The 144,179-nt window shown below is 37.4% G+C and overlaps 1 pseudogene; it reads right to left on the reverse strand.

Moving 5' to 3' along the window:
* Positions 1-124,823: 124,823 nt before the first annotated feature.
* Positions 124,824-126,368, reverse strand: LOC148198515 (uncharacterized; annotated as a pseudogene).
* Between the last annotated feature and the right edge of the window lie 17,811 nt (positions 126,369-144,179).

Consider the following 144,179-nt stretch of genomic DNA (forward strand, 5'->3'; position numbering starts at 1 on the left):
CACACTTTTCACCCCTTGGGGGTAGATTGTGAGATGGTGACAACTCTCCCCTTCTCTTTCTAGGGTTTTCCTATCTCTTCCATTCTTTCATTATTGTTCATCTAGTTTCACCATGAATATGGTGAACTAAACTTTGTATTGTTGTTGGGGAATCAATGTAATCTTTTGAAGCTCTCATATATGGAATTGTGTTTAAACATCTTATTTGAGATACATGCTTTTTTCATTAATAGTTAGGGTTTTTCCTCTTTGCTCAAAGCATGCATTGTTTAACTCATTCGATGTCATGATTATTGATTTTGTCGATATGGACACATACGGGGAAATCTAGATCCGGGGAAATTCTCCCAATAGCATATTGCCTAGACATAGGGATATGAGGTTTGGTTGCATTTAAGCTTCTGTGCTTCAGAATTAATTATTAGGGATGCTAGGAATTGTATGAACTCGTAATTAAGGATAGACTTTCTTCGCAAGGTGATTTAGAGAGTGGCATTAACATTGATGAAAAGAATGATGAATTCCTAAAATATATGAGAGTGGATAAGATGAAATTGATTACCCCAACAACATACTCATCCATCTAATTCATTCAGTGTTTGTGTTCTTCTTTCCCATTTATCATCACATGCACACATGTTTACTTTTGTGTTGTGCATTTGAAACTTATAACAATTTGTTCAAAAGTCTTAAATAATCAAGAAATCATATAACTAACTAGGCCGTGAGTCCTTTGGGAGAACGATACTTGGTCTTACAGAGTTTATTACTTGATACGATTCAGTCACACTTGCCGAGGGTTAAACAAGTTTTTGGCGCTGTTTTTCGGTGTTGATAAATTTGTCATCAAAGGTCTAGGAAGTTTTACTATTCCTTGTGTTATAGGGAAGGAGAAAATATGGAAAGCCCTAATTGATTTAGGGTCAAGCATTAATCTGATGCCTTTATCTCTGCTTGAAAGGATTGGTGATCTTGAAGTCAAGCTAGCAAAGGTGACTATGCTAATGGCGGATGGATCTTCCAAGAAACCTTATGGTGTGGCGGAACATGTGATGGTATGCATAGACAAACTAAAATTCTTGGTAGATTTTGTGGTGATGGAGATGAATGAGGATGAGAAGGTCCCAATCATTCTTGGAAGACCGTTTATGAAAACATCAAAGGTAATAATCATTGTGGATGATGAGATAATAGTGCTTGAAGACCGGGGAGAAAAGGTGATATTTAATGTCTTCAAAGGAGATATGATCATAGATGGGGCAACAATGAAGAGTTTTCGAAGTGACAGAAAGCATAAAAAGAGTAGAATAGATTTCATAGGCTTGTATTTGCCTCTTTGTTTCTTTTCGTTAGCTCTAGTTGAATAAACGCTTATAAACCTTTCTTTTCGTTTAAGCACAAGGAATGTGGGACTTTCCATGGCTTGGTCTTAAAAGAAAAGAAGAGAAAGAAGGCGTCTTAGCTTGTAGCGCAAGGTAGCATAGCTAGCTTTTATGTTTTGAACTTTAGGAGAACTAGATGGCTTATAAACCCTTTTGGATGGAGAGAATTAAGCAATGTGGGACTCCAAGCACCAAGGAGAAGTGTTGCAGCTGCTGGCCGGCATTGAGACTTATAAGTCCCACATCTCTTAATTCCATTCTCCAAACTCACTCTAAGGGCTATATAAGAAGGCTAAGGGGTCTCCTTTGTAGCAACCTTACCTTGAATCAATTGAATTTTGAGTTGATTTGCACTTTTGCAATCTTCTTTGAGATAGTATTTTGTCTCCAAAGTCCCTATTTTGGGCAGACCTTATCTTGCTCAAGCAAGTGGCGGTCCTCCTTTGATGCTTATCTTGGAGCTTCCCTCAAGTGGCGCATCTTCAAATCATAAGTTTCCTCTTTCTTAATCTCTTCCATTTTTAATTTCTTTCCCATTCTCTTAAATGTCATTTAGTATATTCTCTCTAGGTATGCACTTCCCCATCAAAAGGGGAGCAGCAGATTCAAGAGAAGGAAGCTAGTCATAAAGCTACATGTAAGGATGCACCCTTAACTAATTCAAATGTTGCAAAGCCAGTTTTTAAAGGTAAACATTGTTTCTTGTCACAAGTTAGGGAAGAAGAAAAAGATGGCAAAGGAAGGAAGGTTCATGATGACTTGATCCAAGCACAACTCAAACTTGGTACACCAGTAAGATTCAAGAACAAGTTATGGGTTGTGAAAGACTATAAAGAGAATGGAGTGATAGAAATTGAAGCTCCATATTCAAGGAGAGTAAAAAAAGAGGACCGGAAGCAATTGATGAGTTGGTGTGATGAAAGAAAAAGGAACACTAACAGTGAAGATGGAACTTGAGCTTATTTGGTCAAGCTAATGACGTTAAAATAGCGCTTACTGGGAGGCATCCCAGTGATTTGGTAACATTAATTTGTTTGATTTTGGTTATGTAATTTTATAAACTATGGGACATTGATTTGTGTTGTTTGAGATTTCATGGTATAACATCTACTGTTGGATGCTAGGTTGTTGAGTATCTACTGAAGGATACTAGGTTTGTTTACACCTATTGATGGGTGATGGTAAGAAAGATTTGCACTTGCTAAAGGGTGCTGGAGGATTTTGGGTCAGGCTCGTGACGTTAAACAAGCACTACCTGGGAGGCAACCTAGTTGATGTACTTGATTTTTGTTGTTTGTTTTGATTATGCTTTAGATGCATGATAGGGATGAAATGTATGAGTGATGTGAGAACATAAATGCATGGGGTGAGTGAGAGGCATGATTATAAGACACCTAGGGCAAGCTAGGATGAAGGAGAGTAGGTGTCGCAAATGCCGCTCAACGAAACTTTCCATTGAGCACCAACACTACAGAGTTGGGTGGACTGGTTTGGTTCAAACTGGCTCAGCGGGATTAGGCCTATTTGGGTATTTTTATACTCTAAGGTGCGACTTTGCTTCTATTTTCAGATCGCCCTCTTCCTACACACTCTCAAGCACTCTCCAAAGAGTTCTCCTCACTTTGTCCTTCTTCCCCCTTCACCAAACCTCTATTCCACTAACTTTTGCACCCAGGTTTCATTCAAGTTTGGTGTTTGGTGAGAGCATTGCTGTTGGGGGCTAATTTCTTCACATTCATAGAGCATTTTTCCCTCATTTAGCATCTCCACCCAAGTAAGTACAAGCATTTTCCGTTCTAGGATTTTGAAAGCATAAATTGGTATGTACATGGTTGTCTAAGCATGATTCTTGAGGGATTTTTATTTTTATGCATGATTAGATGAATTAATTGTTGTTTGAACCGATTAAACTCTCATGTAATCAATGTAAATCTTTGAAACTCTCATTTATTGAATTGGTTCTTTAATTCATATGCTTTCTTTCATTAATTGTTAGGGTTTTTCTTCTATACTCTATGCATGCTTTGTTTAACTCATTCAATTGCATGATCATTGATTTTATTTTTATGGACACATATAGATAAATCTAGGCATGAAGAAACTCTTCAAATAGTAATATTGCCTAGAAATAGCGATAGGAGGATTGGTTGCCTTTAAGCTTCTGTGCGAATGTAATGCATGAATAATGGCTAGGGAGACAATACATTGTAAACTAGTGATTAGGAGTAGGCTTTCTTCCCCGAGACATCGGGTTTAAGGAAAATTAGAAAGTGGCATTAACATTAATGAAGAACATGAATTCATGAATACATGAGAGTGGATAGGATGAATTAAAAACCCCAACAACATCATCATTCCATATATTTCAATCACGTTTTGTTTCTTTAGACCAATTGATCAATACATGCATTAATATTTACTTTTTGGTATTTGCATTTACATCTACAAAATTTTTTTCACAAGTCTAATTTAATCAACAAATCAACAACCATCATACTCCTGTGTCTAGGTTTATACTACTATTGGGAGATATTCCCCAGATCTAGATTTTCCCGTATGTGTCCATATCGACAAAATTAATAATCATGACATCGAATGAGTTAAACAATGCATGCTTAGAGCAAAGAGGAAAAACCCTAAAAATTAATGAAAGAAAGCGTATATCTTAAAGATCTTAAAGAACAAATTCAATACATGAGAGCTTCAAAGGATTACATTGATTTCCCAACAACAATAAAGGTTTAGTTCACCATATTCATGGTGAAACTAGATGAAATACAATGAAAGAGTGAAAGATAAAACCCTAGAAAGGTGAGAAAGGAGTTGTAACATCAGAAATCCTCCTCCAAGGGGTGAAAGAGTGTGTTTTTGCTTCGTTCCAGCCAAAGATGATTGACCTAGGTCAACTAAAACCTTATATATTATTCTAAAAATTAAAGAAAAGTGAGCCCAAGCCCATAAGAATGTCGCTCAGCGGTAAGTGCGTGACTTCTATTCTGCGTCTCAGTTGCAGTTTTGCCCCTCAATGGTGACTGCGGGTCTTCAAAGTGCCGGTCAGCGGTAAATGGCGCTGAGCGGTACTTGCGGCTTCTTCCTTTTACGCACTTTTTCTTCCTTTTCTGAATCCAACTCCTAGCTCCTTCACTTCTTTCACTCAATTCATCTTAAAACCTGCAAAAACAAGGAAATCAAGCATAAAACCTGTCCAACTCTCTTATTTCCAAAACTTCAACAAAAACATGATTCCAAGCTAGTTTCTAAGTCATAAAGGTTGTCTTTAAGGTCAAATTTAAGTATAAAAATAACAGTTTTTCAACTGTTATCACAACCCCAAACTTAGAACTTTGCTTGTCCTCTAGCAAACAAGATGTAATTCAATTTCCACCAATCCATACAATGGTTCACCATATTCAAAACTTCTTTTCTCAAGACAACTAAATACTCAAATCAGTTCATCACAAAGAATTTAGTTAAGATGCACACATGCTTTAGTGTTCACATAATCCCATAATATCCAACAATTGTTATTCTCATAAATGATCAATCAACTAAGCATAGATGAAATTATGTGCTCATAGAATTTGTCCTCCCTAGAAAAAGTGTTTCATTCAAACACACAAATGTATAAGAGGTCACTAATTCATTCTACTATCACAATGTCACATGAATTAACTTTGCCTTTCATTTAACCACATAAACACATTCACAAGTAAGTGTCATCACAAGGAATTTTCTATGGCTTATAATGTGGTAAGGCTAACAAGAAAATTGGTTTTTCTAGATTACAAAATCCTTGAGTCAAGTGAATCATCTAAACAAAACCATTCTTTCTTCTTCCCAACTTTCTTTTGCATTGAGCCTTTCTCTTTTTCTTTCTTTTCTTCCTTTTTCTTTTTTTCTTTTTTTCATATGCTTAGCTCTTGGCTCAATGCTTGTTATTTTCCCTTTCTAAACTTCCCAACAACCCCAAACTTGAACATTTATCAATACCACAATACATCTTCAACTCAACTCAAGGTAAAGCTTTTTAAAATAGGGTTTTCAAATCATGTTCAAGGCTAAAGGTTCAAAGGATAGAACACATAGTGTTCTCTTTTAATGGGCTAGAATCATGTATTTTGGCTAAAAGGGGTTACCAACAAATGGCCTTGATCATATGACACATACAAGCAAGTCATTCAATCATAGAAAACCAGGGCAAAGTAATTCATGCTTTCAATGTAATAGCATTCAATCAAAACTCTTTATCTCAAAACCTCATATATAGGCTCATTTAACCATTCCACAGACACATCTTGCTTAGCATCATAATCACAATCACAACATCATGCATTTGTTCACAAAGCTTGTGAACCACCTGTATCTCAACATATAATGTGCATATTCTCAACATCAATCAATATCAAAGCATCATCAAGCATTTCTCATCACACAATAGTCATAAGCAAACCACATAACAGACAAAGTTTCAAACTGATTACATCAAACCCTATTCTACAAATAAAAGCAAATGAGTTCAACAGATTTAGAACACTGGGTTGCCTCCCAGTAAGCGCTTGTTTAACGTCACGAGCCTGACCCAAAATCCTCCAGCACCCATCAGTAGGTGCAAACGAACCTAGTATCCTTCAATAGATACTCCTCCACATAACATCCTTCAGTAGATGTAATCCCTGTAAACAGTTCATAGCTAAAACAAAATAACAAAAGTTCATAATTACATCACCAAACTAAAATTTAAAATTTCTTAAATCACTGGGTTGCCTCCCAGCAAACGCTCTTTTAACGTCACTAGCTTGACCTAATAAGGCTCAAGGATCAACCAACTTCATCACAGTAGACAATTGTTCTACTTCTCCTCCTAGATAATGCTTGAGACGTTGACCATTCACCACCCAGCTTCTATGTTGATCATTAGTAGCTGGATCAATCAATTCCATTGCTCCATGTGGACGCACACTTTTTACTATGAATGGTCCTAACCATTTTGACTTCAACATCCCAGGAAACAGCTTCAATCTTGAATTGAATAATAGTACTTGCTGCCTTGGATTAAAGACCTTCTTTATCAACTTCCTGTCATGATAGAATTTTACCTTTTCTTTGTAACTTCTGGATGAATCATATGCATGCAACCGCATTTCTTCAAGCTCCAGCATTTGCCTTCTACACTTATATTGAGTTTCAGAAGGATCGAAATTCAAAAATTTAAGCGCCCATAAAGCTTTGTGCTTCATCTCCACTAGCAAAGGACATGCTTTCCCATAAACTAGTTGATAAGGTGATAAACCCATATATGTCTTCATTACAGTCCTGTATGTTAGAGAGCATCATCAAGTTTCTGTGACTAGTCTTTTCTTGAGGTAGCAACTGTTTTCTCCAAGATCTGCTTCATTTCTCTGTTAGACACCTCCGCTTGCCCATTAGTCTGTGGATGATATGGTGCAGCTACCTTATGCCTCACACCATAATGTTTGAGTACCCTTTGATGACTAATTTATGAACACCGAAAAATGGCGCCAAAAACATGCTTAACCCTCGGCAATTGTAACCGAATCGTATCAAGTAATAAACTCGGTAAGACCAAGTTTCGTTCTCCCAAAGGACTCACGACCTAGTTAGTTATATGATTTCTTGATTATTTAAGACTTATTGATAGGCGACGCTCCGAGGAGAAAACGAAACTTGAGAGATCTGGACTCCTCGAGGCCTCCTTGACATCGATGCGCAGCGAAAAGAAGCAGAAGAAGCAAATGAAGCAGCGGAAACAGCAGAAGCACTAAGAACCCTAGGTTTGGATGATTAATCGGTGAAAACCTAGGGTTTGAGGCGGAAGCGGCTTTGAACGGTGGAGAAGTCATTTAATCGGCGAGAAAGGTGAGGTTCTACGATGACAGTGTGGTTTGTGGTGGAAGAGCTCTCTCTCGAGAGTGAAGTAGATGAAGATTCGCGAAATGAAGATGCAGTGTTGTGCTGATGGAAACTCGCGAGGACTAAGCTCGCGTGGCAGTGATGGAGTAGTCAATCCACGCGGCTGGAGCAGAGTGGAGAAACCAATGATTACGTGGAGGTAAGAGAGTTCTGGAGTGTAAATGAAAAATGAAAAATGAAGTGTGAATGGAAGGTGGCTAGAGGAGATCCTTTGGGATTCTCTAGCTTTGACTTTCAAGGGAATTAATTTCTGGAGTTCTCTCTACAGAAAGTTTAATTCACTATTCTCAAAAGTATCTTACAAGAGGTGGTGACATGTCTATATATAGGACTAAAAGTCCCTCCTATCTAGCACATGCCTAGCACCTTTTACACATGTTTTAATAAAAGTAAAAGAAATCCTACACTGAACTAATTGGGCTTGGGCCTCGTCTATCATCCCCTCCCCCTTGGAAAGGATTTGTCCTCAAATCTGATGATGCTTCTGAAGACTTATTTTTGTTGGTTTCACAAGGGTGCCTCCTGGGTCAAATATCCATCTGCAATAAGCATCAAACATATCTCTAATTAGTTTTCTTTGACCCAATAAGATATATAAAAGAATATGTGTAGAAGAAGGTTTCCTAATTTGGAAATTTTTAATTTTAATATAATAAAGAAACCTTTCTTCATTTGAAATTTTATTTGTATCTTGAGTTATTGGTAACCATAAAGGTAACCATAACCCAAGTTGTGACTTTACATGTGTTGAAAGTGATAACATTTTTAAAGATTGAGTGGCAAATTCTTTGAAAGAAAAGTGAAATTTGGGAAATTCAAATATAAATGGAGAAAAGTGAGAGGATAGAAAACCTCCCCTTAAGATTCTAGCTTCTAGTGTAGGAGGATATGTTGCCCTTAGTTGCTCTCTTTTTTTCTTTTCTTCCATTTCTATCCTTTCAACTTCTTCCTTTTCTCTTCTTTGTGCTTCTTTTCTTTCTTTCTTTCTTCTTTTCTCTTCTTCTCTTCCTTCCTCGTCTCTTCTCTCTCTCTTCCTCTTTTCTTCTCTCTTTTTCTTCCTCTTTTCTTCTCTCATTTTCTTCCTCTTCTCTTCTCTCTTGCTCTTTTCTTTTCTCTTCTTCTCTTCTTTCTTTTTCTCTTCTCTCTATTTCTTCCTCTTTTCTTCTCTCTTGCTCTCTTCTCTCTCTTTTTAATCTCTCAATTCTATATTTGCTTGTCTCTTCCCATAGCCTCTTAAGTTTTTCGAAAAACTCACTTTCCCTATGAGAGAATCCACTTAAATTTTGAATGAATGACTCACCTTCTCTAATAAGTTCTCTCATAAGTTTTAAGTTTCTTTCAATTTCTCGAGGCACAAACTTTCTTCTCATACAAGCTTTCAATTCATTCCAATCATAGATGGGATATTTTCTACCTATCTTAACATGATATTGTCTATCATCCCACCACTCTCTTGCATGCTTTTTAAAACTAGAAGTGTAAAGACTAAGAATATAAGATTCATTATCTCTAGAATAGAAGGATTCATATTTACTTTTTCTCACCATGAATGAATGCATGTAATTAATTTCCTTTTCCCAAGCTAGGTATGTTAATGCACCAATATCATCACCAAATAATGGAATGTTTTCACTAGCTTGTTTATACAAATCATCTTCAATCCTATCAAATTCATAAGATGAACAAGACTTCCTTCTAGCTTTATCATGTTCTCTTTTGATGCCTTTGTAAGTAAGTTGCTTATCAAAATTAAAATTCCTAGAAGATCTATATGAATAACAAGACATCTTTGTTTCTAAAAGTTTTTCTAGTGTAAAAGATTTACAAGATTCACACTTAGACAAGTCCCAGGTAAGAGAGGTGAGTCATGAAGACTGCTTAAGTACCAAGTCTTACCTTGCCAGAAATGTCTTAGGTTACTACTAGTTATCTTTTAAACTAAAATCATTTTTAAAATCAAAGAACACAACTCACAAACAATCACAACAATTAAACACTAAAAGACGAGACTTTTCGGACTCTAATGTGACAAGGCTTAGAGTTTAATCCCTTTTAGCCTAAATCACCCTAAACGTAAGACACTAAAAAAATTAAACACAAACAAGAAAAGTTTTGCCAAGATTTGAAAGAGCACCAAGGACTCTTCCAAGACACTTGGACTTTGAATGGCCTTTTACACTGACATTAAAATAAAGCTAACACAAAAACCTATTACACATAAAAAATGAAGAAAACAATTTACAAAAAATTCAAACAGCTGCCACGGTCTGGTATGGGTCAGCTACAATCCACTTTTGATGTTAGTCCTTGTGCCAAAAATACGTACACTCCTGTTGCTGTTTCGGCCAGCTTTGGCCCCTTTTCTAGCTTCTGGATTCCACTCTCGTTGGATCTGATTCACCACTCCTTCAAAACAGTATATAACAACATGTGGATTAGAGAACCAGATGCAAACAAATTGCAAAAAGAGATACACAACAATTTAATGTCTTCCCTTTTTGTTCAGAAGACAGCTGCTAGCCTGCTCCAACCAACCGTTTGCCCAACTTTGTTGCTTCAATTTCTTGTTACTGGATAACTTAGGCAATCTAGCTTCTGGTCAATCCTATAATCCCAAATGCACAAAACTGTTGTGAGTATTCACTTGGTTAAAACAGATTGCAAAAGAAGATATAGGGCAGTAAGAACTTCCCTTTCTCTTGGCTGCATAAACTTTCCAAGCTTTCCACTCAGAATCTGCTGCTGTTCAATTAATGGTCTCAACTTATACTGCACACACAATTCCAACTAAATCAGCAGATCAAACAATTCTAATCCTAATGATTGCAGGCCATACTAAAGAATTTAAGCATATCAAAAGCAATTTGAGATAAAAGAAACTCCCTTTAGTTCAGATGGCTGCTACTGTCTTCACTGAAACAGCTCACAATTTACAATATGCTACAGTACCATCAATATTGCTTTTCCCAAACTACACAGAAAATTCACACTAAATCAGCAGTTCATGCAGTCCACAATGAACAATTTTAAACCAAAGCAATGTAAACAATCAGAAGCAATTAAAGTAAATAACTCCCTTCAGTTCAAAGCTTCCACATGAAGTGCTTAGGTTTTTGTCTTCTCAGTAAATTTCTGCTCAAGCTAAACTCTCAAGTATCATTCCTATTTGCTCTCAAACGGTTCCAAATATTCTGCATAGTTAATTTTCAACCAAAATCAGCAGGATATTCATTCAATATTATCACTTACATCACTTACAAGCTAAAACAAAATATCAATTCATAACAAAAGGTAAATTAGGCAACTTCCCTGTTTGAATGGTTGTTTCTAGCCTGTTCCAAGCTCCACACTGAGGTTTTTTTCTGCTACTGTTTCTGCAGTAATATTCTGCTGAACTAATGATTCATTCACATCAGCTCTGCACACATAAATCTCAACAAAATCCAGCAAGTGCAAATGGACAGTGAATTAACTTCAGATTGGATATAATTCAATGCAGAATTTAACCATCTAATTAATTCAATCACCAAGTTAAAACTAGAAATTTAGGTGCTTTAATCACTTCCTAAAACTGGAGTGTGCATTGGCAATTAAAAAAAAACAATTTGATGCACAACTGATTATGACAAGAGCAGCCTTTTCAGAAAAAATCAGTGAATTACACTGGGCAGAAACAGTGGACCAAACTAGTCAAGAACAATGTCCTAAACTAATTCAGAAATCAGTGGACCATGCTAATCAAATCAATGGACAGAGTAATGTGAGGCAAATCAGAAATTGGCAGTTTTAAAAACAGTGTTGTTGCAATTCTAGAAATGCTCATAAAACAATCAGCACATTATTTGTAATTCCTATGCATCTACCAAGTTCCCATATGTCTTTATCAAATCAGAGTCAACATTCAACATGCCCAATTAAACCATGAAATCAACAATTCATTTTCAAAACAGTGAGTATATCAATGAATTCAGCAGGCAATGCTTGAAACTAAAATGAGTGCAATAACAGTTTAAACATTCACAAGCAAAAATAGCATCACCAGGAAATCAATAATCAATTAAAACAACACTGATTGCAGTTGCAGTTGCAACAAATCACAGTTGCTCCAATCTAATTACTCCAATTTCTTTTCCTGCACCATGAACACAATCAACAAATGGTTAAATGAAACTGAACTCTCTTGCAAATGCCAAGGAATTTAGGCTAAATTAGCCTTACTAAGCTCACAGCACTGAGGTTTCTCTTTAAAAATTTAAAACACTCAAATGAAAGGTGTAAAAGAGAAATTTTCAGTCTAGGCCATAGAATCCTGTGGATCACCACCACCTAATATGCTACCATTCACACTTACCTTCTTTCAAATCCCAAAAACCAGAATGGAATCAGATTTCTCAATCAGGAAAAAGGCTAGGATAAACAAGGTAAAGTGAAGGACAAAACAAATCATAAGGTAATGGAAATAACAGCAGATTAAACTCTTCTCAAGGAAACTCTAGACCAGATGAAATAAGCAATGAAAAGCTTCAATTAAAGATGGGCAGAGTAGATTGCACATACATTGCAGACAAACTAGATAATCAATCAACTGACAAGCAAGAAACACAGCTTTTGATCAAAGTGAGCACTCAAATGGAACTTAATGAATAGAGCTAGATCAGATTTTTAAAGCAAGAAAAGACAAACAAGAAGCTGCTGGACTGCCAAAGATAAACCTAGGTCCAGTTTCCAAAGTCTGATTCTGTGTTTTAGTTTTTTTTTTTTTTTAAAATATGGATTGCACAGGCCTATTTGGCTTTTCAGAACTTTTTCTTGATCTTTTGAAGAATATTTTTAGGCTATAGATAATGTGACCATTCCTTTTGCTACAATCCAATTACAACGCTCAAAACCAGAATCAGAATTATACATCTGCTGCAGCAACTTGTGAATGAAACATGTCAAAAATATGGTGGTTTAAAGCATGAAAATATGTATGGCAGCTAGAACTCATACTATTTTTGCATCAGTAAGTTTAATGCATACTTCAAACTGTTTTAAACAGCTTAATAATGCAGAAACAAATTACTTCATAATTTTGATGTTCCAGCCCCCCACATTCATTTAAAACAAGCAAATGAACTCACCCAAATTTGACTCAATGATTCAAAAAGCTTTCTCACAGTTTTCTGGACACAAGAATATGTATTAAATCTGGAACAAAACACTAGAAGATTAATGCAAGATGTCCAGCAATGATCTAAATGCCAAACAGATTTAAAAACACAAAAAGGACTCAAGCAAAGAAATATGCAGTTCGGCCTACTGCTTGCAAGTAATCTCTGCTGTGATTTTCACACTAACAACCAAGCTAATGCTGAGCATATCACAACTTTTCTGGTTGGCACTTTGTTACTAGTCATCTCAGCATTCCAGCTCAATTTTAAAAGTGCAGAATAGCTTCAATGTTCAGATTCAACAGCTTATTAAAACCAGAAGTTCACAACAGAAAATTCAAATCAGATCTGCTGCTCATTTCATGCATCCGAGCTCTCAGTATTGAATGTCATAGCTCATACGGTATGCACATTGAACATACAACCAGATCACCACAAACACAACTCAATTAAGAAGTACAACTTGAAGTTATGAACAAGAAAAAATCAACTAACATGACAACTATGACAAAACAGAATTGATGCTCAAATAAAATGACTCAAACAAAATTTTGGACCGATTAAGATGATGAAAGACATAACCAAAACAAGGTTAGCATACAAGAAATGACTCAAGCAGAAACCTAATGAACAGATCAAGACCAAAAACACATGAATCAACACAAGACAGAGAAGGAATCATAATGAACAACACGAATATTGAAGAGATTCAACACGAATGAATAAGATCAAGATAGAATCGAAACAACTCGTGAATTTCATAACAACGCAAGAAAATTAAACTCAGATCAGAGACGCGAATCAATGGAGAGATACTTAACTTTCGAAGCGTGGAGAACCTGAGCTCTGATTACCACTTGATAGGCGACGCTCCGAGGAGAAAACGAAACTTGAGAGATCTGGACTCCTCGAGGCCTCCTTGACATCGATGCGCAGCGAAAAGAAGCAGAAGAAGCAAATGAAGCAGCGGAAACAGCAGAAGAACTAAGAACCCTAGGTTTGGATGATTAATCGGTGAAAACCTAGGGTTTGAGGCGGAAGCGGCTTTGAACGGTGGAGAAGTCATTTAATCGGCGAGAAAGGTGAGGTTCTACGATGACAGTGTGGTTCGTGGTGGAAGAGCTCTCTCTCGAGAGTGAAGTAGATGAAGATTCGCGAAATGAAGATGCAGTGTTGTGCTGATGGAAACTCGCGAGGACTAAGCTCGCGTGGCAGTGATGGAGTAGTCAATCCACGCGGCTGGAGTAGAGTGGAGAAACCAATGATTACGTGGAGGTAAGAGAGTTCTGGAGTGTAAATGAAAAATGAAAAATGAAGTGTGAATGGAAGGTGGCTAGAGGAGATCCTTTGGGATTCTCTAGCTTTGACTTTCAAGGGAATTAATTTCTGGAGTTCTCTCTACAGAAAGTTTAATTCACTATTCTCAAAAGTATCTTACAAGAGGTGGTGACATGTCTATATATAGGACTAAAAGTCCCTCCTATCTAGCACATGCCTAGCACCTTTTACACATGTTTTAATAAAAGTAAAAGAAATCCTACACTGAACTAATTGGGCTTGGGCCCCGTCTATCACTTATGAACAAATTCTTCAGGTTTCAAATGCAAAAGACAATAAGTATGCATGAGTTTTGATCAATGGAAAAGAGGAACACAAACACTTGAACGAATTAGATGGATGAGTATGTTGTTGGGGTAATCAATTTCTTCTTATCCACTCTCATATACTTTAGGAATTCATCATTCTTTTCATCAATGTTAATGTCACTCTCTAAATCACCTTGCAAGAAAGCCTATCCTTAATTACGAGTTCATACAATTCCTAGCATCCCTAATAATTGATTCTAAAGCACAGAATCTTAAAGGCAACCAACCTTCATATCCCTATGTCTAGGCAATATGCTATTGGGAGAATTTCCCCGGATCTAGATTTCCCCGTATGTTCCCATATCGACAAAATCAATATTCATGACATCGAATGAGTTAAACAGTGCATGCTTTAAGCAAAGAGGAAAAACCCTAACTAATGATGCAAGAAAGCATGTATCTCAAAATAAGATGTTTAAACACAAATTCCATATATGAGAGCTTCAAAAGATTACATTGATTCCCCAACAACCATACAAAGTTTAGTTCACCATATTCATGGTGAAACTAGATGAACAATAATGAAAGAATGAAAGATAGAACCCTAGAAAGTTTAGTAGGTAGCCTTAGCATCCCAGATCTTCCTCCAAGGGGTGGAAAAGTGAGTGTTTGCTTCGTACTCTGTAAAAGATACAAACCCTAGGAAGTTCTAAAGCTTATATACTATTCGAAATATTACAGAAAAGTGGGCCTAAGCCCAAAATAGTGCCGCTCAGCGGAAAACTACCGCTCAGCGGTAAGTGCGTGAGTTGATTCTTCCCCTCAGCGGCATTTGCACCCCTTAGCGGAGCCAACGGGAGTTCATGAGTGCCGCTCAATGGTAAACTGGCACTGAGCGGTACTTGCGACTTCTCTTCTTTTGCACTTTTTGAGTTCTTTTTTGATTCCATCTCTATCCTTCTTCACTTCTTTCATCAAATTCACCTTAAAACCTGCATAAAACACTGAAATCAAGCATAACCCTGTCCAGCTCTCTTATTTCCAAAAATATAAACAAAAGCATGATTTCAAGCTAGTTTCTAAGTGTTAAAGGTTGCTTTTAGTATCAATTTTAAGCATGAAAATAACAGTTTTTCAACTGTTATCACCTTTTCTAGCTGTTAATTACAAAAATGAGATTCTCCATCACTAATAAGAATTATAGGAGTTCCAAAGCATGAAAAGATCTGCCTCTTTAGAAATTTAATCACAGTGCGGGCATCATTTTTGGGACACGCCAATGCTTCTACCCATTTGCTCATGATGCGGCTGTCACGGCCCATACAAATTTGATGTGCAATATAAATGCAGTATTGTGCTAGGAAGTGACTCCTAGGTCGTCTCTCAAGGACCAATAAATGTGGTTCGAGTCTTAAGTCAAACACGTAGTTGGGGGTTTGGAAGTGTTTTTGTGATTAGAAATGAACTAAATTGTAACTGAAAATTAAAGACAACCAAACAAAAGGGAAACACTGAAATAAATGAACAAAGCATGAAGACCGAACTGTCCTACAGATGACCAAACGGTTCTACATTGAGACCGAACGGTCTCTAAAGCAAGTGAGGAAATTGGAAATGCGAGAAGATAAAGAAGCCGAACATAATAGACAACATTAAAGTCAATGAAAACAGTAAACTGAAACACTTAAAACGCCTTGGAATAAAACAAAATACAAAAGTGCCTGAATCCATTTCAATGCAACGAGTAAGCTAAACATCAAAAGCAGTTCATCACGAAAATGACACATAGAAAATGCGTTAACAGTAAACTAAATTGCAATTGTTGAACAAGTGAAAATAACTTTAAAACATTAGATGCATTTAAAGCTAAATGTATTCCACATGTAAAATATAAAAATCAATGTTCCAGCATGAATAAAGTGAAAAGAAAGTAAGGAAATCTTGTGAAAAGAAAGTAAGGAAATCTTGTAGCAAACCGTGTACACCTTAACCCGCTGCACCTCCATCAATTAAACAATACTTAAAAGAAAAAAATAAATGCTTGAAGAGTAGAATAAAAATGCAACGAGTCAGCGCTTTTCTAAAAGCCCAAATTTAACCCTCCTCCTACTAAAGTTGGACGTGATAGCTATATTCACTTTCGTGCATTAAAAATGAAATGTGCTACTAGAAAACCCAAAAGAAATTGATTCATGAGTCACCGTTACACTAACGTTGGACGTGTGCTTTCTTCAGGACATGACACCACTTTCTCCAAGCCTCTCTGGACTTACATTTTTGATGTAATCAAATTCCTCCCTTAATCTCGGCTGCTGTGTGCCCTCTATTCAATAACCATCCTCTTCTTTGTGTGCTTTCAATTCAGAATATCATCCTCTTCTCCCGTGGCGGCTCTTCACTTCAAAATATAAAGGTCCCTAACCTGCTCTCTTTTCCAGCTTTTTGGACCTACTCTGCGTGCCCCATGCCCTGCTGCTTTCTGCGTTGATGTTTGCTGGACTCCATTGTGAGCTGATGGGTGATAACAGTTGAAAAACTGTTATTTTCATGCTTAAAATTGACATTAAAAGCAACCTTTACACTTAGAAACTAGCTTGAAATCATGCTTTTCTTCATATTTTCATAAATAAGAGAGCTGGACAGGTTTATGCTTGATTTCAGTGTTTTTGTGCAGGTTTTAAGGTGAATTTAGTGAAAGAAGTGACGAAGGAGAGAGATGGAATCAGAAAAGACATCAAAAAGTGCAAAAGGAGAAGCCGAAGTCACCGCTCAACGGCAGTTTACCGCTGAGCGGCACTCAGGAGCTTACGGGAGGTCCGCTGAGGGGCAAAATGGCCGCTGAGGGGAAGAAACGACTCACGCACTTACCGCTGAGCAGTACTTTACCGCTGAGCGGCACTTTTATGGGCTTGGACCTAATTTTCTATAATTTACGAATAATATATAAGCTTTAGGGTTTCCTAGGGTTAGGTATCTTTGGCAGAAACGAAGCAAACACTCTCTCTTCCACCCCTTTGAAGGAGGATCTTGGATGCTCAGGCTTCCTCTTCACCTTTCTAGGGTTTTATCTTTCATTCTTTCATTGTTATTCATCTAGGTTCACCATGAATATGGTGAACTAAACTCTGTATGTTTGTTGGGGAATCAATGTAATCTTTTGAAGCTCTCATATATGGAATTTGTTTTTACATCATTTAATTAAGACCTATGCTTTCTTTCATCATTAGTTAGGGTTTTTTCTCTTTGCTTAATTCTTGCGTTGTTTAACTCATTCGATGCATGATTATTGGTTTTGTCGATACGGGCACGTACGGGGAAGTCTAGATCCGGGGAATTTCTCCCAATATTATATTGGTTGTCGTTAAGCTCCTGCACTTATGAACTAATTATTAGGAATGCTAGGAATTGTATGAACTCTTAATTAGGGAGAAGCCTTCTTGAAAGGTACTTTAGAGAGTGGCATTAACAATGATGATTTGAATGTTGAATTCCTAAAATATATGAGAGTGGATAAGATGAAATTGACCCCAACAACATATTCATACATATATTTCATTGAAAGTGTTTACCTTTTTCTTTTGCCATTGATCAAAACTTCATGCATACATATTTAATTTTCGTCTTTTGCATATAAAAATCCAAATATTTCGTCTTTAAGTCTTAGCTAATCAATAAACCACACAACTAAACTAGGCCGTGAGTCCTTTGGGAAGAACGATACTTGGTCTTACCAAGTTTATTACTTGAACGATTCGGTCATACTTGCCGATTGAAAAACAAGTTTGTGACATCATATTTTGGTGTTCATAAATTTTTCCATCAATGGGCCATGACGTGCCGCACCTGCTCAAAAGCTGGACGCGTGGTGCCTCCCATGCTTGCTGCTTCTACCTTTGCCACCACATGCTGCTGTCCGTCACACCCTTTCTCTCCATGCACACACCACTTCCATGTGAGTCCGCGTGGATGCTCCAAATCTTGCTTGCTGGACCGTGTTTCCTCTCCAAGCTGCTGGACGTGAGCTCTCCTTTTTGGTGGATGTGCTGCTTATTGCTTGCAGCCCGTGTGAAGGCTGGACTCTCCTCTTTCCAATTGATGCACCCTTTTCCATTGTGAGCCGTGTGGGGGCGGCTGCCCACTTCTCATTCCATCCGCTTCTTCATTTAAACCAAATAAAATTCCTCCTAGGTGGCAGCTGGTGAACGTGTATGTTGGACACTCCTTCACATCCATGAAATTAGCCCAAGTGAATCCTGATGTCCGCGTGTGCTTCTTTCTTGTGGGTCGTGATGGACGCTGCTTATTATTGTTGTGTGCACCCCCAAGCTGTTGTGGTGGACCGCTTCCTTTTGTGCTCAAAGAAAAGCCAAGATGCCTCTCTAATTCCAAACTTGTTGGACCTCCGAATGAAGGCCTCTTCCCTTGCTGGACCGTGGACATGTGCTGCTCTTGATCCAGCAACTTTTTCAACGCTGGAATAATGCTCTCCAAAATTATTTTGTTGGGCCGTGATGTCCTCATTTCTTTTCAGCCAGCAGCATGCACCTCTCCAAGTGCACCCCCAAATATGAAATTCACACCTCCTCACTCATTTTAGCTTAAAATATAATTGATGTGACATTTCTCTTTAAGTCCCAAAATATTATCCAACAATGTCCATACAATTAATAATGCAAATAATTAGCCTCAGATAATTCAAATTAATTAAAATAAGAATTTCTGGTCAAATTAAGCATAATTAGCAAAAATGGAGAAATACTCGACATTTAAACACAATTCCCTAATTAAATCCGGTACAATAAACTAAGTGAAGTCAAGAAAATATTGACTCATCAGCTCACATAGTCCACTGCCACCAAAATGTATTCATTATTGAAAGATGATGGAAATGGTCCTACAAAATCAATACACCAGCAATCAAAGACTTCAACCTCTGAAATGCCTTGTAAAGGCATCTAATGACGTCTTGAAATAGTCCGAGTTCTTTGACACTTGTCACAATTCCTGGCATGATTATGAGCATCTTTAAATAAAGTAGGCCAATAAAAACCTTACTGGAGAACTTTTGTTGTTGTTCTTTCCCCATTGAAATGTCCTTCATAGGGTGAGTCATGGCAGTGCCAGAGAATTCCTTCTGCTTCTTCATTAGTCCCACACCGCCTCAAAAGTTTATTGATAACAGTTAAAAAGTTGTTATTTTCATGCTTAAAATTGATACTAAAAGCAACCTTTAACACCTAGAAACTAGCTTGGAATCATGCTTTTGTTTATATTTTTGGGAATAAGAGAGTTAGACAGGTTTATGCTTGATTTCAGTGTTTTATGCAGGTTTTAAGGCGAATTTGATGAAAAAAGTGAAGAAGGATAGAGATTGATGAGAGGGTCGCACCTCCCAACAAAAGTTGTGCATAAAAGAATGCAGTACAGTACTAGGAAGTGACTCCTAGGTCGTCTCTCAAGGACCAAATTTGGTTCAGTCTCAGATCAACACGTAGTGGGGGGGGGGGGTTTTGTGAAAGGTTTGTGAATGCAAATGAAGAAATTAAAAATGAAAATTAAACACAACCGAATATACGTGAAAGCATTAAAATGCATGAAGACATTAAATCGAACACTGTAACAGATAAATATCCAAACACAATTCAAACTATTCAAATGACAATTTGGGTGCAATTGCTAATCCAGACAAAGTACCATTGCAGCAAAAAAAAGAATTAAATAAAATAAAAAGAAAATTGTAACATTCAAGCTAATAATTCAAAAACACATTGTAACTTGGAAACCCATTCAGCTGGAATGTAACCGTGTGAACCAATTTAAGATGCAAGCTAAGCATTAAATGCAAACAGAGAAATGGGGCAGCACTTGAAAAGCTGAATGCACCGCTTCTTCTATGATAAATCAACATTTCCCAAAGAAAAATTCAATGTACTCAAGTGGTAGCTACTCTCTGGACATGGAAATGTTGTGCTACGTAACAGTGTGCATTCAGAAAAATTTCAACACATTAAAAGAATAAGGTGCGGCTGCTGCCTCCTTTTCTTTCGTGTCCAACCCAGTCATTTAAACATCAATCAACAGTTTACATAAAAACCAAATGAAAAAGGTAATGAGATTCAGTAGAAGAAAAATAAAAACTTCAGCTCTTCTTTTCATCCCATAAAATCTAACGCTCAAAACACCAAAGACCAAAATGAGCTGCAGCTGCTCCTAGACCATCCAGCCAGCTCCTTCCCGTGAACTCCATTCCTCTCCGTATCCTCCCTCCAGCTCTCTCTCACTCACTGCCCTCTTGAACCAGCACCACTGTTGCATCCAGCTCAACGTGCAGCACCTCCTACACCATCCAGCTCAACCATTCTCCATCCCGTAACAGTGCCTTCTTTTTCTAAATGAAAGATGATGCCCTCAAGGGTGGCGGCTCTCCTTAAACCTGCAGGACGTGTGTCTACTCAAGGGCCGTGTGTTGCCCTCCTTCCAAACTGCTACGGCATCTGGACCTGGTTCACGTTGCTGCTTTCTTGAATGCACCCCCCAATTTCGCTGGACCACCCCACGCTGCTGCAAACGTGGCTGCCCCTTGCTGGATGCCACCTCCTAAGTGTGGGCCGTGTGCTTCAATTCCCGTGGAGACCTAGTTCCGTGTGTGTTCTTCTCTTCTTGCTGGATCAAGGCCGTAAGTGCCTCTTCCCAAATGAATCCAGCTTCTATGTGCACCCCTTGCTGCCAGCGTGTGGGCTGTGACACTTCCAAGAAAACGTGGCAGCACCTCCAATTCATTTTCTCGGCTGGACCATGTGCTTCTATGTGGGCCCTTCCATTTTGCTTCTTAAAATTCAAGAATTAAAGGACTTGGTTAAGAGTGTTGGGAGGTCTTAGCATCATCCAATGATCAATTCCAGCCACCACAATTACTAAACAACAAGCAAACAATGCAACAGATCAAAAATCACTCAAACAGCAAGCATTTGAATGACATAGGGGAGTAAAAAAAATACTGGGAACAACACAGAACGAATTTGAAAAAAATAAAAACTATACGTGAAAATAGACATCCATACGAAACTATGAAAAAAAATTGCATGGAAAACGGATAAGAATTGAACTCAAACGAAGACACACAAGTTGACACAAACAGCAGTAATCACTGGACTGACATATGAGAGTAAAATAAATACTGAGAACAGCACAGAATGAATTTGAACAAAGTAAAAACTATATGTTAAAATAGACATCCAGACGAAACTATGAAAAAAAATTGCATGGAAAACGGATAAGAATTGAACTCAAACGAAGACACACAAGTTGACACAACATTCACGCGGCAGCCAGCGAAAATAAAAATGGCTAAGATGCATTGGCTCAATTTCCATTTCTCATTTAGCTTTCTAATGTCCCAAAAAGTTATCCAAAATTTTCCCATAATTAATAATGCAAAACAATAAGCTCAGATAATTCAAATTAGTTAAAATAAGAATTTCCGATCAAATTAAGCACAATTAGGAAAAATGGGAAAATACCAGACATTTAAGCACAATTCCCCGATTAATTCTAGTATAATAAACTAAGTGAAGTGAACAAAATATTGACTCATCAAAATAGACCACACTTAGTCTTTTGCACTCCTGGGCAAAATCAAGACGCAGATCAGGGAACAGTTCCAAGGACATCTAGGGTATGACACAAACTTAGCACACCGAAAACAAAGACTCGCAAGGAAACAAACAGAATTTACACAGTCCTCAAGAAATCTGGACAGAGAAAAGAAGTAGACATTTCCAACACAGAATGAATCAGAGAAAGCAGATACTCATGAAATCATCCAATCAATTCAAGACATGGCAAAATGATCAATCAGCTCAAGAGGTGAATCAAAAGCAACAGAACCTCACAGATGCACTATCACTGTATCTCTCAAGTGTATAAGGTAAAGAATTTCAACTCAATGCACTCAAGAAAGCAAACAACAACAGACTTGGCAAACCTCTAATATCAACACTCAAAACATATGCATGTTCAAATCAAAAGGTCTTTTATGGGTGAAATGGGGCCAAGGACAAGGTAGGATAAATATGGATGAGAAGCTACAAACCAAAAGAAATAGAGGAGCAATGGGGAACAAGTGTAAACACAGTCAAATCACACCCAGACCTCTAATTCAATCCTCTTCTTGACTCCATTATTCACAAAATATTTTTTTTTTAAATTTTTTTTTTTCTCATTTTTCTCTATTTTTTTTTTCATCCTGTCTCTTTTCTTTTCTCTCTTTAGCACACAACTATAAGAGATGAGATATAAATCATATTTCTGAACACAAAATAAGAAGAGGAACCAACTAGCCAACTCATAAAAATCCCTAAGGAGACCACACTTGTTCCCAAAACACTTCCAAAGCTCCAAAATTTCCTAAGGTTAAGGTAATCATGGTTTTTCACTTAGAGCTAGTGTATGAGCTTCAAAACAAAGAAATGAGGAAAGTATAGGCTCAAAAGGGTTTTCAAAGAATCAGAACAAGGTAAGCTTATTTGGCTAGAGAGGCTCAAAAACAAAAGTGCCCTTATCACTTCCAAACATGCATATCAATCAAGAATTATCAACAAGAGTCAAGCCAAGGCATATGTGCAAGCAATCAAGAGACATATCACACACAAGAAAGAACATCAAGTGGCTCAAATCTCACACAAGGTAATTTATGTCACAATCAAATCAACCTCTCAAACATCATAATCATCTTCTCAAGCAAAGAAAAGCAAGGATTTCAAGCCAAGTATCAGTGAAGTGAAGGTCAAGTCTACAACCTAAACAAAGTCCAGAAATCAAGAGAAACATGTAAAACTGTACACCAGACAAAACAAAAACTACCTAGAAAAGAAAAAATTTAACACAGAAAACAAAAATTAACAAAGAAAAATCAGAATCTCCCCCAATAGACCACACTTAAACTACACAGTGTCCTCAATGTGTCATAAGCATAAGATCAGAAATCAAAACAGTCAACAGATCATGGACAAGTGCAATAAAAGTAGGGAAAGGGGGAGAAGAGAGAAAGAAAACTCCCCTGATCATGGTGGCAGTTGCCAATTTTGGACTTTCAGGGAGATGTCGTCCACCACAGGATCCAGCAAGGAAGTTTTGAGGAAGAACTGCTTCATCCTCCATATTTGATCGAGCAGGGAAATGTCTTCCACAGCTGGATCTAAGAAGCAAGGATTGTTGATGAGCGGGTTCGGCCGGTGTCTATTGATCTTCAAACTGTTGCGTATGTGAGCACCTTTGTCTTCCACCGTGGGCGTTTGTTGGTTAAATATATGTGTACCTCCTGTAACATGGTTAGTGCAATGTGGTTCCAAAGAAATAACATGCAGGGGTATAACACCCAATCTCAGTGTAACAGGTTGAACCTCAGATACAGCCTCAGAACATGAATCAATTTCAGATGTAGAAACGATATCAATAACAGGCTAAGATTCATGTTCAGTGCATGGAGAATAAATATTCAGATGTGGTAGCAAAAAAGTGGTTCTCATCATGAACAGAGGGAGAATTAAAAACATGCTCATCAACAGTATAATTATCAACATACCCCTCAACAGCATAATCATCAACAGAATAATCAAATTGAGGTATGCTTACCTTCACTTCTCTAAAGCTTGGAAAAGTGGTGAAAGATGAAAATGGTCTACCTGGCTCACAAATGTTGCTCATATATGCCTGGTCCTCAAAATCTTTCTCGGTCTCCTCAGGTGCAAGAGTGGGACCATCTGAAGGTGGGAAAGTATGTGGCGCAGTAGTAAGCTCATGACTCTTCTCCCCATCTTCTATGTTGATGCCACTATCATCATCATCTGGAATCTGAACAGTCTGAAATGGTAACTCTGAATCTTGAGACTGTTCCTCAGTGAGTTGAGTGGCCATCTGCCCTATCTGATCAGTCATACTCTGAATGGCAGCTCCTATTTCTTGCTGGAACTGCATGTTCTCTTGTTGAAACTGAAGGTTCTGCATGGTCATCTGCTCCAACAACTCCTGCAATGTAGGCTCAGAAGTAGAAGGCTGAGGAGCTATTTGGGCAGGAGCATCATATTGCTGACTCTGATATTGCTGGACTGGTGGAGGCATGAAAGTACTCTGGAATGGTGGTTCTTGATATTGATGCTGTGGAGCATTATACCATCCCAAAGTAGGGTCATTCCATCCAAGATCGTTGCTGTAAGCATATTGCACAAGGGAAAATTTGCTCAGAAACTGATGCTCAAGATATCCCCAATCGGTAACGGATCTCAGAGGAAGCGAGTCTTTCCAATCCTTAGCTGCTCCTTGTAATGAATGCGGAAATGCGCTCAAGAAAATGTAATCAAGAGGGACATCTGGAGGCTTCATTGAAGAGCACATGATGTGGAGCTCCTCCAAATGTCTGTGTGGGCATTCTCCTGCAAAACCATGAAACTTAGGCAGCAAATGTATCAGTCCAGGGGTGAGATCGCAATGAAGATCATCCTCCTTAAGTGAAACCGGCTCACAAAGAGCACTCTCAGAAATTAGAGGATGAGTCGTATTGTTCTCAACATAGAAATCAGCAGAATATGAATTACAATCAGAGTAACATGCAGAAGGAGAATCATAATCAGAGGCACTAGCAAAACAAGCAGTGTTCACGAAATCAAAATAGGTAGACATGGAAAAAGAAGAATACTAAAAATCACGAAACAAATAAAACACCACACATTTATACATGCAACACGCACACACAAAACAGAACATCACATCACATCACATCACAACACAAGACAAAACACAACACACACAAACACAACAAAAACCTAAGACCGAACCGTTGCTCCCCGGCAGCGGCGCCATTTTGATGAGAGGGTCGCACCTCCCAACAAAAGTTGTGCATAAAAGAATGCAGTACAGTACTAGGAAGTGACTCCTAGGTCGTCTCTCAAGGACCAAATTTGGTTCAGTCTCGGATCAACACGTAGTGGGGGGGGTTTTGTGAAAGGTTTGTGAATGCAAATGAAGAAATTAAAAATGAAAATTAAACACAACCGAATATACGTGAAAGCATTAAAATGCATGAAGACATTAAATCGAACACTGTAACAGATAAATATCCAAACACAATTCAAACTATTCAAATGACAATGTTGAGCTAACAAATTAAATGCACATTGGAATAAAGCTTGGAAATTGTAAAATAAAAATTACTACCGATTCAAACATCAACACAATGTAAATAGACCTTTTTAGAACTAAAAGAGAATAAAAGACAATTCAAAGAAAATGTTTTTCCATACGTAACAACATCCGTGTGCACTTCTTCTACATTCCTTGAACAATTTAATGCAAACGAGGAATCACCAAATGCATCTAACTTCATGGAAATGCAAGACGTGAACAATTTGGGTGCAATTGCTAATCCAGACAAAGTACCATTGCAGCAAAAAAAAGAATTAAATAAAATAAAAAGAAAATTGTAACATTCAAGCTAATAATTCAAAAACACATTGTAACTTGGAAACCCATTCAGCTGGAATGTAACCGTGTGAACCAATTTAAGATGCAAGCTAAGCATTAAATGCAAACAGAGAAATGGGGCAGCACTTGAAAAGCTGAATGCACCGCTTCTTCTATGATAAATCAACATTTCCCAAAGAAAAATTCAATGTACTCAAGTGGTAGCTACTCTCTGGACATGGAAATGTTGTGCTACGTAACAGTGTGCATTCAGAAAAATTTCAACACATTAAAAGAATAAGGTGCGGCTGCTGCCTCCTTTTCTTTCGTGTCCAACCCAGTCATTTAAACATCAATCAACAGTTTACATAAAAACCAAATGAAAAAGGTAATGAGATTCAGTAGAAGAAAAATAAAAACTTCAGCTCTTCTTTTCATCCCATAAAATCTAACGCTCAAAACACCAAAGACCAAAATGAGCTGCAGCTGCTCCTAGACCATCCAGCCAGCTCCTTCCCGTGAACTCCATTCCTCTCCGTATCCTCCCTCCAGCTCTCTCTCACTCACTGCCCTCTTGAACCAGCACCACTGTTGCATCCAGCTCAACGTGCAGCACCTCCTACACCATCCAGCTCAACCATTCTCCATCCCGTAACAGTGCCTTCTTTTTCTAAATGAAAGATGATGCCCTCAAGGGTGGCGGCTCTCCTTAAACCTGCAGGACGTGTGTCTACTCAAGGGCCGTGTGTTGCCCTCCTTCCAAACTGCTACGACATCTGGACCTGGTTCACGTTGCTGCTTTCTTGAATGCACCCCCCAATTTCGCTGGACCACCCCACGCTGCTGCAAACGTGGCTGCCCCTTGCTGGATGCCACCTCCTAAGTGTGGGCCGTGTGCTTCAATTCCCGTGGAGACCTAGTTCCGTGTGTGTTCTTCTCTTCTTGCTGGATCAAGGCCGTAAGTGCCTCTTCCCAAATGAATCCAGCTTCTATGTGCACCCCTTGCTGCCAGCGTGTGGGCTGTGACACTTCCAAGAAAACGTGGCAGCACCTCCAATTCATTTTCTCGGCTGGACCATGTGCTTCTATGTGGGCCCTTCCATTTTGCTTCTTAAAATTCAAGAATTAAAGGACTTGGTTAAGAGTGTTGGGAGGTCTTAGCATCATCCAATGATCAATTCCAGCCACCACAATTACTAAACAACAAGCAAACAATGCAACAGATCAAAAATCACTCAAACAGCAAGCATTTGAATGACATAGGGGAGTAAAAAAAATACTGGGAACAACACAGAACGAATTTGAAAAAAATAAAAACTATACGTGAAAATAGACATCCATACGAAACTATGAAAAAAAATTGCATGGAAAACGGATAAGAATTGAACTCAAACGAAGACACACAAGTTGACACAAACAGCAGTAATCACTGGACTGACATATGAGAGTAAAATAAATACTGGGAACAGCACAGAATGAATTTGAACAAAGTAAAAACTATATGTTAAAATAGACATCCAGACGAAACTATGAAAAAAAATTGCATGGAAAACGGATAAGAATTGAACTCAAACGAAGACACACAAGTTGACACAACATTCACGCGGCAGCCAGCGAAAATAAAAATGGCTAAGATGCATTGGCTCAATTTCCATTTCTCATTTAGCTTTCTAATGTCCCAAAAAGTTATCCAAAATTTTCCCATAATTAATAATGCAAAACAATAAGCTCAGATAATTCAAATTAGTTAAAATAAGAATTTCCGATCAAATTAAGCACAATTAGGAAAAATGGGAAAATACCAGACATTTAAGCACAATTCCCCGATTAATTCTAGTATAATAAACTAAGTGAAGTGAACAAAATATTGACTCATCAGAGATGGAATCAGAAAAGAACTCAAAAGTGCAAAAAAAGACAAGCCGCAAGTACCGCTCAGCGCTAGTTTACCGCTCAGCGGCACTCATGAACTCTCGTTGGCTCCGCTGAGGGGTGCAAATGCCGCTGAGGGGAAGAATCAACTCATGCACTTACCGCTGAGCGATAGTTTGCCATTGAGCGGAACTATTTTGGGCTTGGGCCTAATTTTCTGTATTTTTTAGAATAGTATATAAGCTTTAGGACGTCCTAGGGTTTGTATCTTTGGCTGGGAGGAAGCAGAAACACACTTTTCACCCCTTGGGGGTAGATTGGGAGATGGTCACAACTCTCCTATTCTCTTTCTAGGGTTTTTCTATCTCTTTCATTCTTTCATTATTGTTCATCTAGTTTCACCATGAATATGGTGAACTAAACCTTGTTTTGTTGTTGGGGAATCAATGTAGTCTTGTGAAACTCTCATATATGGAAGTTTTCTTTTAACATCTTATTTTAAGATACATCCTTTCTTTCATCATTAGTTAGGGTTTTTCGTCTTTGCTTAAAGCTTGCATTGTTTAACTCATTCAATGCCATGATTATTGATTTTGTCGATATGGGAACGTACAGGGAAATCTAGATCTGGGGAATTTATCCAAATAGCATATTGCCTAGACATAGGAATATGAGGGTTGGTTGCCGTTAAGCTTCTGCACTTCAGAATTAATTATTAGGGATGCTAGGAATTGTATGAACTCGTAATTAAGGATAGGCCTTCTTGCAAGGTGATTTAGAGAGTGGCATTAGCAATTGATGAAAAGAATGATGAATTCCTAAAAGTATATGAGAGTGGATAAGATGAAATTGATAACCCCAACAACATACTGATAACAGTTGAAAAACTGTTATTTTCATGCTTAAAATTGATACTAAAAGCAACCTTTATACTTAGAAACTAGCTTGAAATCATGCTTTTCTTCATATTTTCAGAAATAAGAGAGCTGGACAGGTTTATGCTTGATTTCAGTGTTTTTGTGCAGGTTTTAAGGTGAATTTGGTGAAAGAAGTTAAGAAGGAGAGAGATGAAATCAGAAAAGACATCAAAAAGTGTAAAAGGAGAAGCCGAAGTCACCGCTCAGCGGCAGTTTACCGCTGAGCGGCACTCAGGAAGACACGGGAGGTCCGCTGAGGGGCAAAATGGCCGCTGAGGGGAAGAAACGACTCACGCACTTACCGCTGAGCGGCACTTTTATGGGCTTGGACCTAATTTTCTGTAATTTACGAATAATATATAAGCTTTAGGGTTTCCTAGGGTTAGGTATCTTTGGCTGGAACGAAGCAAACACTCTCTCTTCCATCCCTTTGAAGGAGGATCTTGGATGCTCAAGCTTCCTCTTCACCTTTCTAGGGTTTTATCTTTCATTCTTTCATTGTTATTCATCTAGGTTCACCATGAATATGGTGAACTAAACTCTGTATGTTTGTTGGGGAATCAATGTAATCTTTTGAAGCTCTCATATATGGAATTTGTTTTTACATCTTTTATTTAAGACCTATGCTTTCTTTCATCATTAGTTAGGGTTTTTCCTCTTTGCTTAATGCTTGCGTTGTTTAACTCATTCGATGCATGATTATTGGTTTTGTCGATATGGGCACGTACGGGGAAGTCTAGATCCGGGGAATCTCTCCCAATATTATATTGGTTCTCGTTAAGCTCCTGCAGTTATGAACTAATTATTAGGAATGCTAGGAATTGTATGAACTCGTAATTAGGGAGAAGCCTTCTTGAAAGGTACTTTAGAGAGTGGCATTAACAATGATGATTTGAATGTTGAATTCCTAAAATATGAGAGTGGATAAGATGAAATTGACCCCCAACAACATATTCATACATATATTTCATTGAAAGTGTTTATCTTTTGCTTTTGCCATTGATCAAAACTTCATGCATACATATATAATTTTCGTCTTTTGCATATAAAAATCCAAATATTTCGTCTTTGAGTCTTAGCTAATCAATAAACCACACAACTAAACTAGGCCGTGAGTCCTTTGGGAAGAACGATACTTGGTCTTACCAAGTTTATTACTTGAACGATTCGGTCATACTTGCCGATTGAAAAACAAGTTTGTGACATCATATTTTGGTGTTCATAAATTTGTCCATCAAGTTTTTGGCGCCGCTGCCGGGGACTCTGGTTTAACTGGTTAATTTGTGTGATTGTTGATTATCTTTGACTTTAATTTTGAATTGCTGTTTTTATTTTCTGTTTTTTTTTTCGGTTTTTATTTGATTAGATTAGATTTTATTTTATTTTATTTTATTTTCTGTTTTTATTTGTATTTTTCTGTTTGCTGTTTTTATCTTCTGAATCTTTATCCTCTCCTATATCTTATTGTGCTAACAAATCTTTTCTAGGGTTTTGTTTTCTTGTGCATGCAGGAAGCAATTAGAACAAGGAGCAAGAAAACAACAGAACCTCTTCTTGAAGGTCTAGACGAGAGTAGACGGAGGAGAAGAATCCGAACATCTAGAGAACTTTTCCCTCCTCCGGAAGCTCTATTACAACCGTCACCACAAGGTTCTGTTCATAGCACAGAAAATATGGAGAACAATAATATCAGAAGAACTCTTGCTGACTACACCAATATAGCTGGACCTCAGCACTTTAACAGTATAGCTAGACCTAGAGTCAATGCAGCTAACATGGAGGTCAAACCAGCACTGATCCAACTGGTGAAAAGCAACCAATTCAATGGGTTATCTCATGAAAGCCCATATGAGCACCTCACTACATTCAATGAGATTTGCAATACAGTGAAGATTAATGGGGTGCCAGACGAAGCTATCAAACTTAGCTTGTTTCCTTTCTCATTGGGAGGCAATGCTAAGCTTTGGTTGAATTCTTTTCCAGAAGGAAGTTTCACAGAGTGGGAAGCAGTGGTAACAAAGTTTTTAAACAAGTACTTTCCACAATCAAAGGTGACAAAAGGCAAGCAAGAGATATCTTCATTTAAGCAGGGCATGGAAGAATCACTGGGGCATGCATGGGATAGATACAAAAGTCTGCTAAGAAAAACACCCACGCATGGCTTTGAAGAATAGGAAGTAGTCTTAACTTTCCTTGGAGGGCTTGGTTCACAAACCAAGATGATGTTGGACGCCTCAGCAGGAGGCAATATTAAATGGAAAACTCTAGAGGAAGCCACAGAAATTATAGAAAACATGGCTACTAGTGATAATGAGCTGCACAGTGAGAGAGGAGCTCCTATGCAACAAAAAGGGGTTCTCCAATTACAGACACATGATGCCATGCTAGCTCAAAATAAAATTCTAACTCAACAGCTGGAGACTCTGACTAAAACTCTTGCACAATTACCCAAAGAGTTGAAAACTGCTGCACAGGTACAAACCCAGTTGTGCGAATTATGTGGAGGTGACCATATCAATGGTCAATGTGCCTTTCCAGTTGAAGCTATAGAGGACGTTAATTTCATGGCCAATCAATTTCCATACCGTCAAGGGAATTACAATCAAGGGTGGAAACCACACCCAAGCATTGGTCAAGGACAAACTGGGCAAGCTAGTCAATATAATAAGCAGCAGCAGCAACCCACCTTTTAGCAACAGTTATCTATGCTTAATGAAAGATCAACAAGGTTGGAAGAAACTCTTCAGCAATTCATATAGAAAACTGAATCTTCTCAAAAGAGCACTGAAGTTGCTATAAAGAACTTGGAGATTCAAATGGGTCAGATTACCAGGCAATTGGAAGAAAGGCCAAATAGAAATTTTGGGGCTAATACTGAGGTTAACCCTAGAGAAGAGTGCAAGGTGGTAAAGAGTGTTGATGATGATAAAGTTGAGTTAGATACAGAAGAGAGAAGAGACATAGAGAGCAAAAGTACTTTTCCTTTTCCAATCCATCAAGGGAAACAACTGGACTTCACAGAATTATTTAGAATGGTGGATAATGAAGCACCTTGGGAATAGATTCTACAGCAAATCACAGTTTACACAAAATCTGATGAAGAAATCTCTACAAAGAAGAGACGTAGAGATGATGAGGCAAAAGAGTGTATAACTGTTAAAAAAGAGTCATTCCCTCCTAAAGCATTAGATCCAAGCAGTTTTTCTATCCCTTGTACCATAGGGAAGAAAAAGGTAAAGAAATCTCTCCTTGATTTAGGTTCAAGTGTTAACTTGATACCTTATTCTTTACTGGAGCAAATCGGCAATGTTAAAGTGAAACCTGTAAAGGTTAAAACAGTAATGGCCGATGGATCTTCAAAGGAGCCATGTGGGATTGTAGAGGACATTATAGTTTGTGTTGGCAAACTTCAGTTCTTAGCAGACTTTGTGGTGATGAAGATGGAGACAGAGAAGATACCTATCATACTTGAAAGACCGTTTATGAAAACGGCCAGAGCTATCATTGATGTAAATGAAGGTATAGTGGTGCTCCAGGACAGAGAGGAGAGAGTGGTGGTAGACGTCTTCAAAGATGAGACGCAAGCAAAGGAGGAAGAAGCTAGTTATAAAGCTGCATTTCAAGATGCACCCATGACTAGCCGTAAAGATGAAAATCTCAAGGTTGCAGGTAACCATTGTTTGTTGTTTCAGGTACCCAAGGAAGAAAATATTGGAAGAGGAGGAGAAATTCCTAGTGACTGGGAGAAAAGAAGACTCCAACTTGGCTCACCTGTAAGAATCAAGAACAAGTTGTGGGTTGTGAAGGGCTTTAAAGAGAAGGAGATGATAGAGATAGAGTCTCCATATTCTAGAAGGACCAAGACAGTTCACAAGAAACAACTGAGGAGTTGGTGGAATGACAACATCAACTATAAAGAAGATGGAACTTGAACTTTATTGGGTCAAGCTAATGACGTTAAAAGAGCGCTTGTTGGGAGGCAACCCAGTGGATTTAAAGACTTTTGATTTGGTTTTGTAATTTTTAATTTGTGAACATTATTTTTGTAATTATTTTGTTGGAGATAGCATCTACTGAAGGATGCTAGGTGGTTAAGTATCTACTGAAGGATACTATGTTTGTAACACCTACTGATGGGTGTTGGTAAGAAAATTTTGCACCTACTGATGGGTGCTGGTGGATTTTGGGTCAGGCTCGTGACGTTAAACAAGCGCTACCTGGGAGGCAACCCAGTTGATTGAATATTTCTGTTTGTTTATTTAAGTAGGGTTTTCATAAGCATTTTAAACATTGAATTGCAGGGAACCAGTGAGGGGCATGTATGGGAGGCACGTAGGTTAAGAAAAGAAGGAGAAGAGCACATCACTAAAGTGCCGCTGAGCGGTACTCTCGCAGATGGGCTTTAGTTCCCCTTAGCGGGACCCGAGCCCAGTAGAGTATTTTTATACCCCAAGCTGCGTTTTAGGTTTTCTTTCCAGGCTCTTCTCTGCACAAACACTCCCACATACCTTTTCTAAGGTTTTCCACATCTTTTCATTCTTTCCTCTTGAAAATTTCTCTTCCACTCACTTGCTCACTAGTGTTCCATTCAAGTTTGGGGTTGGAAGAGAGTATCTTAGATTGGAAACATTCTCATTGCATCTAGTATCTCCACCCAAGTAAGTAAAATGCATTTTGTTCATTCTAGGGTTTTTGATTTTGAATGTGATTGTCAAAGCATGAATATTTAGGGGTTTTGATTTCTATGCATGATTTGATGATATATTTGATGTTTGAACCGATTAAACTGCATGATTATGGACTGGAAAACTGAAAATTGCATTTGGGTGGAGTTAGGACAGCTTTAAAACAAGATTTTCAAAAATCTGCAGAGTTACCGCTGAGGGGTAAACTGCCGCTGAGCAGCACTCTGCCAGATTTGGTTTTTGTGGTTTTTTGTGATCTGGACTATTGCACTGGTGGCGCTGAGGGGAAATTCTGGCCCTCAGCGGTGGTTTAGCTTCGAAAGGAGTTGTGTTCTATGTTTTACTAATGATTAACATCATGTTCTGTGGTTTTGTATTTGTGTTTGAATGTAGGAATGACATCCTCTTCAGGAAAGAGATTGAAAACCATGGCAACCAAGAGAAAGGAAAAGGAACCAGAGCAACCCCACTCTAGCAGGTTCCTCTCTAGGAAACATGAGAAACACTTTAGGGTGGTTCAGGACAGGAGACTTCTGATGGAGAGAAAGGTTGGAATGATACCTAACTTTGCTCCTCAATTTGGAGAACAAGTGTTAGGGAATGACTGGGGAAAGCTAGCCACCTATCCTGCACCTGCCAACATAGCTGTGGTAAAGGAATTTTACACCAATGCAAAGAAGATTGGTGATTATCCAGCTGAGAATTATTTGGGCTATGTCAGAGGCCAGGCTATCAGGTATGATCCTCATTCTATCAATAACTTCCTGGACACTGTGTGGGCTAGTGAGCAATGCCAGTTTGCTCTTTGCATGGAGAAAGGTGCTGATTATGAGGATGTGGAGAAAGTATTGTGTATACCTGGAGGACACTTCCAAAGGAATCGATCTGGCTCAGTGGTTAACATTAGGAGGACGGATTTGACTCCTCTTACAAAGTATTGGATGGCGTTTTCTCATGCCAACATTCAACCATGTTCACATGTGTCAGATATTACTCTCAACAGGGCACTATTCATCTACTGTGCTATTAGAAACTTGAATGTTAATATTGGGCATGTGATAGCTGATGAGATTAGTGTGTGCGCCAATACCTCAAACAACAAAGCACCACTAGGACATCCCTCTTTGATCACTCACCTTTGCAAGATAGCTGGGGTGGACACTTCTGCTCCACCATTTGAGAGGCCAAGAAAAGCTATTGATGAGGCTTATTACAGACAGTATTGTGGAGGTGAGGAAACAGCTCAGCCAGTTCCACCACGTCGTGCTCGTAGAGAGAGAGGACCAGCACAGAGCCAGACATCTGCTGAGACACATGAAGCAGAACCATTCCAGATGAGGGACATGTATATGTCTCTTATAGGTGCTCAGTTGCAGTCCATTCACAAAGGGCAGGTGGCCATTGCTGAGATGATTGTGGGGATGTATGATACACCTCCAGCCCACAGGTGAACTATGGATGAATTCCATAATGTGGTAGCTTGGCCAGAGGAACCAGTGCATGGAGGAGGAGCTGGAGCAGCTGAAGCTTCAGCTAGAGAGATGGAAGAAGATGAAGCTGATGATGATGATGCATTTGAAGATGATGAAGATGAGGAGGAAGAGGAAGATACAGAGGACAACTCAGACTGATGAGGAGCTGAGATAGCATTTACTGATAAATGCTATCATATGATTATGCTTTTGTGGTTTAAGTTTTCTGAACTTATTTGTTTTTGTTTTTAGATTAGGGTTTGATGTACTCTATTGAACACCTGGTTTGTTATGATGGTTTGCTATTAACTGTGATTGTGTGATAAGTAATGCTGAATGATGCTTATTGATTGATTGATGTTGAGATGATGTGCACATTAAAATGCTTATACAGGTGATTCACAAGCTTTGTAAACAAATGCATGATATTATGATTGTGATTGTGAGATTAAGCAGGATGTGTATGTCAAATGTGGATGAGCTTATATGTGAGGTTTTGAGCTCCAGAGTTTTTGGTATGATTGAATATTATTACTTTGGAAACATGAATGACTTTGCCCAGGTTTTCTATGATTGAATCAATTGCTTGTTTTGCATCATATGATCAAGGCCGTTTGTTGGAACCCTTTTTATTGGCCAAATTCATAAAGTTAGCCCACTAAAAGAGAACACTTTGTGTTCTATCCTTTGAATCCTTAGCCTTGAACATACACTGAAACCCTTGATTGAAAATATTTACCTTGAGTTAAGTAGAAAATATTTTGTGGTATTGTTAAATGTTCAAGTTTGGGGTTGTTAGGAAAACATGAAAAAGGAAAAGCATTGAGCTAAGAGCTAAAAAGTAAGAATATGCAAAGAAAAAAAGAAAAGAAAAGAAAAAGAAGCAAAGCTCAATGCAAATGCAAAGGCAAGTTGGGAAAAATAAGAATAATTGTGTGTTATGATTCTCTTAACTCAAGGATTTTGCGATCCAGAAAAACCAATTTTCTTGTTAGCCCAGCCACATTATAAGCAATTGAAAAGTCCTTGTGATGATGCATGCTTGTGAATGTTTTTGATTGTGGTAAAATGAAAGGCAAAGTTGATTCATGTGACATTGTGATAGTAGAGTGAATGAGTGATTACCTCTTATACACTTGTGTGTTGAGTGAGACACTTAACCTAGTGAGGAAATATTCCATTAGCACATGAACATCCATGCTTAATTGATTGGTCATTCATGAAAAAGAGCATTTGTTGGGTATTAACTGACTTTGTGAAACACTAAAGCATGTGCACATCTTGATTGAACTCTTAGTCATAAGTTTAATTGAAGTTTTTACTTATCTAAAAAGAGGATTTTTTGAATGAGTGAACCATCATATGAATTGGTTGAAGATTGAGTTATATCTTGTTTTCTTGAGGACAAGCAAAGTTCTAAGTTTGGGGTTGTGATAACAGTTGAAAAACTGTTATTTTCATGCTTAAAATTGATACTAAAAGCAACCTTTATACTTAGAAACTAGCTTGAAATCATGCTTTTCTTCATATTTTCAGAAATAAGAGAGCTGGACAGGTTTATGCTTGATTTCAGTGTTTTTGTGCAGGTTTTAAGGTGAATTTGGTGAAAGAAGTGAAGAAGGAGAGAGATGAAATCAGAAAAGACATCAAAAAGTGCAAAAGGAGAAGCCGAAGTCACCGCTCAGCGGCAGTTTACCGCTAAGCGGCACTCAGGAAGTCACGGGAGGTCCGCTGAGGGGCAAAATGGCCGCTAAGGGGAAGAAACGACTCACGCACTTACCGCTGAGCGGTACTTTACCGCTGAGCGGCACTTTTATGGGCTTGGACCTAATTTTCTGTAATTTAAGAATAATATATAAGCTTTAGGGTTTCCTAGGGTTAGGTATCTTTGGCTGGAACGAAGCAAACACTCTCTCTTCCACTCCTTTGAAGGAGGATCTTGGATGCTCAGGCTTCCTCTTCACCTTTCTAGGGTTTTATCTTTCATTCTTTCATTGTTATTCATCTAGGTTCACCATGAATATGGTGAACTAAACTCTGTATGTTTGTTGGGGAATCAATGTAATCTTTTGAAGCTCTCATATATGGAATTTGTTTTTACATCTTTTATTTAAGACCTATGCTTTCTTTCATCATTAGTTAGGGTTTTTCCTCTTTGCTTAATGCTTGCGTTGTTTAACTCATTCGATGCATGATTATTGGTTTTGTCGATACGGGCACGTACGGGGAAGTCTAGATCCGGGGAATCTCTCCCAATATTATATTGGTTGTCGTTAAGCTCCTGCACTTATGAACTAATTATTAGGAATGCTAGAAATTGTATGAACTCATAATTAGGGAGAAGCCTTCTTGAAAGGTACTTTAGAGAGTGGCATTAACAATGATGATTTGAATGTTGAATTCCTAAAATATATGAGAGTGGATAAGATGAAATTGACCCCCAACAACATATTCATACATATATTTAATTGAAAGTGTTTATCTTTTGCTTTTGCCAGTGATCAAAACTTCATGCATACATATTTAATTTTCGTCTTTTGCATATAAAAATCCAAATATTTCGTCTTTAAGTCTTAGCTAATCAATAAACCACACAACTAAACTAGGCCGTGAGTCCTTTGGGAAGAACGATACTTGGTCTTACCAAGTTTATTACTTGAACGATTCGGTCATACTTGCCGATTGAAAAACAAGTTTGTGACATCATATTTTGGTGTTCATAAATTTGTCCATCACATACTCATTCATCTAATTCATTAAAGTGTTTGTATTCCTCTTTTCCATTGATCAAATTCATGCACACATGTTTAATTACTGTCTTTTGCATTTAAACCTACAATCAATTGTTCACAAGTCTTAAATAATCAACAAATCATATAACTAACTAGGTCGTGAGTCCTTTGGGAGAATGATACTTGGTCTTACCGAGTTTTATTACTTGATACGATTCGATCATACTTGCCGAGGGTTAAATAAGTTTTTGGCGTTGTTTTTCGGTGTTCATAAATTTGTCATCAATCACCACATTAACAAAATTAAAGAAATTAATGTTCTCAATTCACTAGGGTGCCTCCCAGTAAGCGCTCTTTTAACGTCATTAGCTTGACCCAATAAAGCTCAAGTTCCATCTTCAATGTTGGTGTTCATCTTTCTTTCATCACACCAACTCATCAACTGCTTCCGATCCAGCTTTTTGACTCTTCTTGAATATGAAGCCCCAATCTTAATCACTCAATTCTCTTTGAAATCTTTCACAACCCACAACTTGTTCTTGAATCTTACTAGTGCGCCAAGTCTGGATTATGCCTCCATAAAGTCATCATAAACCTTTCTTCCTTTGCCATCTTTTTCTTCCCTAACCTGTGACAAAAAACAATTTTTACCTTTGATGACCGGCTTTGCAGCTTTAGAACTAGTTAAGGGTTCCTCCTTCCATGTAGGTTTATGACTAGCCTCCTTCTCTTAAATTTGCTGCTCCACTTTGAAGACATTAAAGATCACCTTTTCTCCTCGGTCTTGACGCACTATCATCCCATCATCCACATTGATGATTACCTTTGTCGTTTTCATAACCGGTCTTCGAAGAATAATTGAGACCTTCTCATCCTCCTTCATCTCCATCACCACAAAGTCTACCAGGAATTTTAGTTTTTCTATGCAAACCACCACATCTTCCGCCACACCATAAGGTTTCTTGGAAGATCCATCCGCCATTAGCAAAGTCACCTTTGTTGGCTTGACTTCAAGATCACCAATTGGTTTGAGCAGAGATAAAGGCATCAAATTAATGCTTGACCCTAAATCCGTTAGGACTTTCCTTATATTCTCCTTCCCAATGACGCAAGGAATAGTAAAACTTCCTGGATCTTTCACTTTTGGAGGAAGTGGCTTCTTCTCAATAACACTACAATCTCCCTTTTCATCTTAATATTTCTTCTTTGTGGAGACTTGCTTCATGTGCTTTGCATAAGCTAGAATTTTTTGCAATGCTTCATTCAAAGGTATAGTAATCTCTAATTGCCTGAAGATATCTTTAAAGCGCCCATATTATCTCTCTTTTTCAATCTTTTCACTCCCCTTAGGATAAGGAAGAATTTTTTCATTTTTCTCAAATTTTTCTCTCCCCTCTTCTTGTCTTTCTCTGTTCTCTCATCCTCACCTATTATCTCTTCTTTTCTCTCCACTCTCTCTTTTCTCTCTTCTTTTTCTTCTTTTATTTCTAACTCAACTCTCTCTTTTTTCTCTTCCACCCTCTCATCATCTTCACTTACAACAGCTTTACACTCTTCCTTAAGGTTAACCTCAATATTAGCCCTAAAACTCTTGTCAGTCATATCTTCCAGCTTCTTAGCCATTTGACCAACCTGTATCTCTAAATTTCTAATTGCAGCTTCAGTGCTTTTATGGTTGGAAATAGTCACCTGAATATATTGTTGAAGAGTTTCTTCAAGCTTTGATGATTTCTCATTCAATACAGATACTTATTGCCATATTGATGGTTGTTGTTGTGGTCTATTGAATTGTCCTGCTTGTCCAGCTTGTCCATTCTGACCTTGACCCATGCTTGGGTGAGGTTTCCACCCTTGGTTGTAGTTCCCTTGGCGGTATTGAAATTGATTGGCCATAAAATTGACATCTTCTAAGGCCTCCACTGGAAAAGCACATTGACCATTGATATGATCACCACCACATAGTTCATAAAGTTGTTGTTGAACCTGTGCAACATTCTTTAGCTCCTTTGGCAACTGAACAAGTGTCTTTGTCAAATTCTCCAACTGTTGAGTTATGATCTTATTCTGCGGAAGCAAGGCATCATTTGAAATCAATTGTACAACTCCCTTATGTGAATTGGAGCTCCTCTCTCATTATGCATCTCATTATCATTAGTAGCCATGTTGTCAATAAATTCAAAAGCTTCCTCTAGAGTCTTGCATTTGATATTACCTCCAGCTGAGGCATCTAGCATCAACTTGGTTTGTGAACCAAGACCTCCAAGGAAAAAAATGACTATTGTTGCTTCGTTAAAGCCATGAGTGGGTGCCTTTCTCCTCCATGCCTTGCCTAAAAGAAGAAATATCTTGCTTCACTTTCTTCATTTTGGATTGTGGGAAGTACTTGTTTAGAAACTTTGAAACCACGGCTTCCCATTCAGTAAAGCTATCCTCCGGGAAAGAATTCAACCATAGCTTTGTATTGCCTCCCAATGAGAAAGGAAACCAGCTTAGCTTTATTGCATCATCCGGCACACCATTGATCTTCACAGTGTTGCAAATCTCATTGAATGTGGTTAGATGATCATAAGGACTTTCATGTGATAGCCCATTAAATTGGTTGCACTTCACCAATTGTATCAACGTTGGTTTCACCTCCATGTTTGCAGCATTGACCCTGGTCTAGCAATGCTATTAAAATGATGAGGGCCAACAACATTAGTGTAATCCGCCAGAGTACGTCTAACATTGTTCTCTTCGGCCATCTCTTCAGTGCTCTGGGTAGACCTTTGTGGTGAGGGTTGTAGAAGTGTTTCCAGAGAAGGAAATAATTCTCTAGAAGTTCGGATCCTCCTTGCCTTCTACTTTCGTCCAATCCTTCAAGAAGAGGTTCTGAAATTTTCTTGCTCCTAGTCCTCATTGTATCCTGCATAGACAAGAACACAAAACCCTAGAAACAATTGTTAGCACAAAAAGATAGAAAACATAAACTAAAAAGATAAAAAGATAAAAACAAAAAGATAGAAAGATAAAAAGATAAAATAAAAAGATAAAAAGATAAAATAAAAAGATAAAAAGATAAAAAATCAAGTCAAAGCTATCAATAATCACACAAATAGAATAGTTAAACCACGAGTCCCCGGCAACGACGCCAAAAACTTCTTTACCCTCGACAAGTGTACCTAATCGTATCAAGTAATAATAAAATGGTAAGACCAAGTATCGTTTCCCAAAGGACTCACGGCCTAAACAATTATGTGATTTGTTGATTAAATTAGACTTGTAAACAAAAATACTGTTGTTGAATTACGAAAAATAAACATGAATGCAACGTTTTGATCAATGGAATTGAAAGATGCAAAAATGATTGATGTAGAATATGAATGATTATGTTGTTGGGGTTTCTGATTCATCCTATCCACCCTCACGTATTCACGAATTCATCTTTCTTCATTAATGGTAATGCCACTTTCTAATTTACCTTAAACCCAATGTCTCGGTGAAGAAAGCGTACTCCTAGTCACTAGTTTACAATGTCTTGTCTCCCTAGAAATTATTCATGCATTACAATGCCACTTATCCCTATGTCTAGGCAATATTGCTCTTGGGAGAATTTCTTCACTTCTAGATTTACTTATATTTGTCCATACAAATAACATCAACGATCGTGCAATTGAATGAGTTAAACAAAGCATGCATAGAGTATAGAAGAAAAACCCTAATAATTAATGAAAGAAAACATATAGAATATAGAACCAATTCAATACATGAGAGTTTCAAAGGATTACATCAGTTCCCTAAGACCAATGAAGGTTTAGTTCACCATAATCATGGTGAAACTAGATGAAAAACAATGAAAGAATGAAAGATAGAACCCTAGAAGTTGAAGAATAGAGCTTGAGCATCCAAAATCCTCCTCCAAGAGGTGAAGAAAGTGTGATTTTGCCTCTTTCTCTCCAAAGATACGAAACCTAGGTCGACTAAACCCTTATATAGCTTATTAAGAATTACAGAAAATAGGCCCAAGCCCAAATAAATGGTGCTCATCAGCACTTTTGCCGCTCAACGGTAAGTGCGAGTCTTCCGAATTGACGCTCAACTGCACTTTTGGCCCTCAACAGTGACTACGGTGCTTTTAGAATGCCGCTCAGCGGTTAAAGTGGCACTGAGCGGTGATTGCGGCTCTTATTTTGTGCACTTTGACTTCCTTTCCTGAGTTCAGCACCTTACTACTTCAACTTCTTTCATCTAATTCATCTTAATTATTGCGAAAACAAGGAAAACCAAGCATAAAACCCATCCAACTCTCTTATTTCCAAAACTTAAGCAAAAGCATGATTCCAAGATAATTTCCAAGTCATAAAAATTGTCTTTAAGGTCAACATTAAGTATAGAAATATCAGCTTTTCAACTTTTATCACCGCCCGGGCGGTACTGTTACCTCCTTTTAATTTTACCTGTTTTGGGTTTTGCCCACCCTGAGTTCTCTGACTCAGCCTAAAATTTTTCAGTTTCTTTTCCCTAGTCCTGACAATAACTCTCAGATCAATTAATTAATCTCTCCTTACCCCTCAAACATTCAGCTCTTACAAAGTAGGCAAACTAGAATCACACACACAGAAATAAAAATTAAAAAATATTAATTGAAAGAAACAAAATAAAAATTTGTAGGAACATTGGGTTGCCTCCCAGTAAGCGATTCTTTAACGTCACTAGCTTGACCCAGAGCAAACAAAAAATAAACAGAAAACAATTGAAAATAAAAAATAAAAGTAAAACACTGGGTTGCCTCCCAGCAACCACTTCTTTAACGTCACTAGCTTGACCCAATAAGCTCATGTCACATCTTTGATTTTGGTGTCATCTTTTCCTTTTTAACACCAATTGATCTTTAGCAACTTCCTGTTCACCTTTTTAGTTCTCCTTGAAATTGGAGATTCAATCTCTATTAGTCCATCAGTTCTGAGTTCTTTAACAACCCAAAACTTTTTTTTAAACCTCACTGGTAGTCCTGGTTTCAGTTCTTCATGTTTTTCGAGAGAATCTTGATGAACACTTGCTGCTTTGCTGTCATTTTCTTCTTGTTGTACCTGTGACAAAAAACAATTTTTACCTTCCTTACCTGGCTTGGCAGCTTTAGTACCGGTCTCTGGTGTACCTCCCTTTGAAGTCTTGAGACTAGTCTTCTTCACCTGGATTGGTTGCTCACCTCCTCTTCTTGGTCTTTAAGTGCTATAGTTCCATCGTCCACATTAAAGATTACCTTGGCCGTTTTCATGAACGACCTCCCAAGAATAATAGGGATCTCGAAATCTTCCCCCATCTCCATTATCACAAAATCTACCAAGAATCTGAGATTGTCAATTTGAATCATTACATCTTTCACTACACCATAGGGCTTTTTGGTGGATCCATCAGCCATAAACAAAGTCATCTTTGCAGGTTTGACTTCAAAACCACCAATCTTTTCAAGAACAAATAAGGGCATCAAATTAATATTGGACCCTAAATCAGTTAGGGCTTTCCCTATTTTATGATTCCCAATAGTACAAGGAATGGTAAACCATCGTGCTGGATCTTCAACCTTAGGAGGGAGTGTCTTTTGTAAAATCACACTGCATTCTTCCTGTAGCTCGGTTGTTTCCTCATTTAAATATTTCTTTCCTGTGAGGACTTCCTTCAAAAATTTATCATATTCAGGAATCTGCTGTAGTGCTTCAGTCACAGGAATTTGTGTTCCTAATTTTCTAGAAATTTCTTCAATGCACCCTAATTGTTTTTCTTTTTCTTTTCTGGAGCATTCTTCAGGCTGATTGAGATTTTTCTCTCCTTTTTCTTTTTTTCTCTCAACCTCTTCTTTTTTTCTCTCTCTCACTCTCTGATGACAAATTTATGAACACCGAAAAACGGCGCCAAAAACTTGTTTAACCCTCGGCAAGTATGACCGAATCTAATCAAGTAATAAATTCAGTAAGACCAAGTATCGTTCTCCCAAAGGACTCACGGCCTAGTTAGTTATATGATTTCTTGATTATATAAGACTTGCGAACAAATTGTTATAAGTTTCAAATGCAAAAGACAATAAGTAAACATGTATGCATGAGTTTTGATCAATGGAAAAGAGGAACACAAACACTTTGAACAAATTAGATGGATGAGTATGTTGTTGGGGTAATCAATTTCATCTTATCCACTCTCATATACTTTTAGGAATTCATCATTCTTTTCATCAGTATTAATGCCACTCCCTAAATCACCTTGCAAGAAGGCCTATCCTTAATTACGAGTTCATACAATTCCTAGCATCCCTAATAATTCATTCTGAAGCACAGAAGCTTAAAGGCAACCAACTCTCATATTCCTATGTCTAGGCAATATGCTATTGGGAGAAATTCCCCGGATCTAGATTTCCCCGTACGTTCCCATATCGACAAAATCAATAATCATGACATCGAATGAGTTAAACAATGCATGCTTTGAGCAAAGAGGAAAAACCCTAACTAATGATGAAAGAAAGCATGTATCTTAAATAAGATGTTTAAACACAAATTCCATATATGAGAGTTTCACAAGATTACATTAATTCCCCAACAACCATAAAAAGTTTAGTTCACCATATTCATGGTGAAACTAGATGAATAATAATGAAAGAATGAAAGATAAAACCCTAGAAAGATGAGTGGGTAGCTTGAGCATCCAAGATCTTCCTCCAAGGGGTGGAAAAGTGAGTGTTTGCTTCATCTCCAGCCAAAGATCCAAACCCTAGGATGTCCTAAAGCTTATATACTATTCTAAAAAATACAGAAAATTAGGCCCAAGCCCATAAAATTAACAGAAAACTGGTCCAAGCCCATTTAGAATATCGCTCAGCGGTATTTTACCGCTGAGCAGTACTAGCGCATGATCCATTTTGCCCCCAGCTGCTGTTTTGCCCCTCAGCGGTGATTTCGGCACCTGAAAACTGCCGCTCAGCGCCAAATTACCGCTCAGCGCCACTCGGTCACACTTTTTCTGCATTCTGGTTTACTTTTCAGCATTCTGGTTGACTGGTTGACTTTTATGGTTGACTGTTGACTTTTCTGGTTTCTGGTTGACTTTTCAGCACTCCAATCATTCGGTACTTCAATTCTTCTTTCAAATCATTCAATTAGCCTACAAAATCAAGGGAATCTTGCACAAAACCATTAAATTCACTTTCAACTCTCTTATTCACAAAACTAAAGCAAAAATATGAGTTCAAACTAGTTTCTAAGTCTTAAAGATTGCTTTTGGTATCAATTTTAAGCTTAAAAATAACGGTTTTTCAACCGTTATCACTCTCCTCCCTTTCTTTTTCTTTTTCAATCAATTTTTCTTTTTCTTTTCTCTCCATTTTTTTCTCATCTTTTTCTTTTTTTTTACTATCTTCTTTTTCTTCTTCATTCAAACTTTCGTTTTTTTTCTCTCTCTCATCTTTCATACTCACAATGGTCTTACATTCTTCTTTGGGGTTAACTTTAGCATTATCCCCAAAACTTTTGATAGGCATTTCTTCCAACTTCTTGGCCATTTGACCAACCTGCATCTCCAAGTTTCTTATAGCAACTTCAGTGCTTTTCTGAGTGGAAAGAGATGCCTGCATGAATTGTTGGAGGGTCTCCTCAAGCTTTGTAGTTTTGTCAGATAGAGAGGGTTGTTGTTGCCATTTTTGTTGTTGTTGTTGTGGTGGTCTATTGAATTGTCCACCAGTTTTCCCAAATTGGCTTTATCCTGTGCTTGGATGGGATTTCCACCCTTAATTGTAGTTGTTGGGACGAAATTGGTTGCCCATGTAGTTCACATTCTCATTGAGATTCTCAGGCACTACACATTGACCATTAATATGATCACCACCACACAGCTCAGAGAGTTGTTGTTGAACCTATGAAACATTTTGCACTCCTTTGATGGTTGAGAAAGTTTTTTTGTCAAAATCTCCAATTGTTGAGTGATAATTTTATTTTGAGCAAGCAAGGCATCATAAGACTTTAGTTGTAAAAGTCCCTCAGGTTGTGAGGAAGTTTTTCTTTCATTCTGCATCTCATTATCATTGGTAGCCATGTTGTCAATTAACTCATAAGCTTCCTCTAGAGTCTTGCATTTGATATTGCGTCCAGCTGAGGCATCCAACATCAATTAGGTTTGTGAACACAAAACTCCAAAGAAAAGAATGACTATTGTTGCTTCATCAAAACCATGAGTAGGCTTCTTTCTCAGCAAGCTTTTATATCTATCTCATGCTTGCCATAATGATTCCTCCATGCCTTGGTTGAAAGAAGAGATTTCCTGGTTCCCTTTCTTGATCTTTGACTATGGGAAGTATTTATTCAAGAATTTTGCAACCACATCTTCCCACCTAGTAAAGTTGATTTTAAGAAAAGAGTTTAGCCACAGTTTAGTGTTTCCTCCCAGTGAAAAAGGAAACAAACTCAGTCTTATAGCATGATATGACACTCCATTCAGCTTTACAGTGTTGCAGATCTCATTAAAAGTGGTCAGATGCTCATATGGACTTTCATTGGACAATCCATTGAACTAGTTGCTTTTTACTAGATGGATCAACGCAGGCTTCATCCTCATGCTTGTGGCGTTGACCATTGGCTTTGCAATGCTGTTAAAATGGTACGGGCCGACAACAGTTGCATAATCTGCCAAAGTACGTCTGCCCTCATTGTTGTCCATGTTTTCCTGATCAGATTGTAGGACCTGTGATATTCTTTCTAGAGAAGGTACTCTAGCAAGTCTCTTTCTCTGTGGCCTCCTACTAGTCTCAAGTCCTTCAAGAAGAGGTTCAAAACTTTTGTTGCTCCTTGTTCTTACTGTATCCTCCATAAACAAAACAAACTCTAGAAAATATGGTTAGCACAAAAATAAAAATAAAATAAAAGATAACAAAATAAAATAAAATCAAATAAAATTATATTAAATTAAATAAAGCCAAAATTAATTAAGAATCACACAAATAGAATAGTTTAAATCGTGAGTCCCCAGCAATGGCGCCAAAAACTTGTTGGTGGATTGGCAAGTGTACCAAATAGCACAAGTAATATAAAATGGTAAGACCAAGTATTGTATCCCAGAGGACTCTCGGCACTAAACAATCGTGTGATAAATTAATTAAGGTTTAATAGGTTCGGAGGTCCCTATATTTGCGGGTTCGTTTCAATTGGGTCCTCCAATTTTGGAAGTGATCAATTAGGTCCCTAATTTAACAAAATTGAGTCAATAATATCTTTTCCGTTAAATTTAATGCACGACGTTAAATTTTTAAACAGGTGACATGCAGAACATTTTTTTATTTCCAGGTGGCATAGTTTAAACTTAATACGTGGCACAACCAATTTCTGTAATTTTTAATTTGCATTCAAATTCCCTTTTCCTTTCTAATCCTAAACCCTAATTTTCTTTTTTCACCCTCCAGCGTTATCGAAATCCCGAATTCTATGTGAAGTTTTTCACTCCCGATTACTCTTTGTTTTTGATTCTTATTCGTTGCTTCTTCTTGCACCATGAAAGAGGGTAAATCCGTTAACCATCGACAGGCGCACCAGGATGGTCACCTCTCGCCTTCAAAATTTGCCAAATTGTTTGATCCTGAAGCTTCCTGGGACAAGGTTTGTTCTTTCAGTACATCCTTCACAGATCCATTCCTGGATGAGAGGGAGAAGGCGTGGCGGTTGAGGAGGTCGATGTAGAGGGCGTAGGCGGCGGGGTGGAGGTGGCGGTGGGGGAGGACGCGAGTGGAGAGGAGGGAGATATAAAATACAGATTTCAGGTTTCAGGGGTTTTCAGTGTCAGCATCAGCAACCTTAGTTATGTTCTCCACAGACTTGGCATCGGTTGGAACAACTTCAATTACTTTCTCCTCAGGAAGAGCTGCTTCCGTGTTTATGCTCTCTTTTAAAGGGGTCTCGGGCTTTTCAGCTTCTGAAGCATTCTTCTTTGATTTCCCACTTGGCTTTTCTGTTTCCGATGGTTCGATGATAAGCTTTTCGTTGTGTTTGATGGGTTCATTGCTTCGTGGTTCCTCTGAAGATGTCTCTTTAGTCTCTATATGTTCTCCCTTCACTAGCTCGCTGCTTTGATTCTTTTCCTCCGAATCTTTCTCGGCTTTTGGTTCTGGTTGCACTATTTCCTTAGCAGGTTCATTGGGAAGACTTTCCCCTGAAGGTTTCTCAGCTTCTGATTCCAGTTTCACTGTTTCCTTGGTTGCTTCACTAACACTAGTTACCTCTAAAGGTTTCTCAGATTCTGATTTTAGTCTAACTGTTTCCTTGGCTGGTTCACTAATACCAGTTACCTCTGAAGGTTTCTTAGCTTCTTACTTACAGTTTAAAATGATATAAAATACACGTATTAGTTCAAACTGTGCCACATGGAAATAAAAAAGATGTTCAGCATGCCACCTGTTTAAGAAGTTAACGCCGTCCATTGTATTTAACGGAAAGGGTATTATTGACTCAATTTTGTTAAATTAGGGACCCAATTGATCACTTTCAAAATTAAAGGACCCAATTGAAACTAACCCCCAAATATAGGGACCTCCGAACCTATTAAACCATTAATTAATTAAGACTTAAAATAAACGAGATCATTCGTTTGAGAAGCAAAAACAGAAAATAAAATATGAATGCAAATTGATCAATATTAGAGTAACACAGAGATGAACGAATGTTGTTTAATATGAGATGAATATTTTGTTGGGGTGATTTCACCAAGTTCCCTATCATGTATATAAGAATTCCTCTTTGTGTATTAATGTTAACGTCACTCACTAAAGTACTTAGAACCCAATCCCTTGGCGCAATAAGCTTGTCTTAATTCCTAGTTTGTGCAAGTCCTAGTGTTCCTAGAAAATTAAGTCTGAAAATCAAGAGCTTAAGACGACCAAGTACTCATACCCTCATCCCTGAGAAATATTACCCTTGGGAGAATTCAACAAGAACCTGAATTGTAAGGAACTTCCCGACACTCATGCAATTCATAAATCATGCAACTAAATGAGTTAAATAGAGCAAGCATTAAAACAGATGAACTCCTTAACAATTAATGAATAAAGCATATATGATTAGGAATCAATTCAAATACTGTTGATTGGTACCAGACAGAGTGTAACGCAGCGGAATAAAGCTTAGAGTAGCAGAAAGCATGTTCGGTCACCTTTTTAAAATAAATTAGTCTGTTTTTAGAAAATCAATTTTCTTTCAGAAAATTTATCGAACAGTTGATATGCGTAAAAGATAAAAAATGTAGGGAATAGAAAATCACACGAATAATTTTTATACTGGTTCGATTCAACAGAATCTACATCCACTCGTTAATCACTATAAAAAGTGATTAACAGTTCCACTAAAAAGATGTTTCACAGATTACAACAAATAGTGAATAAAATAGATAAATAAACCTTCCTTCGACGAACGAACCGGAAGAAGAACACTCTGCCAACTCGAAGAGAATCGCTCCGACTATCGACAAACGAAACGCGAGCTTCTCCTATTCACGAGACCAGGCAGAGCGCCTTGCTAACTTGAAGAGAGCTTGCTCCGACTATCGACACATGAAACGCGAGCCCCTCCTGTTCACGAGACCAAGCAAGGGAACTTGAACTATAGCTTCTGAGAACTTTCTCTGACAAACAATATTCTGCAAGAGCTTCTGTTCAACAACTATTTCATTTTGAACTTCACAGAAACCCAATATATAGCCAGTTGTTCTGAATATCTAAGGTTAAGTCCCAACTACCACGAATAATCGATTATTGTAAGTGATAATCGATTATTCAAGTCCGTTATAGGTTTTTCAAAAAATGTGATAATCGATTATAAGAGGTGATAATCGATTATTCCTGGATGACTTTGTGATAATCGATTATTGCCATTCCATAATCGATTATTGTAGTTAAAAATGCAAGTTTTACAAAGTTTACAAGACTTTCCTACTATATTTAATTTCTACAAATTGCTTTTAAATAATTCTAATATCTTCTTCAAATAAAACTTCTTGCAGCACATCAAAACAATTTTCTTCAAGATTTACCAATACTCCTTATTGGTAACAAATACATGATAGTTCACAAGGTTACATCATTCGCCAACAACAAATAGAGTTTAGTTCCCTATAGACATGGAGAAACTAGATGTACAATGGAAAAAGCATGAGATAGTAAAACCCTAATAGTAGAAGAGGAAGCTTCTGCCTCCAAATCCGCCTTCAGAGAGTAGAAGAGTGTGTTGTTGTGTTGCTCCAGCCAGAGATACCAAACCTAGAGCACCGGGGTCTTTTAAAAGGAGTTGGAACAAAGTAGAAACAGGGCCCGGTCCAAAAGAGTTGAAACAGAGCAAAAACTGGGCAAGATCAGTAACGCGCGACGCTTGGCCGTACGGGCGGTGGACGTCGATTTCCGTAAGGCTTAAGCCTTCAATTTCGCCTAGGCTTCGAGGGTCCGACACTTGGGCGGGCTAGGCCACCCGGGTGGCGGACGTCGATTTTTCCACGCCCAAGCCTGCTGCAGGTTGCCCAAGCTTCGTGCGATTCCCTGTTCTGGTGCTTTTCTAGGCCTTTCTAAGCTCTATATCCTTAGCACTTCATCTATGCTTCCTGTATTAACTCATTTTCTATCAAAACAAAGGGAATTAGTCATAAAATCATCAAATTCAACTTCAACTCTCTTATTCACACAACTTAATGAAAAAGCATGAGTCCAAGCAAGTTTCTAAGTTAAAAAGGGTGTATTTAGTATCAAAATTATGTCACAAATAACGGTATTTGAAACCGTTATCATTCTGCCCTCAACGATGATAGGAAGAGTGTTAGGAAGTTGTTTGTGGTTTGCTAATGCTTAACAATATTTCTTGTGGTTTTGTGAATTGTGTTTCATGCAGGTATGGCTTCCTCATCAGGTAAAAGAATCAAGATTGTGGGAGCCAAGAGGAAGGTCATAGCAAATCAGGTTCATTGTTATGCCAATACTATGAACAACAAGGAACCTATATGTGAGGTTTTGAACTCCAGAATTTTTGTGAATGATTGCTATATTACTTTGAAAGCATGAATGACTTTGCCCAGGTTTCTACGATTGAATCACTTGTTTGTATTTTTCATATGATTAAAGCCATCTGTTGTTATCCCTTTTTAGTCAATAAATGATTTTAGCCCAATAAAAGGGAGCACAATGTGTTCTATCCTTTGCACCTTTAGCCTTGAACATGATATGAAAACCTTTTTTTTAAATATTTACCTTGAGTTAAGTTGAGAATATTTGTGGTATTGATAAAGGTTCAAGTTTGGGGTTGTCGGGAAGTCTAAAAAGGGAAAATAAAAAGCATTGAGATAAGTGTTAAGCAAATGAAAAAGCAAGAGAAAAAGGAAAGAAAACAAAAGAATAGAAAAGCTCAATGCAAGGGAGAATTGGAAATAAGTACGAATGGTTGTGTTTAAATGATGAAAGTATGAATGACAATCTTAACTCAACGATTTTGTGATCCAAAAAAACCAATTTTCTTCTTAACCTAGCCACATTATAAGCCATAGAAAAGTCCTTGTGATGATGCTAGCTTGTGAGTGTGTTTGATTGTGGTTAAATGAAAGGCAAAGTTGATTCATGTGACATTGTGATAATAGAGTGAATGAGTGACCTCTATATACACTTGTGTGATCGAGTGAAACACTTTATCTGGTGAGGAATGATTCCATGAGCACATGATTACATCTATGCTTAGTTAATTGATCATTCATGAGAATAGCATCTGTTGGATATTATGTGATATGTGAACACCATGATAAGTTATTTTGAATCAAGGAATGTGTGCATCTTGACTGAATTTTGTTTGATGAGCTGATTTGAGTAATTACTTTTGAAAGAAAGAGTTTTAGAATGTGTTGAACCACTGTATTGATTGGTGGAAGACTGAGTTACATCTTGTTTGCTTGAGGCAAGCAAAGTTCTAAGTTTGAGGTTGTGATAACTGTTGAAATTCCGTTATTTTTATACTTGATTTTAATACTAAAAACACCTTATATGACTTAGAAACTAGCTTGAAATCATGTTTTTCATTAAGTTAAGAGAATAAGAGAGTTGAAGGTGGTATTATTGATTTTATGCTTGGTTTTCCTTGCTTTGGCAGGAATTTAGAGGAATTGGATGAAAGAAGTTGAAGTAGCAAGGAGTTGGACTCAGGAAAGGAAGGAAAATTACACAAAAAGAAGAATTGCAGCCACCACTCATCGTCTTTTTCACCGCTGACCGCCAAGCTTGCTATTGAGTTCTTTATCTTACGCCTAAGCGCCATCGCTAAGGGCTAATCCAAGTATCGCAGTCACCGCTGAGCGACATTTCTATCGCTGAGCGCCAGAGTCTACTGTTGAGTTCACTGTTTCACACCTAGGCACCACCGTTGAGCGTCATTCTGAGTGTCGCACCTACCGCTGAGCGCAATTTCCAGCGATGAATGCTGCCGACTTGGGCCTGGGCCAGTTTTCTATTATTTTTATAAAGTATATAAGGGTTTAGTCGACCTAGAGGGTCTATCTTTGGACAGAAAGAGGCGAAAATGCACTCCTTTCACCCCTCGGAGGCGAATTTTGGATACAGAAGCTCCGATCTTCAACTTTTAGGGTTCTATCTTTAATTATTTTCATTATTTTCATCTAGTTTCACCATGTCTATGGTGAACTAAACCTCCATTGTTGTTGGGGAAACGATGTAATCCTGTGATGAAACTCTCATGTATTGAATTGATTCTTGATTATATATGCTTTACTTCATTAATTGTTAGGGTTTTTCCTCTATACTCTATGCTTGCTTTGTTTAAGTCATTCATAGCATGATAATTGATTTTGTCGATATGGACACATACAAGGAAATGTAGAACTAGGGAAATTCTCCCTAAAGCAATATTACCTAAACATAGGGATATGAGGGTTGGTTGCCTTTAAGCTTCTGTGCGAATGTAATGCATGATTAATTGCTAGGGAGACAAGACATTGTGAACTAGTAATTAGGATTAGGCTTTCTTCACCGAGACATTGTGATAAGCGACGGCTTGAGCTAAATCCGGAAACGTCGTGAAATCTGGACTTGATCGAGCTGAAGAGCCGAGAAGCAGCGGAAGAAGCAGATTTACTTGAGAACCCTAGGTTTGGAGGTTTAATCGGTGAAAACTCTAGGGTTGAAAGTAAGGGAGGATTTAAGTGGTGAAGAAGAAGATCTAACCGATGGAACGGAAGGAAATTTAAGAAATAACCTAGAAGCGGAAGAAACCCTAGACTACTGATGATGTTCGGTGAAGAGGCTCGAATGGATGTAATTCGAAGGCTGGATCGACGACAAACTGAAGCGAGGAACCTGATTGGTGACGAGAAGCACCACGGTGAAGGTCCAGCGATGATGAGGATGAGTTTTGTGGTTGAATGGTTTTCGACAGAGAAAACGTAGATGAAGACACGAAATGAGTATGCGGAAGCTATGCTGATGGAATCCCGTGAGAGAAAAAGGCACGCGTGGCAGTAGACCTGACGCAAGCCACGAGGACGCTTGTAATTGGTGAGTGTAGCGTGAGATGGATGCTATGGAGGAGAGAGAATCTGATAATGGAAAATGAGAGAATGGATGGTGTGAAGGGAAGGTGGCTAGAGGAGATCCTTTGGGATTCTCTAGCTTTGACTTTCAAGGGAATTAATTTCTGGAGTTCTCTCTACATAAAGTTTAATTCATTATTCTCAAAAGTACCTTACAATAGGTGGTGGCATGTCTATATATAGGACTAAAAGTCCCTCCTATCTAGCACATGCCTAACACCTTTTACACATGTTTTTAATAAAAGTAAAAGAAATACTATACTAAACTAATTAGCCTTGGTCCCCGCGTATCATCCCCTCCCCCTTGGAAAGGATTTGTCCTCAAATCTGATGGTGCTTTTGAAGACTTATTTTTGTTAGCTTCATAAGGGTTCCTCCTGGGTCAAATATCCATCTGCAATAAGCATCAAACATATCTCTAATTAGTTTTCTTTGACCCAATAAGATATATAAAAGAATATGTGTAGAAGAAGGTTTCCAAATTTTGAAATTTTTAATTTTAATATAACAAAGAAACCTTTCTTCATTTGAAATTTTATTTGTATCTTGAGTTATTGGTAACCATAAAGGTAACCATAACCCAAGTTGGAAATTTGCATGTGTTGAAAGTGATAACATTTTTAAAGATGGAGTGGCCAATTCTTTGAAAGAAAAGTGAAATTTGGAAAATTCAAATATAAATGGGGAAAAGTGAGAGAATAGAAAACCTCCCCTTAAGAATCTAGCTTCTAGGGTAGGAGGAGATGTTGTCCTTAGTTGCTTTTTCTTTTCTTCCATTTCTATTCTTTCAACTTCTTCCTTTTCTCTTCTTTGTGCTTCTTTTCTCTCTTTCTCTCTTCTTTTCTCTTCTTCTCTTCTTTCTCTTTCTTCCTCGTCTCTTCTATCTCTTTCTTTCTCTTTTCTTCTCTTGTTTTCTTCTTCTTCTCTTCTCTCTTGCTCTCTTCTTTTCTCTTCTTCTCTTCTCTCTCTTCTATGTTTGCTTGTCTCTTCCCATAGCCTCTTAAGTTTTTCTAGAAACTCACTTTCCCTACGAGAGAACCCACTTATATGTTGAATGAATGACTCACCTTTTCTAATAAGCTCTCTCATAAGTTCTAAGTTCCTTTCAATTTCTCGAGGCACAAACTTTCTTCTCATACAAGCTTTCAATTCATTCCAATCATGAATGGGATATTTTCTACCTATCTTAACATGATATTGCCTATCATCCCACCACTCTCTTGCATGCTTTTCAAAACTAGAAGTGTAGAGACTAAGAATATAAGATTCATTATCTCTAGAATAGAAGGATTCAGATTTACTTTTTCTCACCATGAATGAATGCATGTCATTAATTTCCTTTTCCCAAGCTAGGTATGTTAATGCACCAATATCATCACCAAAGAATGGAATGTTTTCACTAGCTTGTTTATACAAATTATCTTCAATTCTATCAAATTCATAAGATGAACAAGACTTCCTTCTAGCTTTATCATGTTCTCTTTTGATGCCTTTGTAACTAAGTTGCTTATCAAAATTAAAATTCCTAGAAGACTTGTATGAATAACAAAACATCTTTGTTTCTAAAAGTTTCTCTAGTGTAAAAGATATACAAGATTCACACTTAGACAAGTCCCAGATAAGAGAGGTGAGTCATGAAGACTGCTTAAGTACCAAGTCTTGCCTTGCCAGAAATGTCTTAGGTTACTACTAGTTACCCTTTAAACTAAAATCACTTTTAAAATCAAAGGATACAACTCACAAACAATCACAACAATTAAACACTAATAAACGAGACTCTTCGGACTCTAATGTAACAAGGCTTAGAGTTTAATCCCTTTTAGCCTAAATCACCCTAAACGTGAGACACTAAAAGAAATTAAACACAAACAAGAAAAGTTTTGCCAAGAGTTGAAAGAGCACCAAGGACTCTTCCAAGACACTTGGACTTTGAATGGCCTTTTACAATGAAATTAAGAAAACTAACAATATAGCCTATTACAAAACCAGATGAAGAAACAATTAAAAAAATAACAACTATGCTTCAATCCTGGTCCTGATTCAAATCCGCATGAAGAAGCTAGTGTTCCACTTTTTGGTTGCTTCTGGACAACGTTGGAGTCTCCTAGCTCTTGGGTTCAACTCTACAATCACAAATGTACAAAGCTGGATCAGAGACAGTTAACGAACATATTGGAAGAGGGGAGTTACACTTAAATGAGCCTTCCCTTTCTTGGGTTTGTACACTTGATGCAGAGAAAGGTTCCTATTGCCACTTCTTCATCTTGCACGAAATCTTCCAGAGGCCAAATATTCCTTTCAATTCTCGGCCTAAATCAAGAAACTAGCTTGTCCACTCCTGCAATCACACATGCACAAGACTGCTATGAGTATTCAATGGGTTAAAACAGATTGCAAAAGAGTATATAGGGTAGTAATAACTTCCCTTTCTCTTGGCTGCACAAGCTTCCCAAGCTTTCCACTCAGAATTATACTGCTATTCAATTAAACTCCTGCACAAACTGAATTCCAACCAAATCAACAATTAAACAATTTTAATCCTAACAATTGCAGGCCATACTACACAATTTAAGCATATCAAAAACAGTTTGAGATAAAAGAAACTCCCTTTAGTTCAGATGGTTGCTACTGTCTTCACTGAAACAGCTCACAATTTACAATATGCTACAGTACCATCAATATTGCTTTTCCCAAACTACACAGAAAATTCACACTAAATCAGCAGTTCATGCAGTCCATAATGAACAATTTTAAACCAAAGCAATGTAAACAATCAGAAGCAATTAAAGTAAATAACTCCCTTCAGTTCAACACTCCCATAAGAAGTGTTTCTGCCTCTGGTTTCTTCAGTAATATTCTGCTCACGTAAGGTTTCATTCACATCAGCTCTGCACACATAAATCCAACAAAATCCAGCAACAGAATCCAATGGACAGTGAACTATATTCAGACTGGAGGTAATTCAATGCAGAAACTAACCACCTAATTACTGCAATTTCCAAGTCAGAACTGAAAGTTAGGTGCTTTAATCACTTTTTAAAACTGGAGGATGCATTGGCAATTAAAACAGTTTGATGCACAATTGATTATGACAAGAGCAGCCTTTGCAGCAAATCAATGAATTACACTGGGCAGAAACACTGGACCAAACTATTCAAGAACAATGTCCTAAACTAATTCAGAAATCAGTGGACCAATGTAATCAAATCAAGTGACAAAGAGTAATGTGAGGCAAATCAGAAATTGGCAGTTTTACAATAGTGTTGTTGCACTTCCAGAAATGCTCATAAAACAATCAGCACCTTATTTGCAATTCTTATGCATCTACCAAATTCCCATATGTATTATGAAATAAGATTCAGCATTCACATTCCAAACAATTAATATACCAAGGATTTCAGTAAACAACTTAAAATATAAAATGAATGGAACAGAATGCAATAATCAGATTCAATGCAAGAAAACTTTCTCTCTTGATCCAATGGGTTATCTTAATCAATCTCACTTTCCTGCACAAGTAAACCGTCAGCACACAGTTAAGTAAAACTGATTCTCTCATACAAATGTCAAGGAATTTAGGCTAAATTAGCCTTACTAAGCTCACAGCACTGAAGTTTCTCTTTAAAAATTTAAAGCACTCAAATGAAAGGGTTAAAAGAGAAATTTTCAGTCTAGGCCAGAGAATCCTGTGGATCACCACCACCTAATATGCTACCATTCACACTTACCTTCTTTCAAATCCCAAAAACCAGGATGGAATCAGATTTCTCAATTCAGGAAAATGGTTAGGCTAAGACAAAGTGATGGACAAACAGGACATCCACTCAAACAGCAGAGCAGACTCTAACCAAGGAAACTCCAGACCAGATGAAATAAGCAATTAAAAGCTTCAATTAAAGATTGGCAGAATAGATTTCACATGCATTGCAGACAAAACTAGATAACGAACAAAGACAAGCAAGAAACAAAGCTATCCAAAAGGACAACACTCAAAATGAACCTAATGAATAGAGCTAGATCAGATTTTTAAAGCAAGAAAAGACAAACAAGAAGCTGCTGGACTGTCAAAGATAAACCCAGGTCCAATTTCTAAAGTCTGATTCTGTGTTTTAGTTTTTTTTTTTAAATATGGATTGCACAGGCCTATTTGGCTTTTTAGAACTTTTTTTTTTTCTTCTTGATCTTTTGAAGAATATTTTTAGGCTATAGATAATGTGACCATTCCTTTTGCTACAATCCAATTACAATGCTCAAAACCAGAATTAGAAATATACATCTGCTGCAGCAACTTGTGAATGAAACATGTCAAAAATGTGGTGGTTTAAAGCATGAAAGTATGTATGGCAGCTAGAACTCATTTAATGCATACTTCAAACTGGTTTAAACAGCTTAATGATGCAGAAACAAATTACTTCATAATTTTGATGTTCCAGCCCCCCCACATTCATTCAAAACAAGCAAATCAACTCACCAAAATTTGACTCAATGATTCAAAAAAACTTTCTCAGAGTTTTATGGACACAAGAATATCTATTAAATCTTGAACAAAACACTAGAAAATTAATGCAAGATGTCCAGCAATGATCTAAATGCCAAACAGATTTAAAAACATAAAAAAAAAGGACTCAAGCAAAGCATGTGCAGATCGGCCAACTGCTGCAACAATGTTAAGTTGTGTTCACAACGTGCTACTGATCTAGGCTATGCCTTTCATTGATCTTTGCAGTATGCACTGCTTTTTAACAGCAGCTCAAAATCCAGAAATGAATGTAGCCAAAAGAATCTGGACTAAAACAGTTTCAACTTTAAAAACTTAATTGGACTGACCAATGGATATCTATCAACCAGCTCATTCGTTTGAATGTGTCATTGCTTTTGTGGTTTGATAGAGTTTATACCAAGGCTCAAACACAATTTGACGATCAAATGTACAATTGAAATCAGTTTTTAGGACAGATAAAAAACTGCACTAGTTTCAACCAATGCACATGACTATAGACAGGACAGAATATGATGCTAAAATAAAATGACTCAAACAAAATTTTGGACCGATGAAAATGATGAACAAAACTCAAAGTAAAGAAAACTCACAAATTGACTCAACCAGAACCTACTGTAAGTAGCAATTGATGTACAGAAACCAAACAATGAACAAGACAAAGTAAAATACTCAAGACATTGCACGAATGATAATGAACAACACGGAAAAATTTGAAAACAACCAAACGCACAGCTTGAATCTCAAGAATAGAGAACAGATCGAGACCGAAAATTTGAGAATCGACGACAAGTAAAACTCAGATAAGAGAGAAACGAGATACTTAGCTCAAGCGAACGCGCCTAACCTAGGCTCTGAATACCACTTGATAAGCGACGGCTTGAGCTAAATCCGGAAACGTCGTGAAATCTGGACTTGATCGAGCTGAAGAGCCGAGAAGCAGCGGAAGAAGTAGATTTACTTGAGAACCCTAGGTTTGGAGGTTTAATCGGTGAAAACTCTAGGGTTGAAAGTAAGGGAGGATTTAAGTGGTGAAGAAGAAGATCTAACCGATGGAACGGAAGGAAATTTAAGAAATAACCTAGAAGCGGAAGAAACCCTAGACTACTGATGATGTTCGGTGAAGAGGCTCGAATGGATGTAATTCGAAGGCTGGATCGACGACAAACTGAAGCGAGGAACCTGATTGGTGACGAGAAGCACCACGGTGAAGGTCCAGCGATGATGAGGATGAGTTTTGTGGTTGAATGGTTTTCGACAGAGAAAACGTAGATGAAGACACGAAATGAGTATGCGGAAGCTATGCTGATGGAATCCCGTGAGAGAAAAAGGCACGCGTGGCAGTAGACCTGACGCAAGCCACGAGGACGCTTGTAATTGGTGAGTGTAGCGTGAGATGGATGCTACGGAGGAGAGAGAATCTGATAATGGAAAATGAGAGAATGGATGGTGTGAAGGGAAGGTGGCTAGAGGAGATCCTTTGGGATTCTCTAGCTTTGACTTTCAAGGGAATTAATTTCTGGAGTTCTCTCTATAGAAAGTTTAATTCATTATTCTCAAAAGTACCTTACAATAGGTGGTGGCATGTCTATATATAGGACTAAAAGTCCCTCCTATCTAGCACATGCCTAACACCTTTTACACATGTTTTTAATAAAAGTAAAAGAAATACTATACTAAACTAATTAGCCTTGGTCCCCGCGTATCACATTGGGTTTAAGGTAAATTACAAAGTGGCATTAACATTAATGAAGAAGATGAATTCATCATTCTTTTCATCAATGCTAATGTCACTCTCTAAATCACCTTGCAAGAAGGCCTATCCTTAATTACGAGTTCATACAATTCCTAGCATTCCTAGTAATTAATTCTGAAGTGCAGAAGCTTAAAGGCAACCAATATGCTATTGGGAGAAATTCTCTGGATCTAGATTTCTCCGTACGTTCCATATCAACAAAATCAATAATTATGGCAATGAATGAGTTAAACAAGGCAAGCATTAAGCAACGAGGAAAAACCCTAACTAATGATGAAAGAAAGCATAAGTCGTAAAATAAGATGTTAAAACAAATTCCATATATGAGAGTTTCACAAGACTACATTGATTCCCCAACAACAATACAAAGTTTAGTTCACCATATTCATGGTGAAACTAGATGAACAATAATGAAAGAATGAAAGAGATAGAAAAACCCTAGAAAGAGACGAGGAGAGCTGTCACCATCTCCCAATCTACTCCCAAGGGGTGAAAAGTGTGTTTCTGCTTCCTCCCAGCCAAAGATACAAACCCTAGGACGTGCAAGTCCTTAAGTAGGGCTTAAAAATAACATAAAACAAGTCCAGGCCCATAAAAACAAAAGAAAACCGGTCCAAGCCCACTTAGAATGGCGCTCAGCGGTATTTTCCGTTGAGCGGTACTAGTACATGATCCAGTTTGCCCCCCAGCTGTTGTTTTGCCCCCTAGCGGTGATTTTGGCACCTGAAAACTGCCGCTCAGCGCCAAATTTCCGCTCAGCGCCACTCGGTCACATTTTTTTCTGCATTCTGGTTGACTTTTCAGCATTATGGTTGACTGGTTGACTTTTCTGGTTGACTGGTTGACTTTTCTGGTTTCTGGTTTACTTTTCGGCACTCCAATCATTCGGTACTTCAATTCTTCTTTCAAATCATTCAATGAGCCTACAAAATAAAGGGAATCTTGCACAAAACCATTAAATTCACTTTCAACTCTCTTATTCACAAAACTAAAGCAAAAATATGAGTTCAAGCTAGTTTCTAAGTCTTAAAGGTTGCTTTTGGTATCAATTTTAAGCATAAAAATAACGATTTTTCAACCGTTATCAGAACCCCAAACTTAAAACTTTGCTTGTCCTCAAGCAAACAAGATGTAACTCAGTCATCTATCAATCCATATAATGGTTCACCACAGTCAAAACTCCCTTTTCAAGGTAAGTAAGTGCTCAATTCAGCTCATTGCAAAGATTTCAATCAAGACATGCACATGCTTTAGTGTTCACATAATCACATACTATCCAACAAATGCTACTTTTCATGAATGATCAATCAACTAAGCAAAGATGTTCTTATATGTTCATGGAATCTTTCCTCGCTAGATAAAGTGTTTCACTCAAACACACAAGTGTATAAGAGGTATTCACTCATTCACTCTACTATCACAATGTCACATGAATCAACTTTGCCTTTCATTTAACCACAATAAAAAAACACTTACAAGCAAGCATCATCACAAGGACTTTTCTATGGCTTATAATGTGGTTGGGCTAACAAGAAAATTGGTTTTTCTGGATCACAAAACCCTTGAGTTAAGAGAATCATATAAACACAACCATTCTTACTTATTCCCAACTTTCCTTTGCATTGAGCTTTGCTTTTTCTTCTCTTTTCTTTCTCTTTTTCTTTTTCTTTTCACATACTTAATTCTTAGCTCTTAGCTCAATCCTTTCAATTTCCCTTTCATAACTTCCTAGCAACCCCAAACTTGGACATTTGTCAATACCACAAATATTTTCTACTTAACTCAAGGTAAAGCTTTTCACAAGGGGTTTTCAAATTATGTTCAAGGCTACGTGTTCAAATGATAGAACACATAGTGCTCTCTTTTAGTGGGCTAAATTTATGAATTTGGCTAATAAAAGGGTTACCAACAAATGGCCTTGATCATATGATGCAAACAAGCAAGTAATTCAATCATAGAAAACCTGGGCAAAGTCATTCATGCTTTCACAGTAATAGTATTCAACAATAACAAATCTGGAGCTCAAAACCTCACATATAAGCTCATTCACATTCCACACATAACATCCTGCTTAGAATCATAATCACAATCACAACATCTTGCATTTGTTCACAATGCTTGTGAACCACCTGTATAAGCATATAATGTGCACATTCTCAACATCAATCAATATCAAAGCATCATCAGGCATTACTTACCAAACAACAATCATAAGCAAACCATCATAACAGAAAAAGTTTCCGATTGAGTACATCAAATCCTATTCTAAAAACAAAAGTGATTGATAAAACAAATCCTACTCTAGTGCTTTGAAAAACTCAGCCCCATAAATGATGCTCTCTCCCAACCCTAAACTTAGATGGAAAACTAGTGAGAAAGTGAGTGGAAGGGAGATTTTCTAAAGAGGAATGAAAGGAAAAATATAGAGAACCTTTGGAAAAGTGTTTAGGAGTGTGTGTGCAGAGAAGAATCTGAAAATAGAGGCCAAAGCATGACTTAGGGTATAAAAATACCCTAATGGGCTCGGATTCCGCTAAGGGGCAACCTAAGCCCATATTACTATACCACCGCTCAGCGGCACTTTTGTGTTGTGCTTTTCTTCTTCCTAGCTTACCCTAGGTGCCTTCTACTCATGCCCCTCACTTGCTCCCTGCAATTAAGTTCTTAGATCACTCAAACATTCAATCCCTATCATGCAACTAAAGCATAATCAAAACAAACAATACAGACTCCAACACCCTTCAGTAGATGCAAATATTTCTTACCAACACCCATCAGTAGGTGTATAAAAACATGGTATCCTTCAGTAGATACTCTTCCGCCTAACATCCATCAGTAGATGTAAACCCTGTAACAAACTTATAACAAAAACAAAAGTACCCAAAAGTTCAAAATTACATCACCAAACCAAAAATTAAAAGTTCTTAAATCACTGGGTTGCCTCCCAGCAAGCGCTCTTTTAACGTCACTAGCTTGACCCAATAAAGCTCATGTTCCATCTTCTTTTTCTTCTTTCTACTGAATTTCTTCAGAAATTTGATCAAACCAGGAACCTGTTGCAATGTCTCAATCATAGGAACTTTAATCTCCAATTTCTTGAAGATTTCCATAAAGCACTTAAATTTCTTTTTCTTCCTATGATACTTCTTTGGATGACGAAGAGGTTTTCCATATAAGTCTCTCTCTCTTCCTTTCGTCCTCTTTCTCTTTTCTCTCACTTGCTTTTTCTCTTTTCTTTTTCTACTCACTTTCTCAATCTTCACACAAATTTTCTCTTCTTCTTTCTCTTCTCCCTCTTTTCGCTCTTCTCTCTCTTCTTTTTCCAACTCAACTTTTTCAACATTTACACTCACTAGCACCTCACACTCTTCCCTGGGGTTAACCTCAGTATTAGCCCCAAAGTTTTTGTCAGGCCTTTCTTCCAATTGCTTGGTAATCTGACCCATTTGAATCTCCAAGTTCTTAATAACAGCTTCAGTGCTCTTTTGAGAAGATTCAATTTTCTGTATGAATTGCTGAAGAGTTTCTTCCATCCTTATTGATCTTTCATTAAGTATAGAAATTTGTTGCCATAAGGTTGGTTGTTGTTGTTGCTTGTTAAATTTCCCTTCTTGTCCAGCTTGCCTACTTTGTCCGTGACCAATGCTTGGGTGTGCTTTCCACCCTTGATTGAAATTCCCCTGACGGTATGAAAATTGATTGGCCATGAAGTTAACATCCTCTAAATCATCTGCTGGAAAAGCGCATTGACCATTGATATGGTCACCCCCACATAATTCACACAACTGTGGTTGAACCAGTGCAACAGTCTTTAACTCTTTTGGCAATTGTGCAAGCATTTTTGTGAGAGTCTCCAATTGTTGAGTTAGTATCTTGTTTTGTGCTAGCAAGGCATCATTGGTTTGTAACTGTAGAAGTCCTTTTTGTTGAATAGGAGCTCCTCTTTCACTGTTTAGTTCATTATCACTTGTAGCCATATTTTCAATGATTTTTGTAGCTTCCTCTGGAGTTTTCCATTTGATATTTCCTCCAGCTGAGGCGTCAAGCACCATCTTGGTTTGTGAACCAAGACCTCCAAGGAAGATTAGGACTACTTCCACTTCGTCAAATCCATGCATGGGAGTCTTTCTTAATAGGCTTTTATATATGTCCCATGCATGACCTAGTGATTCCTCCATGCCTTGCCTGAAAGATGAGATCTCTTGCTTTCCTTTGTTGACCTTGGAAGAATTGAGTGCCCATATAGTTAAATTCTTGACCGAATTGCATCCTGCAGGCATTAGGCACAAAACCCTAAAAATAATTCTTAGCACAAAAAGATAGAGAAGATATAAAATCAGAGATAAAAATAAAAACAGAAAACAGAAAAAAATAAAAACAGAAAATAAAATAAAATAAAATAAAAATAGAAAAAATAAAAAACAGAAATTCAAATTTCAAAATTCAAAAACCAGTCAAAGATAATCAATAATCACACAAATGAACTAGTTAAACCACGAGTCCCCGGCAACGACGCAAAAAACTTGATGACAAATTTATGAACACCGAAAAGCGGCGCCAAAAACTTGTTTAACCCTCGGCAAGTGTGACCGAATCGTATCAAGTAATAAACTGGGTAAGACCAAGTATTGTTCTCCCAAAGGACTCATGACCTAGTTAGCTATATGATTTGTTGATTATTTAAGACTTGTGAAAAATTGATTGTTGGTTTAAATGCAAAAGACAGTAATTAAACATGTATGCATGAATTTGATCAATGGAAAAGAGGAATACAAACACTTTAATGAATTAGATGGATGAGTATGTTGTTGGGATTATCAATTTCATCTTATCCACTTTCATATATTTTTAGGAATTCATCATTCTTTTCATCAATGCTAATGCCACTCTCTAAATCACCTTGCAAGAAGGCCTATCCTTAATTACGAGTTCATACAATTCCTAGCATTCGTAGTAATTAATTCTGAAGTGCAGAAGCTTAAAGGCAACCAATATGCTATTGGGAGAAATTCCCCGGATCTAGATTTCCCCGTACGTTCCCATATCGACAAAATCAATAATCATGGCAATGAATGAGTTAAACAAAGCAAGCATTAAGCAAAGAGGAAAAACCCTAACTAATGATGAAAGAAAGCATAAGTCTTAAAATAAGATGTTAAAACAAATTCCATATATGAGAGTTTCACAAGACTACATTGATTCCCCAACAACAATACAAGGTTTAGTTCACCATATTCATGGTGAAACTAGATGAACAATAATGAAAGAATGAAAGAGATAGAAAAACCCTAGAAAGAGAAGAGGAGAGCTGTCACCATCTCCCAATCTACCCCCAAGGGGTGAAAAGTGTGTTTCTGCTTCCTCCAGCCAAAGATACAAACCCTAGGACGTGCCAGTCCTTAAATAAGGCATAAAAATAACATAAAACAAGTCCAAGCCCATAAAAACAAAAGAAAACTGGTCCAAGCCCACTTAGAATGGCGCTCAGCGGTATTTTACCGCTGAGCCGTACTAGCACATGATCCATTTTGCCCCCGAACTGCTGTTTTGCCCCTCAGCGGTGATTTCGGCACCTAAAAACTACTGCTCAGCGCCAAATTTCCGCTCAGCGTCACTTGGTCACATTTTTTTCTGCATTCTGGTTGACTTTTCAGCATTCTGGTTGACTGGTTGACTTTTTTGGTTGACTAGTTGACTTTTTTGGTTTCTGGTTTACTTTTCACCACTCCAATCATTCGGTACTTCAATTCTTCTTTCAAATCATTCAATTAGCCTAAAAAATAAAGGGAATCTTGCACAAAACCATTAAATTCACTTTCAACTCTCTTATTCACAAAACTAAAGCAAAAATATGAGTTCAAGCTAGTTTCTAAGTCTTAAAGGTTGCTTTTGGTATCAATTTTAAGCATAAAAATAACGGTTTTTCAACCGTTATCAGAAGGCAACCCAGTGATTTAAGAACTTTTAATTTTTGTTTTGGTGATGTAATTTTGAACTTTTGGGTATTTTTGTTTTTGTTATAAGTTTGTTACAGGGTTTACATCTACTGATGGATGTTAGGTGGAAGAGTATCTACTGAAGGATACTATGTTTGTATACACCTACTCATGGGTGTTGGTAAGAAAGATTTGCATCTACTGAAGGGTGCTGGAGGATTTTGGGTCAGGCTCGTCACGTTAAACAAGCGTTATCTGGGAGGCAACCCAGTTGATTGATTTTATCTGTATTCTTTGATTATGCTTTAGTTGCATGATAGGGATTGAATGTTTGAGTGATCTGAGAACTTAATTGAAGGGAGTAAGTGAGGGGCATGAGTAGATGGCACCTCGGGTAAGCTAGGAAGAAGAAAAGCACAACACGAAAGTGCCACTGAGCGGTGGTATCACAGATTGGGCTTAGGTTGCCCCTTAGCGGAACCCGACCCCATTGGGGTATTTTTATACCCTAAGTCACGCTTTGGCCTCTATTTTCATATTCTTCTCTGCACACACACTCCTAAACACTTTTCCAAAGGTTCTCTACATTTTTCCTTTCATTCCTGTTTAGAAAATCTCCCTTCCACTCACTTTCTCACTAGTTTTCCATCTAAGTTTGGGGTTGGGAGAGAGCATCATTGATGGGGTTGAGTTTTTCAAAGCATTAGAGCAGGATTTGTGTTATCAATCACTTTTGTTTTTAGAATAGGGTTTGATGTACTCAATTGGAAACTTTGTCTATTATGATGGTTTGCTTATGATTGTTGTTTGATAAGTAATGCTTGATGATGCTTTGATATTGATTGATGATGAGATGTGCACATTATATGCTTATACAGGTGATTCACAAGCTTTGTGAACAAAAGCATGATGTTGTGATTGTGATACTAAGCAGGATGTGTATATGTGGAATGTGAATGAGCTTATATGTGAGGTTTTGAGCTCCAGAGTTTTTGTTATTGAATGCTATTACTTTGGAAGCATGAATGATTTTGCCCAGGTTTTCTATGATTGAATCAATTGCTTTTTTGCATATGATCAAGGCCATTTGTTGGTAACCCTTTTATTAGCCAAATGCATAAATTTAGCCCACAAAAGAGAGATTTATGTGTTATACCCTTTAAACCCTTAGCCTTGAACATAATTTGAAAACCCCTTGTGAAAAGCTTTACCTTGAGTTAAGTAGAAAATATTTTGTTGTATTGACGAATGTTCAAGTTTGGGGTTGTTGGAAAGTTATGAAAGGGAAATTGAAAGCATTGAGCTAAGAGCTAAGAACTAAGTATGTGAAAAGAAAAAGAAAAAGAGAAAGAACAGAGAAGAAAAAGCAAAGCTCAATGCAAAGGAAAGTTGGGAATAAGTAAGAATGGTTGCGTTTATATGACTCTCTTAACTCAAGGGTTTTGTGATCTAGAAAAACCAATTTTCTTGTTAGCCCAGCCACATTATAAGCCATAGAAAAGTCCTTGTGATGATGCTTGCTTGTAAGTGTTATTGATTGTGGTTAAATGAAAGGCAAAGTTGATTCATGTGACATTGTGATAGTAGAGTGAATGAGTGAATACCTCTTATACACTTATGTGTTTGAGTGAAACACTTTATCTAGTGAGGAAAGATTCCATGAACATATAAGAACATCTTTGCTTAGTTGATTGATCATTCATGAGAAGTAGCATTTGTTGGATAGTATGTGATTGTATGAACACTAAAGCATGTGCATGTCTTGATTGAAATCTTTGCAATGAGCTTAATTGAGTACTTACTTATCTTCAAAAGGGAGTTTTGAATATGGTGAACCATTATATGGATTGATGGAAGATTGAGTTACATCTTGTTTGCTTGAGGACAAGCAAAGTTTTAAGTTGGGGTTGTGATAATGGTTGAAAAACCGTTATTTTTATGCTTAAAATTGATACCAAAAGCAACCTTTAAGACTGAGAAACTAGCTTAAACTCATATTTTTGCTTTAAATTTGTGAATAAGAGAGTTGAAGGTGAATTTAATGGTTTTGTGCAAAATTCCCTTGATTTTGTAGGATAATTGAATGATTTGAAAGAAGAATTGAAGTACCGAATGATTGGAATGCTGAAAAGTCAACCAGAAACCAGAAAAGTCAACCAAAAGTCAACCAGTCAACCAGAAAAGTCAACCAGAATGCTGAAAAGTCAACCAGAATGTAGAAAAAGTGCGACCGAGTGGCGCTGAGCGGTAATTTGGCGCTGAGCGGCAGTTTTTAGGTGCCGAAATCACCACTGAGGGGCAAAATTGCAGCTGAGGGGTAAAATGGATCATGCACTAGTACCGCTCAGCGGTAAAATACTGTTGAGCGCCATTCTAAATGTGCTTGGACCGATTTTCTATTACTTTTATGGGCTTGGGCCTAATTTTCTGTAATTTTTAGAATAGTATATAAGCTTTAGGACGTCATAGGGTTTGTATCTTTGGTTGGAGAAGACGCAAACCACACTTTTCACCCCTATGGGTAGAATTGGAGATGGTGACGACTCTCCTCTTCTCTTTCTAGGGTTTTTTCTATCTCTTCCATTCTTTCATTATTGTTCATCTAGTTTCACCATGAATATGGTGAACTAAACTTTTCTTGTTGTTGGGGAATCAATGTAATCTTTTGAAGCTCTCATATATGGAATTTTGTGTTTAGACATCTTATTTCAGATACATGCTTTCTTTCATTAATAGTTAGGCTTTTTCCTCTTTGCTCAAAGCATGCATTGTTTAACTCATTCAATGTCATGATTATTAATTTTGTCGATATGGACACATACGGGGAAATCTAGATCCGGGGAAATTCTCCCAATAGAATATTGCCTAGACATAGGGATATGAGGGTTGGTTGCCTTTAAGCTTTTGTGCGTCAGAATTAATTATTAGGGATGCTAGGAATTGTATGAACTCGTAATTAAGGATACGCTTTCTTCGGAAGGTGATTTAGAGAGTGGAATTAACATTGATGAAAAGAATGATGATTTCCTAAAATATATGAGAGTGGATAAGATGAAATTGATTACCCCAACAACATACTCATCCATATAATTCATTCAGTGTTTGTGTTCTTCTTTCCCATTGATCATCACATGCATACATGTTTAATTCTTGTCTTTTGCATTTGAAACTTATACCAATTTGTTCACAAGTCTTAAATAATCAAGAAATCATATAACTAACTAGGCTGTGAGTCCTTTAGGAGAACGATACTTGGTCTTACCGAGTTTATTACTTGATACAATTCGGTCACACTTGCCGAGGGTTAAACAAGTTTTTGGCGCCGTTTTTCGGTGTTCATAAATTTGTCATCACTACACAGTCGTGTGATAACTTGATTAATTAAGACTTAAGGAAAACGAGATCATTGGTTTCAAATGCAAAAACATAAAATTAAATATGAATGTAAGTTGATCGATAGCAGAGTAGCACAATCATGAACAAATGTTGTTTAATATGAGATGATTATGTTGTTGGGGTTAGATTTCGCCAAGTTCCCTCTCATGTTTGTATGAATTCTTCTTTATGCATTAATGTTAACGTCACTCACTAAATCACGTAAACCCGATCACTCGACGAAATAAGACTGTCCTTAATCACTAGTTCATGCAATTCCTAGCATTCCTAGTAATTAAATGTGAAGATCAAGAGCTTTAAGACGACCAAGACTCATACCCTCATCCCTGAGAAATAGTACTCTTGGGAGTAATTGATACGCTGTCATTGAATCTATCAAATTAATACTACTTTTCAAGGCAACTTCAGTATTGCCAAGTAGTATTCAAGAAAGTAGATAGGGCTAAAGTAACCCCGAGTTGTCGCCCAACGAACACGAAATTACTTTTGAATATTTGACAATTATGAATGTCATGCAATGCTTATCAATAAAACTGAGAATGTTTAAACAATGTTGTAGAACAAATAGGAAACTTAAAAATGATTATGCAGAAATAGATTAATTCCACTACTCTTCCAAAATAGATTCATCATCGGCTATTCACAGATAATTTTTCAATTGAGTATTATTTAAGTTTCAAATTAATTAAAGTACATTCTTAATTAATTTGAGGGAGATCATGCAATTAACCAAAGTAAATTCTCAATCAAATGCAAAACCTTTTTAGATTATTCACAATAAATTCAACCAAAGTACATTCTCAATCAAATTCTACTGTGTTTAATCATGTCTATTCTTAAATCACCTAACCAAGTTAAAAGCTAATCAATCAAAGTAAATTCTCAATTGATTATAGTTGAAATTATTACTACCAATCAAAGTACATTCTCAATTCATAGTAAAAACCATTTAATCATATGCAAGTTCCTAAATTAAATCAAAGTAGATTCTCAATTAAACCTAGAAACCCTAGAACTCATATAATCAATATGCATGTAGATTCAAACACATTATGATGCAAAAATCTTTGCTTTTAATTTGATAGAGAGATGAAAGACATAGAGAGAGAACAACTTAAATCAATAATCAAAATAAACAATTGCATTAACTCAATCTAACCTCAGAATCCATAATGGAATTACAGCAAAATAGCCCTAGATGCTTAGCTCTCCATGAATGGAGTTGAATACAAGATGAAATAAGAGAGAGAGAAGTGGTGAATAAATGAATGAAGTGAAGTCCCTTTCTGCTTTCCTTGGGTCTCTTTATATAGGAATTGATTGGGCTTGGACTCTGAATATTCAATTGACAAAATCTTTTATCTTATATCTTCCAAATAACTAAAAGATTTAGATAATTATAACATTATTTGGAAGATATTTTCTGTGGATATTCCCAAATTAAATTAATTCAACAACTGAATTTTATCTTTTAGCTTTTCTGACTTTCCAAAATTGCACAAATGCCCTGAAATTTCCTCTATCTGTACTTTAGCCCCTTTAGAATTCTCCAAAATTGCACCAGAACCCCTGTTGACCAGCTTTGACTAGACTTAAGCAGTGTTGACTAACTTTGACTGAGGAAGGGTGCGGAAAATTAGAGCTTGCCACGTGGCAGAATCTGGTGGAGTCTTACTTAGGAGGAGTGAGAGTAGGAAATTAGAAAGGTGTAGAAGAAAAGGGTTACTGTTGGGCTTTAGTATTGGCCTGGTTAGAAAAGAGGGGTCTATCATTGTAAACACAGGGGTGTATTTAGCTTTTTTTCCTTTAATAAACTAATTCATTTTGAGAATTCTGATTTTGGACCTTGATATGGAATTTTGGACTAATAAAACTTTAATTTCAGTTGCACAAATAAACATTAGAACATCCAATAAGTTTATGTGCTAAAACTCTATTTTTATGTCTCTTTAATTCCCAAACTCAATAATTCCAATTGTCACAGATCCACTTTAAATCAACCATTTAAACACAAATATCCCATCAAAAATTTGAATTTTAAAGCATAAATGTGAGCATAAATATGCACTCATCAGTAATTCAACAAGAACCTGAATTGTAAGGAACCTCCCGACACTCATGCAATTCATAAATCATGCTATTGAATGAGTTAAACAAAGCAAGCGTGGTAACACATGAATTACTCTAACAATTAATGAAAAAGCATATATTATCAAGAATCAATTCAAATACATGAGAGTTCACAAGGTTACATCATCCCCCAACAACAAATAGAGTTTAGTTCACCATAAACATGGTGAAACTAGATGAACAATGGAGAAAAATGAGATAGAAAAACCCTAAAAGTAGAAGATGGAAGCTCTCGCATCCAAATCTTCCTCTAGAGGGTGAAAGAGTGTGCTGTTGCGCTTCCTCTGCCAAAGATGATTCAACCTAGGTGATAACAGTTGAAATACCGTTATTTTTATACTTAATTTTGATATTAAAAACACCCTTTATGACTTAGAAACTAGCTTGAAACAAGGCTTTTGCTTAAGTTGTGAGAATAAGAGAGTTGAAGGTGGTATTATTGGTTTTATGCTTGGTTTTCCTGGTTTTGACAGGAATTAAGATGAATTGGATGAAGAAGTTGAAGTAGCAAGGAGTTGGAGTCAAGAAAGGCTGGAAAAGTAGCACATAGAAGAATCCCAGATAGCGTTGGGCGTCATTTTGGGTCGCTGAATGCCAAGTTCTTTTATCGCACGCCTGAGCGCCACCGCTGAGCGTTAGTTTAGTGCCGCAACCACCGTTGGGCGCCCTTTTTGGGGCGCGGAGCGCCGACGACGTGGGCTTGAACCTGTTTTCTGTTATTTTTATGAACTATTTAAGGTTTTGTACGACCTAGAGACGGTTTCTTATGATAGAAAGAGGCGCAAAAACGCTCCTTTCATCTCTCGGAGGCGGATTTTGGGTGTGGAAGCTCCGATCTTCAACTTTTAGGGTTTTTTCTTTCATTCTTTTCCATATTTTCATCTAGTTTCACCGTTTCTATTCAAACAAATTCCTTTCTCATAAGCATGAGCAACACTTCCAAATAGTTCAAGATTGAAGGCTTTTGATGGAGCGAAAAGTGGGGTGGATACTATCCTTGGCCCTACAATTTGGAGAGGAATTAGAAAGAAGAGAAGGGGAGAATGTAGTTGCTTACCCTACACCAGCAAACATAGCAGTAGTAAAGGAATTTTACACCAATGCAAGGCCATTTGGCAACACTCATAAAGAGGATTACATGAGCTATGTGAGAGGAAAGATTATTCGGTATGATCCTGATACTATTAACAGGGTTCTGCATACTAAGTGGGCTAGTGAACAATGTCAGTTTGCACTGAATATGGAGGAGGGAGCATATTTTGATGATATAGAGAGGACATTGTGTGTACCTGGAGGACGCTTCCAAAGGAACATGAATGATGCACCCATTCATATTAGGAGATCCCATTTGACTCCTCTGGCAAAGTAATGGATGACATTCACTAATGCCAACATTCAGCCGTGTTCTCATGTGTCTGATATCACTGTCAATAGGGCCATCTTCCTTTATTGTGTGCTTAGAGGGTTGAATATTAATACTGGGCAGGTCATAGCAAATGAGATTCAGACTTGTGCCAGTTCTGTGAACAACAAGCCCAACCAATGCCACCACCACATCCTCCTAGAGTTCATAGGAGGGGACCATCACCAACACATGCGCAATCTTAGGATGTAGAGCCTTTCAGATGAGGGACATATACATGTCCCTGATGGCATCTAGGATACAAGCATTTCATAGAGGGCAGGTGGCCACTGCAGAGATGATTATAGGGATGTATGATACACCCCCTAGATGGTAGTGGATGATGGACGAGTTTAACACTGTGGTGGGATGGCCAGAGGTTCAGGCACGGGCTAGTGGAGCTGGAGCAACTGAAGCTTCGACCATGGAGGATGATGATGAAGATGATGATTATGAAAATGGTGATGAAGAAGAGGAAGATGAAGATGAGGAGCAGGACTCAGATGATAGTAGAGGATGATGATAGCATTTACTGATGAATGTTATTTGCAGTAGAAGAAGATTTTTCTTATCTTTGTCTTCTGAACTTTATTTTGTTGTTGTTTTAGAATAGGTGTTAATGTACTCAGTTTGAGACTTATATATGATGTGATGGTTTGATACTGATTTACGTGTGATGAGTATTGCTTGATGATGCTTTGATATTGATTGATGTTGAGATGTTGCATAAGATGTTGATATATAGGTGGTTGTTCACAAACTGTGTGAACAGATGCATGATGTTATGATTGTGATTATGATGCTAAGCAGGATGTGTATTTGGTGTATGTGGAACATTGAATTAGCTTATATGTGAAGTTATGACTCCAGCGTATTTGTTGTGAATGATTGTTATTCTTTTGAAAGCATGAATGATTTTTCCCAGGTTTCTATGATTGAACTACTTGCTTGCTTGTGTCATATGATCAAGGCCATTTTTTATTACCCCTTTTCTTAGCCAATGTATGATTTTAGCCTAAATGGAAGAGAGCACGAAGTGTTCCACCCTTTTTGAACCTTAAGCCTTAAACAGATTATAAAAATCCTTTGTGAAAATCTTTACCTTGAGTTAAGTTGTGAATCATGGTGTGGTATTGATAAAGGTTCAAGTTTGGGGTTGATTGGGAGAATTGAAAAAGAAATTAATGAAAAGCATTGAGCTAAGTATTGAGCAAGTATGAAAAAGAGAAAAGAAAATAGAATGCAAAGAAAGAAAAGCTCAATGCAAAAAGGGGAAAGTTGGGAATGAGTGAGATTGGTTTGTTTGAAGAGAGATTGTATTTGAATCATAAATTTATGAACAAATCTCTTAACTCAAGGATTTTGTGATCTTGAAAAACCAATTTTTCTTCTTAGCCCAGCCACATTACAAGCCACGGAAAGTCCTTTTGATGATACTTGTCTGAGTATGTTTGATTGTGGTAAATGAAAGGCAATTTTGTTCTATGACATTGAGTGAAACACTTTCTCTGGTTAGGAATAGTTCCATGAATACATGATTACATCTATGCATTATTAATTGATCATTCATGGGAATAGCATCTGTTGGATATTATGTGATTATGTGAACACCATGATGAGTGATTTTAATCAAGGCAAGTGTACATCTTGACTGAATTCTGTTGGATGAGCTGATTTGAGTAATTACTTGTCTTGGAAGAAAGAGTGTTTGAATATGTTGAACCATTGTATTGATTGGTGGAACATTGAGTTATATCTGGTTTGCTTGAGGACAAGGATAGTTCTAAGTTTGGGGTTGTGATAACGGTTGAAATACCGTTATTTTTATACTTAATTTTGATATTAAAAACACCCTTTATGACTTAGAAACTAACTTGAAATCATGTTTCTGCTTAACTTGTGAGAATAAGAGAGTTTAAGGTGGTATTATTGGTTTTATGCTTGGTTTTCCTTGTTTTGACAGGAATTAAGATGAATTGGATGAAGAATTTGAAGTAGCAAGGAGTTAGAGTCAGGAAAGGCTAGAAAAGTAGCACATAGAAGAATCGCAGATAGCGTTGAGCGTCATTTTGGAGCACTGAGCGCCAAGTTCTTCTATCTCACGCCTGAGCATCTAGAGAAGGAGAATCCGAACATCTAGAGAATTATTTTCTTCTCCGGAGACACGTTTACAATAGTAGTCATTCTTTTCCTTGGAGGTCTAGGTTCACAAACCAAATTGATGCTAGATGCCTCAACTGGAGGTAATATTAAGTTTAAGACTCTAGAGGAAGCTTTTGCATTGATTGACAACATGGCTACTAATGATAACGAGATGCCTAGTGAACGAGGAGCTCCACCTCAACAGAAGGGAGTTCTACAATTACAATCTCAAGATGCATTGCTTGCACAAAATAAAATTATAACTCAACAGTTGGAGAATTTGATGAAGACACTCGCTTAGTTGGCAAAGGAGTTGAAGAACGTTTCACATGTTCAACAACAACTCTGTGAATTATGTGGTGGTGATCATATCAATGGTCAATGTGCTTTTCCAGTGTGGGCTCAAGAAGATGTCAATTATATGGGCAATCTACTCCAATACCACCAAGGAAACTTCAACCAAGGGTGCAAACCTCACCCAAGCATGGGTCAAGGTCAAAATGGACAAGCTGGACGCAGGTGATAACAGTTGAAAAATTGTTTTATACTTAATTTTGACATAAAAACGCCCTTTATGACTTAGAATCTAGCTTGAAATCATGCTTTTGCTTAAGTTGTTGAAATAAGAGAGTTGGATGGGTTTTATGCTTGGTTTTCCTTATTTTGGCAGGAATTTAGAGGAATTGGAAGAAAGAAGTTGAAGTAGCAAGGAGTTGGACCTAAGAAAGGAAGGAAAATTGCACAAAAGAAGAATCACAACCACTGCTCAACGCCATTTCACCGCTAAGCACTTAAGCGTCATCGCTGAGGGCTAATTCTCAGTGCCACACTCACCGCTGAGCGCAATTCCTACCGCTGAGCGCTGTTAACTTGGGCTTGTGCCAATTTTCTGTATTTTTAATAAACTATATAAGGGTTTAGTCAACCTAGGGTTGGTATCTTTGGACAGAAAGAGGCAAAATTACACTCCTTCCACCCCTTGGAGGTGGATTTTGGATGCGAAAGCTCCGATCTTCAACTTTTAGGGTTCTATCTTTCATTCTTTTCATTATTTTCATCTAGTTTCACCATGTCTATGGTGAACTAAATCTCCATTGTTGTTGGGGAAACGATGTAATCCTTTGAAATTCTCGTGTATTGAATTGATTCTTGATTATATATGCTTTACTTCATTAATTGTTATGGTTTTTCCTCTATACTCTTTGCATGCTTTGTTTAACTCATTCAATTGGATGATTATTGATTTTGTCACTATGGACACATATGAGGAAATCTAGAATTGGGGAAATTCTCCCGGAAGCAATATTACCTAGACATAGGAATAAGAGGATCGGTTGCCTTTAAGCTTTTGTGCGAATGTAATTCATGATTAATTGCTAGGGAGACTAGACATTATAAATAAGTACTTTACCTAATGGGAAGCCGTGGTTTCAGAGTTCCTAAACAAGTACTTCCCACAATCTAAAATCAACAAAGGGAAGCAAGAGATTTCTTATTTTAGACAAGGCATGGAGGAGACGCTAGGTCAAGCCTAGGATAGATACAAGAGCTTGCTGAGAAAGACACCCACTCATGGCTTTGACGAAGCAACTGTAGTCAATCTTTTCCTTGGAGGTCTTGGTTCACAAACCAAGTTGATGCTAGATGCCTCAGCTAGAGGTAATATTAAAAGCAAGACTCCAGCGGAAGCTACTAAATTGATTGACAACATGGCTACAAATGATAATGAGTTGCACAATGAAAGAGGAGCTCCAATTCAACAGAAAGGAGTTCTACAATTGCAATCAAATGATACCTTGCTTGCACAGAACAAAATCATAACTCAACAGTTGGAGAATATGACAAAACCACTATCTCAGTTGCCAAAGGAGCTAAAGAATGTTGTGTAGGTTCAACAACAATTTTGTGAACTGTGTGGTGATGACCATATTAATGGTCAATGCACTTTTCTAGTGGAAGCTTTAGAAGACGTAAATTTCATGGTCAATGATCAATATGGCAACAAGTATCTGCATTAAATGAGAAATCATCAAAGCTTGAAGAAAATCTTCAACAATTTATTCAAGTGACCATCTCCAACCATAAAAGCACTGAAGCTGCAATTAGAAATTTAGAGATATAGGTTGGCCAAATAGCTAAGGATTTCAAGGATATGCCTGATGAGAGTTTTGGGGCTAATACTGAGGTTAACCCTAGGGAAGAGTGTAAAGCTATTGTAAGTGTAGATGATAAGAGGGTGGATGAGAAAGAGAGTGTTGAGTTGGAAAAAAGAGTGGAGAGAAAAGAAGAGATAATAGGTGGGGATGAGAGAAAAGAGAATGAAAAGAAGAGGGGAGAGAAAAAAATTGAGAAAAATGATAAAATTCTTCCTTAGCCTAAGGGTAGTGAAAAGATTGAAAAAGAGAGAAATATGGGCGCTTTAAAGATATTTTCAGCCAATTGGAGATTACAATACCTTTGAATGAAGCACTTCAACAAATTCCAGCTTATGCAAAGCACATGAAGCAAGTCTCTACAAAGAAGAGATATCTAGATGAAAAGGGAAATTGCAGTGTTATTGAGAAGAAGCCACTTCCTCCAAAAGTGAAAGATCCAGGAAGTTTTACTATTCCTTGTGTCATAGGGAAGGAGAAAATAAGGAAAGCCCTAATTGATTTAGGGTCAAGCATTAATCTACTGTCTTTATCTCTGCTTGAAAGGATTTGTGATCTTGAAGTCAGGCCAACAAAGGTGACTTGGCTAATGACGGATGGATCTTCAAAGAAACCTTATGGTGTGGCGGAAGATGTGGTGGTTTGCATAGACAAACTAAAATGTTACCAATGAGGAGCATTGGTAAATTTGAAGATAAATGATTTTCATGATGCTGAAAGACGATAGACTGTTATAATTATTTTAAAAGCACTTTGTAGATTATAAATGTATTAGGAAAAGCCTTAAACATGTAATACTTAGAAAAATTCGTATTTCTACAACTGTTACGCATTTAATCGATTATTAGAAGCTATAATCGATTATCCTGAGCCCTTCTGAAAAACCTCGTTGCGTTGGAATAATCGATTATTACTCCAAATAATCGATTATCACTAGTTCTAATGAGAACTGCCAAAGTCTGTGGAATAATGGATTATTCCTCAGAATAATCGATTATCACTTTTGAAAAACCCTGTAATAGACTCAAATAATCGATTATCACTAACAATAATCGATTATTTGTGGCAGTTATAATTCGTCTCTGCGAACTTAGACCAGTTGGCTATATAAGGTAGTTCCAAAACTCTTAGAAGATTACTCTGAGCTTTTTAAGAATACAGTTTGTCTGATGAAGTTCTAAAAAGCTAGTTCAAGTGCTTTGCTTGGTTTCGTGAATAGGAGAAGCTCGCGTTTCGTGTGTCGATAGTCGGAGCGGTTCTCTTCGAGTTGGCAAGGTGGTCATCTTCCGGTTCGTTCGTCGAAGGAAGGTTTTATCTATCTATTTTTATTCACTCTTATTGTAATTTGTGAAACTGTTTTTAGTGAAAACATTAATCACTTTTTATAGTGATTAACAACTAGACATAGAATCTTTTGAATCGAACCAGAATAAAAATTCTGTGTTGAACTTTCTTGCTCTCTGTACTATTTACATTTTACGCATATCAACTGTTTGATAAATTTTCTCTAAGAAAATTGATTTTCTAAAATGGACCATCTTATTACGAGTTTGACCGAACATGCTTTCTGCTTTATTAATTTATTCCGCTACGCGACTCTATAACGGTACCGATTGTTCCGACATAAAATTCCTAGTAGATTTTGTGGTGATGGAGATGAAGGAGGATATGAATGTCCCAATCATTCTTGGAAGACCGTTTATGAAAACAACAAAGGTAATAATCAATGTGGATGATGGAATGATAGTGCTTCAAGACCGAGGAGAAAAGATGATCTTTAATGTCTTCAAAGGGGAGCAACAGATTCAAGAGAAGGAGGCTAGTTATAAAGCTGCATGTAAGGATGGATCCTTGACTAGTTCAAAAGCTGCAAAGCCGGTCTTCAAAGCTAAACATGGTTTTCTTGTCACAGGTTATGGAAGAAGAAAAAGATCGTAAAGGAAAGAAGGTTCATGATGACTTCATCTAGGCACAACTCAAACTTGGTAAACCAGTAAGATTCAAGAACAAGTTATGGGTTGTGAAAGACTATAAAGAGAATGGAGTGATAGAGATTGAAGCTCCATATTCAAGGAGAGTCAAAGAAGGTGGATCGGAAACATTTGATGAGTTTGTGTGATGAAAGAAAGAGGAACACCAACGTTGAAGATGGAACTTGAGCTTATTGGGTCAAGCTAATGATGTGAAAAGAGCGCTTACTAGAAGGCACCCCAGTGATTTGAGAACATTAATTTCTTTGATTTTGGTTTTGTAATTTTATAAACTTTGGGATTTTGATTTATGTTGTTTGAGATTTTATGTTATAGCATCTACTGATGGATGCTAGGTGGTTAAGTATCTACTGAAGGATACTAGGTTTGTTTACACCTACTAATGGGGGTTGGTAAGAAAGATTTGCACTTACTGAAGGGTGCTAGAGGATTTTGGGTCAGGCTCGTGACGTCAAACAAGCGCTACTTAGGAGGCAACCATTTGATTTACTCTATTTTTGTTTGTTTGTTTTGATTCTTCTTTAGATGCATGATAGGGATGGAATGTATGAGTGATGTGAGAACATAAATGCATGAGGTGAGTGAGAGGCATGAATATAACACACCTAGGGCAAGCTAGGAAGAAGGAGAGTAGGTGCCGCAAATGCCGCTCAGCGGTAATTATCACGGAGCGCGAATACTGCAGAGTTGGGTGGACTGTTTTGGTTCGATTGGGCTTAGTGGAATTAGGCCCATTAGGGTATTTTTATATCCTAGGGCGCGATTTTGCTTCTATTTTAAGGTCTCCCTCTTCCCACACACTCTCAAGCACTCTCCAAAGAGTTCTCCTCATTTTTCCCTTCTTCCACCTTCATAAAACCTCTCTTCCACTCACTTTTGCACCAAGTTTAATTCAAGATTGGGGTTTGGTGAGAGCATTGATGTTGGAGGCTGATTTCTTCACATTTCTAGAGCATTTTTCACTCATTTAGCATCTCCACTCAAGTAAGTACAAGCATTTTCCATTCTAGGGTTTTGAAAGCATGAATTGGTATGAACATGGTTTTCTAAGCATGATTCTTGAGGGATTTTGATTTTTATGCATGATTAGATGAATTAACTGCTGTTTGGACCGATTAAACTGCTTGATTTGGGTCTGGAACTAGGAAGAATGTAGGTGGGTGGAGATTAGGAGCATTTTTGCAAGATTTTGACAAATCTGCTGAATCGCCGCTCAGAGGAAATTTCCCCTGAACGCGATTCTGGCACAGTGTTTTTTTTTTGCTTCTTTTGGCTGCTGGCTTGCTGTATAAGTTGCGCTGAGGGGTTTTGATTGCCCTTAGCGGTTATAGGAATGATCTTAGGGTGTTGTTTGTGGTTTACTAATGCTTAACAATATGTCTTGTGGTTTTGTGAATTGTGTTTGATGTAGGGATGACCTCCTCATCAAGCAAGAGAATCAAGACTATAGGATCCAAGAGGAAGGATAAGGAGCCAAAACACTCCTATGCCAGCAAGTTCCTATCTCACAAGCATGAGCGCCACTTCAAAGTTGTCCATGATAGGTGATGACAAATTTATGAACACCGAAATACGGCGCCACAAACTTGTTGAACAATCGACAAGTGTGACCGAATCGTTTCAAGTAATAAACTCGGTATGACCAAGTATCGTTCTCCCAAAGGACTCACGGCCTAGTTTAGTTATGTGATTTGTTGATTATTTAAGACTTAATAACGAAATAAGTGAAGTTTAATATGCAAAACAGAAAATAAACATGTATGCATGAATGTGATCAATGGCTAAAACAAAATACAAACACTTCAATGGAATATATGGATGAGTATGTTGTTGGGGTTATCAATTTCATCTTATCCACTCTCATATACTTTAGGAATTCAACATTCTTTTCATCATTGTTAATGCCACTCTCTAAATTACCTTGCAAGAAGGCCTATCCCTAATTACGAGTTCATACGATTCCTAGCATTCCTAATAATTAGTTCTTTTAGTGTAGGAGCTTAACGACAACCAATATACTATTGGGAGAAATTCCCCGGATCTAGACTTCCCCGTACGTTCCCGTATCGACAAAATCAATAATCATGCATTGAATGAGTTAAACAAAGCAAGCATTGAGCAAAGAGGAAAAACCCTAACTAATGATGAAAGAAAGCATAGGTCTTAAATATAAGATGTAAAAACAAATTCCATATATGAGAGTTTCACAAGACTACATTGATTCCCCAACAACAATACAAGGTTTAGTTCACCATATTCATGGTGAAACTAGATGAATAATAATGAAAGAATGAAAGATAAAACCCTAGAAAGGTGAAGAGGTAGCCTGAGCATCCAAGATCCTCCTTCAAAGGGGTGGAAGAGAGAGTGTTTGCTTCGTTTCTGCCAAAGATACAAACCCTAGGACGTCCTAAAGCTTATATATTATTCTAAAATTACAGAAAATTTAGGCCCAAGCCCATAAGTGTGCCGCTCAACGGTAAAGTACCGCTCAGCGGTAAGTGCGTGAGTTGGTTTCTTCCCCTCAGCGGCCATTTTGCCCCTCAGCGGATCCCCCGTGAGCTTCTGAGTGCCGCTCAGCGGTAAACTGCCGCTGAGCGGCAGTTGCGGCTTCTCCTTTTGCACTTTTTGATGTCTTTTCTGATTTCATCTCTCTCCTTCTTCACTTCTTTCACCAAATTCACCTTAAAACCTGCACAAAAACACTGAAATCAAGCATAAACCTGTCCAGCTCTCTTATTTCTGAAAATATGAATAAAAGCATGATTTCAAGCTAGTTTCTAAGTGTTAAAGGTTGCTTTTAGTATCAATTTCAAGCATGAAAATAACAGTTTTTCAACTGTTATCAATAGGAGGCTACTAATGGAAAGGAAGGTTGGACTGATACCTGACTTTGCTCCACAGTTTGGGGAGCAATTGGAGAACAGGAACTGGGGGAGGCTAGTCATAACAGTTGAAAAACTGTTATTTTTATACTTAATTTTGACATAAAAAAACCTTTATGACTTAGAAACTAGTTTGGAATAATGCTTTCGCTTATGTTTTGGAAATAAGAGAGTTGGATAGGTTTAATGCTTGGTTTTCCTTGTTTTTGGAGGTTTTAAGATGAATTGAATGGAAGAAGTGAAGAAGCCATAAGTTGGACTCATAAAAGGAAGAAAAAGTGCATAAAAGAAGAGCCGCAAGTACCGCTGATAACAGTTGAAAAAATGTTATTTTTATACTTAAATTTGACATCTAAAACAACCTTTATGACTTAGAAACTAGCTTGGAATCATGCTTTTGCTTATGTTTTGGAAATAAGAGAATTGGATGGGTTTTATGCTTGGTTTCCCTTGTTTTTGCAGGTTCTAAGATGAATTGAATGGAAGAAGTGAACTAGCCATAAGTTGGAGTTAGAAAAGGAAGAAAAAGTGGATAAAAGAAGAGCCGCAAGTACCACTCAACGGAAATTATCGCTGAGCGACAATCTGAAGACTCGCAGTCACTGGTGAGGGGAAGAACTGCAGCTGAGCGTCAAATAGAAGAATCGCACTTACCGCTGAGCGGCAATTACAGTTGAGCAGCATTTTAATGGGCCTTGGGCCACTTTTCTGTAATCTTTAAGAGTCTATATAAGGTTTTAGTCGACCTAGGGTTAGTATGTGATAAGAGGGTCGCACCTCCCAACAAAAGTTGTGCATAGAATAATGCAGTATAGACTAGGAAGTGACTCCTAGGTCGTCTCTCAAGGACCAAATTTGGTTCAAGTCTCAGGTCAAACACGCAGTGGGGGGGGTTTTGAAAATGTTTTTGATTTTTAATAAACTGAATTAAAACTTAAAATTAAACAAAACCGAATATAACTGAAAGCATCAAAATGCATGAAAACATTAAAGTAAACAATGCAATAGGTAAATATCCAAACGCAATTAAAGCTATCAAAATACAAACAATCAAATGCACACAGCTGGAATAAAACTTCAAGGCAAAAGTGTATGAACTAAATGAAAATGTAACTTTTAGCTAAAAATTTAAAAGGTAAATGCATGAAGAACACTTAAAATTAAATGCTTGAAGGAGTAAGTCAGACGTGCAGCTGCTGGAATAGAAACCGTGCCCTTCTTTCCATCTCCATGTGCTCCTGGAATGCCTCCGTGATACCACATCCTTTTTTTCATCCTAAATGATTAAACATGCCAACGTCCCATCAATTCCCACCTAATCTACTCTTCATTTCTCATTCTTCAATTGAAAAGCAAAGTGCTTGTGCAATCCAAAATAGTCACCGTTCATGCATCTAAAAAAAAACTAATTCCCCTAGTGCTGCTGGATAAAGAAACCGTGCACACCAACTCACATCCCACTACACGTAACACTGCTTTCCAAAGTGAATTAAGCGCTTTCTCAGTATCACCATGTGCACCACTGCCCTTCCTTGAATCCCGTGCTTCACCATTCAGCATCCGCACCTTTCCAGCCAAGCCGTGAATTCTAAAATGAAAGAAAGAAATATCCACTTCTTGAATCAGCGTGTGCGTGACATTCCTTCCCTCTCGGTGCTTCACTTCTTCCAGCTCTAACACATTACCGCTTCCTATTTAAATCAACTCTTCCAGCTACCACTTTTCGTGCAACACCTTTTTGCTCCCATCAATCAGCATAAACGAGACCCGTGCCTCGTTTCTCCCAGCCGAGAATCACCTCATCTCAAAATGAAGAGAAAGGACGCTCGTTCACGGAACTAGCACACCATTCCAGCCGTCCGCGTGCACCATTTCCCAACCCCACGTGTTCCTAGAATCAGCCTTCACCTACGTGCTGCTGCTTCCCATCCAGCTCAACAATCACCGTCTCAACTTATTCCAGCAAAATAAAAAAGACCGTTTGCTACTCCAAATCATGAGCCAAAATGAAATTAAAATGGCAAACTGAAAACGAAACTCATGCACAAGTCAAAGCAAGAAAATTTAATTTCATAAAAGCTTCCTTTGCAACAGTGTTTTCAGCCAAAGAAAAATCCCCTCCCAAAACCAAGACCGAGAGTGTGTGGAGCTTTTTCATTTCAGCAGTGCTTCCAATCAAAATGTTTGAACCAAAGAAAATAATGTGCAATCAGCAAAGTAGAAAAGTGAAACTTTTTCTTCATTCATCATCCGAATCCAAAACAAACGAACGTAGGCATCATTTTTCTCCCCCCAACAAAATGAAACATTCGAGCCAAAAAAAAAAAAGCGGATCCGTGAGGGTGGCGGCTGGGTTCTTCTTTTAAGGGCCGTGTGTCCTCCTTTTTTTAGGGTAGGGCCCACACAATAAAAACCTAGGGTGCCAAGTCACTAACTTCTAATTTTGGGTCTAATCTAATTTACCAAAATTTGTCCCAAAATATAAGAGTTGATACAGAAATTCTAAACTATTGAAGTACAATTTAATTAATTCTAAAATGTCTGTGTGGAGAGTCTTGAATTTATTTGGCACTCTTCCTGATGTCCCAAAATGTATTTCCGAAATTTTCCTGCACTTCAAAAATGCACTTAATCAGCTCAGAAAACCCAAATTAGCGCAATTACAAATTTCCGACCAAATTAAGCACAATTCGGAAAACGGGGAAATAACAAACAATTAAACACAATTCCCTGGTTTATTTAAGTGCAATAAACTAAATATAATTCAAGAAATAACGACTCATCAAAATAGACCACACTTAGTCTTTTGCACTCCTGGGCAAAACCAAAACGAAAACCAGGGAACTACTCAAACATCAGGGAGCTGACACAGACTCGACAGACAGACAACAAGGACTCCAAAACAGAAACACAGTTGCACAATTCTCACAAAATCTGGACAGTAAAAGGTATAGGCAGAATCCCACACAGAGTCAATGAAAGCAGATACTCAAATAATCGTCCAAACAGTTCAGTACAAGGAAAACAGTCAATCAGTTCAAGAGATGAATCAAAGGTAACAGAGCCTCACAGAGGCACACAATCAGTGTTTCTGTCAAGTGTTTAAGGTAAATCAATGTCACTCAATGCACTCAAGAAAACAAGCAACAACAAACTTGGCAAGCCTCTAATATCAACACTCAAAACATATGCATGTTCAAATCAAAAGGTCTTTTATGGATGAAATGGGGCCAAGGACAAGGGAGGATAATTATGGATGAGAAGCTATAAACCAAAAGAAATATAGGAGCAATGGGGAACAAGTGTAAACACAGTCAACTCACACCCAAAACCTCTAATTCAATCCTCTTCTTGACTCCATTATTCACAAAATATTTTTTTTTTCTTCTTTTTTTTTTTTTTTTTCATTTTTTTTTTCTCTATATTTTTTTTCATCCTATCTCTTTTCTTTTCTCTCTGTTTAGGACACAACTATAAGAGACAAGATACACAACATATTTACAAACATAAAACAAGAAGAGGAACCAACCAGCCAATTCATCAAAAACCCCAAGGAGACCACACTTGTTCCCAAAACACTTCCAAAGCTCCAAAATTCCCTAAGGTTAAGGTAATATTGGTTTTTTCACTTAGGGCTAGTGTATGAGCTTCAAAACAAGAAATAGGGAAAATATAGGCTCAAAAGGGGTTATCAAAGGTTTAGCACAAGGTAGGCTTATTTGGCTAGAGAGGCTCAAGAACAAAACTGCCTTTATCACTTCCAAACATGCATATCAATCAAGAATTATCAACAAGAGTCAAGCCAAGGCATATGTGCAAGCAATCAAGAGACATATCACACACAAGAAAGAACATCAAGTGGCTCAAATCTCACACAGGGTAATTTATGTCACAATCAAATCAACCTCTCAAACATCATAATCATCTTCTCAAGCAGAGAAAAGCAAGGATTTCAAACAGGTCAGAGTATCAATGAAGTGAAAGATACATCTACAACCTAAACAAAGTCCAGAAATGAAGAGAATCATGCAAAACTGTATACAAGACACGACAAAAACTACCTAGAAAAGAAGAAAAAATTTAACCAAGAAAACAAAAACTAACGAAGAAAAATAAAAATCTCCCCCTATAGACCACACTTAAACTACACAGTGTCCTCAATGTGTTCTAAGCATAAGATCAGAAATCAAAACAATGAACAGATCATGGACAAGTGCAACAAAAGTAGGGAAAGGGGGAGAAGAGAGAAAGAAAACTCCCCTTATCATGGTGGCAGTTGCCAATTTTGGACTTGAAGGGAGATATCTTCCACCATTGGATCCAGCAAGGAAGTTGTGAGGAAGAATTGCTTCATCCTCCAGATTTGATCTAGCAGGGAAATGTCTTCCACAGCTGGATCTAAGAAGCAAGGATTGTTGATGAGCAGGTTCAGCTGGTGCCTATTGATCTTGAAGCTTTTGTCAGTGTTAGCACCTTTATTTTCCACTGTGGGTGTTTGTTGATCAAATTCAGTTGTACCTCCTGCAATAGGGTTAGTGCAATGTGACTCTACAGAAATTTCATGCAGGGGTATAACACCCAATCCCAATTTATCAGACTGAACCTCAGATACATCCTCAGAACATGAATCAATTTCAAAATCACAAGCAATATCAACTACAGACTCAGATTCATGTTCAATGCATGGAGAATAAACATTCGGATGCGACAGCAAAAATTGGTTCTCATCATGCATAGAGGGAAAATTAAAATCAGACTCAACAACAATATAATCATCAGCATACCTCTCAACAACATATTCATCAACAGCATAGTCAAAATTAGGTATGTTTACCTCCACTTCCTTGAAGATTGGTAGACTGTGGGGAAATGAAGGTGGTCTACCTGGTTCAGAATTACTGCTTATTTCTGCCTGTTCCTTAAGATCTTTATCAGTCTCCTCAGATGCAAGAGTAAGGACATCTGAAGGTGGGAAAGTAGGTTGCACAGTGGTAAGCTCATAACTCTGCTCCCCATCTCCTATGTGGATGCCACCATCATCATCTGGAATCCAAACAGTCTGAAATGATGACTCTGAATCTTGAGACTGTTCCTCAGTGAGTTGAGTGGCCATCTGCCCTATCTGATCAGTCATACTCTGAATGGCAGCTCCTATTTCTTGCTGGAACTGCATGTTCTCTTGCTGAAACTGAAGGTTCTGCATGGTCATCTGCTCCAACAACTCCTGCAATGTAGGCTCAGAAGTAGAAGGCTGAGGAGCTATTTGAGCAGGAGCATCATATTGCTGACTTTGGTATTGCTGGACTGGTGGAGGCATGAAAGTACTCTGGAATGGTGGTTCTTGATATTGATGCTGTGGAGCATTATACCATCCCAAAGTAGGGTCATTCCATCCAAGACCGTTGCTATAAGCATATTGCACAAGGGAAAATTTGCTCAGAAACTGATGCTCAAGATATCCCCAATCGGTAACGAATCTCAGAGGAAGAGAGTCTTTCCAATCCTTAGCTGCTCCTTGTAATGAATGCGGAAATGCGCTCAAGAAAATGTAATCAAGAGGGACATCTGGAGGCTTCATTGAAGAGCACATGATATGGAGCTCCTCCAAATGTCTGTGTGGGCATTCTCCTGCAAAACCATGAAACTTAGGCAGCAAATGTATCAGTCCAGGGGTGAGATCGCAATGAAGATCATCCTCCTTAAGTGAAACCGGCTCACAAAGAGCACTCTCAGAAATTAGAGGATGAGTCATATTGTTCTCAACATAGACATCAGCAGAATATGAATTACAATCAGAGTAACATGCAGAAGGAGAATCATAATCAGAGGCACTAGCAAAACAAGCAGTATTCACGAAATCAAAATAGGTAGACATGGAAAAAGAAGAATACTAAAAATCACGAAACAAATAAAACACAACACATTTATACATGCAACACGCACACACAAAACAGAACATCACATCACATCACAACACAAGACAAAACACAACACACACAAACACAACAAAAAAAAGACCTAAGACCGAACCATTGGTCCCCGGCAACGGCGCCATTTTGATAAGAGGGTCGCACCTCCCAACAAAAGTTGTGCATAGAATAATGCAGTATAGACTAGGAAGTGACTCCTAGGTCGTCTCTCAAGGACCAAATTTGGTTCAAGTCTCAGGTCAAACACGCAGTGGGGGGGTTTTGAAAATGTTTTTGATTTTTAATAAACTGAATTAAAACTTAAAATTAAACAAAACCGAATATAACTGAAAGCATCAAAATGCATGAAAACATTAAAGTAAACAATGCAATAGGTAAATATCCAAACGCAATTAAAGCTATCAAAATACAAACAATCAAATGCACACAGCTGGAATAAAACTTCAAGGCAAAAGTGTATGAACTAAATGAAAATGTAACTTTTAGCTAAAAATTTAAAAGGTAAATGCATGAAGAACACTTAAAATTAAATGCTTGAAGGAGTAAGTCAGACGTGCAGCTGCTAGAATAGAAACCGTGCCCTTCTTTCCATCTCCATGTGCTCCTGGAATGCCTCCGTGATACCACATCCTTTTTTTCATCCTAAATGATTAAACATGCCAACGTCCCATCAATTCCCACCTAATCTACTCTTCATTTCTCATTCTTCAATTGAAAAGCAAAGTGCTTGTGCAATCCAAAATAGTCACCGTTCATGCATTTAAAAAAAAACTAATTCCCCTAGTGCTGCTGGATAAAGAAACCGTGCACACCAACTCACATCCCACTACACGTAACATTGCTTTCCAAAGTGAATTAAGCGCTTTCTCAGTATCACCATGTGCACCACTGCCCTTCCTTGAATCCCGTGCTTCACCATTCAGCATCCGCACCTTTCCAGCCAAGCCGTGAATTCTAAAATGAAAGAAAGAAATATCCACTTCTTGAATCAGCGTGTGCGTGACATTCCTTCCCTCTCGGTGCTTCACTTCTTCCAGCTCTAACACATTACCGCTTCCTATTTAAATCAACTCTTCCAGCTACCACTTTTCGTGCAGCACCTTTTTGCTCCCATCAATCAGCATAAACGAGACCCGTGCCTCGTTTCTCCCAGCCGAGAATCACCTCATCTCAAAATGAAGAGAAAGGACGCTCGTTCACGGAACTAGCACACCATTCCAGCCGTCCGCGTGCACCATTTCCCAACCCCACGTGTTCCTAGAATCAGCCTTCACCTACGTGCTGCTGCTTCCCATCCAGCTCAACAATCACCGTCTCAACTTATTCCAGCAAAATAAAAAAGACCGTTTGCTACTCCAAATCATGAGCCAAAATGAAATTAAAATGGCAAACTGAAAACGAAACTCATGCACAAGTCAAAGCAAGAAAATTTAATTTCATAAAAGCTTCCTTTGCAACAGTGTTTTCAGCCAAAGAAAAATCCCCTCCCAAAACCAAGACCGAGAGTGTGTGGAGCTTTTTCATTTCAGCAGTGCTTCCAATCAAAATGTTTGAACCAAAGAAAATAATGTGCAATCAGCAAAGTAGAAAAGTGAAACTTTTTCTTCATTCATCATCCGAATCCAAAACAAACGAACGTAGGCATCATTTTTCTCCCCCCAACAAAATGAAACATTCGAGCCAAAAAAAAAAAAAAAGCGGATCCGTGAGGGTGGCGGCTGGGTTCTTCTTTTAAGGGCCGTGTGTCCTCCTTTTTTTAGGGTAGGGCCCACACAATAAAAACCTAGGGTGCCAAGTCACTAACTTCTAATTTTGGGTCTAATCTAATTTACCAAAATTTGTCCTAAAATATAAGAGTTGATACAGAAATTCTAAACTATTGAAGTACAATTTAATTAATTCTAAAATGTCTGTGTGGAGAGTCTTGAATTTATTTGGCACTCTTCCTGATGTCCCAAAATGTATTTCCGAAATTTTCCTGCACTTCAAAAATGCACTTAATCAGCTCAGAAAACCCAAATTAGCGCAATTACAAATTTCCGACCAAATTAAGCACAATTCGGAAAACGGGGAAATAACAAACAATTAAACACAATTCCCTGGTTTATTTAAGTGCAATAAACTAAATATAATTCAAGAAATAACGACTCATCAGTATGTTTTGGCAGAACGAAGAAAAATCACATTTTCTTCACCCCTTGGAGGAGGATTTTGGATGCTCAAGCTCCACTCTTCAAATTCTAGGGTTCTATCTTTCATTCTTTCATTATTTTCATCTAGTTTCACCATGATTATGGTGAACTAAACCTTCATTGTTGTTGGAGAATCAATGTAATCCTTTGAAACTCTCATGTATTGAATTGATTTTTTAATTCATATGCTTCCTTTTATTAATTTTAGGGTTTTTCTTCTATACTCTATGCATGCTTTGTTTAACTCATTCAATTGCATGATCATTGATTTTATTTGTATGGACACATATAGGTAAATCTAGACATGAAGAAACTCACCTAATAGGAATATTGCCTTGACATAGGGATAGGAGGATTGGTTGCCTTTAAGCTTCTATGCGTATGTAATGCACGAATAATTTCTAGGGAGACAAGACATTGTAAACTAGTGATTAGGAGTTGGCTTTATTCTCCATGACATTGGGTTTAAGGAAAATTAGAAATTGGCATTGACATTAATGAAGAAGATGAATTCTTGAATACATGAGAGTGGATAGGATGAATTGAAAACCCCAACAACATTATCATTCCATATATCTCAATCACGTTTTGTTGTTTTTGATCCAAATGATCAATACATGCATTCATATTTACTTTTCGTTATTTGCATTTAAATGTACAAGAATTCTTTTACAAGTCTAATTTAATCAACAAATCACATAATTTTTTTGCTCGTGAGTCCTTTGGGAAACGATACTTGCTCTTACCATTTATTATTACATTATACGATTCGGTTACACTTGCCGAGGGTTAACAAGTTTCTGACGTCGTTGCCGGGGACTCGTTTTTTAACTATTCTATTTGTGTGATTATTGATTAACTTTGACTTGATTTTTTTTCTTTTTATCTTGCTGTCTTTTTGTTTTTTTTTTATCTTTATCTTTTTATCTTTTTAGTTTATCTTTTGATCTTTTTAGTTTTTATTTTTTTTATCTTCTTATCTTTTTTTCTTAATCTTTATCTTTCTATCTTTTTAGTTTATATTTTCTATCTTTTTGTGCTAACAATTTTTTCTAGGGACTTGTTTCCTTGTGTATGCAGGGTACAATTCGGACTAGAAGCAAGAAAACTTCGGAACCTATTCCTGAAGGATTGGACGAAAGTAGAAGGAGGAGGAGAATTCGAACTTCTAGAGAATTATTTCCATCCCCGGAAACACTTCTACAATCCTCACCACAAAGGTCCAAACAAAGCACTGAGGATATGGCCGGAGAGAACAATGGTAGACGTACTTTGGCGAATTACACCATTGTTATTGGCCCTCATCACTTTAATAGCATTGCTAGGCCGAGGGTCAATGCTGCAATCACAAGTGAAACCGACATTGATACAATTGGTCAAGAGCAACCAATTTAATGGGCTATCACATGAAGGTCCATATGAGCATCTCGCCACATGCAATGAGATTTGCAATACAGTGAAGATCAATGGTGTACCAGATGATGCAATAAAGCTTAGCTTGTTTCCTTTCTCATTGGGAGGCAATGCAAAGTTATGGTTGAATTCTTTTCTAGAGGAAAGCTTTACCGAATGGGAAGTCGTGGTTTCAAAGTTCTTAAACAAGTACTTCCCACAATCTAAAATCAACAAAGGGAAGCAAGAGATCTCTTCTTTTAGACAAGGCATGGAGGAGACACTAGGTCAAGCTTGGGATAGATAGAAGAGCTTGTTAAGAAAGACGCCCACTCATGGCTTTGACGAAGTAACATTAGTCATTCTTTTCCTTAGAGGTCTTGGTTCACAAACCAAGTTGATGCTAGATGCCTCAGTTGGAGGCAATATCAAATGCAAAATCCCAGAGGAAGCCACTAAATTAATTGATAACATGGCTGCTAATGACAACAAGATGCATAATGAGAGAGGAGCTCCAATTCATAAGAACAGAGTTCTACAATTGCAATGAAATGATGCCTTGCTTGCACAGAACAAAATCATAACTCAACAGTTGGAGAATTTGACAAGGACACTTGCTCAGTTGCCAAAGGAGCTAAAGAGTGTTGCAGAGGTTCAACAACAACTTTGTGAATTGTGTGGTGGTGACGATATCAATGGTCAAAGTGCTTTTCCAATGGAGGCTTTAGAAGATGTCAATTTCATGGCTAATCAATTTCCATACCATCAAGGGAATTACAACCAAGGGTGGAAATCACACCCAAGCATGGGTCAAGGTCAGAATGGACAACCTGGACAAGCAGGACAATTCAATAGACCACAACAGTAACCATCAATTTGGGAACAAATATCTGCATGAAATGAGAAATCAACAAAGCTTGAAGAAACTCTTCAACAATTTATTCAGGTGACCATTGATAACAGTTGAAAAACTGTTATTTTCATGCTTAAATTGATACTAAAAGCAACCTTTAACCCTTAGAAACTAGCTTGAAATCATGCTTTTAGTCATATTTTCAGAAATAAGAGAGCTGGACAGAATTATGCTTGATTTTAGTATTTTTGTGCAGGTTTTAAGGTGAATTTGGTGAAAGAAGTGAAGAAGGAGAGAGATGGAATCAGAAAAGACATCAAAAAGTGCAAAAGGAGAACTCGCAACTGCTGCTTAGCGGCAGTTTACCGCTGAGCGGCACTTAGGAGTTCACGTTGGAACCGCTGAGGGGCAAAATGGCCGCTGAGGGGAAGAAACTACTCACGCACTTACCGCTGAGCGGCACTTTACCGCTGAGCGGCACACTTATGGGCTTGGACCTAGATTTTCTGTAATTTTAGAATAGTATATAAGCTTTAGGACGTCCTAGAGTTTGTATCTTTGGCTGGGACGAAGCAAACACTCTCTCTTCCACCCCTTTGAAGGAGGATCTTGGATGCTCAGGCTACCTCTTCACCTTTCTAGGGTTTTATCCTTCATTCTTTCATTATTGTTCATCTAGGTTCACCATGAATATGGTGAACTAAACCTTGTATGTTTGTTGGGGAATCAATGTAATCTTTTGAAGCTCTCATATATGGAATTTGTGCTTGCATCTTAATCTAAGACTTATGCTTTCTTTCATCATTAGTTAGGGTTTTTCCTCTTTGCTCAATGCTTGCTTTGTTTAACTCATTCAATGCATGATTATTGATTTTGTCGATACGGGAACGTACGGGGAAGTCTAGATTCGGGGAATTTCTCCCAATAGTATATTGGTTGCCTTAAGCTCCTGTGCTAAAAAAACTAATTATTAGGAATTCTAGGAATCGTATGAACTCGTAATTAGGGAGAAGCCTTCTTGAAAGGTAATTTAGAGAGTGGCATTAACAATGATGACTTGAATGTTGAATTCCTAAAATATATGAGAGTGGATAAGATGAAATTGACCCCCAACAACATATTCATCAATATATTTCATTGAAAGTGCTTGTCTTTTGTTTTAGCCATTGATCAACCTCATGCATACATGTTTATTTTCATCTTTTGCATAGTAAAATCCAATTATTTTGTTCTTAAGTCTTAGCTAATCAACAAATCACATAACTAAACTAGGTCGTGAGTCCTTTGGGAGAACGATACTTGGTCTTACCGAGTTTATTACTTGAAACGATTCGGTCATACTTGCCGATTGTTAATCAAGTTTGTGACATCATATTATGGTGATCATAAATTTGTGCATCAAGTTTTTGGCGCCGTTGCCGGGGACACTGGTTTAACTAGTTAATTTGTGTGATTATTGATTATCTTTGACTTTAATTTTGAATTTCTGTTTTTATTTTTTCTATTTTTATTTTTTCTGTTTATATTTTATTATATTTTATTTTATTTTATTTTATTTTATTTTATTTTATTTTATTTTATTTTATTTTATTTTATTTTATGTTTTTATTTTTATTTTTCTGTTTTCTGTTTTTATCTTCTCATCTCAAATCTTATATCTTCTCCTATATCTTTTTGTGCTAACCAAATATTCTAGGGTTTTTTGTTCTTGTGTATGCAGGAGGCAATTCGAACTGGGAGCAAGATAACTGCAGAACCTCTTCTTGAAGGTTTAGATGAGAGTAGACGGAGGAGAAGAATCCGAACATCTAGAGAACTTTTCCCTCCTCCGGAAACTCTGTTGCAACCATCACCACAAGGTTCTGACTATAGCACAGGAAATATGGAGAACAACAATGTCAGAAGAACTCTTGCTGATTACACCAATATAGCTGGACCTCAGCACTTTAACAGTATAGCTAGACCTAGAGTCAATGCAGCTAATATGGAGGTCAAACCAGCACTGATCCAACTGGTGAAAAGCAACCAATTTAATGGGTTATCTCATGAAAGCCCATATGAGCACCTCACTACATTCAATGAGATTTGCAATACAGTGAAGATTAATGGGGTGCCAGATGAAGCGATCAAACTTAGCTTGTTTCCTTTCTCATTGGGAGGCAATGCTAAACTTTGGTTGAATTCTTTCCCAGAAGGAAGTTTCACAGAGTGGGAAGCAATGGTAACAAAGTTTTTAAACAAGTACTTTCCACAATCAAAGGTGACAAAAGGCAAGCAAGAGATTTCTTCATTTAGGCAAGGCATGGAAGAATCACTGGGACATGCATGGGATAGATACAAAAGTTTGCTAAGAAAAACACCCACGCATGGCTTTGAAGAACAGGAAGTAGTCTTAACTTTTCTTGGAGGGCTTGGTTCACAAACCAAGATGATGCTTGATGCTTCAGCAGGAGGCACTATTAAATGGAAAACTCCAGAGGAAGCCACAGAAATTATAGAAAACATGGCTACTAGTGATAATGAGCTGCACAGTGAGAGAGGAGCTCCTATGCAACAAAAAGGAGTTCCCCAATTACAGACACATGATGCCTTGCTAGCTCAAAATAAAATTCTAACTCAACAGCTGGAGACTCTTACTAAAACTCTTGCACAATTACCCAAAGAGTTGAAGATTGCTGCACAGGTACAATCTCAGTTGTGCGAATTGTGTGGAGGCGACCATATTAATGGTCAATGTGCCTTTCCAGTAGAAGCCGTAGAGGATGTAAACTACATGACCAATCAATACCGTCAAGGGAACTATAATCAAGGGTGGAAACCACACCCAAGCATTGGTCAAGGACAAACTAGGCAAGCTAGTCAATTTAATAAGCAGCAACAACAACCCACCTTATGGCAGCAGATATCTATGCTTAATGAAAGGTCCATGAGGATGGAGGAAACTCTTAACAATTTCATACAGAAAACTGAGTCTACCCAAAAGAGCACTGAAGCTGCTATATAAATTTGGAGACTCAGATGGGGCAGATCACCAAGCAGGTGGAAGAAAGGCCAAATAGAAATTTTGGGGCTAATACTGAGGTTAACCCCAGAGAAGAGTGCAAGGTGGTAGAGAGTGTTGATGATGAGAAAGTTGAGTTAGATGCAGAAGAGATAAGAGAAATAGAGAGCAAAAGCACTTTTCCTTTTCCAATACATCAAGGGAAACAACTGGATTTCACTGAATTATTCAAAATGGTGGATAATGATGCACCTTGGGAGCAGATTCTACAACAAATCACAGTTTACACGAAATCTGATGAAAACATCTCTACAAAGAAAAGACGTAGAGATGATGAGGTAAAGGAGTGTATAACTGTTAAAAAAGAGCCATTCTCTCCTAAAGCAACAGATCCAGGAAGTTTTTCTATCCCTTGTATCATAGGGAAGAAAAGGGTTAAGAAAGCTCTTCTTGATTTAGGTTCAAGTGTTAACTTGATACCTTACTCTTTACTGGAGCAAATCGGCAATGTTAATGTGAAACCTGTAAAGGTTAATCTAGTAATGGCCGATGGATCTTCAAAGGAGCCATGTGGGATTGCAGAGGACATTATAGTTTGTGTTGGCAAACTTCAGTTCTTGGCAGACTTTGTGGTGATGAAGATGGAGACAGAGAAGATACCTATCATACTTGGAAGAACGTTTATGAAAACGGCCAGAGCTATCATTGATGTAAATGAAGGTATATTGGTGCTTCAGGATCGAGAGGAGAGAGTGGTTGTAGACGTCTTTAAAGATGAGACGCAAACACAGGAGGAAGAAGCTAGTTATAAAGCTGCATTTCAAGATGCACACATGACTAGCCATAAAGATGAAGATCCCAAGGTTGCAGGTAACCATTGTTTGTTGTTTCAGGTGAAAAAGGAAGAAAAGATTGGAGGAGGAGGAGAAATTCCTGATGACTGGGAGAAAAGAAGACCCCAACTTGGTGTACCTGTGAGAATCAAAAACAAGTTGTGGGTTGTGAAAGGCTTTAAAGAGAAGGAGATGATAGAGATAGAATCTCCACATCTTAGAAGAATCAAAACAGTTCACAGGAAACAGCTGAGGAGTTGGTGGGATAACAACATCAACTATGAAGAAAGAACTTGAGCTTTACTGGGTTAAGCTAATGACGTTAAAAGAGCGCTTGCTGGGAGGCAACCCAGTTGATTTAAAAACTTTTAAATTTTATTTTGGTTTGTAATTTTTAAATCTGTTGAACATTATTGTGTAAATATTTTGCTGGACATAGCATCTACTGAAGGATGCTAGTTGGATATAGCATCTACTGAAGGATGCTAAGTTTGTAACACCTACTGATGGGTGTTGGTGGATTTTGGGTTAGGCTCGTGACGTTAAACAAGCGCTACCTGGGAGGCAACCCAGTTGATTGATTGTTTTTGTTTGTTTTATTTTAGTTGCATAATAGGGTTTGCATAAGTATTTTAAACATTGAATTGCAGGGAACCAGTGAGGGGCATGTCTAGGAGGCACGTAGGTTAAGAAAAGAACGAGAAGAGCACATCACGAAAGTGCCGCTGAGCGGCAACTTACCGCTGAGCGGTACTCTCGCAGATGGGCTTTAGTTTCCCCTTAGCGGGACTCGAGCCCATTAGGGTATTTGTATACCCTAAGCTGCGCATATGCTCATTCTTTCAGGCTCTTCTCTGCACAAACACTCCCACATACCTTCTCCAAGGTTTTCCACATCTTTTCACTCTTCCCTCTTAAGAAAATTTCTCTTCCACTCACTTTTTCACTAGTGTGCTATCAAAGTTTGGGGTTGGAAGAGAGCATTCTAGCTTGGAAGCATTTTCATTGCATCTATTATCTCCACCCAAGTAAGTAAAAAGCATTTTGTTCATTATAGGGTTCTTGATTTGAATGTGATTGTCAAAGCATGAATATTTAGGGGTTTTGGTTTCTATGCATGATTTGATGATATATTTGATGTTTGAACCGATTAAACTGCATGATTATGAACTGGAAAACTGAAAATTGCATTTGGGTGGAGTTAGGACAGCTTAAAAGAGATTTTTCAAAAATCTGCAGAGTTACCGCTCAGGGGTAAACTGCCGCTGAGCGGCACTCTGCCAGACTTGGTTTTTCTGGTTTTTTGTGATCTGTAATGTGGCACTGGTGGCGCTGAGGGGAAATTCTGGCCCTCAGCGGTGGTTTAGCTTCGAAAGGAGTTGTGTTCTGTGTTTTACTAATGATTAACATCATGTTCTGTGGTTTTGTATTTATGTTTGAATGCAGGAATGACATCCTCTTCAGGAAAGAGATTGAAAACCATGGCAACCAAGAGAAAGGAAAAGGAACCAGAGCAAACCCACTCTAGCAGGTTCCTTTCTAGGAAACATGAGAAGCACTTTAGGGTGGTTCAGGACAGGAGACTTCTGATGGAAAGAAAAGTTGGAATGATACCTAACTTTGCCCCTCAATTTGGAGAGCAAGTGTTAGGAAATGGCTGGGGAAAGCTAGCCACATATCCTGCACCTGCCAACATAGCTGTGGTAAAAGAGTTCTACACCAATGCAAAGAATATTGGTGACTATCCAGTTGAAAATTATCTGGGCTATGTCAAAGGCCATACTATCAGGTATGATCCTGATTCTATCAATAACTTCCTGGACATTGTGTGGGCTGGTGAGCAGTGCCAGTTTGGTCTTTGTATGGAGGAAGGTGCTGATTATGAGGATGTGGAGAGAGTACTATGCATACCTGGAGGACACTTTCAAAGGAATAGATCTGGCTCAGTGGTTAACATTAGGAGGACGGATTTGACTCCTCTTGCAAAGTATTGGATGGCATTTTCTCATGCCAACATTCAGCCATGTTCACATGTGTCAGGTATTACTCTCAGCAGGGCACTATTCATCTACTGTGCTATCAGAAACTTAAATGTTAATATTGGGCAGGTGATAGCTGATGAGATTTGTGTGTGCGCCAATACCTCAAACAACAAAGCACAACTAGGACATCCTTCCTTGATCACTCACCTTTGCAAGATAGCTGGGGTGGACACTTCTGCTCCACCATTTGAGAGGCCAAGAAAAGCTATTGATGAGGCCTATTACAGACAGTATTGTGGAGGTGAGGAGGCAGCTCAGCTAGTTCCACTACGCCGTGCTCGTAGAGAGAGAGGGCGAGCACAGAGCCAGACATCTGCTGAGACACATGAAGCAGAACCATTCTAGATGAGGGACATGTATATGTCTCTTATAGGTGCTCAGTTGCAGTCCATTCACAGAGGGCAGGTGGCTACTGCTGAGATGATTGTAGGAATGTATGATACACCTCCAGCCCACAAGTGGACTATGGATGAATTCCATAATGTGGTAGCTTGGCCAGAGGAGCCAGTGCATGGAGGAGGAGCTGAAGCAGCTGAAGCTTCAGTTAGAGAGATGGAAGAAGATGAAGCTGATGATGATGATGCATTTGAAGATGATGAAGATGAGGAGGAAGAGGAAGATACAGAGGACAACTCAGATTGATGAGGAGCTGAGATAACATTTACTGATGAATGCTATCATATGCTTATGCTTTTGTTGGTTTAAGTTTTCTGAACTTATTTGTTTTTGTTTTTAGATTAGGGTTTAATGTACTCTATTGAACACCTGGTTTGTTATGATGGTTTGCTATTAACTGTGATTGTTTGATAAGTAATGCTTGATGATGCTTATTGATTGATGATGAGATGATGTGCACATTAAAATGCTTATACAAGTGATTCACAAGCTTTGTGAACAAATGCAGGATATTGTGATTGTGAGATTAAGCAGGATGTGTATGTCAAATGTGGATGAGCTTATATGTGAGGTTTTGAGCTCCAGAGTTTTTGTTATGATTGAATGCTATTACTTGGAAAGTATGAATGACTTTGCCCAGGTTTTCTATGATTGAATCAATTGCTTGTTTTGCATCATATGATCAAGGCCGTTTGTTGGAACCCTTTTTATTGGCCAAATTCATAAAGTTAGCCCACTAAAAGAGAACACTTTGTGTTCTATCCTTTGAACCCTTAGCCTTGAACATAAATTGAAAACCCTTGATTGAAAATATTTACTTGAGTTAAGTAGAAGATATTGTGTGGTATTGTTAAATGTTCAAGTTTGGGGTTATTGGGAAAACATGAAAAAGGAAAAGCATTGAGCTAAGAGCTAAAAAGTAAGAATATGCAAAGAAAAAGAAAAGAAAAGAAAAAAAGAAGCAAAGCTCAATGCAAATGCAAAAGGCAAGTTGGGAAAAATAAGAATAATTGTGTTGATTATGATTCTCTTAACTCAAGGGTTTTGTGATCTAGAAAAACCAATTTTCTTGTTAGCCCAGCCACATTATAAGCCATTGAAAAGTCCTTGTGATGATGCATGCTTGTGAATGTTTTTGATTATGGTAAAATGAAAGGCAAAGTTGATTCATGTGACATTGTGATAGTAGAGTGAATGAGTGATTACCTCTTATACACTTGTGTGAGTGAAACACTTTACCTAGTGAGGAAATATTCCATGAACACATGAACATCCATGCTTAATTGATTGATCATTCATGAAAAATAGCATTTGTTGGAATTTAAATGACTTTGTGAACACTAAAGCAGGTGCACATCTTGATTGAACTCTTGGTCATAAGTTTAATTGAAGTTTTTACTTATCTTGAAAAAGAGGATCTTTGAATAAGTGAACCATCATATGAATTGGTTGAAGATTGAGTTACATCTTATTTGCTTGAGGACAAGCAAAGTTCTAAGTTTGGGGTTGTGATAACAGTTGAAAAACTGTTATTTTCATGCTTAAATTGATACTAAAAGCAACCTTTAACACTTAGAAACTAGCTTGAAATCATACTTTTAGTCATATTTTCAGAAATACGAGAGCTGGACAGGTTTATGCTTGATTTCAGTGTTTTTGTGCAGGTTTTAAGGTGAATTTGGTGAAAGAAGTGAAGAAGGAGAGAGATGGAATCAGAAAAGACATCAAAAAGTGCAAAAGGAGAACTCGCAACTGCCGCTTAGCGGCAGTTTACCGCTGAGCGGCACTCAGGAGTTCACGTTGGAACCGTTGAGGGGCAAAATGGCCGCTGAGGGGAAGAAACTACTCACGCACTTACCGCTGAGCGGCACTTTACCGCTGACCGGCACACTTATGGGCTTGGACCTAGATTTTCTGTAATTTTAGAATAGTATATAAGCTTTAGGACGTCCTAGGGTTTGTATCTTTGGCTGGGACGAAGCAAACACTCTCTCTTCCACCCCTTTGAAGGAGGATCTTGGATGCTCAGGCTACCTCTTCACCTTTCTAGGGTTTTATCCTTCATTCTTTCATTATTGTTCATCTAGGTTCACCATGAATATGGTGAACTAAACCTTGTATGTTTGTTGGGGAATCAATGTAATCTTTTGAAGCTCTCATATATAGAATTTGTGCTTGCATCTTAATCTAAGACTTATGCTTTCTTTCATCATTAGTTAGGGTTTTTCCTCTTTGCTCAATGCTTGCTTTGTTTAACTCATTCAATGCATGATTATTGATTTTGTCGATACGGGAACGTACGGGGAAGTCTAGATCCGGGGAATTTCTCCCAATAGTATATTGGTTGCTGATGGACAAATTTATGAACACCAAAATATGATGTCACAAACTTGTTTTTCAATCGGCAAGTATGACCGAATCGTTCAAGTAATAAACTTGGTAAGACCAAGTATCGTTCTTCCCAAAGGACTCACGGCCTAGTTTAGTTGTGTGGTTTATTGATTAGCTAAGACTTAAAGACGAAATATTTGGATTTTATATGCAAAAGACGAAAATTAAATATGTATGCATGAAGTTTTGATCAATGGCAAAAACAAAAGATAAACACTTTCAATGAAATAAATGTATGAATATGTTGTTGGGGGTCAATTTCATCTTATCCACTCTCATATATTTTAGGAATTCAACATTCAAATCATCATTGTTAATGCCACTCTCTAAAGTACCTTTCAAGAAGGCTTCTCACTAATCACGAGTTCATACAATTCCTAGCATTCCTAATGATTAGTTCATAAGTGCAGGAGCTTAACGACAACCAATGTGATATTGGGAGAAATTCCCCGGATCTAGACTTCCCCGTACGCGCCCGTATCGACAAAACCAATAATCATGCATCGAATGAGTTAAACAATGCAAGCATTACGCAAAGAGGAAAAACCCTAACTAATGATGAAAGAAAGCATAGATCTTAAATAAAAGATGTAAAAACAAATTCCATATATGAGAGCTTCAAAAGATTACATTGATTCCCCAACAAACATACAGAGTTTAGTTCACCATATTCATGGTGAAACTAGATGAATAATAATGAAAGAATGGAAGAGATAGAAATACCCGAGAAAGAGAAGAGGAGAGCTGTCACCATCTCCCAATCTACCCCAAGGAGTGGAAGAGAGAGTGTTTGCTTCGTTTCTGCCAAAGATACAAACCCTAGGACGTCCTAAAGCTTATATACTATTCCAAAAATACAGAAAAATTAGGCCCAAGCCCATAAAAGGGCCAAAAAACCAGTCCAAGCCCATTTAGAATGGCGCTCAGCGGTATTTTACCGCTGAGCGGTACTAGCGGTTGATCCATTTTGCCCCCCAGCTGCTGTTTTGCCCCTCAGCGGTGATTTCGGCACTTGAAAACTGCCGCTCAGCGCCAAATTTCCGCTCAGCGCCACTCGGTCAGAGTTTTTCTGCGTTCTGGTTGGTTTTTCAGCATTTTGGTTGACTGGTTGACTTTTCTGGTTGACTGGTTGAGTTTTCTGGTTGACTGGTTGACTTTTTTGGTTTCTGGTTGACTTTTCAGCACTCCAATCATTCGGTATTTCAATTCTTCTTTCAAATCATTCCATTAGCCTACAAAATGAAGGGAATCTTGCACAAAACCATTAAATTCACTTTCAACTCTCTTATTCTCAAAACTAAAGCAAAAATATGAGTTCAAGCTAGTTTTTAAGTCTTAAAGGTTGCTTTTGGTATCAAATTTAAGCATAAAAATAACGGTTTTTCAACCGTTATCACAACCCCAAACTTAAAACTTTGCTTGTCCTCAAGCAAACAAGATGTAACTCAATCTTCCTTCAATCCATATAATGGTTCACCACATTCAAAAATCCTTCTTTCAAGATAAGTAAGTACTCAATTCAGCTCATCATCAAGACTTCAATCAAGAATGTGCACATGCTTTTAAGTGATCACATCAAACACATACTATCCAACAAATGCTACTTTTCATGAATGATCAATTAACTAAGCAAAGATGTTCTTATAGTGTTCATGGAATCTATCCTCACTAGATAAAGTGTTTCACTCAAACACACAAGTGTATAGGAGGATATTCACTCATTCACTCTACTATTACAATGTCACATGAATCAACTTTGCCTTTCATTTAACCATAATCAAAAACACTTACAAGCAAGCATCATCACAAGGACTTTTCTATGGCTTATAATGTGGCTGGGCTAACAAGAAAATTGGTTTTTTCTAGATCACAAAACCCTTGAGTTAAGAGAATCATATAAACACAACCATTCTTACTTATTCCCAACTTTCTTTGCATTGAGCTTTGCTTTTTTCTTTTCTTTTCTTTCTCTTTTTCTTTTTCTTTTCACATACTTAATTATTAGCTCTTAGCTCAATGCTTTCAATTTCCCTTTCTATTTTCCAACAACCCCAAACTTGAACATTTGTCAATACCACAAAATATTTTCTACTTAACTCAAGGTAAAGCTTTTCAACAAGGGTTTTCAAATCATGTTCAAGGCTAGAGGTTCAAAGGATATAACACATAGTGTTCTCTTTTAGTGGGCTCAATTTATGAATTTGGCTAATAGAAGGGTTATCAACAAATGGCCTTGATCATATGATGCAAACAAGCAAGTAATTCAATCATAGAAAACCTGGGCAAAGTCATTCATGCTTTCACAGTAATAGTATTCAACAATAACAACTCTGGAGCTCAAAACCTCACATATAAGCTCATTCACATTCCACATATAACATCCTGCTTAGAATCATAATCACAATCATAACATCTTGCATTTGTTCACAATGCTTGTGAACCACCTGTATAAGCATATAATGTGCACATTCTCAACATCAATCAATATCAAAGCATCATCAGGCATTACTTATCAAACAACAATCATAAGCAAACCATCATAACAGACAAAATTTCCAATTGAGTACATCAAATCCTATTCTAAAAACAAAGTGATTGATAAAACAAATCCTGCTCTAGTGCTTTGAAAAACTCAGCCCCATCAATGATGCTCTCTCCCAACCCCAAACTTAGATGGAAAACTAGTGAGAAAGTGAGTGGAAGGGAGATTTTCTAAAGAGGAATGAAAGGAAAAATGTAGAGAACTTTGGAAAAATGTTTAGGAGTGTGTGTGCAGAGAAGAATCTAAAAATAGAGGCCAAAGCGTGACTTAGGGTATAAAAATACCCTAATGGGCTCGGGTTCCGCTAAGGGGCAACCTAAGCCCCTTTTCGACACTACCACTTCGCTCAGCGGCAAGTTGCCGCTCAGCGGCACTTTCGTGTTGTGCTTTTCTTCTTCCTAGCTTACCCTAGGTGCCTTCTACTCATGCCCCTCACTTGCTCCCTGCAATTAATTTCTCAGATCACTCAAACATTCAATCCCTATCATGCAACTAAAGTAGAATCAAAACAAACAATACAGATAAAATCAATGAACTGGGTTGCCTACCAGGTAGCGCTTGTTTAACGTCACGAGCCTGACCCAAAATCCTCCAGCACCCTTCAGTAGATGCAAATGTTTCTTACCAACACCCATCAGTAGGTGTATACAAACATAGTATCCTTCAGTAGATACTCTTCCGCCTAACATCCATCAGTAGATGTAAACCCTGTAACAAACTTATAACAAAAAACAAAAATACCCAAAAGTTCAAAATTACATCACCAAACCAAAAATTAAAAGTTCTTAAATCACTGGGTTGCCTCCCAGCAAGCGCTCTTTTAACGTCACTAGCTTGACCCAATAAAGCTCATGTTCCATCTTCTTTTTCTTCTTTCTGCTGAACTTCTTCAGAAATTTGATCAAACCAGGAACCTGTTGCAGTGTCTCAATCATAGGAACTTTAATCTACAATTTCTTGAAGATTTCCATGAAGCACTTAAATTTCTTTTCCTTCCTATGATACTTCTTTGGATGAGAAAGAGGTTTTTCATATGATTCTTTCTTTTTTTCTCTCGTCCTCTTTTTCTTTTCTCTCACTTTCTTTTTTTCTTTTCTTTTTCTACTCACTTTCTCAATCTTCACACAAATTTTCTCTTCTTCTTTCTCTTCTCTCTCTTTTCTCTCTTCTCTCTCTTCTTCTCTTCTTTTTCCAACTCAACTTTTTCAACATTTACACTCACTAGCACTTCACACTCTTCCCTGGGGTTAACCTCAGTATTAGCCCCAAAATTTTTGTCAGGCCTTTCTTCCAATTGCTTGGTAATCTGACCCATTTGAATCTCCAAGTTCTTAATAGCAGCTTCAGTGCTCTTTTGAGAAGATTCAGTTTTCTGTATGAATTGCTGAAGAGTTTCTTCCAACCTTGTTGATCTTTCATTAAGTGTAGACATTTGTTGCCATAAGGTTGGTTGTTGCTGTTGTTGCTTGTGAAATGGCCCTGATTGTCCAGCTTGCCTACTTTGTCCTTGACCAATACTTGGGTGTGGTTTCCACCCTTGATTGAAGTTCCCCTGACAGTATGGAAATTGATTGGCCATGAAGTTAACATCCTCTAAAGCTTCCACTGGAAAGGCGCATTGACCATTTATATGGTCACCACCACATAATTCACACATCTGTGGTTGAACCTGTGCAACAGTCTTTAACTCTTTTGGCAGTTGTGCAAGTATCTTTGTGAGATTCTCCAATTGTTGAGTTAGTATCTTGTTCTGTGCAAGCAAGGCATCATTGGTTTGTAACTGTAGAACTCCTTTTTGTTGAATAGGAGCTCCTCTTTCACTGTTTAGTTCATTATCACTTGTAGCCATATTTTCAATGATTTCTGTAGCTTCCTCTGGAGTTTTCCATTTGATATTTCCTCCAGCTGAGGCGTCAAGCATTCATCTTGGTTTGTGAACCAAGACCTCCAAGGAAGATTAGGACTACTTCCACTTCAGTCAAATCCATGCGTGGAGTGTCTTTCTTAATAGGCTTTTATATCTATCCCATGCATGACCCTAGTGATTCTTCCATGCCTTGCCTGAAATGAAGAATATCTTGCTTTCCTTTGTTGACCTTGAAGAATTGAGTGCCCATATAGTTAAATTCTTGTCCGAATTGCATCCTGCAAGCATTAGGCACAAAACTCTAGAAAATATTTGTTAGCACAAAAAGATAGAGAAGATACAAAGAATAAATGATAAGAAGATAAAAGATAGCAAGATAGAAGATAAAAACATAAAATAGAAAAATGAAAACAGAAAACAGAAAAAAAATAAATAAAACAGAAAACGAAAAAATTAAAACAAAAAACGAAAAAAATAAAAAATAAAAATAAAAACAAAAAAAACAAAAAATAAAAAACAGAAAATAAAAAAACTAGAAAAATAAAAAAAATAATAACCGAAAAATAAAAACAGAAAATAAAATAAATAAAATCAAATCAAATCAAATCAAATCAAATCAAAATAAAATCAAATCAAATCAAATCAAATCAAATAAAAATAAAATAAAATAAAAACAGAAAAATAAAACAGAAATTCAAAAACAGAAATTCAAAATTAAAGTCAAAGGTAATCAACAATCACACAAATTAACCAGTTAAACCACGAGTCCCCGACAATGGCGCCAAAAACTTGATGGACAAATTTATGATCACCAAAATATGATGTCACAAACTTGTTGAACAATCGGCAGGTATGACCGAATCGTTTCAAGTAATAAACTCGGTAAGACCAAGTATCGTTCTCCCAAAGGACTCACGACCTAGTTTAGTTATGTGATTTGTTGATTAGCTAAGACTTAAGAACAAAATAATTGGATTTTACTATGCAAAAGACGAAAATAAACATGTATGCATGAGGTTTGATCAATGGCTAAAAGCTAAAGATAAACACTTTCAATGAAATATATGTATGAATATGTTGTTGGGGTCAATTTCATCTTATCCACTCTCATATATTTTAGGAATTCAACATTCAAATCATCATTGTTAATGCCACTCTCTAAAGTACCTTTCAAGAAGGCTTCTCCCTAATCACGAGTTCATACAATTCCTAGCATTCCTAATGATTAGTTTCATAAGTGCAGGAGCTTAACGACAACCAATATAATATTGGGAGAAATTCCCCGGATCTAGACTTCCCCGTACGCGCCCGTATCGACAAAACCAATAATCATGCATCGAATGAGTTAAACAATGCAAGCATTAAGCAAAGAGGAAAAAGCCCTAACTAATGATGAAAGAAAGCATAAGATCTTAATTAAAAGATGTAAAAACAAATTCCATATATGAGAGCTTCAAAAGATTACATTGATTCCCCAACAAACATACAAGGTTTAGTTCACCATATTCATGGTGAACCTAGATGAACAATAATGAAAGAATGAAAGAGATAGAAAAACCCGAGAAAGAGAAGAGGAGAGCTGTCACCATCTCCCAATCTACCCCCATGGGGTGAAAAGAGAGTGTTTGCTTCGTCTCTGCCAAAGATACAAACCCTAGGACGTGCAAGTCCTTAAATAGGGCATAAAAATAACATAAAACAAGTCCAAGCCCATAAAAACAAAAGAAAACCGGTCCAAGCCCACTTAGAATGGCGCTCAGCGGTATTTTACCGCTGAGCGGTACTGCATGATCCATTTTGCCCCCCAGCTGCTGTTTTGCCCCTCAGCGGTGATTTCGGCACCCGAAAAGTGCCGCTCAGCGGATATTTTTCCGCTCAGCGCCACTCGGTCAGACTTTATCTGCGTTCTGGTTGGTTTTTCAGCATTTTGGTTGACTGGTTGACTTTTCTGGTTGACTGGTTGACTTTTCTGGTTGACTGGTTGACTTTTCTGGTTTCTGGTTGACTTTTCAGCACTCCAATCATTCGGTATTTCAATTCTTCTTTCAAATCATTCAATTAGCCTACAAAATGAAGGGAATCTTGCACAAAACCATTAAATTCACTTTCAACTCTCTTATTCTCAAAACTAAAGCAAAAATATGAGTTCAAGCTAGTTTTTAAGTCTTAAAGGTTGCTTTTGGTATCAAATTTAAGCATAAAAATAACGGTTTTTCAACCGTTATCAGTTGCCTTAAGCTCCTGTGCTAAAAAAACTAATTATTAGGAATGCTAGGAATCGTATGAACTCGTAATTAGGGAGAAGCCTTCTTGAAAGGTAATTTAGAGAGTGGCATTAACAATGATGACTTGAATGTTGAATTCCTAAAATATATGAGAGTGGATAAGATGAAATTGACTCCCAACAACATATTCATCAATATATTTCATTGAAAGTGCTTGTCTTTTGTTTTAGCCATTGATCAACCTCATGCATACATGTTTATTTTCGTCTTTTGCATAGTAAAATCCAATTATTTTGTTCTTAAGTCTTAGCTAATCAACAAATCACATAACTAAACTAGGTCGTGAGTCCTTTGGGAGAACGATACTTGGTCTTACCGAGTTTATTACTTGAAACGATTCGGTCATACTTGCCGATTGTTAATCAAGTTTGTGACATCATATTTTGGTGATCATAAATTTGTTCATCAACCATCTCCAACCATAACAGTACTGAAGCTACAATTAGAAATATGGAGATCCAGATTGTCCAAATGGCTAAGGATTTAAAGGAGAAGCTTGAGAAGGCTTTTGGGGCTAATAGTGAGGTTAACCCTAAGGAAGAGTGCCAAGTTATTGTAAGTGCAGATGATGAGAGGGTGGATGACGGAAAAAAGGAGAGTTGAGTTAGTAATAAAAGAAGAAAAAGAAGAGAGAAAAGAGAGAGTTGGGAGAAAAGAAGAGATAATAGGTGAGGATGAGAGAAAAGAGAAAGATAAGAAGAGGGGAGAGAAAAAGATAGAGAAAAGTGATAAAATTCTTCCTTACCCTAAGGGGAGTGAAAAGATTGAAAAAGAGAGACAATATGGGCACTTTAAAGATATCTTCAGGCAATTGGAGATTTCAATACCTGTGAATGAAGCGTTGCAGCAAATTCCAGCTTATGCAAAGCACATGAAGCAAGTCTCCATAAAGAAGAAATTTCTAGATGAAAAGGGAGATTGCAGTGTTATTGAGAAGAAGCCACTTCCTCCAAAAGTGAAAGATCCAAGAAGCTTTACTATTCCTTGCGTCATAGGGAAGGAGAAAATAAGGAAAGCCTTAATTGATTTAAGGTCAAGTTTTAATTTGATGCCTTTATCTCTGCTTGAAAGAATTGATGATCTTGAAGTCAAGCCAAAAAAGGTAACCTTGCTAATGGCAGATGGATCCTTAAAGAAGCCCTATGGTGTGGTGGAAGATGTTGTTTTCTGCATTGACACATTAAAATTCCTGGTGGACTTTGTGGTGATGGAGATGAAGGAGGATGAGAATGTCCCAATCATTCTTGAAAGACCGTTTATGAAAACGGCAAAGGTCATCATCAATGTGGATGAGGGGATGATAGTGTTTCAAGACCGAGGAGAGAAGATGATCTTTAATGTCTTAAAATAGGATCAGTATATTCAAGAGAATGGGGCTAGTCATAAAGCTACATGTGAAGATGCACCCTTGATTAGTTCAAAAGCTCCAAAGTCGGGCTTCAAAGGTAAAAATTGTTTCTTGTCACAGGTTAGGGAAGAAGAAGTCAAAGCAAAGTTAGAATTAAAGATGTTAGCATCACATTTGAAGTATGTTTTTCTAGAAGAAGATGGAACAAAGCCAGTCATCATCAATAATTCTTTTCTTCCTAAAGAAGAAGAAAAGTTGGTTGAAGTATTGAAAGCCAACAAAGAAGGTATTGGGTGGTCAATCTCGGATTTTAAAGGTATAAGTCCAACTTATTGCATGCACATGATCTTTATGGAAGATGATTATAGGCCGAGTGCTCAACCATAGAGAAGGCTAAATCATGTCATGAAGGAAGTGGTTAGAAAAGAGGATTTTGGAAGCTGGCATTATTTATCCAATCTCTGACAGTGAATGGGTGAGTCCAGTACAGGTAGTTCCAAAGAAAGAAGGGATGACAGTAATCTATAATGAGAAGAATGAGCTTATTCCTACTCGGAATGTTATTGGATGGAGAATGTGCATTGATTATAGGAAGTTAAATAAAGCTACTAGGAAGGATCATTTTCCTCTTCCTTTCATGGACCAGATGTTGGAGAAATTGGCAGGTCAGGCATTTTATTGCTTTCTGGATGGACAATCTGGATACAACCAAATTGTGGTAGACCCAAAAGACCAAGAGAAGACAACATTCACATGTCCTTTTGGTGTCTTTGCCTACAGAAAGATGCCATTTGGAGCCACATTTCAAAGGTGTATGCAGGCAATTTTTTCAAATCTCATAGAGAAGTGCATTGAAGTCTTCATGGATGATTTTTCAGTCTTTGGAGATTCTTTCCAAAGGTGTTTGGCGAGTTTGGATATTGTTCTCAAAAGGTGTGTTCAAACAAATCTGGTGCTTAATTGGGAGAAATTTCATTTCATGGTAAATGAAGGAATTGTGTTAGGGTACAAGATTTCTGCTAAGGGGATTGAAATTGATAAAGCCAAAGTAGAGGTCATTGAGAAACTCCCTCCACCAACAAATGTGAAGGAAATCAAAAGCTTCTTAGGCCATGCCGGATTCTATAGAAGATTTATTAAAGACTTCTAAAAAATTGCAAAACCATTGAGTAATCTGTTGGTTAAAGATGTACCTTTTGTGCTAGATGAAGAATGTTTGAAAGCCTTTGATATCTTGAAAAGTAAATTGGTATCGGCTCCAATGATTGTAGCTCCATATTGGAATCAGAATTTTGAACTGATGTGTGATGCTAGTGATTATGCAATAGGAGTCGTGCTTGGTCAGAGAAAAGAAAAGGTATTTCACACAATCTATTATGCTAACAAAGTTTTAAATGATGCCCAGTCGAATTATGCTACTACTGAGAAGGAATTCCTAGCCATAGTTTATGCTTTGGAAAAATTTAGACCTTATCTCATTGGGTCTAAGGTGATTATCTACACAGATCATGCAGCTATAAAATATTTGTTGACAAAGCCAGATTCTAAGCCACGTCTGATCATATGAGTACTTCTATTGCAAGAATTTGATGTTGAAATCCGTGATAAAAAGGGGAGTGAGAATTTGATTGTTGATCACTTATCTCGGTTGGTTAACATTGAGGTTACTAGCAAAGAAGCATAAATCTGGGAATCTTTTTCAGATGAGACACTCATGTACATTCAAAAGAGGCTGTGGTTTGCTGACATGGCCAATTTTAAAGCTGCAGGAGAAACTCCATAAGATCTTAATTGGCAACAAAGAAAGAAATTTTTGCATGAAGCCAAGCAGTTTATCTAGGATGATCCTTATTTGTTCAAAATTGGAGCATATAATCTTTTGAGGCAGTGTGTGACCGATGAAGAAGTAGAAGGAATTCTCTGGCACTGTCATGACTCACCCTATGGAGGACATTTCAATGGGGAAAGAACAACAGCAAAAGTTCTCCAGTCAGGTTTTTATTGGCCTACTTTATTTAAAGATGCTCATAATCATGTCAGGAATTGTGACAAGTGTCAAAGAACTGGGACTATTTCAAGACGTCATGAGATGCCTTTACAAGGCATTTTAGAGGTTGAAGTCTTTGATTGCTAGGGTATTGCTAACCTTTCCACCATCTTTCGACAATGAATACATACTGGTGGCAGTAGACTATGTGAGTAAATGGGTGAAAGCATTGGCGTGTCCCAAAAATGATGCCAACACTATGATTAAATTTCTAAAGAGGCAGGTCTTCTCACGCTTTGGAACTCCTAGAGTGCTTATTAGTGATGGAGGATCTCATTTTTGTAATTATCAACTAGCAAAGGTACTCAAACATTATGATGTGAGACATAAGGTAACTGCACCTTATCATCCATAGACTAATGGGCAAGCTAGGTGTCTAACAAAGAGATAGAGAGGATCTTAGAGAAAACCGTTGCTACATCAAGAAAGGACTGGTCACAGAAACTAGATGATGCTTGATAACAGTTGAAAAACTGTTATTTTCATGCTTAAAATTGATACTAAAAGCAACCTTTAACACGTAGAAACTAGCTTGGAATCATGCTTTTGTTTATATTTTTGGAAATAAGAGAGTTGGACAAGTTTATGCTTGATTTCAGTATTTTATGCAGGTTTTAGGTGAATTTGATGAAAGAAGTGAAGAAGGATGCAGATGGAATCAGGAAAGAACTCAAAAAGTGGAAAAGAAGAGCAGTCGCAAGTACCGCTCAACGCCAGTTTACCGCTGAGCGGCACTAATGAACACCCTGTTGGCTCCGTTGAGGGGTGAAAATGCCGCTGAGGGGAAGAACTCAACACACGCACTTACCACTGAGTGGTAGTTTGCCGCTGAGCGGCATTATTTTGGGCTTAGGCCCACTTTTCTGTAATATTTCGAATAATATATAAGCTTTAGGACTTCCTAGGGTTTGTATCTTTGACTGGAGAAGACGTAAAACACACACCTTTCCACCCCTTGGAGGAAGATCTTCGATGCTAAGGCTACCTACCGCTAACGGTTGAAAAACCGTTATTTTTATGCATAAAATTGATACCAAAAGCAACCTTTAAGACTTAGAAACTAGCTTGAACTCATATTTTTGCTTTAGTTTTGTGAATAAGAGAGTTAAAAGTGAATTTAATGGTTTTGTGCAAGATTCCCTTGATTTTGTAGGCTAATTGAATGATTTGAAAGAAGAATTGAAGTACCGAATGATTGGAGTGCTGAAAAGTCAACCAGAAACCAAAAAAGTCAACCAGTCAACCAGAATACGGAAAAAGTCAACCATACGAGTTTTGGGCCAGTTTTCTGCGATTTTATGATCTGTTTGGGCCTGGACCCGTTTTCTATTATTTTTATGTCCTATTTAAAGACCTAGATGTCTTAGGGTTTTGTATCTTTGGTTGGGAGGAAGGAGAAACACGCTTTTCACCCCTTGGGGGTAGATTGGGAGATGGTGACGGCTCTCCTCTTCTCTTTCTAGGGTTTTTCTATCTCTTTCATTCTTTCATTATTGTTCATCTAGTTTCACCATGAATATGGTGAACTAAACTTTGTATTGTTGTTGGGGAATCAATGTAGTCTTGTGAAACTCTCATATATGGAATTTGTTTTAACATCTTATATTAAGATACATGCTTTCTTTCATCTTTAGTTAGGGATTTTCCTCTTTAGTTAGGGATAAGATGAAATTGATAACCCCAACAACATACTCATCCATCTAATTCATTAAAGTGTTTGTTTTCCTCTTTTCCATTGATCAACATTCATGCATACATGTTTAATTACTGTCTTTTGCATTTAAACCTACAATTAATTGTTTACAAGTCTTAAATAATCAACAAATCATATAACTAACTAGGCCGTGAGTCCTTTGGGAGAACGATACTTGGTCTTACCGAGTTTTATTACTTGATACGACTCGGTCACACTTCCCGGTTGTTAAACAAGTTTGTGGCGCCGTTTTTCGGTGTTCATAAATTTGTCATCAAGTTTTTGGCGCCGTTGCCGGGGACTCGTGGTTTAACTAGTTCATTTGTGTGATTATTGATTATCTTTGACTTGAATTTTGAATTTTGAATTTTGAATTTCTGTTTTTATTTTTTTCTGTTTTTATTTTATTTTATTTTTATTTGATTTGATTTTATTTTATTTTATTTTATTTTGATTTTATTTGATTTGATTTGATTCGATTTGATTTGATTTTATTTTATTTTATTTTATTTTATTTTCTGTTTTTATTTTTCGGTTATTATTTTATTTTGTTTTATTTTTCTGTTTTTTTTATTTTCTGTTTTTTGTTTTTAGTTTTTTTGTTTTCTGTTTTTATTTTTTCGTTTTCTGTTTTTGTTTTTTTCGTTTTCTGTTTTTATTTTTTTCTGTTTTCTGTTTTCATTTTTCTATTTTATGTTTTTATCTTCTATCTTGCTATCTTTTATCTTCTTATCATTTATTCTTTGTATCTTCTCTATCTTTTTGTGCTAACAAATATTTTCTAGAGCTTGCGCCTAATGCTTGCAGGATGCAATTCGGACAAGAATTTAACTATATGGGCAATCAATTCTACCAAAGTAATCTCAACCACTGGTGGGAACCTCACTCAAGCATGGATCAAAGTCAATTTTGGCAAGCTGTCGGACAATTTGAGAATCAACCACAACAACAATGGCAGCAACAACCCTTTCTATCGGCAAGAATGCCAACATTGGAGGACACACTTCAACGATTTTTGAAAAATTCCACCTCTACTCAGAAAAACATTGAAGCATCATTTAAAAGGATGGAGATGAACCTTCGTTACATTAGTCAGAGATTGAACGATTTTAAGGTTAATACTGAAGTTAACCCTAAGGAGGAAGGTGAAGCCATGGCCACTGAAAGTGACAAGATTTTTGATGAGAAAAAAATAGGGAGAGATGAGGAAAAGATAGAGAGAAAAGAAAAAGAAGAGTTGAGTGAGAAAGATAAAGATGAAGAAAAAGAAAAAGAAGTGGTTGAGAGAGAAGAGAGAAAGAAAATTTGTGTGAAAATAAAGAAGTTGAGAAGAAAAAGAGAAGGGAAGAAAAAAATAAGAGAAAAGAAAAAGAGGAAAAAGAAAGTGAGAGAAAAGAGAAAGAGGACGAGAGGAAGAGAGAGAGAATCATATGAAAAACCCTTTCGTCATCCAAAGAAGTATCATAGGAAGGAAAAGAAATTTAAGTGCTTCATGGAAATCTTCAAGAAATTGGAGATTAAAGTTCCTATGATTGAGACACTGCAACAGGTTCCTGGTTTGATCAAATTTCTGAAGAAGTTCAGTAGAAAGAAGAAGAAAAAGAAGAAGGAACTTGAGCTTTATTGGGTCAAGCTAGTGACGTTAAAAGAGCGCTTGCTGGGAGGCAACCCAATGATTTAAGAACTTTTAATTTTTGGTTTGGTGATGTAATTTTGAACTTTTGGGTATTTTTGTTTTTGTTATAAGTTTGTTAGAGGGTTTACATCTACTGATGGATGTTAGGCGGAAGAGTATCTACTGAAGGATATTATGTTTGTATACACCCACTGATGGGTGTTGGTAAGAAAGATTTGCATCTACTGAAGGGTGCTGGAGGATTTTGGGTCAGGCTCGTGACGTTAAACAAGCGCTACCTGGGAGGCAACCCAGTTGATTGATTTTATCTGTATTATTTGTTTTGATTCTGCTTTAGTTGCATGATAGGGATTGAATGTTTGAGTGTTCTGAGAACTTAATTGCAGGGAGCCAGTGAGGGGCATGAGTAGAAGGCACCTAGGGTAAGCTAGAAAGAAGAAAGCATAACGCGAAAGTGCCGCTGAGCGGTGGTATCGTAAAATGGGCTTAGGTTGCCCCTTAGCGGAACCCGAGCCCATTAGGGTATTTTTATACCCTAAGTCACGTTTTGGCCTCTATTTCTAGATTCTTCTTTGCACACACACTCCTAAACACTTTTACAAAGGTTCTCTACATTTTTCCTTTCATTCCTCTTTAGAAAATCTCCCTTCCACTCACTTTCTCACTAGTTTTCCATCTAAGTTTGGGGTTGGGAGAGAGCATCATTGATGGGGCTGAGGTTTTCAAAGCACTAGAGTAGGATTTGTTTTATCAATCACTTTTGTTTTTAGAATAGGATTTGATGTATTCAATTGGAAACTTTGTCTGTTATGATGGTTTGCTTATGATTGTTGTTTGATAAGTAATGCCTGATGATGCTTTGATATTGATTGATGTTGAGAATGTGCACATTATATGCTTATACAGGTGGTTCACAAGCATTGTGAACAAATGCAAGATGTTGTGATTGTGATTATGATTCTGAGCAGGATGTTATATGTGGAATGTGAATGAGCTTATATGTCAGGTTTTCAGATCCAGAGTTGTTATTGTTGTTACTGTGAAAGCATGAATGACTTTGCCCAGGTTTTCTATGATTGAATTACTTGCTTGTTTGCATCATATGATCAAGGCCATTTGTTGATAACCCTTCTATTAGCCAAATTCATAAATTGAGCCCACTAAAAGAGAACACTATGTGTTGTATCCTTTGAACCTCTAGCCTTGAACATGATTTGAAAACCCTTGTTGAAAAGCTTTACCTTGAGTTAAGTAGAAAATATTTTGTGGTGTTGACAAATGTTCAAGTTTGGGGTTGTTGGAAAATAGAAAGGGAAATCGAAAGCATTGAGCTAAGAGCTAATAATTAAGTATGTGAAAAGAAAAAGAAAAAGAGAAAGAAAAAGCAAAGCTCAATGCAAAAAAAAGTTGGGAATAAATAAGAATGATGGTGTTTATATGTTTCTCTTAACTCAAGGGTTTTGTGATCTAGAAAAACCAATTTTCTTGTTATCCCAGCCACGTTATAAGCCATAGAAAAGTCCTTGTGATGATGCTTGCTGGTATGTGTTTTTGATTGTGGTTAAATGAAAGGCAAAGTTGATTCATGTGACATTGTGATAGTAGAGTGAATGAGTGAATACCTCTGATACACTTGTGTGTTTGAGTGAAACACTTTATCTAGCGAGGAAAGATTCCATGAACATATAAGAACATCTTTGGTTAGTTGATTGATCATTCATGAAAAGTAGCATTTGTTGGATAGCATGTGATTGAGTGAACACTAAAGCATGTGCATGTCTTGATTGAAATCTTTGCAATGAGCTAAATTGAGTATTTACTTGTCTTGAAACGGGAGTTTTGAATGTGGTGAACCATTATATGGATTGATGGAAGATTGAGTTACATCTTGTTTGCTTGAGGACAAGCAAAGTTTTAAGTTTGGGGTTGTGATAACGGTTGAAAAACAGTTATTTTTATGCTTAAAATTGATACCAAAAGCAACTTTTAAGACTTAGAAACTAGCTTGAACTCATATTTTTGCTTTAGTTTTGTGAATAAGAGAGTTAAAAGTGAATTTAATGGTTTTGTGCAAGATTCCCTTGATTTTGTAGGCTAATTGAATGATTTGAAAGAAGAAATGAAGTACCAAATGATTGGAGTGCTGAAAAGTCAACCAGTCAACCAGTTAACCAGAAAAGTCAACCAGTCAACCAGAATACGAAAAAAGTCAACCATACGAGTTTTGGGCCAGTTTTCTGCGATTTTATGATCTGTTTGGGCCTGGACCCATTTTCTATTATTTTTATGTCCTATTTAAAGACCTAGATGTCTTAGGGTTTTGTATCTTTGGCTGGGAGGAAGCAGAAACACACTTTTCACCCCTTGGGGGTAGATTGGGAGATGGTGACGGCTCTCCTCTTCTCTTTATAGGGTTTTTCTATCTCTTTCTTTCTTTCATTATTGTTCATCTAGTTTCACCATGAATATGGTGAACTAAACTTTGTATTGTTGTTGGGGAATCAATGTAGTCTTGTGAAACTCTCATATATTGAATTTGTTTTAACATCTTATATTAAGATACATGCTTTCTTTCATCTTTAGTTAGGGATTTTCCTCTTTGCTTATTGCTTGCTTTGTTTAACTCATTCATTGCCATGATTTTTGATTTTGTCGATATGGGAACGTACGGGGAAATCTAGATCCGGGGAATTTCTCCCAATAGCATATTGGTTGCCTTTAAGCTCCTGCACTTCAGAACTAATTACTAGGAATGCTAGGAATTGTATGAACTCGTAATTAAGGATAGGCCTTCATGCAAGGTGATTTAGAGAGTGGCATTAGCAATTGATGAAAAGAATGATGAATTCCTAAAAGTATATGAGAGTGGATAAGATGAACTTGATAACCCCAACAACATACTCATCCATCTAATTCATTAAAGTGTTTGTTTTCCTCTTTTCCATTGATCAACATTCATGCATACATGTTTAATTACTGTCTTTTGCATTTAAACCTACAATCAATTGTTCACAAGTCTTAAATAATCAACAAATCATATAACTAACTAGGCCGTGAGTCCTTTGGGAGAACGATACTTGGTCTTACCGAGTTTTATTACTTGATACGATTCGGTCACACTTGCCGATTGTTAAACAAGTTTGTGGCGCCGTTTTTCGGTGTTCATAAATTTGTCATCACCTACTCAACTTTCTAGGGTTCTATCTTTCACTCTTTCATTGTATTTCATCTAGTTTCACCATGAATATGGTGAACTAAACTCTTCTTGTTGTTGGGGAATCAATGTAATCTTTTGAAGCTCTCATATATGGAATTTGTGTTTAAACATCTTATTTGAGATACATGCTTTCTTTGATTAATAGTTAGGGTTTTTCCTCCTTGCTCAAAGAATGCATTGTTTAACTCATTCGATGTCATGATTATTTATTTTGTCGATATTGACACATACAGGGAAATCTAGATCCGGGGAAATTCTCCCAATAGCATATTGCCTAGACATAGGGATATGAGGGTTGGTTGCCTTTAAGCTTCTTTGCTTCAGAATTAATTATTAGGGATGCTAGGATTTGTATGAACTCGTAATTAAGGATAGGCTTTCTTCGCAAGGTGAATTAGAGAGTGGCATTAACATTGATGAAAAGAATGATGATTTCCTAAAATATATGAGAGTGGATAAGATGAAATTGATTACCCCAACAACATACTCATCCATCTAATTCATTCAGTGTTTGTGTTCTTCTTTCCCATTGATCATCACATGCATACATGTTTACTTTTGTCTTGTGCATTTGAAACTTATAACAATTTGTTCACAAGTCTTAAATAAATAAGAAATCATAGAACTAACTAGGCCGTGAGTCCTTTGGGAGAACGATACTTGGTCTTACCGAGTTTATTACTTGATACGATTCGGTCACACTTGCCGAGGGTTAAACAAGTTTTTGGCGCTGCTCATAAATTTGGCATCACCTTCTTTTGCACTTTTTGAGTTCTTTTCTGATTCCATCTCTATCCTTCTTCACTTCTTTCATCAAATTCACCTTAAAACCTACATAAAACACTAAAATCAAGCATAAACCCGCCAAACTCTCTTATTTCTAAAAATATAAACAAAAGCATGATTCCAAGCTAGTTTCTAAGTGTTAAAGGTTGCTTTTAGTATCAATTTTAAGCATGAAAATAACAGTTTTTCAACTGTTATCACAACCCCAAACTTAGAACTTAGCTTGTCCTCAAGCAAACAAGATGTAACTCAATCTTCTACCAATCAATACAATGGTTCACTTGATAACAGTTGAAAAACTGTTATTTTCATGCTTAAAATTGATACTAAAAGCAACCTTTATACTTAGAAACTAGCTTGAAATCATGCTTTTCTTCATATTTTTAGAAATAAGAGAGTTGGACAGGTTTATGCTTGATTTCAGTGTTTTTGTGCAGGTTTTAAGATGAATTTGGTGAAAGAAGTGAAGAAGGAGAGAGATGAAATCAGAAAAGACATCAAAAAGTGCAAAAGGAGAAGCCGAAGTCACCACTCAGCGGCAGTTAACTGCTGAGCGGCATTCAGGCACTCACGGGACATCCGCTGAGGGGCAAAATGGCCGCTGAGGGGAGAAAACAAGACACGCACTTACCGCTGAGCGGTAATTTACCGCTGAGCGGCACTTTAATGGGCTTGGACCTAAGTTTTTGTAATTTACGAATGGTATTTAAGCTTTAGGGTTTCCTAGGGTTAGGTATCTTTGGCAGAAACGAAGCAAACACTCTCTCTTCCACCCCTTGGGGTAGATTGGGAGATGGTGACAGCTCTCCTCTTCTCTTTCACGGGTTTTTCTATCTCTTTCATTCTTTCATTATTGTTCATCTAGGTTCACCATGAATATGGTGAACTAAACTCTGTATGTTTGTTGGGGAATCAATGTAATCTTGTGAAACTCTCATATATGGAATCTGTTTTTACATCTTTTAATTAAGACTTATGCTTTCTTTCATCATTAGTTAGGGTTTTTCCTCTTTGCTTAATGCTTGCATTGTTTAACTCATTCGATGCATGATTATTGGTTTTGTCGATACGGGCACGTACGGGGAAGTCTAGATCCGGGGAATTTCTCCCAATATGATATTGGTTGTCGTTAAGCTCCTGCACTTATGAACTGATCATTAGGAATGCTAGGAATTGTATGAACTCGTGATTAGGGAGAAGCCTTCTAGAAAGGTACTTTAGAGAGTGGCATTAACAATGATGATTTGAATGTTGAATTCCTAAAATATATGAGAGTGGATAAGATGAAATTGACCCCCAACAGCATATTCATACATTAATATCATTGAAAGTGTTTATCTTTTGCTTTTTGCCATTGATCAAAACTTCATGCATACATGTTTATTTTCTGTCTTGCATACTAAACTCCAAATATTTTATCTGTAAGTCTTAGCTAATTAAGAAATCACATAACTAAACTAGGCCGTGAGTCCTTTGGGAAGAACGATACTTGGTCTTACCAAGTTTATTACTTGAACGATTCGGTCATACTTGCCGATTGAAAAACAAGTTTGTGACATCATAAATTGGTGCTCATAAATTTGTCCATCATCACTCCATTCAAAAATCTTCCTTTCAAGATAAGCAAGTACTCAATTAAGCTCATAACAAAAACTTCAATCAAGACATGCACGTGCTTTAGTGTTCACTCAATCTCCTAGTATCCAACAAATGTTTCTTTTCATGAATGATCAATCAACTAAGTATGGATGTTCATGTGCTCATGGAATCTTTCCTCACTAGATAAAGTGTTTCACTCAAAACACAAGTGTATAAGAGGTAATCACTCATTCACTCTACTATCACAATGTCACATAAATTGACTTTGCCTTTCATTTAACCACAATCAAATACATTCACAAGCATTCATCATCGCAAGGACTTTTCAATGGCTTATAATGTGGCTGGGCTAACAAGAAAATTGGTTTTTCTAGATCACAAAACCCTTGAGTTAAGAGAATAATCTAACACAACCATTCTTACTTATTCCCAACTTTCCTTTGCATTGAGCTTTACTTTTTTTTTCTCTTTTCTTTCTCTTTTTCTTTTTCTTTTCACATTCTTAGTTCTTAGCTCTTAGCTCAATGCTTTGAATTTCCCTTTCATAACTTCCCAACAACCCCAAACTTGAACATTCGTCAATACCACAAAATATTTTCTACTTAACTCAAGGTAAAGCTTTTCACAAAGGGTTTTCAAATAATGTTCAAGGCTAAGGGTTCAAAGGGTAGAACACATAGTGCTCTCTTTTGTGGGCTAAAATCATGCATTTGGCTAATAAAAGGGTTACCAACAAATGGCCTTAATCATATGATGCAAACAAGCAATTGATTCAATCATAGAAAACCTGGGCAAAATCATTCATGCTTTCAAAGTAATAGCATTCAATCATAAAAAATCTGGAGCTCAAAACCTCACATATAAGCTCATTCACATTCCACATACACATCCTGCTTAGTATCATAATCACAATCACAACATCATGCATTTGTTCACAAAGCTTGTGAATCATCTGTATAAGCATATAATGTGCACATCTCAACATCAATCAATATCAAAACATCATCAAGCATTCACTACAAAAAAGAAGGGAATTACCGAAGGCTAGAAGCGCTCGGAAACAGCCAAAAGCCCTCGAAAAAGGGCATTTACAGACGACTTATCGACGACCAAGGAGCCCTCGGTAAATCCCTTGTCGCTAACATTTACCGAGGGCTTCCGCCCTTCGGTAATTACCGAGGGCCAAAAGCCTTCGGTAATTTCCAAAGGGAAAAGCCTTCGGTAATTTCCGAAGGGCAAAAGCCTTTAGTAATGACCTAACGTGGGTAGTTACCGAAGGACAAAAGCCTTCGGTAAGTTGGACGAAAATATAAAGGAGAATTATATTTCTTATGAAACCAACAACACAAACAGCCCTGTATAATAGTTTTCAAGCACAAACAGACCTGCATAACAGTTTGTAAGCACATACAGACCTGCATAATGTGCATCTTAAATATGCAATCATTGATCAATATCCATACAACATCCATTAATCCATAGAACATCCATTAATGCATAGAACATGTATTTATATTAATAACATATAACAATGTAACATAATGATGTTCTAACATCCAAATCATCCAACTGATCTAACATCCAAATGATGTAAACTCCAAATGTTGTAATATCCAATTGTTTCTATAACAACTAATAACAAAATGAAACTAATATTGTACATAGTTATCATCAGAATGATCTTCATCATCCTGCTCCTGTATAGATGGTTGGACTGCTGTGGGTTGGACTGATGAGGGTTGGACTGATGAGGTTTGGACTGATGAGGGTTGGACTGATGTGGGCTACTGAGGGACAGCGGGTGACGAGGAGGGTTGTGGCTGGGTCGGAGGGATATTGAATTCATCCTGTGAAGTACCAGGCAACACTCTCATGACCAGGGCCTTAAAGTTTGTAAACTCTGCTCTCAAATCAGTGATTTCCTGGTCACGTTGCTGTAGCGTCTGCGTGAGGTGGAGAACGACCTCGTTAGGAGTAGTGGTGGAAGAAGAAGGTTGGTGCTTCAGAGTACCTCCTCTCGATGCTGTATAGTTTGCAGCAAGTTGTCCTGCACCGTACACTCGTCCCTTTTTCTTCCCACCAATGATTTCGATCCAGCACTGTGTCCTACGGATGTCATCTTCTACATTACTGGCATCATCCGGTGTAGGAGCTGACTCATGTTCAGATCTAACCTGTGAAAGTCTCGTAGAAAATTCTTCCTGTTGAAACATTAAAAGAAATGTTAGGGAATGATAGACTAACATAAATGAAAAATTAGTAATAGTGATATTGTTATTTGCTTACATGAGTCTTCCGAGATCTTTCATCAACGAATTGATTAGTGCCCTTCCTTAAATGAGTCTGTGCAAAGACCTCATCAACATGGACCGCCCGTCTCAGAGCTTGTGCCTGTAACATAATTTAGAATTAGAAGTGTACATATGAAATAAAAAATGCATAACTTATATATGAAAGAAAAAGTTATGTAACGAGATTATACCATACGAATGGCATGCTCATGAATGGTGATCGACCCACCAGTATGCAGGGTGCCACCCCTTTCAGATGCTCTGTTCCTCTGGGCTTTGGCACACTTATTGCAAAACTCTACTGTATTCCAATAAGCCAGTAAAGAGTTCCAAATTTGTTCACCCAGCTAGTAAGGGCGCTGTCCTGCATTACGGGCATCCCTAAACATCTCTGACAGCCGATGAGATGCTTTCATGTGGAAATTTCTGTGTATCTGACTTTCATGTTCAGGTTTCCACTGCACCTTCATCTGTAACATTAAAGAGAACAAACATTGATTACAGAACATACTAAAATAAGAAGGACAATTAGTTTAATAGATTGTTCACCTAAAAGCGCTCCCAAAATGGCTTTTTGTCGTCATCAGGTATTGCTCCCCAAGTAGGCCATGGACTTAAAAACTATTGCTTAATTGAACGTGTGATGGCCTGGGAAGAAACCCTAGATGGAATAAACCTGCATAACAAAAGTCATTTGAATTACAATAGGGTTTAAACATCAAATTATATCAAGAGATTAAAAACTTACCCTTTACCAGACGGCTCAATCCATGGTCGATCATGGAGGGGCGGGTCAAGACCTTCACCATCACCACTTGAATCTGGATCAGCAGATGGTGTGACAGTCTCAGAAGGCGGTATAACAGATGAGGAAGGTATAAAAGTAGGGTCAGGGACAGGAGTGGGGGTAGTAACCACAGGGGGAGGAGTGGGGGTTATAATCACAGGAGGAGGAAGAGGGTCTGTTGCAGGGGTAGTAGAAGGGTGTACTGCAGGGGTAGAATAAGGGTGTATTGCAGAGGTAGGAGTGGGGTCTACTGCAGGTGTAGGAGGCTGTATTGTAGGGGTAGGAGGAGGCCCCACAGATGATGTACTGCCGGCAGCAGTGGTAGGTAGTCTAGCAAGCACCCTAAGTACATACTTTGGTGCCTTCCGTTGCCTCTTTCTAGGCCTTGCTACCCCCTTTCCTTTATCAGGACGTTCTGAACCTTGTCCTGTCATTACTGCATTGAAATGATTACAAATAAAGCGAAAAAATAGAAATGAATAACAAAGGATCAATGGTTTTTAAAGTCAATGTATAAATAATTGCATACAACTTTTAAGATGGTATTTTAGATAACTCTATTCAAATGATAGTTCAATTTGCTACAATAGATGTCCAACATTCAATCATCATCATCATGATCTTCATCTTCATCTTCTTCTTCATCATCTTCTTTATCATCATCATCTTCTTCTTCTTCTTCGTCGTCGTCATCATCATCATCATCATCATCATCTTCTTCTTCTTCTTCTTCTTCTTCTTCTTCTTCTTCTTCTTCCTCTTCTTCTTCTTCTTCCTCTTCTTCTTCTTCTTCATCACCTTGTATTGTTTCTTGTAATTCATCTCCATCACCATCAGGGTCGACCAATGCGGTTATACGTTCAACTTCAATAATTTCTTGTGGTTGTGACATTTGGTCAAGTTGGTAGGCAACATCTTCCTCAACCTCATTTGAGTCAATGCGACCTCTAGGCTTGGTTTGTATTGCTACGGCCCAACCACGCTTGTCAATATTGCGGAATGGTGGATATGGCACATAATGAACTTGTCTGACATTAATTGGTAGAATGAAAGGATCAAACGGTCCATATCTTAATCTCTGGTTGAGTTCGACAATATTAAAGCGTGGATTGACTCTAGTACCAGCTGTAGAAGGATCAAACCATTCACAATAAAAAAGTACTACTCTGTTTGGAGAAGTAGTGTTGCTTTACTCTAACTCATATATTTTATGAATGATGCCGTAGAAATCATCATAACAACCCTCTGTTAGGCCCTTCACATACACACCACAATTTGATGTTTTCTTTCCTTTAGACCATTCATGTGTATGGAATTTGTAACCATTGGTGAAGTAAGTGTGCCATTCTTTGACACATCTCATTGGCCAATTCGAGAGATGTCTTAACTCTTGAACCGTGGGAGTTAATGCCTGTTTAAAAACCTACAAAGGTACTAACAAAATTATAAAAGCAAGAGTCAAATTAACCTTGCTCTAAATGTAGGAAAAAGTACGGACCTGATTTCTAAACCAATGGGGAAACTCTGAGTGTATTCTAGTAGAAGTATTTCCTTCTACGACTTGCTCAGCCACAATAAATGAGCTGGTACAAACAATAGTTCATTAGTGTATAACAATTAAACCGTTTGAAAGATAAGAGATGGATGATGACATACTCAAGGTACGACTTTACTTCATTGCAATTGATCAAGACATGGACATGAGCAGAGTTGAATTCAGCATCAGTTAACCAATGAGTGAATTCTTTCCCTGCTTGACGGCCTGAAATTCGGAAAACTGACAATGCACCTTCACGTGGTTCAACTTGCCATTGCATTTCATTTCTAACATGAGTGGGGGACAACATGAAGTTTTTTAAATAATGTGAACAAAAATACGTTGTCTCTCTGTGCAAGTAAGCTGCACAAATTGAGCCTTCTACTCTAGCTTTATTTTTAACTGAACGTTTAAATTCTCCCATAAACCTTTCAAATGGATACATCCACCTGTATTGCACAGGTCCCCCAAGCCAAGCTTCATATGCAAGATGAATTGGAATATGCTCCATTGAATCAAAGAATGCAGGAGGGAATATTCTTTCTAATTTGCAGAGAATACTTGGGATATTTTCATCCATCTTTTTAAGGGAATTCTCCTTTAGTGTCGTGCAACACAAATCTTTAAAGAAGTTACTGATTTCTATCAGTGGATTTAACACGTGCATTGGCAAACAACTGAACGTAAGAGGGATGAAAATCTCCATGAATACATGACAATCATGACTCTTCAACCCTTGAATAGTACCGTTCTGAACATTGGCACATCTGGACAAGTTAGAAGCATATCCATCTGGCATTCTAAGCTCCTTGATCCATCCACACACTATTCTTGCCTCGTCCACAATACAAAGGTAAATCTTTCCTTGCTTTCTCATTATCTTTTGTCTTACCTATAACATTCATAATTGTGTTGAAGACATTGTCAAAGAAATTTTTTTCGGTGTGCATGACATCGAGGTTGTGTCTTAGCAAGTTGTCTTTCCAATAGGGAAGTTCCCAGAATATGCTTCTTTTAGTCCAATTATGCCATTCTCCAAACCCTTCTATCCTATTCTGACCAGATTCAGTGACTTTTGGATAGTCATTCACTCTTCTCCAAACGTGTGATCAAGTCAACTTCGGCGGGGGCATATCCGTTTCAACTTGCCCTTTGCGAAATGCCTTTTTGTTTCTTCTAAAGGGGTGACCAATGGGCAAGAACCGTCGATGGCAGTCAAACCAACTACTTTTCCGACCATAACTCAATTGGAATGAATTTATATGTTCCATGCAATGTGGACAAGCTAATCGACCATGCGTGCTCCAACCAGATAACATGCCATATGCTGGGAAGTCATTAATAGTCCACATCAAGGCTGCCCTCATAAGGAAATTTTGCTTCCTTGAAACATCATACGTTCAAACACCATTCCATAACTTCTTCAAATCATCAATCAAAGGCTCCAAATAAACATCAATCAATGATTTGTGATTAGATGGACCTGGTATTATACACGATAGAAACATGTAAGGCTTTGTCATACACATCTCAGGTGGTAAATTGTATGGGGTAACTATCACGGGCCAACATGAATATGGTGAGGCAGACGCCTGAATGTACCGGGTAAACCCATTAGAGCATAGACCAAGTCTGACGTTACGTGTTTCACTAGCAAAGGATGGATGTTTACGATTGAAGTGCTTCCAAGCTTCACCATCAGAAGGATGACGCAAAAATCCCGGAGTTTTGTTACCATCATGCCATGTCATGTGTTCTGATGTTTGCATTGAAGTAAACAATCTTTGTAATCTTGGAATTATAGACAAGTAGAACATGGACTTTAAGGGAATTGGTTTTTTTGGCCTCCATCCAGCATGCATTGTATGATATCAAGGTGAGCCACAAAACTTGCATTCAACCAACAATGCATCATTTTTGCCACTGTCATTGCCATAGAATAACATACATCCATTAAAACAACAATCAATCTTCTTGACATCCAATCCCAACTTTGAAACACATTTTTTGGCTTGGTAATAATTCTTCGGCATAAAATTGTTTGGTGGTGTCAAATCTAACATCAATTTTGTATAGAAGTCCACTACTTGAATGGGAACGTTCCAATTAGATTTGCCAGCCATGAGTCTAATGCACACTGACAATTTTGACTCAGATGAACCTTCAAATACAGGTAGATTTGCCTCTGTAAGTAAATTGTAAAACCTCTGCGTCGTTTCATTTGGAGGCTCATCATCATGACTATTGTCTGCTTCTTCAGCATGGTGACGAAGAGCATTGTCGAACATCTCTTGCATATAGGCAAATTGATCTATCTCAGATGTATGTACAATAGTATTCGAACCTGATGCAAGCCGTTTTTCAGTTGTAGTGGAGGTCGAAGGAATTTCTTCATCATGAAATATCCAAACCTTGTAATTAGCCATGAACCCTTTTTGGTAAAGGTGAAGTTTGACGGCTTCATCTTTCAAAATCCTTGTACATTCGCACTTGATGCATGGACATCGAATCCCTCCATCAAGGGCATAATATTGATATCGTCGGGCCGTCTCCACGAACTCTTCAACTCCGATGACAAAAGATTCCTTCAAACCTCTCCTTCCACTATAACAACGGTCGTACATCCATCCACGATGGTTGGGAAAATGGGCCATATTCTGTGACAAGCCAAACAAATAAAAACTTAGCCAAAACAGCAACACTCCATGTGACATAAGTAATAAACCTATTACTACTCAAGTCGAACATGGAAGGCAATTTGAAAACTATTGTCATAGGAATTCAATAAAGGCATGCAAAGAGAAGTCCTCAATATTGAAATGCCTCAAACATACTAAGGGGTTGTGTATTAAAGTTGGAAGAGACAACTTATTACTACTGAAGTTCTCTTGTCTAGAGTACTTCCAAATATTTTGTAGGTTCTAAGTGTTTAGTGTATTTTTACCCTTCTCATTGCTTTGAGAATATCTGTAGTACCATAGGTTTTAAATGACTACTTAACTTAATCAAGCTATAGCCTAACAAATGAAAGACAATGTAAATGAACATACCATTTAGACATCAACATAATTTAGGCAATCAAATATCGATAAAAGCATGGATATATACTACAATTTATGGTTTATGGAATTCTTTGCTTTTGAATAGCTTACTAGGTCCATTTCACTACTCTAGACATGTTAGGATGTGATGACAAATTTATGAACACCGAAAAACAGCGCCACAAACTTGTTTAACAATCGACAAGTGTGACCGAATCGTATCAAATAATAAAACTAGGTAAGACCAAGTATCGTTCTCCCAAAGGACTCACGGCCTAGTTAGTTATATGATTTGTTGATTATTTGAGACTTGTAAACAATTAATTGTAGGTTTAAATGCAAAAGACAGTAATTAAACATGTATGCATGAATTTTGATCAATGGAAAAGAGGAAAACAAACACTTTAATGAATTAGATGGATGAGTATGTTGTTGGGGTTATCAATTTCATCTTATCCACTCTCATATACTTTTAGGAATTCATCATTCTTTTCATCAATGTTAATGCCACTCTCTAAATCACCTTGCAAGAAGGCCTATCCTTAATTACGAATGCATACAATTCCTAGCATTCCTAGTAATTAGTTCTGAAGTGCAGGAGCTTAAAGGCAACCAATATGCTATTGGGAGAAATTCCCCGGATCTAGATTTCCCGGTACGTTCCCATATCGACAAAATCAATAATCATGGCAATGAATGAGTTAAGCAAAGCAAGCATTAAGCAAAGAGGAAAATCCCTAACTAAAGATGAAAGAAAGCATGTATCTTAATATAAGATGTTAAATCTCAAATTCCATATATGAGAGTTTCACAAGACTACATTGATTCCCCAAGAACAATACAAGGTTTAGTTCACCAATTCATGGTGAAACTAGATGAACAATAATGAATGAAAGAAAGATAGAACCCTAGAAAGATGAGGAGGTAGCCTGAGCATCCAAGATCTTCCTTCAAGGGGTGGAAAAGAGAGTGTTTGCTTCCTCCCAGCCAAAGATACAAACCCTAGGACGTGCAAGTCCTTAAATAGGGCATAAAAATAACATAAAACAAGTCCAAGCCCATAAAAACAAAAGAAAACCGGTCCAAGCCCACTTAGAATGGTGCTCAGCGGTATTTTACCGCTGAGCGGTAATAGCGCATGATCCATTTTGCCCCCAGTTGCTGTTTTTGCCCCTCAGCGGTGATTTTGGCACCCGAAAAGTGCCGCTCATCGGTATTTTACCGCTCAGCGGAACTTTTTCTGTATTCTGGTTGACTTTTCTGCATTCTGGTGACTGGTTGACTTTTTTGGTTGACTGGTTGACTTTTCTGGTTTCTGGTTGACTTTTCAGTATTCCAATCATTCGGTACTTCAATTCTTCTTTCAAATCATTCAATTAGCCTACAAAATCAAGGGAATCTTGCACAAAACCATTAAGTTCACTTTTTACTCTCTTATTCACAAAACTAAAGCAAAAATATGAGTTCAAGCTAGTTTCTAAGTCTTAAAGGTTGCTTTTGGTATCAATTTTAAGCATAAAAATAACGGTTTTTCAACCGTTATCAGGATGTTCACATTAGTTAAAATAAGGTTACATTAGGTCTAATTTTAGGTTTAAGTTGCCAAATTTTGAGATTTATGTTGTTTTTGTAGTGTGAGTTTCTAATTAGCTACGTTTTACCATTCTAAACTTGTTAGGACAACTTCTTATAAGTTTCTTAGGCTAGTTTAGTGCAGTTTGCAAATTCTAATCATTCTAGTGCATTTTTAGTAGTCATTTTGAAGAAGAAAAAGTTGTATTGGGTGTCTATTTTCGTGCAGCAAGGATTTTGTGCTATTTGGCAGTTTAAACAATTCCTAATTGTTGTTTTAAACTTGTTACAACATTCAAATTGAAGCCAAATTCATCTATGTGCAATTTGCATATTCAAACATCATTTTTTAGTGAAATTGGGAACTAAAAGGGTGAATCTGCTATACAATTTCGTTTTCAACCCAATTAGAGTTCAAACAAGTTTAAATTGATGAATTCAAGTTGCTGAAAGTATTATCAAAGAGTCAGAATCACTTATGCACGATTTCACTTTTAGAACCACCAATCTTGGATCAATTTTTTGGTGTAGAGTTGAAAAAATTTAAGTGCTGTTTTGATGAAGTTGGTATAAAATTCCATTTTGCTTGGAGCAAAAAATGTTTCAGTTTTTCTTGCTTTCTTCATCTGTTGAAGAACCTTTCTTAGAATCCATTTGAGTGCCTACTTCTATTCTACACCTATTTATATTAGTTTTAAGCTTTTTGGCATGTTAAAATTGACCAATTAAAGTCAGATTTTGGTGCTGTCCTTGTAATTTCTGGTCTAGTTTTTTATCTGCTTTGGTGCTAATTTATGTGTGAAATAGTGGTGTTTTAAAGACTTTGAGGTGCAGTCCAGTTTTAGAAACATTTTCCAACTAAGGTGGCATCTTAGGAAGTGGAGAAGGAGCAGAATTTGTCAATTCAAAGGGGCTGTCCAGCAAGGAAAAATGATGAAATTGGCAACTCCGATAGCCAAATCAATCTCAGGAATCAGCTTGGAAGTACATAGGCTATAAGGGAAAAAATATTGTTGTGGTTGCTAATGATCAGTGATTGGATTTGGTTAGGTATCAACATTTGAGTGAATTATCAACAAAGGTGGAAGATTTGCACAAACAGATGTGCTTAATCTGATTGAGTTATTGCTGAATCAATTGCTTAAACTAGATGGTATAATGGTTGAAGGGGATGTGAAATTAAAGGGGAAAATTCAGGTCATGCCAAATACTGAGATGCATTTTACTGAATTTTGTTTATCACTGTATCTCAAATTACATTTGTTTAAGCACTTGCAGTTCTAATGTTAGTGAAAAATTAATTTTGAAGTTAAAAAGAGTTCAAAACTATGTTGGAACTCTGGATTAGCTGAAGATTAAGAATTCCTTGCTTGGTAGCAATGGACATCATGCACCATTGAGAATGTGTGTAGTACCATAAATAGTTTAAGGTACTTTTATCCTTCTACATCAAGTAGTAAGATTAACGCTAAATCAATCCTAAGTTCAGTAATGTCAGATTTCACTCACAGTCATACACTAGAATTTGTTCTTACATGGGATTTCCAACACTTTTTTCTAACCATTATGGGATCACTCAAAGTATGACAAAAAGGTAATGAAAATAACAGTTTTTCAACTGTTATCACAACCCCAAACTTAGAACTTTGCTTGTCCTCAAGCAAACAAGATGTAACTCAATCTTCTACCGATTCATATGATGGTTCACTCATTCAAAAATTTCTTTTCAAGATAAGCAAAGACTTCAATCAAACTTTTGACCAAGATTTCAATCAAGATGTGCACATGCTTTAGTGTTCACAAAGTCAATTAATATCAAACAAATGCTATTTTTCATGAATGATCAATCAATTAAGCATGGATGTTCATGTGCTCATGGAATACTTCCTCACCAGGTAAAGTGTTTCACTCACACACAAGTGTATAAGAGGTAATCACTCATTCACTCCACTACCACAATGTCACATGAATCAACTTTGCCTTTCATTTAACCATAATCAAAACATTTACAAGCATGCATCATCACAAGGATTTTTCAATGGCTTATAACGTGGCTGGGCTAATCAAGAAAATTGGTTTTTCTGGATCACAAAATCCTTGAGTTAAGAAAATCATAACAACACAATTATTCTTATTTTTCCCAACTTGTCTTTACATTGAGCTTTGCTTTTTCTTTTCTTTTCTTTTCTTTTCTTTTCTTTTCACATTTCTGGATCATATGATGCAAAACAAGCAATTGATTCAATCATAGAAAACCTGGGCAAAATCATTCATGCTTTCAAAGCAATAGCATTCAATCAATAAAAACTCTGGAGCTCAAAACCTCACAAATAGGCTCATTCACATTTGACATACTCATCCTGCTTAATCTCACAATCACAATCATAATATCCTGCATTTGTTCACAAAGCTTGTGAATCACCTGTATAAGCATTTAATGTGCACATCTATCTCAACATCAATCAATCAATAATCATCATCAAGCATTACTTATCACACAATCACAGTCAATAGCAAACCATCATAACAAACCAGGTTTCTAATAGAGTACATCAACCCTAGTCTAAAACAAAAATAAATACGTACAGAACACTTAAACCAACAAAAGCATAAGTTCATGATAGCATTCATCAGTAAATGCTATCTCAGCTCCTCATCAATCTGAGCTGTCCTCTGTATCTTCCTCTTCTTCCTCATCTTCATCATCTTCAAATGCATCATCATCATCTTCTTCATCTTCTTCCATCTCCCTAACTGAAGCTTCAGCTCCTCCTCCTTGCACCGGCTCCTCTAGCCAAGCTACCACATTATGGAATTCCTCCATAGTCCACCTATGAGCTAGAGGTGTATCATACATCCCACAATCATCTCAGCAGTAGCCACATGCCCTCTATGAATGGACTGTAACTGAGCACCTATAAGAGACATGTACATGTCCCTCATTTGGAACGGTTTTGTTTCATGTGTCTCAGCAGATGCCTGGCTCTGTGCTTGCCCTCTCTCTCTGCGAGCACGACGTGGTGGAACTGGCTGAGCTGCCTCCTCACCTCCATAGTACTGTCTGTAATAGGCCTCATCAATGGCTTTTCTTGGCCTTTCAAATGGTGGAGCAGAAGTGTCCACCCTAGCTATCTTGCAAAGGTGAGTGATTAAGGAGGGATGTCCTAGGGGTGCTTTGTTATTTGAAGTATTGGCACACGCACTAATCTCATCAGCTATCATCTTCCCAATATTAACATTTAAGTTCCTGATAGCACAGTAGATGAAGAGTTCCCTGCTGAGAGTAATATCTGACACATGTGAACATGGCTGAATGTTGGCATGAGAAAATGCCATCCAATACTTTGCAAGAGGAGTCAGATCAGTCCTCCTAATGTTTACCACTGAGCCAGATCTATTCCTTTGGAAGTGTCCTCCAGGTATAAATAGTACTCTCTCTACATCCTCAAAATCAGCCCCTTCCTCCATGCAAAGAGCAAACTGGCACTGCTCACCAGCCCACACAGTATCCAGGAAGTTATTAATAGAATCAGGATCATACCTGGTAGCATGGCCTCTGACATAGCCCAGATAATTTTCAGCTGGATAATCACCAATCTTCTTTGCATTGGTGTAGAATTGTTTTACCACAGCTATGTTGGCAGGTGCAGGATATGTGGCTAGCTTTCCCCAGTCATTCCCTAACAATTGCTCTCCAAATTGAGGAGCAAAATTAGGTATCATTCCAACTTTTCTCTCCATAAGGAGTCTCCTGTCTTGCACCACCTTGAAGTGCTTCTCATGTTTCCGAGAGAGGAACCTACTAGAATGGGGCTGTTCTGGTTCCTTTTCCTTTCTCTTGGTTGCCATGGTTTTCAATCTTTTTCCTGAAGAGGATGTCATTCCTGCAACCAAACACATATACAAAACCACAGAACATGATGTTAATCATTAGTAAAACACAGAATACAACTCCTTTCGAAGCTAAACCACCGCTGAGGGTCAGAATTACCCCTCAGCGCCACCAGTGCCACATTCCAGAACACAAATTTTCAAAAATTTCAGGTCTGGCAGAGTGCCGCTCAGCGGCAATTTACCCCTGAGCGGTAACTCTGCAGAGTTTTGAAAAACCTCTTTTTAAGCTGTCCTAACTCCACCCAAATGCAATTTTCAGTTTTCCAGATCAAAATCATGCAGTTTAATCGGTTCAAACATCAATTATATCATCAAATCATGCATAGAAATCAAAACCCCTAAATATTCATGCTTTGACAATCACATTCAAAATCAAGAACCCTAGAATGAAAAAAATGCTTTTACTTACTTGGGTGGAGATACTAGATGCAATGAGAATGCTTCCAAGCTAAGATGCTCTCTTCCAACCCCAAACTTAGATGAAACACTAGTGAGAAAGTGAGTGGAAGAGAAATTTTTCAAAAGAGAAGAGGTAAAAGATGTGGAGAACCTTGGAAAAGGTATGTGGGAGTGTTTGTGCAGAGAAGAGACTGAAAGTGAGAGCATTTGCGCAGCTTATGGTATAAAAATACCCTAATGGGCTTGGGTCCCGCTAAGGGGAAACTAAAGCCCACTTTGCGATAGTACCGCTCAGCGGCACTTTCGTGAAGTGCTCTTCTCCTTCTTTTCTTAACCTACGTGCCTCCTAAACATGCCCCTCACTGGTTCCCTGCAATTCAATCCTCAGGTTACTTATGCACAACCCTATTATACTACTACAATGAAACAAACAGAAACATTCAATCAACTGGGTTGCCTCCTGATGACAAATTTATGAACACCGAAAAACGGCGCCACAAACTTGTTGAACAATCGGCAAGTGTGACCGAATGGTATTAAGTAATAAAACTAGGTAAGACCAAGTATCGTTTTCCCAAAGGACTCACGGCCTAGTTAGCTATATGATTTGTTGATTATTTAAGACTTAAGAACAAATTGATTGTAGATTTTAATGCAAGAGACAGTAATTAAATATGTATGCATGAATTTGATCAATGGAGAAAAATAGAAGACAAACACTTCAATGAATTAGATGGATGAGTATGTTGTTGGGGTTATCAATTTCATCTTATCCACTCTCATATACTTTTAGGAATTCATCATTCTTATCATCAATTGCTAATGCCACTCTCTAAATCACCTTGCAAGAAGGCCTATCCTTAATTACGAGTTCATACAATTCCTAGCATTCCTAGTAATTAGTTCTGAAGTGCAGGACCTTAAAGGCAACCAATATGTTATTGGGAGAAATTCCCCGGATCTAGACTTCTCCGTACGTTCCCGTATCGACAAAATCAATAATCATGGCAATGAATGAGTTAAACAAAGCAAGCAATAAGCAAAGAGGAAAAACCCTAACTAAAGATGAAAGAAAGCATATATCTTAATATAAGACGTTAAAACACAAATTCCATATATGAGAGTTTCACAAGACTACATTGATTTCCCAACAACAATACAAGGTTTAGATCACCATATTCATGGTGAAACTAGATGAACAATAATGAATGAAAGAAAGATAGAACCCTAGAAAGAGGAGGAGGTAGCCTGAGCATCCAAGATCTTCCTTCAAGGGGTGGAAAAGAAAGTGTTTGCTTCGTCTCTGCCAAAGATACAAACCCTAGGACGTCCTAAAGCTTATATACTATTCTAAAATTACAGAAAATTAGGCCCAAGCACAAAATAGTGCCGCTCAGCGGTAAACTACCGCTCAGCGGTAAGTGCGTGAGTTGTTTTTCTCCCCTCAGGGGCCTTTTCACCCCTCTACGGAGCCAACGTGGGTTTTTGAGTGCCGCTCAGCGGTAAACTGCCGTTGAGTGGTACTTGCGGCTTCTCCTTTTGCACTTTTTGATGTCTTTTCTGATTCCATCTCTATCCTTCTTCACTTCTTTCACCAAATTCATCTTAAAACCTGCACAAAAACACTGAAATCAAGCATAAACCTATCCAGCTCTCTTATTTCTAAAAATATAACCAAAAGTATGATTTCAAGCTAGTTTCTAAGTGTTAAAGGTTGCTTTTATTATCAATTTTAAGCCTGAAAATAACAGTTTTTCAACTGTTATCTGATGGACAAATTTATGAACACCAAAATATGATGTCACAAACTTGTTTTTCAATCGGCAAGTATGACCGAATCGTTCAAGTAATAAACTTGGTAAGACCAAGTATCGTTCTTCCCAAAGGACTCACGGCCTAGTTTAGTTGTGTGGTTTATTGATTAGCTAAGACTTAAAGACGAAATATTTGGATTTTATATGCAAAAGACGAAAATTAAATATGTATGCATGAAGTTTTGATCAATGGCTAAAACAAAATACAAATACTTTCAATGAAAGATATTGATGAATATGTTGTTGGGGGTCAATTTCATCTTATCCACTCTCATATATTTTAGGAATTCAACATTCAAATCATCATTGTTAATGCCACTCTATAAAGTACCTTTCAAGAAGGCTTCTCCCTAATCACGAGTTCATACAATTCCTAGCATTCCTAATGATCAGTTCATAAGTGCAGGAGCTTAACGACAACCAATATGATATTGGGAGAAATTCCCCGGATCTAGACTTCCCCATACGCGCCCGTATCGACAAAACCAATAATCATGCATCGAATGAGTTAAACAATGCAAGCATTACGCAAAGAGGAAAAACCCTAACTAATGATGAAAGAAAGCATAGATCTTAAATAAAAGATGTAAAAACAAATTCCATATATGAGAGCTTCAAAAGATTACATTGATTCCCCAACAAACATACAGAGTTTAGTTCACCATATTCATGGTGAACCTAGATGAATAACAATGAAAGAATGAAAGAGATAGAAAAACCCGAGATAGAGAAGAGGAGAGCTGTCACCATCTCCCAATCTATCCCAAGGGGTGGAAGAGAGAGTGTTTGCTTCGTTTCTGCCAAAGATACCTAACCCTAGGAAACCCTAAAGCTTAAATACCATTCGTAAATTACAAAAAATTAGGTCCAAGCCCATTAAAGTGCCGCTCAGCGGTAAAATACCGCTCAACGGTAAGTGCGTGTCTTGTTTTCTCCCCTCAGCGGCCATTTTGCCCCTCAGCGGATCTCCCGTAAGCTCTTGAGTGCCGCTCAGCGGTAAACTGCCGCTGAGCGGTGACTTCGGCTTCTCCTTTTGCACTTTTTGATGTCTTTTCTGATTCCATATCTCTCCTTCTTCACTTCTTTCACCAAATTCACCTTAAAACCTGCACAAAAACACTGAAATCAAGCATAAACCTGTCCAGCTCTCTTATTTATGAAAATATGCAGAAAAACATGATTTCAAGCTAGTTTCTAAGTGTAAAGGTTGCTTTTAGTGTCAATTTTAATCATGAAAATAACAGTTTTTCAACTGTTATCACAACCCCAAACTTAGAACTTTGCTTGTCCTGAAGCAAACAAGATGTAACTCAATCTTCTACCAATCCTTATAATGGTTCGCTCATTCAAAAATCTTCTTTTCAAGATAAGTAAAGACTTCAATCAAACTCATGGCAAAGATTTCAATCAAGACGTGCACATGCTTTGGTGTTCTCAAAGTCACTTAATATCCAACAAATGCTATTTTTCATGAATGATCAATCAACTAAACATGGATGTTCATGTGCTCAATGAATATTTCCTCACTAGGTAAAGTGTTTCACTCAAACACAAGTGTATAAGAGGTAATCACTCATTCACTCTACTATCACAATGTCACATGAATCAACTTTGCCTTTCATTTAACCATAATCAAAAACACTTACAAGTACACATCATCACAAGGACTTTTCAATGGCTTATAATGTGGCTGGGCTAACAAGAAAATTGGTTTTTCTAGATCACAAAACCCTTGAGTTAAGAGAATCATATAAACACAATCATTCTTACTTTTCCCCAACTTTCTTTTGCATTGAGCTTTGCCTTTTTCTTTTCTTTTCTTTCTCTTTTTCTTTTTCTTTTCACGTACTTAATTCTTAGCTCTTAGCTCAATGCTTTCAATTCCCTTTCTATTTTCCAACAACCCCAAACTTGAACATTTATCAATACCACAAAATATTTTCTACTTAACTCAAGATAAATCTTTTCACAAGGGGTTTTCAATTCATGTTTAAGGCTAAGGGTTCAAAGGATAGAACACAAAGTGTTCTCTTTTAGTGGCTAATCATGAAATTGGCTAATATAAGGGTTACCAACAAATGGCCTTGATCATATGATGCAAACAAGCAAGTAATTCAATCATAAAAAACCTGGGCAAAGTCATTCATGATTCCAAAGGAATAGCATTCAACAATAACAACTCTAGAGCTCAAAACCTCACATATAAGCTCATTCACATTCGACATAAACATCCCGCTTAATATCACAATCATAATCATAACATCATGCATTTGTTCACAAAGCTTGTGAATCACCTGTATAAGCATATAATGTACATCTCCACATCAATCAATATCAAAGCATCATCAAGCATTTCTTTATCAAACAATCACAATCACAAGCAAACCATCATAACAAACAAAGTTTTCAATTGAGTACATCAAACCCTATTCTAAAAACATAAGTGATTGATAAAACAAATCCTGCTCTAGTGCTTCGAAAAACTCATCCCTATCATGATGCTCTCTCCCAACCCCAAACTTAGATGGAAAACTAGTGAGAAAGTGAGTGGAAGGGAGATTTTCTAAAGAGGAATGAAAGGAAAAATGTAGAGAACCTTTGGAAAAATGTTTAGGAGTGTGTGTGCAGAGAAGAATCTAAAAATAGAGGCCAAAGCGTGACTTAGGGTATAAAAATACCCTAATGGGCTCGGGTTTTGCTAAGGGGCAACCTAAGCCCATTTTACGATACCACCGCTCAGCGGCAATTTGTCGCTCAGCGGCACTTTCGTGTTGTGCTTTTCTTCTTCCTAGCTTACCCTAGGTGCCTTCTACTCATGCTCCTCACTTGCTCCCTGCAATTATGTTCTCAGATCACTCGAACATTAAATCCCAATCATGCAACTAAAGCAGAATCAAAACAAACAATACAGATAAAATTAATCAACTAGGTTGCCTCCCAGGTAGCGCTTGTTTAACGTCACGAGCCTGACCCAAAATCCTCCAGCACCCTTCAGTAGATGCAAATCTTTCTTACCAACACCCATCAGTAGGTGTATAAAAACATAGTATCCTTCAGTAGATACTCTTCCGCCTAACATCCATCAGTAGATGTAAGCCCTGAAACAGACTTATAACAAAAACAAAAATACCCAAAAGATCAAAATTACATCACCAAAACCAAAAATTAAAAGTTCTTAAATCACTGGGTTGCCTCCCAGCAAGCGCTCTTTTAACGTCACTAGCTTGACCCAATAAAGCTCAAGTTCCTTCTTCCTGGTTGATGTCCATATTCCACCAACTCCTCAACTGCTTCCGGTGTACTGTTTTGACTCTTCTAGAATATGGAGACTCTATCTCTATCATTTCCTTTTCTTTATAGCCTTTCACAACCCACAACTTGTTTTTGAATCTCATAGGTGTACCCAGTTGGAGTTGTTCTTTCATCCAGTGATCAGGAACTTTTCTTCCTCTTCCAATCTTTTCTTTTTCCGGTACCTGAAATAATAAACAATGTTTACCTTTAACCTTGGGCTTTTCATCTTGAGGGTTAGTCATGAGTACATCTTGAAATGCAGCTTTATGACTACCTTCTTCCTCCTGCATCTGCCTCTCTTCTTTGAAGACATCTACAATAACTCTATCTTCTCTGTCTTGGAGCACCACTATACCTTCGTTCACATCAATGATAGCTTTGGCCGTTTTCATAAACGGTCTTCCAAGAATAATGGGTATCTTTTCAGTCTCCATCTCCATCACCACAAAGTCTACCAAGAACTGGAGTTTGCCCACACAAACTATAATATCTTCTGCTATTCCACAGGGTTCCTTTGAAGATCCATCTGCCATTACTAAGTTAACCTTTACAGGCTTCACATCAACATCACCGATCTGCTCCAGTAAAGAACAAGGTATCAAGTTAACACTTGATCCTAAATCGAGTAAGGCCTTGTTTATCCTTTTCTTCCCTATTGTGCATGGAATGGAGAAACCTCCTGGATCTTTTGCCTTTAGAGGGAATGGTTCCTTTTTAACAGCTTTATACTTCTTTGTATCATCATCTATACGTCTTTTCTTTGTAGAGACTTCTTCTTCAGGTTTAGTATAAATTGCAATTTGTTGTAATATATGATTCCAAGGTACATCATTGTCCACCATCTTGAATAATTCTGTAAAATCAAATTGCTTCTCTTGATTTATTGGAAAAGGAAAAATATCATTACTCTCTATCTCTCTTCTCTCTCCTTTCTCTTTTCTCTCTTCTTTTTCTTTTTCTCTCTCTTTTTCTTTTTCTCTCTCTTCTTTTTCTTGCTCTCCTTCTTCTAACTCAACTCTCTCATCATTTGTACTCTCCACCACTTTGCATTCTTCCCTGGGGTTAACCTCAGTATTGGCCCCAAAATTTTTGTTTGGCCTCTCTTCCAACTGCTTGGTAATCTAACCCATTTGAGTCTCCCAATTCTTAATAGCAGCTTCAGTGCTCTTTTGAGTAGACTCAGTTTTCTGTATGATTTGATGTAGAGTTTCTTCCATCCTTATTGACCTTTCATTAAGTATAGAAATCTATTGCCATAAGGTTGGTTGTTGCTATTGCTTATTGAATTGTCCAGTTTGTCCAGCTTGCCCAGTTTGTTCGTGACCAATGCTTGGGTGTGGTTTCCACCCTTGATTAAAATTCCCCTGACGGTATTAATTGGCCATGAACTTAACATCCTCTAAGGCTTCTGCTAGAAAAGCGCATTGACCATTGATATGGTCACCTCCACATAATTCACACAACTGTGATTGAGCCTGTGCAACAGTCTTTAACTCTTTTGGCAGTTGTGCAAGTGTTTTTGTAAGAGTCTCCAGTTGTTGAGTTAGTATCTTGTTCTGTGCTAGCAAGGCGTCATGGGTTTGTAACTGTAGAACTCCTTTTTGTTGTATAGGAGCTTCTCTTTCAGTGTGGAGCTCATTGTCACTAGTAGCCATATTGTCAATGATTTCTGTAGCTTCCTTTGGGGTTTTCCATTTGATATTTCCTCCTGCTGAGGCGTCAAGTATCATCTTGGTTTGTGAACCAAGACCTCCAAGGAAGATTAGGACTACTTCCACTTCGTCAAATCCATGTGTGGGAGTCTTTCTTAATAAGCTTTTATATCTGTCCCATGCATGCCCCAGTGATTCCTCCATGCCTTGCCTAAATGATGAAATCTCTTCCTTTCCTTTATTTACTTTTGATTGTGGAAAGTATTTGTTTAGGAACTTGGTCACCACTGCTTCCCACTCTATAAAGCTTTCTTCTGGAAAATAATTTAACCAAAGCTTAGCGTTGCCTCCTAGTGAGAATGGAAACAAGCTAAGTTTGATTGCTTCGTCCGGCACCCCATTTATTTTCACCGTGTTGCAGATCTCATTAAAAGTTGTGAGGTGCTCATATGGGCTTTCGTGAGACAACCCATTAAATTGATTACTCTTCACTAGTTGAATTAATGTTGGTTTAACCTCCATGTTGGCTACATTGACCCTTGGTCTTGCTATGCTGTTAAAGTGTTGAGGTCCAGCTATATTTGTGTAATCTGCAAGAGTTCTTCTGGCATTATTATTCTCCATATTTTCAGTGCTATGGTCAGAACCTTGTGGTGATAGTTGTAATAGAGTTTCCGGAGAGGAAAAAGTTCTCTAGATGTACGGATTCTTCTCCTCCATCTACTCTCGTCTAAACCTTCAAGAAGAGGTTATGCAGTTTTCTTGCTCCTAGTTTGGATTGCTTCCTGCATACACAAGAAAACAAATCCCTAGAAAAATTGGTTAGCACAAAAAGATATAAAAGAAGATATAAGATCAAAGATAAGAAGATAAAATAAAAACAGAAAACATAAAAACAGAAAACAGAAAAAAAATAAAAGAAAAGAAAAGAAAATAAAATAAAATAAAAACAGAAATTCAAATTTCAAAATTCAAGTCAAAGATAATCAATAATCACACAAATGAACTAGTTAAACCACGAGTCCCCAGCAACGGCGCCAAAAACTTGATGACAAATTTATGAACACCGAAAAACGGTGCCACAAACTTGTTTAACAATCGGTAAGTGTGACCGAATCGTATCAAGTAATAAACTCGGTAAGACCAAGTATAGTTCTCCCAAAGGACTCACGGCCTAGTTTAGCTATATGATTTGTTGATTATTTAAGAATTAAGAACAAATTGATTGTAGGTTTTAATGCAAGAGACAGTAATTAAATATGTATGCATGAATTTGATCAATGGAGAAAAACAGAAGACAAACACTTCAATGAATTAGATGGACGAGTATGTTGTTGGGGTTATCAATTTCATCTTATCCACTCTCATATACTTTTAGGAATTCATCATTCTTATCATCAATTGCTAATGCCACTCTCTAAATCACCTTGCAAGAAGGCCTATCCTTAATTACGAGTTCATACAATTCCTATCATTCCTAGTAACTAGTTCTGAAGTGCAGGAGCTTAAAGGCAACCAATATGCTATTGGGAGAAATTCCCCAGATCTAGACTTCCCCGTACGTTCCCGTATCGACAAAATCAATAATCATGGCAATGAATGAGTTAAACAAAGCAAGCAATAAGCATAGAGGAAAAACCCTAACTAAAGATGAAAGAAAGCATATATCTTAATATACGACGTTAAAACACAAACTCCATATATGAGAGTTTCACAAGACTACATTGATTCCCCAACAACAATACAAGGCTTAGTTCACCATATTCATGGTGAAACTATATGAACAATAATGAATGAAAGAAAGATAGAACCCTAGAAAGAGGAGGAGGTAGCCTGAGCATCCAAGATCTTCCTTCAAGGGGTGGAAAAGAGAGTGTTTGCTTCGTCTCTGCCAAAGATACAAACCCTAGGACGTCCTAAAGCTTATATACTATTCTAAAAATACAGAAAATTAGGCCCACACTAGTAGAAAAATGACATTTTATAACAACCCTATTATAACGGATAAAAATTATCCATCATAATAGGGAGATATTATAACGTAGTTTTTTAAATCAGTTATAATATGAGACGCGGTGGCAAACTTGTAAATAAGTTTAAGACATATTACAACGTAGTTTTGAAAATCAGTTATAATATGAAACGCAATGGCAAACTTGTAAATAAGTTTAAAACATATTATAACGTAATTTTGAAAATCAGTTATAATATAAAAAGCGGTGGCAAACTTGTAAATAAGTTAAAAACCATGTATTATAACGGAGTTTTAGAAATCAGTTATAATATCTTCCCTCTTCTTAATTATATTCTAATTTACCAAGAGAGTAACGCAGTAGTCATTTTACTTACCAAAACCATTCTCCTTCACTTTTCACCTCTTCTCAAAACCCTCGCGTCGCTATTTTTTTCCCTTTTTTTTTACCATTTTATGGACCTCTTCGCCGCCGATCACTTCCCCGTCCCCGACCACATCGCTCCATTTCCCGATTCCGGCGACCTTCTATTCCCTGCCGACCTCCTCTCCCACCGCCACAACCCCCAGAAGCTCTGCCCCATCCGGTCCCTTCCCTCCGCTCTCAATGCCCACCTCGTCCGCCCGATCCGATTGCCTCCATGTCGGGTCACACCCCGAGCCAAGAATCTGAGTGAGTCCATTTCTGTTCTCCCATCTCCACCTCTGCTTTTCTCCTTTTTTTTATCTAATCAATTATTAAAAGATCCCCTTTTCTCTCTTCCGTTATTTTTAATTATTAATTCGATTTGAATTTGTGTGTCTGTATCTTTTATTTTTACACTTATATTATACCCTGTCTTTGCTGAATGGGGGCGGAACGTACAACCAATAAAGTGATTTCCTTTTCTATTATTTTAGTTAATTGAAAAAAGATTGTGATTGGCGGTGGTTGTAGAGTGTGTTGCTTTTTTGACGAGTGTTTGCGATGAGGTGTTAGGCACGAACTTGTTCTTAGAATATGTTGCATTGCAGTATTGTCCATTTGATGCTATGAGCTCTGTGTTGCGTCTTTACGAGAGAGAAAGAGACTGAGCCCACAACTTGGTACTAGTATACATCATTCTTTTCTGATTCGAGAATGCTTTGGTTTGTAGCAGTGTGCTTTTGGTGAATGAAAAGAAATGCATTGTACGGTGTATTATTATTTTTATAGGTGGGTCAAGAGTTATGTTTTATCTGCACACAAGTATTTGTAGTATATAGAATGTTCTGTGTGGTAATTGCAAAACAAGGTCTTGTTGGAATGAAACCATTTTCCCGAATGATTTAGCAACCCCAACTATTGATAATTTGTTACCCTTTATTTACTAACGCGAGGTGAGTCTGGTGAAAGGGTTAATCTCTTGTTACATGAAAAATCAAGGTTCAGAATTTTACCAAAAGAGGTGTGTTTCATTTAGTACCTGAGAGTGTTTCGAACAAGATTCACTCTGACACACGTGTGAAATCATGGTTTGGACTTCTCTTTTTGATTTGTTCTTCCTTGTTTCAGCTCGGCTTTGGATGCGGAGGATGAAGAGGAGAATGATGACAATTCATCAGCAAGCCCTGAAGGAAATGCGGAGGTTTAATTCATCAGCAACTATTCATTACAATATTGTTTTAACTCTATTATTTTATTTGTAGATCTTTAATGATTCATCTCCCATGGAAGCTGCAGACATTGAAGACATTAGAAGGAACTAGGCTTCTTTTATTTTAAGTGTTAGTAGAAACTTGGCTACACTTAAATAGTGTATGTACATTAATGTAATATTTGGATTTAATATATAGTTTCATGTATAAATGATGTATTAAATATTAGACTATTTAATATTTGAAATGAATTCTATTTTGTTAGTTTCAATAAATTTATTTATTTAAAGCTATATTGATTATAAATGGATTGGATGAGATGATAATACAAGAATATTATTATAATTTCATTGGATGTCAAATTTAATAATCAATTTTTTTTTAAAAAAAAACATTTATTATAACGTACTAAGCAATGTATGTTATGGTACGTTGATTACATATTATAACGTATAATAATATATACGTAATAATATATAACATATTATAATGTACAAAATCTTCTACGTTATAATACATTCCATCTATTATAACAGACAAATGAAAATTTGTTATAATAAACTGCGCATATTATAACGTACTTCAAAAACTACGTTATAATATGTTGAACATATTATAACGTAAATATTTTCTACGTTATAAATGCGCAGACTTACAATATCGCCCAGAACTATGTCCCCAATAACTACGATATAAAAGATCATTTTTGTACGTTATAAAAAGTCATTTTTCCACTAGTGCCAAGCCCATAAAAACAAAAGAAAACCGGTCCAAGCCCACTTAGAATGGCGCTCAGCGGTAGCGGTAATAGCGCATGATCCATTTTGCCCCCAGCTGCTGTTTTCCCCCCTCAGCGGTGATTTTGGCACCTAAAAAGTGCCGCTCAGCGGTATTTTACCGCTCAGCGGAACTTTTTCTGTATTATGGTTGACTTTTCAGCATTCTGGTTGATTGGTTGACTTTTCTGGTTGACTGGTTGACTTTTCTGGTTTCTGGTTGACTTTTCAGCATTCCAATAATTCGGTACTTCAATTCTTTTTCAAATCATTCAATTAGCCTACAAAATCAAGGGAATCTTGCACAAAACCATTAAATTCACTTTCAACTCTCTTATTCACAAAACTAACGTAAAAATATGAGTTCAAGCTAGTTTCTAAGTCTTAAAGGTTGCTTTTGGTATCAATTTTAAGCATAAAAATAACGGTTTTTC

Source organism: Vigna umbellata, chromosome 5, assembly GCF_029865625.1.
Source record: "Vigna umbellata cultivar VRB3 chromosome 5, Vumbellata_1.0, whole genome shotgun sequence".
Taxonomy (NCBI): domain Eukaryota; kingdom Viridiplantae; phylum Streptophyta; class Magnoliopsida; order Fabales; family Fabaceae; genus Vigna; species Vigna umbellata.